This window comes from Hylobates moloch, unplaced genomic scaffold, assembly GCF_009828535.3.
Source record: "Hylobates moloch isolate HMO894 unplaced genomic scaffold, HMol_V3 SCAFFOLD_1, whole genome shotgun sequence".
Taxonomy (NCBI): Eukaryota; Metazoa; Chordata; class Mammalia; order Primates; family Hylobatidae; genus Hylobates; species Hylobates moloch.
In genome coordinates, this window is record NW_026652276.1 from 205,125,346 (window position 1) to 205,269,524 (window position 144,179).

The window sequence follows — 144,179 nt, forward strand, 5'->3', positions numbered from 1 at the left end:
TAACAAAAGGAACTCTGGCCTTGGGTTTAAGAAATGTCCTCCACTTATAATTATTCTCCTGAAAGGAAACACTCTGTTGTAAGTTTTTTAGATTGGGGTTTGTCCGTTCATTTTGCATTGCTATAAAGGAATATATGAGACTGGGTAAATTATAAAGACAAGAGGTAAATTTTGGCTCACAATTCTGCAGACTGTATAGGAAGCATAGGGCTGACATCTGCTTCTAGTGGGGCCTAAGGCAGCTTAAAATCATGGTGGAAGGCAAAGGGGGAACAGGCATGTCACATGGGGAGAGACACAGCAAGAGAGAAGGGGGGAGGTTTCACACTCTTAAAAAATCAGATCTCTAGTGAACTCATTACGACTCATTACTATGGGGAAGGCAGCAACCCATTCATGAGGGATCCACCCCTGCGACCCAACACCGCCCACTAGGTCCCACCTCCAACATTGGTGGGAGGGAAACTTTTTGTTTTTTCTTTTTGAGATGGAGTCTCACTCTGTCACCCAGGCTAGAGTTCAGTGGTGTGATCTAGGCTCACTGCAACCTCTGCCTCCCAGGCTCAAGTGATCCTCCCATCTCAGCCTCCCAAGTAGCTGGAGCCGTAAGTGCGCACACCACCATGCCCAGTTAATTTTTGTATTTTTTGTAGAGATGGGGTTTCATCATGTTGCCCAGGCTGGTCTCGAACTCCAGAGCTCAAGCGACCCACTGGCCTAGGCCTCCCAAAGTGCTGGATTACAGGCATGAGCCACTGTGCCTGGCTGGGGGGAGGGGTGGATGGGCGGGGGTGGCGTGTCACTTCTTAACATGAGATTGGAGGAGACAAATATCCAAACCACATTAGGGTTGCTTGGGAGTTTTTCTGCTGGCCAATATGACTTTTCTCTCCTGAATATATGAAATATCCTCTTAATTTTAATTCTCCAAACCATTTGTTTCTCTTTGGCTGATGCTGCATGGTCCCAAAATATCATGGATTTCTGCAGAGTAAATATTAATATCATTTGGACAAATGGTTGTGTCCATTTAAAATCATTTAACCTTAACAAGAAAGGTAGAGTCATTTTTACTTCCAGGTTATATGGGCGCTGATGTGGTTTCTGAAAGTCAACCAAATTTCTTTCAACGCACTGTCCCCTAAGAACACTCTGATCACAACCATCACCCCCCTGCCCCCTCTGCCCCAACACTTCCTATTCAGCATAGCAGAGCTGGAATAATGCACTGACACAGCAGGCTGCAGCCAAGGGCACCAGCGATAACATTCAGATCAGCAGCAATGACAACAAAAACATATTTAGCCTGTCTTTTAAAAATAACATCACAGATACACCAGAGACTTAATGTCATTGATTTTCATTGTTGTTTTCTCCCCAGCCAACTTGTCTGAAGCAGAATGTGGCAGTGAGATCTCAACTAACAATGAGCTTCTCTTTTTTATAATGCGGCCCCTATTCAAGATTGTTTCTCTATGAAGCGTAAAACCATTAAGCCAAGTTTTCTGTTGGCAGTCATAGATGTCCATCAGCATGAAAACCCAGGACTGCATGTTTGCGAAGTGGGTTAGCTTCAGGTTATTCATTTGCCTCTTAGTTTCAGATTATTTATTTGCCTTAAAAAAGAAAAGGTAAAGAAAAAGAAGTGCTATAATGGGGGTTATAGTGCTGTACAGGGTTGTGTGGATAAATGAGGTCAGAAAAAGCAAAAGGGAGACCTCAATGGGTCAGGCAGCTTTTATTATCTATATCTATGACTTTCATTAAACTAAGTTCCCCAAATCTTAGATGCTTGAGTGTCTGTAAATGTCTGATTCAATTCTTTTAAAACTTTAATAAAAGTTGACATTTTCAAAAATAAGTTCTGAACCAATTTCATACCTTGGAAATCATCACATTAGCTTGAGCTGTTAGGCTAAGTAGTTTGGGGGCTGATCTAAATAAGAAAAAAGGCCTTTTCTGCCATCACTGAATGATGAAGACTGTAGCTCTATTAGCACTCTTATAAAGTCTACCCTCTACACTGCTGCTGAGCTAAATTTGTATTAGCAGGGACCCAGTAGAGCACATGCACATTGAACTTCTTAAAATGTCAGACAAAGCTCAAGGGTATCTTCCAGCCCATGCACTACTTCTGCTCATGCTGCTACGCTACAGACTCCAAGCAATGTGTGGAAACTCACAGTCACTTGAAGATGAGAAAATACAATGGCAATTATTTGTACTAGAGGTTCAAATTTTATTTCAAAACAGAGTAAAAACATTACTCATTTCCTCAATGTATTTAATACAATGAAATGTTGTAAAATATTTCTGTTATCCCTGCACAGATAAAATAGCATCTTGCAACAGCACAGTAAGCATGTAAATAAGACTCTCCATTTCTTTGGAAGACAAAAATCTATGGAAATAAATTAAAACCTGACAAGGAAAATGTACTTTTAGCCTAAAGTTACCACTTGGTAGGTGAGGGAGACGATAACATTGAGTAAAATCTCATTAAAGTATATACATGTGACATTATGGCAAGGATGTTATATGAGCTTTCATTTTTAAAAAATTATTTTTATAGATTTAGAGGGTACAAGTGCAGTTTTGTTATATGGATATATTGTGTAATGGTGAAGTCAGGGCTACAAGTGTAACCATCATGCAAAGATTGTACATTGTACTGATTAGGTAATTTTTAATCCTTCGTACCCCCACTCTCCCACATTTCTCAGTCTCCAGCGTCTAGTATTCCATTCTCTATGTCCATGTGTACACATTGTTTAGCTTCTACTTATAAGTGAGAACATGTGGTATTTGACTTTCTGTGTAAGAGTAATTTCACTTAGGATAGTGGCATCCAGTTCCACTCATATTGCTGCAAAAGAGATAGTTTCATTCACTTTTATGGCTGAGTAGTATTCCATGGTATTTGTATGTGTGTTTATCATTTCTTTAATCATCTGTTCACGGATGTTTATGTTGATCCCATATGTTTGCTTTGGTAAATAGTGCTGAGACAAACATATGAGTGCAGATATCTTTGGTATAATGATTTGTTTTCCTTTGAGTAGATACCCTGTAGTGGGATTGCTAGATCAAATGGTAGTTCTATTTTTAGTTCTTTAAGAAATCTCAATATTGTTTTCCATAGAGCTTGTACTAATTTACATTTCCACCAAAAGGGTGTAAGTGTTCTATCTTATCCCCATCCTTGTCATATCATTTGTTATTTTTTCACATTTTGATAATAGCCATTCTGACTGTTGTGAGATGGTATCTCATTGTGGTTTTAATTTGCATTTTTCTGATGATTAGTGATGTTGAGCATTTTTTTTATGCTTGCTGACCATTTGTATGTTTTCTTTTGAAAGATATCTGTTCAAATCTGTATTAGTCAGGGTTCTCTAAAGGGACAGAACTAATAGGCTATATATGTATATGTATGTGTGGGTATATATATGTATATATATAAATATGTATAAAGGGGAGTTTATTAAGGAGTAGTGACTCACACAATCGCAAGACTAAGTCCTACAATAGGATGTCTACAAGCTGAGGAGCAGGGAAGCCAGTCCAACTCCCAAAACCTCAAAAGTGGGGAAATCGACAGTGCAACCTTCAATTTGTGGCCAAAAGCCTGAGAGCCCCTGGCAAACCACTGGTGTAAGTTCAAGAGTCCAGAAGCCAAAGAACTTGGAGTCTGATGTTCGAGGGCAGGAAACATTCAGCACAGGAGAAAGATGAAGGCTGGAAGACTCAGCGAGTCAAGTCCTTCCACATTCTTCTGCCTGCTTATTCAAGCCAAGCTGGCAGCTGCTGATTAGATGGTGCCCACCCAGATTGAGGGTGGGTCTGCCTCTTCCAGTCCATGGACTCAAATGTTAATCTCCTTTGGCAACACCCTCATAGGCACACTCAGGAACAATACTTTGCATCCTTCAATCCAATCAAGTTGACACTTGATATTAACCATCACAAAATCAATATCCTTTGCATACTTTTAATGGTGTTATTTATTTTCTTCTTGAGTTGTTTCGGTTCCTTGTAGATTCTGGAAATTAGTGTTATGTTGATGCATAGTTTGCAAATATTTTTCTCCCATTTTGTAGGTGGTCGGTTCACTCTACTGATAATTTCTTTTGCTGTGCAGAAGCTTTTCAGTTTAATTAAGTCCTATTTGTCTATTTTTGTTTTAGTTGCATTTGCTTTTGATATCTGATTCATGAATTAATTGCCTAAGCCAACATCCAGAAAAGATTTCCCAGGTTTTCCTCTAGCATTCTATAGTTTCACTCAACAATGATTACCACTGCCTGATATAGCATAGAGAAGTATCTAAGCATGCACATGGTGGCAGTGGTGGCAGGTTATCTTTTATAATATCCTTTTCCTCTTTCCTAAGAAAGGAAACCACGGCTTTTCACTGGGCACAGACCACCAAGAACAAAGACTGCATTTTCTAGCCTTCCTTATCCTGGGTGTGGTCATGTAAGCAGAAATTTTATATGGCAGATTCTGAGAGTGCCTCTGATCTTTATTTTTCCTTTTCTCCATCCCATTACCTGAAACCTAATGTGATTGCTGCAGCTCTGGCAGCGATCTTGCTCAACTGAGGCATGGTAGATCAGTGTCTCTGTTGGGCTTGAGAATCTACCTTACTAGCCCAGGGCTGCCTATTGTGAATTCTTTTATACAAAAGAATATGAGCTTCTGGCCAGGCACGGTGGCTCATGCCTGAAATCCAAGCACTTTGGGAGGCCAAGGTGGGTGGGTTATCTGAGGTCGGGAGTGCGAGATCAGTCTCACCAACATGATGAAACCCCATCTCTACTAAAAATACAAAAATTAGCCGGGCTTGGCGGCACATACCTATAATCCCAGATACTCGGGAGGCTGAGGCAGGAGAATTGCTTAAGTCCGGGAGGCGGAGGTTGCAGTGAGCTGAGATTGTGCCACTGCTCTCTAGCCTGGCTGACAGAGCGAGACTCTGTCTCAAAAACAAACAAACAAACAAAAAACAGAATATAAGCTTTGTCTTGTCTATGGAGCCATTATTTTGGTTTTCTGTCATATTCAATTATACAAAATCCTGATTGATGTATACATCTACTCATTTGAAGACAGAAACTATGTAACATTTTTACAGTCTACTGGTGACAAATCAAAAGCTGTCAATTACTATGCTTGTCTTTTTTTTGTAATGTGTTTTGTTAGATTAATATGAGGAGGCTTGCTACTTTTAAAATAAGTGACATATACCTAATAGAAGAAGAAAATATTAAATGTTTAAGATTAACATTTTATACTCTCTCAAATAAATTGGCCCATAGTGACATCTGTGCTGATAGAATGATTACAAAGGTAGAAAACTCTGCAGGTGAGGTATCTCCTTATATTGTAATGTTCCAGTAGTCCTTGTAAAGTAGAGCTGAATCTCGCACAAGGATTTTATTATCCAATTAGCACCTCTGGGAAAATCACATGTAATTAGTATTGTCCTTTAAGTCCTCTCACAATTCTCACAAAATTAGAATGTATATAGCTTTGGGATACAGCCCTATTTGGATTTATGGGCACTCCAAACATTCTTCATTTGTATTTGTTGTAAAATTCCTAATTGGCAGTGAACTCCTGAGAAGAAAATTTTAAACTCTACTCTTCTACAGGCTTTACTTCTGATTTATATAATAAGCCTCTGAATCCCAATACACGTTACTAGATTGTTTGTTTTGACGAAGGTGAAACAAGATAGAGGAGTTGCATCTTAACCTACAGCTAGGTCTTAAAGTCAGCTTACAATGTGTTATGTCTTCAGGAAATGTCAGCTTCACTTGCTACTTATATGTTCTATAGGATTTAGTCAGACAACATCTTTCAAACACCATTGGTTAGTTTTCATACAAAATGAAAGTTTTATCAGGGTATATTTTTATTGTAAACTTTTCAAAATTATTTTTAATTATGTGGGCATTTTTTATGTCTAACTTTATTTGCAGGGTTTTAGTATGAATAATTCACCAACTATGTTACAGATAAAGAAAGTATATTGCTAACTATTTTTTTTAATAAAATATGCTTGCACTGGTTTTGTATCTTGCCAATGTTTCTAAGCTACTGAACAAACTCAATTTGGCAAGACAGAAATGTTGCTGTATGCTGTGGATAAAATCTCAGGCATGGACTTAAAACTTTGTTTAGACTGACATGGAAAATAAATATGATTCTTTCATTCCTTTAAAGATTTGACAGAGGGGAGCACTGAAGAAACTTTTAATTTTAAAATAATTTTTAGTTGTATCAATATATCGTGGGAAAACAATTTAAAAAATCACATACTGCTGAGACAAAAAAAGCATCGGTCTGCTTTTCCCTTCGAATCCCTAAGTGACTCTTCACAGGCAAAGATGTTCAATTCTTTGGTTGTTCCTTCTAATATTTAGTTCTATGTATGTAAATACCATTGACTGTAGCTATTTGTTGATTCATCACTTTTAGATATTATCACTTGATTTCCTATGTTGACATATTAGAATTTGGAATCATTGAGACTTCTTGTTTCCTTATCATCATTCTTTAAATAAAAATTTGGTAAAACCCACACACATTTTTCCTGTTACAATATAAAGATGGTTTTCTTTGAGCAAAAATTCTCTAATTATAATTTGTTCCCATACTACTTTCCATATTTTGCTGGAGATGATAATCTTCTTATTTTTATGCTTATTTAGTTATCTTTAAATGGTTAAATTTTATGCAGCCTCCAGGAAATCTGAAATTGTTTTCTATGCAGTCTAACCTCGAGATCTTTTATCAGTCGCGTTTTTGTTCTGTAGAACCAGCTCCTGGAACACTTTGACCTCTGCTACATCAGAGGGCTTTGCTTGCCAAACTTGGTGAAGCAGTGGTATGACTTTGCTGCTATTCAGAGACTTCTATTTGACTCTTCTCTGTGTTGCATTCCTGGTTTCTTGATTCTCGTGCCTTCCTCGTTACTGGTTTATTCCTGCATTTTGTTGAAGTACATGTTCTAATAGCTTCCTGAGAAATCATGCATGGGAGATAATTTTTTTGAAATTTTACACATTTTAAAATAGCTTTATTCTACCCTCATATTTGATCAATTGTCCTATGGCTCTATAATTCTTGCACAGCACTTTAAAGGGAAAGCTTTGTTTAATTGTCTTCTAGCACTGCCAATGTTTGTGGTGAGAAATCAAATGCAATTTTTACTTCTAATCTTTATTAGTTGCTTTGTTTTTTCTTTTCTGGAAACTTTTACTATTTTCTCTTTATTTTGGGGAAGTAATATGTCAGTATCTTCTGTTCTATGCAACTTAAAGGAATTGAGATCATATAAGCCAACTTTTATTTGTTTCCATCAAAATTATCTGTCTAAAGAGTTGGGTAAAAGAAAGAGAATGGGAGGGCTAAGGCTGTTATTTGGAATTAACTCACTTTCCAAACTTCACATCTTTTCTAAGTAGTTAGTGATAATTCATCCTTTTCAGCTGCATTCAAAGAAGTTCCCCATCTGTCTTGTGCCATGCAAAAATCCCTGAAAAGATGAGTTGTGACCTTGACTGCTTACTAAGGTGTTCAGGGACCAAGCAGCTACTTTTATTTTGCAATGAAGGGTTGCATGCATCTACAACAGCTAAATTTTAGTGACATTATCAAGGCAGACTGTATTCATCCTGGTTGAGATTCAGTATAGATGACAAATTTCTTACAATGGGAAAATTTATAGGCTCTATTTTACTGTATGTTGTTTATTTTTAATTATAGTTTTTAAATTGTTAAAAGAATAGATATTAAATGCAGAAAACCTAACAAAGAGAAAATTTATTCATAATTCCAGAGATGATAAATATTCACAACTTGACGTATGTTATGGAGAATTTTGTTTTGTTTTTCATTTAAACAGTCTATAAGGAACATCTCCTCATATAAATAAATATTATTGCATGTATTGTACAATATTATTTTTAAGTACCTAGCATGTTTTCTTTTTAAATTTACAAATAAAAATAATTTATATTTATAGTGTACAATATGATGTTTTGATAAATGTATACATTGTGGAATGGCTAAACCAAGCTAATTAACACGTACGTTACCTTACATAGTTATATTTTTGTGGGAGTGAAAACACTTAATCATCTGTCTCAGCAATTTTCAAATATGCAACACATTGTTATTAACTATAGTTACTATGTTTGTACAACATGATTTTTGATGGTTGCATAGTGTTTCATTGTATGAATTTGTCCTAATGTATACAACCATTTTCTTAGGCCTGGGGACTTCAGGGGTATTTTTGTTTGTTTTTGCCATCCTAAATATTATGCAACCTAAAATGGCTCAAGCTTTATCAGCCTATGAATGAAAATGGAGTCACAATAACATTAGTTTTCAAATTATGATGTTTCATAGCTCCTTCTTGCATGATTTTAATATTTATTAGTTTTTTTTCTGGAAGGCCTTAAGGATGTCTTATTGGTTTAGAGGAATAAGCCCATGTATATTTTTTCCCTTTGAGCATCTTCTAGGAAGCCCCGCCACCGTCACTGGGGAGGAGTCTTGACTCTGCTGCTAATGTTGGTACCTCCTAAGTGAATGCTGCTTCTCAGCTCCGCTTTGCAGTGTTCCCAGATCCTGCTACCGCATGTTCTTGCAGATAAATGAGCAGAATGTGACTGATGTGGTCTGGCTCTTTGTCCCCAGCCAAATCTCATCTTGAATTGTAATCTGAATTGTAATCCCCATGTGTAGGAGGATGGACCTCGTGGGAGGTGATTGACTCATGACGGCAGTTCCCTCATGCTGTTCTTATGATAGTGAGTGAGTTCTCATGAGATCTGACGGTTTTATAAGAGGCTCTTCCCCCTTCACTCTGCACTTCTCTTTCCTGCTGCCTTGTGAAGAAGGTTGTGTTTGCCTCCCCTTCTGCCATGATTGTAAGTTTCCTGCAGTCCCCCCAGCCATGCAGAACTGTGAGTCAATTAAACCTCTTTCCTTTATAATTTTCCCAGTCCTGATATTTCTTTATAGTAGAGTGAAAATGGACAAATACATCACCTTTCCTCATTTTTAGCTAGATTTTGTTTTTTATGCTCAAAGACAGCAATGCTTATGCCTAGTCTCAACAAATATTTCCTGAAAGTAGTCCTTCGGTTTCTAGCTCTAACTCCTACTTCTTAAAGGTACAGGTTCTCTGTCTTCACCTCTTCAAAATTTATATATGGAGCTTTTAGAAGATTTAGATGCCCAGGTCGTACTTCAGACCTATTGACATAATCTTCCAGGTAGAACTCCCGTATGTGCATTTCGAAAGTTCATCAGGTGGTTTTGTTAAATGTAATAGATTCTCTTTGTTGCCCATGCAGACCCCTTCCACTGTAGTATCCCCATCTCTCAGCTCTAAATGCTGTGGTTAATAGCTTACACTTGTAGTCTTTTCAAGAGGATTGCCGCTTCACCTAGAAATGCAGGGGAAGTTACAACACCATACAGGTTTTATTGTACAGCATACTCTCATGAAAACTTATTCACCTGTCATGTTGGTGGGAATGTAAATTAGTACAGTCATTATGAAAAACAGTATGGAGGTTTCTCAAAAAATTAAAAATAGAATTATGATCACATATGATCTAGATCTAGAAACTCTAGACCACGTATGATCTAGAAATTCTACTTCTGGGTACATATATAAAGGATATAAAATCAATATGTCAAAGAATATTTGCACTCCCACGTTCATTGCAGTGTTATTCATAATGCCAAGATATGGAAATAACTTCAGTGCCTATCAATAGATGAATGGATAAAGGAATTGTGATATGGATGTGTGTGTGTGTGTGTGTGTGTGTGTGTGTGAATCTTATTCAGCCATAAAAAAGAAGAAAATTCTGCCATTTGGAATAACATGGATGAGCCTGGAAGACATTACGTTAAGTGAAATAAAACGGGAATGGAAAGGCAAATAGCATGTGATCTCACTCATAGGTAGAATCTAAAATAGTTGATCTCGCAGAAAGAGAGAGGAAAATGGTGGTTACCAGAGGCTGGGGTAGTTGGGGGAAGATGTTGGTCAAATAATATAAAATTACAGTTATATAGTAGTAATAAGTTCAAGAGATCTATTGTACAGTATGGTGAATAAGTTAATGATAATATGTTGTATTCTTGAAAAATGCTGAGAGTGAATGTGTATTCTTACCAGAAAAATGATAAATATGTTACCTACTGTTTATGTTAATTAGCTAGATTTAGCGGTTCCATAATGTATATGTACTTCGAAACATCATGTTGTACATAATAAATATTGTACATAAAATTTTGTTTATCAGTAAAAAAGTTATATTCACCTGAATCCCTGTTACGAGCTCTGGGCCAATGAAATTGGAGCTAAAACAATGTGGAATCAGGTTACCATTCATGAGCCTCATGCACAGTCCATGGAACTGGGTAAGGGACAGGCATCATATTTTTAATATTTTGACCATTAACCTGATTTCTCTTCTCCCCTTTGCAGACCCCTGTTCATGAACATACATGTACATGCACATGTGTGCACACACAAACTCTCTACACATAAAGAGAAGACTGTTCCTTTCTTGTCAACAGAAAAACCTTTGGTCGCATGCAGGCTAACTCGTTTACTACTTCCTGCTGCTACATTTCTTGATCTGTTTTGGGGTACATCTGTTTTTCTTCCCTGGGTGTCAGTGACTACAGTTGGAATGTCTGGGCTGATCATAAGGTTTTTGCTTCATCTTGTCAAAAGTTTCTTTGAGAAATAAAAGGTTCTTTTTTCCTCAACACTCTTACAAGGCTGCCTAGTGTTCTACCATAGTTTCTCTGGGAAGGAGAGAAGTCAGACAGACATAAATGGTGATGATGTTTTATGGTTAGTAAAAGTGACAATGAGTATAGGTAAGAATCAACCTAGAAGTATACGGTGAAGAGGATTTGGAATGAGGGCACTTTGAAGCAAGGGTAATACCATATAAAATAACAGATTCTTAGCTCGAGAAGGAAAGACTTGGATATTATCTAAGCTAAGATGAAGAATGTGTACTCTTTGAGAGATGTTGCCTAGATTTCTTTCAATTGCCATATTCTAACTATACGAGGTGGAAAAGGCCCGATGCAGTTGAGTTCTGTCCAAGGACATAAACTCAATCAAGCTCTTATGAAAATGCAGTGATAAAAAGAGAAGAGTAAATAGCCTTTGGATGGAGCAAAACTCTTTTATTCTCCTTCCTTGGAATATTTTTTTTCTGTAATTATTTTTCTTTGGCATTGAGCTATAAGGATAGCTGTAAGTATGTGTTTGTGATCTGGTGAAATTTGGGTGTAGATATAGAGAATTTATACATCTATATTATTTTTCTCTAGAGGGATTCAATTTTGCCCATAATAACATTCTGTTTCTTTCATCAATAAATTAATAAAATATTTCTGAACACATATATCTGCTAATTACAGGAATCTTCAAGGAAGGTTAGGAGGTAAAGTGGGTTTTCTGATATTAGGGGCTCTCTATTCTGTAACATTATGATTATCTCAGGATTTACCTACAGGTTTTTAAGAAGAGGGGAAGCATAACTGGAAAAAACTAGCCTTTTTTGTTGTTTTTTTCAACAACAATTATTGTTGTTGGAAACAACATTAAACAATTATTTTGGGGGGAAATTATACTAATCCTAATCTTCATTGCTTTAATTCTCATGAGGGAAGTAAATCTGGAAGGACCTACATGTGAGTTACTATCCTTTTAGGTTCTTGCTTTGAAGGTACCTGAATCAATTTATTAAAGTTTATCCCGGAAGTAGGTTAGCATAAAACAACTTGGGTTATTTGTGTATTGTTCCTCTATGATCTCTTCTTTCAAAACATCTTTTTAAAAGATTTAACATGACCTGGCTAAGAATCAGAGGGGACCCAGATGCATTTCCTCAGGTAACACACCCAGCTCAGAAGTTGCCACAATTAGGGCATTGTGCATAGCAGAGACCATGGATTCTGGTGCACAAACATGCTCACAGAAACACTGAATTGTCCTGGAAATGCAGACAAGAACTTTGTGCCAGCGACTCCCCTAAGCTCTTCTTTGAAACTGACCTTATTTAGTTTCTGCTGGGGTAATTTGCTCTGGGGATCTCCTCAGTTACTTGAATGAATAAAATAAGCTGCCAGTCTTTGACCTGACTCTAGTTAGTGGAGCAGGGTTCATGGGGGGTTAGCAGGGCTTCTGTTTCAGGCTACAACAAAGCTCGAATAGGGTTTACTCAACGCTATAAGCCTCTAGTTCCTTCTGGTTGAGCTATGGACTACTTATCTGTTCCTGTTATCTCTTGTTTTCATTTGAAAACGCAAAAGTATGTTAATATAAATAAGAAAAAAATGACTAACATATCATTTTTCCCTCTCTCCCCAGGGAGCACATGTTGTGCTGGGGCAGGACTGGGTACAACTTTTTGCCAGACCTTAGGGCTTGTGGCTGGGTTGCTGGGTTTTCTCTTTGGATTTGACCCTAGCATCACACTTTTCAGGTTACACTATTCAGACTGGTGCCTGGACTTATACAGGATATTTCTGAACCTCAGTCACTGATACAAGTTTAATTTATATTCCCAGAATGATCTTCTCACCCTATGCATGTCAATAGCTGTTGACAGACACTTGTAGAGGCAGGTTCTCTTTGGATTCATACACAAAATCTGCAATTAGATTTAGCCAAAAGAAAATTAACTGATTAAAAAGAAAGAATAATTAATGATAAAAATGTGCCTAGGAGGATGCTGTCTATGAGTGAAATGATGAAACCATGTGTGAGTACATAGCCCTTGGGATGACATCCTCCCAAAGGTCAGATGAGAGACAATATGGCAGCCATGAGTGTCCATGCCCTCTAAAGGCTGAGCTTCCCCACAGTGCTCCTAGAGGGGACACCTGGAAGGAAGACCAGGTAGAGAGTCCAAGGTCAGGCAGGCTGCCCACTCTCAGCTCTTATGTACCTGTTACATAGGAGTATATGCAGCTTAGCAAGAACTTACAGGAGCTGACCCAAAGTCACTGCAGACCCTGTAAACTTCTGCTTGAGCACATAACTACAGGATTGAGGCAAGAGCAGCATCTCTCCCATCCTGAACTGCTCGCTGATAGAAGTCTAGAAACACATCAAAATCAACCATGAGGCAGAGAAGTTTGGGGAATGAGCCAGGCTGGCACTTATGTAGTTATTGAAAGGGGGCTTAAATTAGGGGCAAAGAAAATAGTATGGCTACTGTTCTGATAATAATCCTAATGAGTTTCAGGGGGTTATAGAAGAAAAGGGTATGAAGAAAAGAAGAAAGGCAAAGCAGTAAAGAGCAACAAATAACTAAAATAGCACAAGTGAGGTGCATGGGAGATGGTTATGCAGAGGCTCCTTCTGGTCAGAACATGCAGAGTAGAGAGAAAGCTACGTAGCTCTGTCATCTATACTTTTTGGATTTTTGGGAAACATTGACACAAAATTTAATCCAATTAATAGGATATAAGAAGGTTTACTATATGCCAGACACCATGTTTCATGTCCTCAAGGATAACGGAATAAAAGAACCGTTCTGCCCTCTAGAGATATTGCAGTTTGGCAAGGGAAATGACACATACACAAGAAATAATAATTCACACCCCTCTGAAGTAAGATCTGAAATAAAGATGCAAGCAGTTAGCAGCATGGGAACAGGAGAGAAGAGAGTCATGCTACCTATCTTAGGAAAAGCCTCGTGGAGCAGGCGTGAGTATAAAGAACAACCAGGATTTCAACAGACACAGATGAGGGGAATGGACTTTCAGACCAAGGAGAGAGCTTGAACAGAATGAGGCAGGGAGCCTGGTCAGGCTGCTAATGTTTGGGAAAAAGTGACTCTCTCATGAGCCTGGAGCTAAGGGGGAGCAGTGAGTGGCAAGTCTGCATGGAAAGGCTAGGCCAAGTTGTACAGAACCTATGTGAGGCAAGGAAGTTTGATTTTATCTTTCATGGAATGGGGAATACATTGACAGAAATTAAAGAAGTAATTGAAAAGGTTACAATTGTGCTTAAGGAAGATGGATCTAGAAGTATTATGCGGATGGATTAGAGAAAGCAGAGACTGGAGATAGAGAATGTTGTAAAGTAATTCCTGATTGTCTCTTGCGTTTATGCATGTATTGCAAGCAGACACTAACTACCTTTGTTTTGAACTATCTTTTCTATGGATTTTTAATGGTGAAAAACCTTGGAGCACAGAGAGTGTCTTTCTCTAGAGCAAAAACAGGTGAGCCTACTGTCTATTATAAAATATTCCATTTCCCTAAAGCTTAGGGGTTCCTCTTCTGTAAGGCAGCTCACTGTATATGCAGGCATTCATCTGGGCCCATCTTCAGTGCCTCTGTGGAATTTTGGGGTAAGAAAAACTGACACAAATATATTGCTTGCTATGCTGTAATAAAGTACTTTATCTCTAACACAACAATCATGTGTCTCCCTCTGTAACTCACGAAACCATGGCAGGCTAACTTGATACCTGCAAAGTATTGTAAAATCTCAAACTCTTCATAGTTTTTGATGGGTAGATACCCTTAGGAAACTATTTCAATAATCTTAACAGTAAAGGTTTATTTTAGGGAAGAGACAGAATATTGCTTTGTTTATTTTTGTATCCAGAAACCTGACCTTCATATATGATCTATTTTATAATGTCCAGAAAACACTGTGTTATTACAAAGGTAACGTGGGCAACGGAAATCCTGACTCAACCCTATCCATGATCATAATTCACCTCTTACCCCCTAGAGTGAGTTTCACCCTCTAGAGTCTCAGAGAAGTCTGACTCCAAGAGAAGTTGGGTTTCAGGGATTCCAGTCTTATATAGAGTACTTTTACACTTTGAGTTTGCTCTTTCAATGTGCCTAAATAAAACCATAAATTCTGTCTCAAAATGTCTTCTCTATTGTAATTATCTGGGTGTTTATCCAGGAACCAAGCACATAGTAGATAATCAATGAATATTTAGAGTCAAGAAGAACAAATGAAATAAAATAATTGAGATTTAGAAATATAAGTAGCTAAGAAATTCTTGTCTTAATTATCTACCCCAACCCCAAAGATAGAGTCACATTTAAATTATTTATTATCTTTTTATGATATGACTAGTGCTAGATATTTTTGGAAGTGCCTCTTCCACTTAGTATTTCTGCAACCCTGAATCTCAGTAGTCTTCCATGAGGTGAGAGGTTGGGCTGGTTAATCTTTTAGATTCCTTCCAGCATTGGATTCCAAGAAGCCTAGTTCATTGAGCTGAGTGATAATGTTATCTCCAAGTTCTTTTTCACTTGAAAGACATAACCAGAAAAGTTATTTTAGTTGGTGAGAAGAAAAGATGAGTATCTGAGTATGTGAATATGTTAAATAAAAATGTCAGTTTTTTCTTGCCACTAATAGCCTTTTGCTCCTTTCATCACTTTGAAGCAAAGCTTAAATGAAAGGGTAGCAATGATTTAAGTTTTGAGTAGGTTCATAGTATCTTTAATTTTTTCCAAAGATGACAAAAAATGAATTTGGATAAGGCATAAGGATGGTGATTTTTTATCAACATTTGGAAACACCATCTCTGCACTGTAACCTTAGTCATTATTCTTATTATTTGCAACTAGTAATTAGCTGTTTGCTAGAAGTGCGAAAAATCAGATAGGAAAATTCTTTACCATTGGAAGGAATGGTTTATTAATTGTGATTGCACAGAAACAAAGACATTTTATGGTGCTGTTTCTCCTGTCAATTGTAAAGATGAGCATATGGCCGGGTGAGTGCAATTGGCCACTATTGTGTTAAAGAGGCCAAGGTCAAAGGTCGAAATCCAATATGAGCCAGTCAGCTCTGCTCTCGTCTGCCCTGCCAACCACCTGACAAACAGGAATCTAAGTGGAAGTCAGACCCTGTTATGGGGCGTCAGTTATGACTTCACACATGATGAATGGCAAAAAGGAGGTCACCAAGTCCACTCTGTTTTGTCTGCTTTGAGTTCATGACTTCTTTATATGCAAGTGCAATTTAATTCAACCAATATTAATTGCTTTAATGTGCTACAACTGTGTGTTAGGTAAAGAGTTTATCTTGACAGTATAATATATACCTATTCTGGAGGAGCTTAAAGTCTCAAATGGAAAGAGAAACTCATGAATAGTGAATTAAATCAAATCAAAATAAACTACAAATAGTGTAGAACAGTATGTGGCTAAATACCTACAGTAGTATTTTACACTCACATTTTCTTCAAATAATTTTATTCAAACTATTCGTATACATGTTCAACATCAGTGATTTCATTTCCAGAGCAACTTTTTTTTTTTTTTTTTTTTTCTTTTTTATTATACTTTAGGGTTTTAGGGTACATGTGCACAATGTGACAATGTGCAGGTTTGTTACATATGTATCCATGTGCCATGTTGATTTCCTGCACCCATTAACTCGTCCTTTAGCATTAGGTGTATCTCCTAATGCTGTCCCTCCCCCCTCCCCCCACCCCACAACAGTCCCCGGAGTGTGATGTTCCCCTTCCTGTGTCCATGAGTTCTCATTGTTCAATTCCCACCTATGAGTGAGAACATGCGGTGTTTGGTTTTTTGTCCTTGCGATAGTTTACTGAGAATGATGTTTTCCAGTTTCATCCATGTCCCTACAAAGGACACGAACTCATCATTTTTTATGGCTGCATAGTATTCCATGGTGTATATGTGCCACATTTTCTTAATCCAGTCTATCGTTGTTGGACATTTGGGTTGGTTCCAACTCTTTGCTATTGTGAATAGTGCCGCAATAAACATACGTGTGCATGTGTCTTTATAGCAGCATGATTTATAGTCCTTTGGGTATATACCCAGTAATGGGATGGCTGGGTCAAATGGTATTTCTAGTTCGAGATCCCTGAGGAATCGCCACACTGACTTCCACAATGGTTGAACTAGTTTACAGTCCCACCAACAGTGTAAAAGTGTTCCTATTTCTCCACATCCTCTCCAGCACCTGTTGTTTCCTGATTTCTTAATGATGGCCATTCTAACTGGTGTGAGATGGTATCTCACTGTGGTTTTGATTTGCATTTCTCTGATGGCCAGTGATGATGAGCATTTCTTCATGTGTTTTTCGGCTGCATAAATGTCTTCTTTTGAGAAGTGTCTGTTCATGTCCTCTGCCCACTTTTTGATGGGGTTGTTTGTTTTTTTCTTGTAAATTTGTTTGAGTTCATTGTAGATTCTGGATATTAGCCCTTTGTCAGATGAGTAGGTTGCAAAAATTTTCTCCCATTCTGTAGGTTGCCTGTTCACTCTGATGATAGTTTCTTTTGCTGTGCAGAAGCTCTTTAGTTTAATGAGATCCCATTTGTCGATTTTGGCTTTTGCAGAGCAACTTTTTGAGTCAACCTATGTTTTTCTATAGCAAATTGTCTTCATTTCCAACTAAGCTGTTTGTTGTATCAGCCTAAAAGTAAAATCTACATATGATTCTGTCCCTGGAAATGTTTCCCTGTGCATGATTACTCATTTTTGTAACATTAGGAACTTAGGTCAGTTCTATTCTTTCTCCCTTTCATTCTATCTGGGTACATTTTTTATCTTTACAATGCGGTCACTTACCATATTGCTTTTTAAAATGAACTTTAGAAAGTTGATTTTTAATAATATTCAGTACTTGGAAGAGTGAAATTATATTCTTAGGAATAATGATCAAAACTTTCTCTGTGTTTTGAAAACATTTGTATTTTAATCCATATTTATCTGACCCCACGCCTTAACTTTTCTCCTTGTTCCTTCTCTTTATACATCTAAATCCTCTATTTGCCTGACTTACTCCACAGAATGGTCTGAGACTTAACTAAGGCACGTACACTTATTTTTTACTGAATGACTTGATTATTTTGTCCTGAAAACAAAGCTACTAAGTGAAAAGTTGTGAAATTTTTTAAAAAGTCTTTTTTTTGTGAGTTGGAAAGATTACAATCCATTGTATCTCAATACAAGATATTCTAGTAGTTTTTACGGGCTAAAACATTTTGCAATATAACAATAAAGTCAAGTTCATATAAACAAAACATAAGTTTGCAAGTAAACGAATGTAGGTGGTTTATAAAATGAAATGCACTGAACATTTACTGTATGTAGCAAATGATGAAGACAAAAGGTGTGAGTGTTGGGGATGAAAGGGTTTGAGGGAAAAAGTCTTACTGTTTCCTTATTAATTCTTCAAACTTAATGAGGGTCATGTGTATCTTGAATTTAACTATACTTAAAAACAGTGTAGCACAGGACAATCACATTTAGGGAAAATAAATGCTAAACACAAGAGTGCTTTGAAGCCTATGGAAAAAGCAAATGTGCACGTTTTCTATGACGAGCCATTGAAAATTCAAACATTTCATCCCACTCACTTTACACACCCAAAGAAAAATGTTTTGAGTTCCTCTAAATACAGCACACAATTCATATTTGTTCCATATGATAATCTCTGACTACAGACTTTTATCTTGGGTAAACATGTGTATCTTTGCCTGAAATTATAATTTCAAACTATTATTTCTTACAGTATATTTATTTAGTGTGTTTTTGGATGAAAAAAGTTATTATGAGAAGAAGAAATCTGAAAAGCAGTATGGCTTCTTAGGAGGTATTATTATGAAAATTTACTGTTTAGTAGTCATGTGACATAAATCTTTATTTCCAGTCCTAGACATCATATTTGGACACTTGGCCTAGATGAGGTGCTCCTTTCCTTTATTCTCCTCTGTGTAGAGCTTTTCCATCTCTTTCAGCATCGATTTTAATGATCTTTTTGGTGTATTTCTCCTACTGTATTGTAAGATCTTTGAGTTGAAAGAACATGATATTTTTGCCTCTAAGAGTTAACTATGTACCTGGTCCAGAGTTCTTGACAAACAAAAGCATTAGGTCTCCTTGTTCACTTTAACTACCTGCCTCCAGTTGAAGGCAGGTTTCTGTGTTACTTGCTCAGTAGACTACTGGAAGTGGTTGTCTGTCTTAAGTCACCTCAATAGCAATCAATAGATCATTTCATGTCTGAGAGAACGTTTCTCTCTATCAAAATTATGTCTGATAACTTGGGCATAAAAGTACTCCACTGGCCTGGCGCGGTGAGTCATGCCTGTAATCCCAGAACTTTGGGAGGCTGAGGTGGGCAGATCACTCGAGGTCAGGAGTTCAAAACTAGCCTGACCAACATGGTGAAACCCTGTCTTTACTAAAAATACAAAATTAGCTGGGCGTGATGGCGTGTGCCTGTAATCCCAGCTACTCAGGAGGCTGAAGCAGGAGAATTGCTTAAACCTGGGAAGCAGAGATTGCAGGGAGTCGAGAGCGTGCCATTGCACTCCAGCCTGGGCAATAAGAGTGCAACTCTGTCTCAAAAATATAAAACAAGAGACGAAAAGTACTCCACTGATCAACTTTTTATCCTTTTTAAAATTTGAATTTGCCTAAGTTTCAGCTGGAGTAGAATACTGGGTTTCTCTTTGTGGTGATCTGAGACTATTTGCTCTGGGTACCAGATGGTTTTCTCTTCCACTTGAAAATGAAAACATCTGACAGACTTTGTTAGGCCATGTGTCAGCAACGTTATTCATGGGGAAAGTCTTCCAAATGACATGCCTGTCTCTGAGGGCATTTGTCTACAGTATATGTGTTATGTCTTTAGATGCCTCAGGTTCACACATTAAAGGCATTAGTTCAATCATACATTGTTGCAGGTCCGTAGGCTCAATGCCAGAAATAAGTCACACTCTGGGAAATGAACATTTTCACTCTTCTTCTGTGGGTTTTACAATGCCCTTACAACCAATACAAGAGAAAAAACATCCCATTTTCTTTTAAGAAAACGATTCACCTTGCACTGATTTCTTTATGAACTGACAGTCAATAAGTTCTCTTAGAGACTTTAATATCAGCTAAGAAATTGTGCCTGGAAAAATATCCTGACTATCTTCTGACAGGCCTTGATCCACACTCAGTAACCCCTCAAAACATCAGTTTTGCTATGACAATATTTTGATGTCTAGTGTAGAGACATCACTAACAACATGTGCCATACAGAATTTATAATAATGAAAATGGGTTAAAGACACTGCTCTCTTTCTACCTTCTTGACAGCTGACAGTTATTAGAAAGACAAGTGTCTGGAGGTGGCAATCATGATCCTGAAACAGTTTGCCTCTTTACAGTTCTGTTAATATAACCTTAGCTTCACTAGCACTGTGCCCAGCCCTCAGAGAAATGAACATTTGATGGGTCATCATTTCAGTTTTAGCAAGAACACAAAGGACATTTTTGGTGGAGGTAAGTGCAAACTGATACATGTGCAAGGTGTTGTACTTTTGATTTGGACTTATTCCTGCATATCATACAACAAAATAATGGTGATCAACGTGTATTGATCATTTATGTATCAGGAGTTTTTCTAAGCAATGTAAGGATGTGGATCCAGTTCTAAAACCATTCTATAGGGAACATACTTTATTATTATAATTGGCATTGTTCATATGAGGAAATTGATGCATAGAAAAATGAAATAAATTCGCTAAGATCCACACCCAGTAAGTAGTAAATAGGGACTTTCAGATTGCAGAGCCCACATTCTCAAAGCACTATACCACACTGCCTAGTGGAATGATAATATCTCACTTGAAGGGTGAGATAGCTTAGTTTGTATTCTTTAGCATTCAAGGGTGCTGTTTTCATAGGGAAAGCATGAACACATACCTATCCCTTAAATATTTTTCTTTTCAGATGAATAAGAACATCTTGTACACATGTGAAGCCTAACAATCTTTTTTGCAACCAGTTAGTCTAGCTAACTGAGTTAGCCAGTTAGTCTGGAGATTTAGATTAAAGAAAAAAACAGAAATCGACAGCATATTAACAATGGGCATAAAATCTCTCTTAATATTTCTTCTTATAAAACTCAATCAATGTCAACTCATAATAAGACCTTTTAGGAAATTAGTACAGAAACTTCTTTAACTCGATATAGGGCAACTCTAAAGAATCTGTAAAAAAAATACCATGCTAACTGGGGAGGAGATGAAAGCATTCTTTTAAAAAGTCAGGTAGAAGATGAAGATGTACAGAATTACCACTTATTCAATCTTGCATTGAGTTTGTAGGCAGCCCAATAAAAAACAAGCAGGGTTGGGAGGCCGAGGCGGGCGGATCACGAGGTCAGGAGATCGAGACCATCCTGGCTAACACAGTGAAACCCCGTCTCTACTAAAAATACAAAAAATTAGCCGGGCGAGATGGCGGGCGCCTGTAGTCCCAGCTACTCGGGAGGCTGAGGCAGGAGAATGGCGTGAACCCCGGGGGGCGGAGCCTGCAGTGAGCCGAGACTGCGCCACTGCACTCCAGCCTGGGCGACAGCGAGACTCTGCCTCAAAAAAAAAAAAAAAAAAACAAGCAGGGAAGGATTGGAAAAGATGAAATCAAACAAAAAGAGATTTTTAGAAAAATAGAAGGGTATAACTATATGGCTAGATATAAGATCAACGAACAGCAATTAAAAATAATTTAAAAAACTGTTTTAAATAACAAATAGTAAAGCATATTATGTGCTGTTAGCTGGCTGAACTATGTGTTTCCCCAAATTCTACCCCCATGAAGTTCTATACCCCTGTACCTCAGAATGTGACTGCATTTGGAGATGGAGTCTTTAAAGAGGTAACTAAGGTTAAATGAGGTCATATGGTTGAGCCTTAATTCAACATGACTGGTGTTTTTATAAGAGAAGAAGATTATGACACAGAGATGCAAAGAGGAAAGACTATGTGAAGACAAAGGGAGAAGATGACTGTCACAAGCCGAGGAGTGAGGCCTCAGAATGAAACCGGCTTGGCTGACACCTTGATCTTAGAGGAAATAAATTTTTGTTGTTTAAGCCACCTGTTCTCTGGTACTTTGCTATGGCAGACCTAGAAAACTAATACAGGTTCCTAGTAGTAAATCTAACAAACAATGCATTCATGCAATTTTTTTTTATACATGAAGTCCTAGGCTACATATGCACAATATGCAGGTTTGTTACACAGGTATACATGTGCCATGTTGGTTTGCTGCACCCATCAACTCATCATTTACATTAGGTATTTCTCCTAATGCTGTCCCTGTCCCAGCCCCTCCATCCCCTGACAGGCCCCAGTTTGTGATGTTCCCCGCCCTGTGTCTATGTGTTCCCATTGTTCAACTCCCACCTAAGAGTGAGAACACGTGGTGTTTGGTTTTCTGTCCCTGTGATAGTTTGCTTAGAACGATGGTTTCTAGCTTCATCCATGTCCCTGCAAAGGACATGAACTCATCCTTTTTTATGGCTGCATAGTATTCCATGGTGTATATTTGTCACATTTCTTAATCCAGCCTATCATTGATGGACATTTGGGTTGGTTCCAAGTCTTTGCTATTGTGAATAGTGCCACAATAAACACATGTGTGCAACATACATACAAGTTTTTGAAAAACATTAAATTACTTCTAAGTAAGTTATGATTCCTTGTCATGGAATATGTAGGCTTAATATCAATTATCAATATCCCCTAAATATCATTCTCTCTAAATAATTTAGAGATTTAGTATAACTCCAATAAGAATCCTAATAAAATTGATCAGGGAAATGCAAATCAAAACCACAATGTGATACCACCTTACCCCTGCAAGAATGGCCATAATCAAACAAACAATCAAAAAACTGTAGATGTTGGCCTGGATGCAGTGATAGGGAACACTTCTACACTGTTGGTAAATGCCAACTAGTACAGCCACTGTGGAAAACAGTGTGGAGATTCCTTAAAGAACTAAAAGTAGAACTACCATTTGATCCAGCAATCCCACTACTTGGTATCTACCCAGAGGAAAAGAAGTCATTAAATGAAAATGATACTTGCACACATGTGTTTATAGCAGCACAATTTGCAATTGCAAGATCACGGAACCAACCCAAATGCCCATCAGACAACGAGTGGATAAAGAAACTATATATGTATGTATGTGTATACACACACACACACACACACACACACACTGAAATACTATTCAGCCATAAAAATGAATGAACTAATGGCATTTGCAGCAATCTGGATGAGATTGGAGACTATTATTCTGAGTGAAGTAACTCAGGAATGGAAAACTAAACATTGTATGTTCTCACTGATATGGGGGAGCTAAGCTATGAGGACACAAAGGCATAAGAATCATACCATGGACTTTGGAGACTTGGGAGGAAGGATGGGAGGGGATGCGGGATAAAAGACTACAAATAGGGTGCAGTGTATATTGCTCAGGTGATGGGTGCACCAAAATCTCACAAATCATCTCTAAAGAACTTACTCATGTAGCCAAATACTACCTGTACCCCAATAACTTATGGAAAAATAAATAGAAAAGATCAGCCCCAGTCTTAACAAAATATCCCTTTTGAATGAGAAATCATTACTGTCTTATGCCCTTAGGTGGACCTAAATATTCTTTCCATTGCTCACCACTCCACAAGCCATGAATACGTAATAAACAGAAACTGTCAGCAAGCAATGTCACAAATGCTATAGAAAGAAAATGCATAAATAATGTTATCATTTCCAAAGTAGGTTACAACTTACAAAGAAACAACAACAAAAAGAATCCTAATCAAATTGAGAAAGTTGAGAAGCTCAATTAATTGATTTAAAAATATAGTCTAAAGAGTAAAGGACCAAAAGTAGTCTGAATATTTGCTGAGAAGAAGAAGAAAGATTACAGACTTCTCCTGATGGATATGACGAGTTCTTATAACACTATAGTAGTTAAGATAGTATGGAATTAGTGAAATGGTTAAGAAACCGGCCAGTTTTTAAGAAACAGAACTACATATAAATGAAATTCTGATATATGACAGAAATAGCATAAAATTACTAGGGAAAGGAGGAGAAGTTCAATAAATGGAGCTGGAAAAATTGGTCATTCAAATGGAAAAAATGAATTTGGATCATTGTCTCAGATCAATCAAAATCTAAACACAAGATACATTATAAATTTGAGTATCAATACAACACTTCAATGCTTTTAGAATAAAAACAATAAAATGTCCTCATAACCTATAGATAGGGGGTGCTTTCTTAAATAATGCATAAAAATCTCTAGCCAGAAAAGAAAAAAGATTGATAAATTTAACCATAATAAAATCAATAAATGTATTTAAAGAGGCAACACTTCAAGTGAAGGGAAACGAGAAGCCACAACTTGGGAACAGACCTTTACAACATGTACAATCACCAAAGGATTGGCATCAATAATATATATATATATATATAAACCTCTAACAAATCGAAGGAAAAAGGTAAACAATCAAACAGAAAAATATGTAAAAGTTATGAAAAGGATTTTCACCAAAGAAGAAAAAATAACCAATAAATATACTAAAAGAGTGTCAGTCTCACTACTCATTAGTGAAGTAAAAATAAAAATCATAGTGAGATGGCATTTAACAACTCTTTCAATTACCAAAAATTAAGAAATTTTAAAATTAAGAAATTATCAAGTGTTGGAGAAGCTGAAGATCAATGAAGGCCTTTTTATTTTTTGCATTACTGGTAGGTATAAATTAGTATAGACCAGGTGTGGTGAATCACGCCTGTAATCCCAGTACTTTGGGAGGCCAAGGTGGGCGGATCACTTGAGGTCAGGAGTTCAAGACCAGTCTGGCCATCAAGGTGAAACCCCATCTCTACTAAAAATACAAAAATTAGCCAGGTGTGGTGGCAAGTGCCTGTAGTCCCAGCTACTTGGGAGGCTGAGGCAGGAGAATCGCTTGAACCCATGAGGCAAAGGTTGCAGTGAGCCGAGATTGTACCACTGCACTCCAGAGGGAAACTGTCTCAAAAAAAAAAAAGTATAATAAATTTGGAAAACAATTCAAATTTAATTTTTAAAGTTGAACCTCTGCATTCACTACAATTTTAATACTTTACCTAGAGGTTTCAATCCTAGATACATTTCATGAGAAACCAAGGAGACAAAATGTTCTTGGCATCTGTATTCACGATAACAAACACTAGAAACAACCCAAATACTCGTAAACAGAAGAATCATAATTATATTTTACTGCATTCATGCAGTGAAATATTACACAGCAACATGATTAAACACAGTGGAAAATTACACAGTAGAAAATGATTGATCTATTTTTCTACATCCGGGAAATCCCGAATGAATTTCAGTAACTCGATGATAGAAAAAAATACTGTCTCCAAAGACTTATACAGTAAGCTATGCTTTCAAAACAAAGAAAAACTAGGTTTTAAAGCTGTACCTTTAGCTAGCAATATAGTGCTCCTTAACTTTGCTTCATGCTCTGTGGATTTTTCCCATTTGGGAACTTACATAATGAGGTAGGTAAAAGGCAAAATTTGAGATTTGGTAATCATGTCTCGCCAAAATAACGCTCAGTTTAGAAATATCTGTTGGCATCATGTTCTGATCTGATTTACAGGATTATCACCCAATTTCCAAAACACATAGTTAGCTGATTCTGTCTTCAGTCTATTCTTGGTAATATTTTACTCTCTTTCATTCATTACCTTACAGTTCAGTAATTTCTGTCTGTCTCTCCTTTCTTCTAACTCATTCTCCATCTTTGGATGGTGATGGAAGTGGGAAATACTAGTAGTAGTAGTAGTATTTTGTATCTTCAAACAATACCTAGCAATTTTTTTTGTATCTTCAAGCAATATCTAATAAAATTATTTCCATGCAGCACTGCAAAACAAATAATTGTTATAAGAATCTATTCATCAATTATCTGAAATCTGAATTTTTCAACTTTAAATAGAACCATTTTGTGATAATAGCTACCATTTAGTGAAAAATTATGTATCGCTACCTTCGCCTATTATTAATAATTCTTATATTAATGATGCAGAGTAGGTATTAATTTTACCGTCTTACAGAGGAAGAAATTGAGGTAAGACTTCCTTGCCAAAGGTCACATAGTAAGTAAATAAAACAGCTTTCCTTGACTCTATACACTGTTATGCTTTCTGTCTTGAAAAGCCTTTCAAAAACTCTATTTTGCTGTAATTTCCTTGTCCACCATATTTTTAATGGTAATTATAGCAAAGCCAATAACCAGAGCTGTTTACAAACTGCCATGTGGTAGTGTTATGGAATTGAGAAACGTTTTAAATTGTGGTGTTCAATTAGATTTAAAATTTTTTAGCAAACAATCCAAACATAAAAACTTTGTTCAGTTTTTATGGGAATATAAAGGGAGTCTTTGAAGCAGGGTTCAACAATGTAAGGACAAATCCCCTCACTTATCTCTATGACATAGCCTTATGTCATTCAGGAGTAAACTTTCTCTTGTCTGAATTACTAAAATTCTGATATATTTCATCATTTTTGTACATCTTATATATTTCTGATATTATAGTTATGTCTGAAAAAAACCATGAAGGACATGGGTATATCTTACATTCCTTCATATTCTCTGTATATTGTATAAAAGAGCACTATGTATAGTAAATACTCAAACATCGGCTGCATTAATGTATCCTCCACCATGGTGGACTAAGGAGACATCAATTTCCAATACGTAAATTTAAATGAGCTTATGCTGCCTGGTATTGGGAAAGAGCATGATGATGTTGGCAGATGAGGCTTAAGTCCCTTTTTGGTTATTTACTATTTTTTTTTTAACTCATAGCACCAACCTCTTGGAGACTTCAGTAACTTAGTATTGTTCAGAAGAATCATATTTCTTCATCTGTAAAATGATGATAATATCAGCTTTACTTACTTCATGGGATAGCTCTATGGCTCAAATGATATATAATGCATGTGGAAGTGCTGCTATGCCATTTTAAGTGATTATGCTGGGGCAGGGATGTGGGAATGGCTAGAGAGTCAGTAAATTCATCTACACTGAACTTAATTAATTCCTTCTATAATCCTGATCACTGAGAGAATGACAAACCATCCTTGTGGTAATAGACATGAAAGGTCTTGGGCAATGCCATACGGGGTGCTTTTAACAAAACTAAGGAACACATCCATGATTTCTGGCTTTGAATCATCCACTAACTTCCATCAAAACAAAATAGAGTAAAAGGGCATCAAAATACTGTTCACTTTATAATAATTGTGGGTGTCTATAAAGAAAGATTTTTACAGTACTTTCATTTTTGCGTATGAAATTATCTTTTAATGTTGCTAACCTCCACAGACACTCTTAATTACTGCTATTCACTTCATGCATTTCAAAGAAAAGCTTTCTTATTACTCACTTTACATACTTAAAAATCACAACAATGTTGGAAGACAATTTCTGCAAACCAAAGTTAAAAGCTAAGATTTCAATCTTCTAGAAGAAAGCGAATAAGTAAATCTTTATGACCTTGGAATAGAAATAGATTTCTTAGCAGGACAGTAAAAAGTGACAAATTATGCTTCATAAAGTTAAACATTTTGATCATCAAATGAAAAAGCAAGCCAAAGGATATGGAAATATTAACAATATGTGTATCTGAGAAAAATATGTACATTTAGAATATATGAAGAATACTTACAACTCAGTATTTAAAAGATAACATAAAAATGATTAAGAGGCATGGACAGACACTTTATAAAAGAAGATATATAAATGACTAATAGGCACATGAAAATTTATTATTATCAGTGAAATGCAAACTAAAAACAAAATGAGATACCTCTTAGAATAGGTAAATTAAAAGGACCTAGAATACCAAATGTTGGTGGTGATATGAAGCAACTGGACTCTCATAAGTTGCTTTGGGAAACAGTTTGACAGTTTCTTGTAGTTACCCGATGTCCCAGTAATCCAAATTGATTACACTAGAAAAATAAATACATAGATCTACACAAAGATCTTCACAAGAATATTTGTAACATCTTCAATTTTATTAGCCAAAATCTGGAACCAACTCAAATATCCATGAACAGGTGAGTGGAAAAACACATTGTGATACAGTCATATGATGGAATACTTCTCAGCAATAAAAAGAATTAATGATTTATGGAAAAACTTGGATAGACATTTCTGATTTATGTAAAATTATGATTTATGTAGACATAATGATTTATGTAAAAACTGCACAGACATTATGCTGAATGCAAATCTACCACTGTCGTGGTAAAAAAAAAAAAAATCAGACCAGTGATTCTGCTGGAGAATCAGAAAAATGGGAAGAGCAAAGAGTCAAATTTCTGGAATGGCGGAAATATTATGCATTGTTCTATACCCATAGTATTATTAATTCCCTAAGGGCTGGATTTTAGAGTCAGTCCCAAACTTGTGATAATTGCAGTATATACAATGAAAACAACCTATGCACAATACTGATAAAATGCATCTACACTTTGATTAGGAAAATCTTTGTGGTCCTTGCTAAATTACAATGTTCAATAGAAGATCTTCATACCATTTGAAGACACAATTTTTCCAAGGTCAATTTTATGTAGCTGATATTATTTCAAAGCTATAGCCAAAGTCTTGTTTATTTGATGAAGTTACAAGACTCTTTACAATTTGAACCATATAATCAAATTGTCTCTTGGTGTTCAAGAAGTACTCTTCTTCATCCTTGATCAGTTGTCACCTTAATTAGTTTAAAGGTTATACTAGTATATTCATGTGGATAAATTTGATCTTAGAAAAATATACAATTTCATGGATTAGAAAATAACTATTCAACGAGATGGTAAAATATATATATTTTATAATTATTAAATATCAAAATATTTTTCTAAATTGATTATGTCATTGCTTCAAGAGGAACTCATGTTACATTTTCTTGTAATGGAGTTGAAGTTCTTGACTATTTTTTTCCCTTAAATATAATTCAATATTTTGGCTGGTCGCAGTGGCTCCTGCTGTAATCCCAGCACTTTGAGAGGCCGAGGCAGATGGATTACTTGAGGCCAGGAGTTTGAGACCAGCCTGGCCAACATACTGAAACCCTGTCTCTACTAAAAATAAAAAAATTAGCCAGGCATGGTGGTGCATGCCTGTAATCCCAGCTACTAGGGAGGCTGAGGCACGAAGATTGCTTGAACCCTGGGAGCAGAAGTTTCAGTGGACCGAGATTACACAACTGCACTCCAGCCTGGGTGGCAGAGTGAGACTCTCTCTCTCTTTCTGTGTATGTATGTGTGTGTGTGTGTGTGTGTGTGTGTGTGTGTATAGATATGTATATAAAATTAAATTTTCTGTTTTATCAAGGAAGTCCATCGATATAGAAACCCTACGATTTTGGAATCAGGGGAAGAATATATGGTTGCTTGTGAATATAACAGCTTATATACATGCATATTTACATCACCATCACTGCATATATACACGTGTGTACACAAAAATACAAACATATACGTACACCACAGAAGTATACAAACAACAGAGGTTTTATGTTTTAGTTATTTAGATCAAGAAGAGGGTCCTATTGAATGCACTGTTCAGTTATTTTTATAAACATAAACTTATAGTCTAATATGTCGAAAATGCAGTTGTAAGCTACATTCCACCTCAGCATAACTCAACAAAATTTTTATGATGTAGAAGAAGCCTTAGAGAGAGATCTCTAGTTGCTGGTAAATTTCCCAATAGCTAGGGCAAGAGTTGGCAAAGAAAAAGAGCACTTGTTGTAATTAATGGGACAGAGTTGATGCTGTAGTTGGCTTGAAATGTAATATGGAGACAGTTAGGCTTAGCTTTGAAAAATTGTACGGAAGAGATGCTTTGATATTGGTGATAGTTCACTCAGATAATTCAACAAGATTTAATCAATTTAGTTCCCAAGTGACAAGAAACCGATGAGGTAGAGTGACATGTAAATCACATAGCAGAGGGGAAGAAATTGAGGTCCAGTTTTTATGTTTCTAGAATTATGTTATTTGAATGGCTATTTCTCATGTACAACCCAAAAATCAGCAGCTTGGAAACATTTTGAGCCCCAAAGTCACAACCCGCTGTGGAAGAAATAGCTTGAATATGACTCTCTTCAATCACTAGTCTAAGCATTCTCAATGATTAAGAGCTTTATCTCCCCTTCAAGCAAGAGAAAAAGAACATGACAAGTCAGAAGAATGTAGCAAGATGTCAGTTGCCATTCTGAATGCTCTGGTTTGGGTTACGACTGGTCATTAATTTTGTTGTTGCCTGAAGATATATCTGCTAGTTAAGGTGTTCTTTTCAGAAAATCACTGTTCTCATCTCCAATTCTTTAACTATTCCCCAAGGCAATTTGAGTATTTTTAAAGAATATATTTGTACCAAGAAGAGAAAAAAGCAACCATAGAATAGGGTCATTGTTTCAGTTTGGGGGACCAGAGCTTCCCTAAGTGGATGGAGGTATTTAAAGGACTCTGCACATTTCCATTTATCACACTGCTGTTAAAGACATACCCAAGATTGGGCAATTTACAAAAGAAAGAGGTTTAATTGTACTCACAGTTCCACGTGGCTGGGGAGGCCTCACAATCATGGTGGAGGGCAAAGAGGAGCAAGTCATATCTTACGTGGATGGTGGCAGGCAATGAAAGAGGCTTGGGGCTGATGGCTGTCTGCTTTCTTAGTGCCGCTAGAGCTTTCCGCCCCTCCTCCCCAGATCCTAAAATGTCAATGAGAGCTGTTTGCTTTTTCAGTAGTAACTGAACTGTGCAATAGTTCAGACCTAAAAGGAATTATTAAGAAAGCTAAATGTCCTGGTCTCTGAGTTTTCCTCAGAAAGTTCTGTTGACTCCAAAGGCTCCTAGAGGCCACGACTTCTATTAAATTTCCTGCTCTACCTCATTGGAGCAGAAATTGCTAATAACAACATGCTAGAATATTATTTTCAGCCCGTTTAAGGCCAGCATTTACCTTGGTCTAATAAACTGCATTTTAAAAAACCAACGGTCATTTCAGACAAAAATGAAGAAAGAAATGAAAGATAGTAATCGAACTCCATTTCTGAGCCTCTAGTTAAAATAATTTTATAATTTAGGATATTCATTCATATTTTAAGTTGTTTTGAGAGGAGAACCTATTGTATTATACCTAAACTTGTGTAATATTGGAAGGCCACTTGTTACCAGTATAGAATAAGCTCTTAATAACTTTAAAAAGTGAAACTTACGCTAAAGAAATTCTGAAATTAGAAGTTTTAACCTCCTACTTGACAAGGCTTATTTCATGTCTGAATTGCTTATCACACTTAGAATTCTGACTCCAGGCAGAGAGGAGTCTATCTCGGATTCTGCACCTTCTCCATCAGTGAGCCTTCTGTCAGCACTGTATAAATAATTAATTATTATTAATAACCACCATCACCATCTTCTCTGTTTCTTACCCCTGAATACAGCCAGCACTTTTCTGATAAACTTCAGAGAGCAGGTTTATTATTTGGCTTCTGTAATAAATAGGAAGTGGCAAGCATGCCCGGGGCACAGAACATTTCCAATAATAGTGACTAGGTGGAGTGGTTTCTGAGTCACGTGAAATCAAGTCTATTTGAAACATTTTTCATTGATTTGAAAACTATAATTAGGCTATTTTGAGTTGCAGGATTTATGAAGTGGAAAAAATTTAAGTTCTGATTTTTAAACAGTCAGCAAATATTTGTTGAGTTCTTCCTGCTTGTTAGGTACCTCAGGAAACCCACTTAAAAGGAATGTCCTCTTTTCCTTGCTATGCCTTCAACTAAGTTCACGCCAAGGAATGCGCTCTCTTCTCCCTTTTATGAACTCTCCCAAAGTGTAGCTATGGTCATCATTCCATCTTTTTATTTGATAAAAACAAAGATTCTAAGCATTGCTAAATACAAAAAAATGCTAATTATATTGATGTGTCTGTTTTTCCTTCTATTTTTTCCAATTATATTTAGAATTTATGATTATTTGGAGAAAAGAGAATTAAATACCAAGAGTTAATAAAATATCCATTCTCTATTTGCCACCTGATATGGTCTGGCAGTGTCCCCACCCAAATCTCATCTTGAATTATAATTCCCATAATCCCCATGTGTCATGAGAGGGACCCAGTGGAAGGTAACTGAATCATGGGAGCAGTTTCCCTCATGCTGTTATCATGATAGTGAGTGAACTCTCACAAGATCTGATAGTTTTATAAGCATCTGGCATTTCCTCTGCTGGCACTCATTCTCTCTCCTGCCAGCCTGTGAAGAGGTGCCTTCCACCATGCTTGTAAGTTTCCTGAGGCCTCCCCAGCCATGTGGAACTGTGAGTCAATTAAACCTCTTTTCTTTACAAATTACCCAGTCTCGGGTATTTCTTCATAGCAGTGTGAGATGGACTCAAATAGTAAACTGGTACCACAGAGAGTGGGGTACTGCTATAAAGATACTTGAAAATGTGGGAGTGACTTCAGACTGGGTAACAGGCAGAGATTGGAAGAGTTTGGAGGGCTCAGAAGAAGACAGGAAAAATGTGGGAAAGTTTGGAACTTCCTGGAGACTTATTGAATGGCTTTGACCAAAATGCTGATGATGATATGGACAATGAAGTCCACGCTGAGGTGGTCTCAGATGAAAATGAGGAACTTCTTGGGAACTGGAGTAAAGGTCACTCTTGCTATGCTTAGCAAAGTGACTGGCAGCTTTTTGCCCTTGCCCTAGAGAGCTGTGGAACTTTGAACTTGAGAGAGCTGATTTAAGGTATCTGGTTGAATAAATTTCTAAGCAACAAAGCATTGAAGAGGTTACATAGTTTAAAAGTTGGGAAAATTTGCAACCTGATGATGCAGTAGAAAAGAAAAACCCATTTTCTGGGGAGAAATTCAACTCCTCTGCAGAAATTTTCATAAATAACGAGGAGATAAATGTTAATAACCAGGACAATAGGGAAAATGTCTTCAGGGCATGTCAGAGACCTTCCTGGCAGCCCTTCCCATAACAAGTGCAGAGACCTAGGAGGGAAAAATGGTTTTGTGGGCAGGGCCCAGGGTCCTCCTGCTCTGTGCAGCCTAGGAAGTTGGTGCCCTGTGTCCCAGCCATTCCAGCCATGTCTAAAATGGGCCAAAATACAGCTCAGGCCATGGCTTCAGAGGGTGCAATCCCCAAGCCTTAGAAACTTCCATGTGGTGTTGAGACTGGGGATGCCCAGAAGTCAAGAAATGAGGTTTGGGAACCTCTGCCTAGATTTCAGAGGATGTATGCAAATGCCTGGAGGTCTAGGCAGAAGTTTGCTGCAAGGGAGGAGCCCTCATGGAGAACCTCTGCTAAAGCAGTACAGAAGGGAAATGTGGGGTCAGAGCCCCCACACAGAGTCACCACTGGGGCACTGCCTAGTGGATCTGTGAGAAGAGGGCCACCGTCCTCCTGACTTCAGAATGGTAGACCCAGTAACAGCTTGCACTATGTGCCTGAAGAAGCTACAGACACTCAATGACAGCCTGTGAAAGCCCCTGGGATGGGGGTACTATATTCTGCAAAGTCACAGGGACAGAGCATCCTGAGACCATGGGAGCCCACCTCTTGCATCAGCATGACCTGGATGTGAGACATGGAGTCCAAGGAGATCATTTTGGTACTTTAAGGTTTAATGACTGCCCTGTTGGATATTGGACTTGCATGGGGCTTGTAGCCCCTGTGTTTTGGCCAATTTCTCCCATTTGGAATGGGTGTATTGACCCAATTTCTGTACCCATATTGTATCTAGGAATTAAGTAACTTGCTTTTGATTTTACAGGCTCATAGGCAGAAGGAACTGGCCTTGTCTCAGATGAGACTTTGGACTTGGACTATTGGGTTAATGCTAAAGTGAGTTAAGCCTTTGGGGGACTATTGGGAAGGCATGATTGTGTTTTGAAATGTGAGGACATGATATTTGGGAGGGAACAGGCATAGAGTGATATGGCTTTGCTGTGTCTCCACCCAAATCTCATCTTGAATTGTAATTTCCATAATCCCCATGTGTGGTGGGAGAGACCCAGTGGGAGGTAATTCAATCATGGGAGTAGTATCCCTCATACTGTTCTTATGATAGTGAGTTCTCACGAGATCTGATGGTTTTATAAGCATCTGGCATTTCCCCTGCTGAAACTCATTCTCCCTCCTGTTGCCCTGTGAACAGGTACCTTCCACCACGATTGTATAAGTTTCCTGAAGCCTCCCCAGCCATTTGGAACTCTGAGTCAATTAAACCTCTTTTCTCTATAAATTACCCGGTCTCAGGTATTTTTCATAGCAGTGTGAGAAAGGATTAAAATACTGATATGATTTGGCTCTGTGTCTGCACCCAAATCTCATCTTGAATTATAACTCCCTGAATTCCCACATGTCATTACAGGAACTTGGTGGGAGGTGATTGAATTATGGGGGTGGGTCGTTCCTATGCTCTTCTCATGATAGTAAATGAGTCTCACAAGAACTGATGGTTTTAAAAATACAGGAGTTCTTTGCCTGCTGCCATCCATGTAAGATGTAACTTGCTCCTCTTTGCCTTCTGCCATGATTGTGAGGCCTCCCCAGTCACGTGGAACTGTGAGTCCAATTAAACCACTTTCTTTTGTAAATTGACCAATCTCGGGTATGTCTTTATCAGCAGTGTGAAAACAGACTAATACAAATACCAACTCATCTAAAGAAGCTGTGGAAATATTTCAATTGTGTGTATTTGCATGTGTGTGTGTCTGTATAGTCAGTATCTAATGAAATGAAAAACACCTGAAAATAATAAAAATGAATAGAAAATTTACTGACTATTAAACTATGACAAAGCAGAAGAAGGTTCTTATCCACACACCTTAAATATCAAGAGGTGGTAACAGGGACAGAGTCTGAGGATTCAGAAGAATCTCTTAGCCCCTCTTCTACCACCACCTTCTAGAAGCAGTACCAGTGAGTTGACAACATCCTGTAAATCCTTATGAATAGCTGACATTTTCAAAAAAATTATCTGAGGATATTTTCTGTTTCCCCATTTCAGATGAGGGAGAGCATAAACAGTTGGTGGGGAGGTGTAGATGAAGCATTCAGGGCTGAAGAACCGAGGCTTAAGACTATATAAAGAATTGGAAAGATTTGAACTCCAAGGGTACCTTAGACATTTCAGCCATCTCAGAGAGGACAGGGCCAAGCTCCATCAGCAAAAGGTACATGTGTCTTCAGAAGAGCCTTTCCCCACCATCGCTTCCCAGAACTATAGAACACAAGACTCCAATTATAGCCAGTGAGGCTATGAAAGAGAATTTAAACATCCTATATCAGAAGAAATGAAAACTTTAATAAAGGATCTCATATTAAGTATGATCAAGATGAAAACAACTAGTATGATAACGTGGAAACAAAACAAACATAAAATCATGCAAGAGAAGAGTGTAGAACTTTCAGAATAAAAGGCAACCTAAGAACATGTTTCTAAAAAGCCACATGAGACTACAAAATATTTTAATGAAAACATGAATTTAATAAAATACAAGATCAAATAAGAATATGAATATAATGCATCTTAAGATCAGAGACTAGATGATAAAACAACTGCATGGGATAAAAAGGAAAATAGCAGAGTCAAAGAAACAAATTGAGACCCCCAAATAACACCAACACAGAACAATAAATTAGCAATAGCAAGGGACACAGGAGACATGAAAGAATAAAATTGCATACTGTGCTGGATATTTTCCATTTGGCTGTAATTGCACTGTATCCCCAGTGGCCAATCAGAATAAGATAATACATCAAAGCTTTCTCATTCTGGGGCTTCTGGCTGTGTTTAGCTAAAGGGACGTACCTGCCAAAGACTGGAGCGGGGTAAGAGAATGAGGTCTGGGTAGTTTTCTCTTTGGCCAGCTCCTCACAGGATCAGAGGATGAGAGTGGGCTGGCTGCCTGCCTTCTCCAAACCATAGGTCCCCTCTACTCTGCATATTTGCTGTCTTTGTCCTCCTCTCCCTCTACCCCCATCGCCTTCTCTCTCTCTGTATTTCTCTTTGAGTTTCTGTAACCACTTCCTTGCTTCACCACTTCAGATCTGGGGAGGTAAGAACTCTTCTTCCCACACTTCCTGTCACTGCACGTCCCTTGGGGTTTTCTTATGACCTTCCCACACTTTTATTTCTTGAACTCTCCCCAAATTACCAAATTTGATTGTGCTGTTTCCTGACTGATAACACTGACAGAGAAGAAAGACGAGAAAAATAAATAAAAGACAATGATATTGTAACAATAGATATGATAGCAGTTAAAAATAAGATTGTTAAGCAATTTGTGCCAGGTACTTTTTAAGGGCTTTACATATATCTTCATCTGACACGATCGACACAACAAAAGGAATTATCATTTTTATTTCTCTAATAAAAAGATATTTTTTAAATTAGCTTTAAGAAGGTGAATTGCTCAGCGGTCACACAAATAGGAAATGGAGAAGCTGGGGCTTGAAGCTGGCCAGCTTGGCTCCAGTGCCAGTACTCTTCATTGCTATATTCCATCACGTTCCTTTTTAGGTGTGGAGGGTGGAGACAATCCTATAAAGGCTAAGTGGTATTTCAGAATAACTCAATGAATGAAACAGAAAAAGCATGAGTCAAAAATGTAACAAAGGAGTGATCCCTAAAATTAACAGTTGACTCTACAGCTTAAAAAGGCACGTTTTGTTTCAGGAAATTGGATTCAGATCAATGGATGCCAAGCGTATTAGACCTTAAACGTAAGAATAATGCTTTTTTGTTTTTTGTTTTTTTGCAGATTTTTTCTTTCTGCTAGAGGGCCTTTTAGGAAGTAGTATCTCCTGCAGTGAAGAAACTTTTATGTGCGTTTCAGATTCTTTCAGGTTGACTTCCAGTTTTTTCCCCTTCTGTTAAATTCAGAAAGTAAAATGGTTGCTTTTTATTACAAAGTAGCATTTATAATATGATCAAAGTATTCTAAAATTACTTATATCTATCTTTATATGTATCTTCTACATATATATGAATAAGAGAATTTCTGAATTTATGATCGTCCAATGTTAATGAAAGTTAAGTGCCAGTGGTGAATATGTATACCTTACTTTTTTCTTTACAATGAACGTGAATAATTCTGACAAGAATAACACTATTATTCCTAACATGAAAGAATATATAATACATACATTTAAGAAACGTTTTTAGCTGCAAATAGCAAAATTTTCTCTTTGTTACATACACATTTAAGTCTTTGTCTCTGGCAGGATTAAAGGGATGTTCAAGGAATGGGGTGATTTTATGTACACAGACTTGCTAACTCAGAGCTATTAAAGCAAGTATCTTTATACTTCTAGAAAATCAGGCTGCCTTTCAATCTTTGAAACTAATCTATTAAACTTAATTTTTCTTTTAAGTCTAAGAATCTTGTAGGAGTTAAGAGTTGTCATTATGGGCTCAAATTCTCAACTATGATATACTCCATGTAGAATTATGAAGTATTGATCTACTTTTGTCCTGATTCCAGGTCATTCTTTAGTTTTAACAAAAGACAAAAGTCCTTGCTTTCTTTTTCTATATATCAATGTTTTCTTTTTAATTTTTAGCTGAATTCTGAAAAAGGAAAAACCCAAGATATGAACAAGATAGATTTTATTTCATTATTTTCCAATAGTGCATTTATTTATTGGCCTTGTTAGGAATTATGCAACATGCAACTGATTTTCTACCTGTTACACAGAGAAGGATAATGGAAAAAATATTTTGCTTCAATTGCTTAATATCAAAGCTGATCCCTGTGCTCACTGAAGAAAAAGTGCAGAATGGAAGTTATCATTTTGTCCATTGACTCAATATTCTTATTTTTATACTTATTCACAAACTATATATACATATATATGATAAAGCGATTTATTAAAACTTAATATTTATAAAGTTGAATGAGTCAAGTCAATTCAGTATTTTTGTATCTTATTCAAAACTATTCAGATTGCAGTTCAGCCAGAATATTCATTCAATTAATAGATGCTGATCGAGCCTTCATCCTAAGCAGGCATACTGGGGGCACAGCGTTGAACAAGAGAACACCCTTGCTACATGGCACTTACTTTGCAGCAGGATAGAAAGCCAAACTAACTACTTGTGCTGCTTGAGAAAACTGGAAACACAAATGATATTAAAATTATTGGTCTTGTATAAATGTAACCAAATATTACATGAAAGGGGAAATATGGGCAAAGCAGATTTAAAACCAAACCTAAATTATATTATGACGCAGAATAAATATAGAATATAAAGTAAAAGAAGTAAACAACAGCAGCAGTAAAACCTTTATTTCGGATGATGCCCTGTGTTAGAATTTATTTTGTGAGCTATTTCTTTGAAAGGCTCAGTTACAGTTATCTTAAACATCGTCATTGTAGGGACTTTTACAATAATTAGTTCCTAAATCATTTTTGATCTTAGAAATTTGGGGTCTAACTTGCAACAACTGAAGATTTTTAACTTGATGAATATTTAGATTTAAGCTTGTGACTATCTAAAACTAAAAATGTATTACAGAAGGGAGGATCTCTACTAGCCAAATTTTTCTGTCTTTCATTCTACAGATAATGTCAAAGAAAATTTGTCAAACATGGAAATGGGCAAAAGAGATTCCTAGGTCCTTTCCATGGACTGTAAGACATTATCAAGTAGATCTTTGGGGAAATTATCTGATTTTCTAGGGGTACGCACCTCTGTCTTTCTATTGCCTGGAGTGATTTATAGCTCTATAGGAGTAAAATATTAAGTTGTAGGAAGCTGAGAACAATGCAAATTATTCTTGTTTAGGATTATTTATTCTCTGTAGAAAAGATAATCCAAGCTTTACATTTTATTATTCTATAAGATATTAATTTTTTTTACATTTATTAGCAAATGTATTTCAGCATTTCTAATTGCCTGTATACCTATATGTCTATTCTTCCAATTATCTTTAAACCCATTCCAACATCGGACTGATTTCCACACTAATTAATAAATTATATAAAATATTTGTCACATACACATTTTATATTTGTATGAGTCTCATAGCTTAAATTTGAAATACTGTGCTTAAGCAGTGTAAATATTAACTTAAGTAATATCTGCATTTTTGAAGATGAAGGTTATTTCTTAAATCTCATTTCTTTTGTGTGGTGTCTTGTTTTTAAGAACAAACAGAAAACAAAATATTTCAGAAAAGTTTGCTTGCATGCACTGAATGTAAAATTAGCCTCCTAGTTTAAAAGATTGATTTTTTTAAGTATATATGTTTAAATTTGTTTGAATCACTTTGTAACTCCTTAGAATTGTCATACAATTTTATAAGTACCTCCGGTCTATTATTTTATTTGTAGTCTCAACACCATCAGAGGCAAAAAGGGAGAATGTATTACATTCTATATTTTTAAAAAAGCACCAAGTTGTTAACTGGCTTGGATTCTCATAATTAAACAGGGAGAAGTTTGTAATACTCTGAACAGATCTTTGGCCTTCTGTTATATGATCAGATTGTGCAGGTCTTTTTTTTGCTATAATGAATGTTGAAATTATGGATGAAATATCATTCCCTGCCTTTTCTGGTTTTGCTGAATGAGTGCAAGTTACTTTGCTCAAGTTGGTGAGCAGATTCTTTTTCACTAAATAATGCAAGAGTTATTAATGTCACAGAAATGAACAAGGAGCTTTTGTTTTACCATCATAGCTTATGCAGAATTTGGCTATTTTGTAATTTATACCAATTTCAAAACAGCAGCTTAGTTTTAATGTATTTCTCATTTTGTGAACTTGCAATCATTCTTGATGAAATTTAATTTTTAATCTTTTTAAATTAAAGAGTGAAATAAATACCAAGGTATTTCCAACAGTTTTGTGAAGAGGAGATTTCATTCCACAAAGGCTTGAAACCCTGGGGGAAAGGGGAAAGGCAAAGGTTAAGAAATAGCTAACTCTAATAGTTTCTTCCTTCTGACAAGATGAGCAAACCTCAGAAAAAAGAAAATTTATCATTTTGTTAATGCAATAAATATATATTTTTTGAGTGCCTTCTGTGTGTCAGCCACTGTGCTAGAGAGGCTGGTGGGGGGTGGTGCGGGGGCAGTACAATGTGGAATACGATTGTCTCGTGAATGTGTGGAAATTCTAGTAAAGGAAACAGAGAACAAATAGCAAATAAGAAAGAGGAGACAGTAGCTGAGAAGTGCCACAACTGGAACAGGTACCAGATGGTATGAAAGCACAAGAGCAAAGAACTAACCCAAGTTCTAAGGGGCAAGAAAGATGGTGGCAATGAAACCAAAGATTTGTATAGTAAATAACTTACATTATTTAACCTTAGTTTCCTCATCTTTAAAGTATCCATTTATGTACCTCCTCATGAATTTGGTGTGCAAAGAAAAAAATTTTGTGTATAGTGCTAAGCACATAAAAGAAATAATCCATATAACAAACCCCATGACAGAAGCTCACCTATGTAACAAACCTGAACTTGTACCCCAAACTTAAAAGTTTTAAAAAGGAACAAAAATAGTCTATGGGTATAGACATAACTGAAAAAAGTATTAAATGTTAACCATCATCATTACTCTTATTACAACTAATAATAAAATGGAATTTGAAGGATAAGTAGCATTATCCCTTAGAAGAGGAAAGAGGGACAAGAAGAAATTTCATATCCAAAGGCTTAGAATGAAAGCAAGCTTAATGAAATTCTACCACATGACTGGATCTAGAGTGATAGAAAGAGGCAACAGAGGTAAGCTGGAAGACCAGGAGGAATACAAATCATATAGGGCCTTACAAAAGACCTTAGGAATTTGTACTTTATCCTAAAATCCATGAGAGGTATTAAAATTTTTTTTTCAAGTGGGCTGTGATATTTTCAGGTTTTCATCTTGCAAAAATCTATTTGAGTAGAGTTTGGAGAATGTGTTGAAATGGGGCAAATGTGAAGGATATGGGGAGACAATTACAGAAACATATATGGAAAATGACCCTATCTTGAACTGATCTAGAGACACTGGAAATGGAAAGAAGTGGATGGATTTGCAAGTTATTTAACAGATGGAATCAACTTTTTGAGATTAGAAGCAAAAGATGAGATAGGAAGGATTGAAAGAAGAGCCCAGTGTCTACCTTAGGTAAATGAAATGTATGGCTAGTGGTAAATCTTCACTGACCTGGGGATGCAGGAGGAGGAAGACAAAGAAGGAATGGAGGAGGAGGGAGAGGTTTTATGGGATTTAATACATTCGGATTTGGCCATGTGGGGTTCTGAGACAACTGATGAAGTGAAAGGTCTTGACAGATTGCTGGATCCATGATCTGGAGCTTAGAAAAGATATCAAAGATGGAAACAGAGATTTGATAGTTGTTGCAGCATAGATATATTCCTGGAAGTATATATATACATGCCCTTGGAAAGACATCTTGTTTGCGGAATCAAACTCAGACAAAAATTCCAATTTGTATTTGTATCTATCTCAAAAACAATAGTCCCAAAGCAAGTCCTTAGCAACTCCTATTAAGATCTTTTGACTTTCACTGCTGTCTAGAAAATCTTGAGTCACCTATTCTCCTATTTTTCAAAGCCTGCCCTTTCATGGCGTTACCCACACTGTCTCATTCCCTCTGTCCTTACTGCATGCCATGCTTTGAACTTGTCACATCCCCCCAACTTCATGGAAAGCAGTTCTTCCTTTTTGACTGCTTTTTCATGAACATTATGGACATGTACCAGGAAGAGTTTTGAAATCTACTCACATAAACCAATCTATTGGCAAAAGGCCTATTTACTACAATGAATGTACTTAAGCAGTAAGCTTTTTATTCTGTTTCTTGATGTGTAAAGCCAGGCTAAAAATGAAACCCCAAAAGACAAATACAATTAGTCCTTACAATTGATCATTTGGGTTTGGGTTTGTTTGTTTGTTTTTTGATGCAGTCTCACTCTGTCACCCATGCTGGAGTGCAGTGGCATGATCTCTGCTCTCTGCAACCTTCACCTCCCAGGTTGAAGTGATTCTCCTGCCTCGGTGTCCTGATCAGCTGGGACTACAGGCACATGCCACCACGCCCAGCTAATTCTTGTATTTTTAGTAGAGACAGGGTTTTGCCATGACTACAGGCACATGCCACCATGCCTGACTAATTTTTGTACTTTTAGTAGAGATGGAGTTTTGTCATGTTGGCCAGGCTGGTCTTGTACTCCTGACCTTTGTGATCCGCCTGCCTCGGCCTCTCAAAGTGCTGGGATAACAGGCATGAACCACTGCAACTGGCCTTGGGGGATGTATTATGGAGAGGAATAACATATTTTCTTTTGAGCCTCAGAAGGAGATTCAAAAGGCAATAACAGTAATACCATCTTGCTGAATTCCAAGTATTAGGGAGTTGTACCAAACAGAAAGCTGTTTCAGGTTCTGGGCCACAGAACACTGTTTCATGCTTGTGAGTAACAAGCATGTCTCTATAGCCATACTCCAAGTACTGGATCTGGGTTTATTATGTAATTATGCAAAAATAAACCAAAAATTGAAGTACATAAATACATCTATCTCCATCTATTTTTAATTTGTGGAGAAAACATTCTGATTTTTTCCACCTGTTTTATTTTCCCCCTGAAACGTTATAAGAAAGGCAAGTGGCAGCTGCAGGCATTGAGGACCTGCCTCAGCCTCCCAAGTAGCTGGGACTACAGGCATGTGCCACCATGCCTGGCTAATTTTTGTATTTTTAGTAGAGATGGGAGTTTTACCATGTAGGCCAGGCTGGTCTCGAACTCCTGGCCCCAGGTAATCTGCCCACCTCAGCCTCCCAAAGTGCTGAGATTGCAGGTGTGAGCCACTGTGCCCGGCCTAAATACTGAAATTTGTTTGTAGCTTATACCATCCATTGGATCATTTAAATCCTCTTTCAACACCAACGAGACTGTGTCAGGACCTTTCGTGTGTGTGTATATTTTGGATTTTAGATTAAAGAAACTTCAAATACACCTTTCCACCTACTATTTAGGAATTAATTTCTATGGCAGTCAGTTTGCCACTTGGATTGAGGGATTTGAGAGACCTCACTTGTGGTTGCTTTTATCTGTGTCATGTAGGGAGAATGAGCAACAATGAAGAATGTTGCTTGTGTCTCATGCTATTGTCATTTGTCCAACCTATTTTATGTAAATTTCCCTTTATGACATGTTATAGATATGGTATGCAATAATGGAATTTCCACTGTGAAGTTAATGTGTGCAGATAAATTTTGGCATGACCACAACCTGGTCTTTACATACCTGGAGTCGCTCATTGTTAGAGACCATAACAGCCCCAACATCAAAGATGCTGAAGGACAAGCACAGATGAAGTTCAAAACTCTGGGTAGAAAGTTCTGGATGTATTTATAATTTTTGTCTTTTTACGTTGTGGTCATTCAGCAGCATTTAAATATCTGAGTATATTTGAGTCAGTGTGTGGAGTTTCATTCATTCATTCTCATTACTATATTCACTTGTTGAATACGGTTACTCTTGTGTAAGGTGTTTAGTTGCTGTAAGTAAAACACATGTTCCATTGCCCTTCCAAAGGGAAATCTATAATGTCTTTTATTCTCTCTTATACTTAACCAACAAAATGCATTTGTTTTAAGCAGTGATAATTTTTGACCTTGAACAATTCACAAACCACTGCAAAATAAGTGGTTTGTAAGCAAAAGAAGGGATTAACCTTTTCATGAAATAATCCCATTAACAAATAAGAAACTTCAGTTTTAATTTTTAGAAATTTTACCAACTCAAATAGTGTCTCAAAATCTCTCAGACTGATGTTTATTAGTGATATAAGTTGACTGTCAATATAGACACAATTACCAGGAAATAGACACCCAAATATCCATCTTCACTGCTTCATACCCCTTACTTCCATTCACTAAATGGTGTATACCAGTCAATTCATTAGGCCAATTTGAATAGGTATGAAAAATCTCCAAGGAAGAAAAATCATCACCAAGAAGGGAGCCCTGTATTGGGGGTCTTCATTTCTCCTAAACACTTTGTTGAGAGAAAGGAGAAGGCATTGTGCAAAACGGGGGAGAATAATTAAATCATTCCCTGCTTCTTTCCTTAGCATATATGGATATGCTAGTAAATGAAGTAGTGGATATCACTGGTGTTCCTTTCTTGTGGTTAAGACCAGCTTACATACTGAGAATCCTGAAAAGCATAGAATAAGTTCCTGGAAATATCAAGCTCTTCTTGAGTCGAGGCACATATTAGATTCTCAGTTTTCTAACACCCATAAAGCAGAAGAAAAGACAAAAATCCCATAATGCGCAATGACTCTGACATACATAACCCGGTTATTCAAGAACAGCACAATGTATTAAGAAGACACAGTTCTTCCCATGGGACAAAGAATATAACTTCGTACTAAATAACAACTTTAGGAGTATCTTAAACAAAATAAGGACCTACATAGGGCATTTCTTATCAGGTCCTATGATATGACATTATTCAAAGCAGAGTTTTGTAAAAGCATTCTGGGAGGAGGGGGCAGAAGATGGGAGGGATGGCGTCTCTGACACTCAGATTTCTGAAGGATGCTTGTTGCTTTATGGGTCACTCAGGTCCATGGATCTTCTCTTAACTGAGTTTCTGGAAAGAACTAGGCTGGAGTAGCTTTGATATCATATCCTTTAATTAACAAATGTATTGAGTATAGCTCCTTGGTGTTGCTGGCCAAGGAAAAAACACAAACTCACATAATCGGCATAAACCTTACCAGAAAGCTGCATCACTTCTGCTGGGCATAAACTGAGAGTTATTTTTTCCACAGCACGACAGTATTCCTCAAGAGATCATTGTGGATGTTTTCTAATAATACATTTTTAAAGCTGTGGTCAGAGTCTCGAGTTTTTAATGCTAGAGATTGGCCATATTTTATTATATATTTAATCCGATGGACATCTAAACTATGACTTTCTGTTTTGGTAAAACATTCATAGCTTATCTAGTGTTGAACCATGTAATTTACCCTCAAGTCTCCAAGATAAACAGGTTATAATGGATAGATTTTAGCTTCAGTTACTAAATGTGATTTATTTTAATACTTGGTAGTCGTAGAGCAAATAGTTAAAGACAAAAGTCTCTACAGTGCCTGAAAAAAATTTTCTGAAAATGTATCTGTAACTCTTTATTAATTTTTTTTATTATTTTATTACAGAAATCATGTATGTTTCTGGTAGGTAGAGAGTATGAGTAAAATTTAAAGACACATATTCTTATCAACCAGAGAAAACCAAATAATATTTCTCTCTGTTTTTTCTAGGCATTTTATAAATACATACAATTTATACTTCACAGCCCATTTTTGTTCACAGAGTCAAAAGCTGATGAAAAGAGAACAAGATGTGCCAACTAGCTTTTTTTGTTTGTTACAGATAGAACATTTTAATAGAAGAAATTCTGTATTTTTAACTAGTCAGATCCCAATGTAGAACACTATTTGGAGAAGCCTAATTTTTCAATTTTTCAAGGAGGAAACAGCATACATTTTATATGTCCAGTAATCTAATGAGCCTATAGCTATGAGACAGGAAAGGATTCCATTTTAAAAAGTTAAATAGACTATAGACTTCAATGTTGGGAACATCCATACAGAGTGGTCCTTGAATAATTTTGAGGTAGAAAATATCTTTCATATATAGACAAACTGCTATATTTTGTCTAATTGTCTCTGAATAATGATTTAATGTTATCATGCAGGGAATTTAAAATTCTGGCTAAAATAAGGCATTCAGTATTTAAATAAATTGTTAAAATGTACATAAAAAGTAAACTAAAGACAGTCACAAATTGTCTTGTTATTTCACCCATGTTATTTCAAGGTTGAATGTGAGCTGAGTATATTGCTTGCCAATAGGATAGAATGTGAGAGAAAATGTAAGATAAGTAGCATTCTGAGACATCTAAGACTATAAAATGCCTTGCAGCTTTTACTTTGGTCTTTTGGAACACTTACTTTAGGGGAAGCAAACTCCATGTAAGTAGTGCAAGTCTAAGACTCCATGTTCTGAGGAAGCCCAAGGTAGCTACAGGAAGAGAGGCAGATGCCTGAAGCTTCTGGCTGTTCATCTATTCAAGCCCAGGTAACAGATTTGAATGAAGAAACTGTTAGAGGACTTCATCCATAGCTGCTCTGTGGCTGAAACTCTGTGAGGGACACCAAGCTGGTCATACAATCTGCAGAACCATGGGTGATGAAAAAGTAAGCTACTGAGTTTTGGAGTAGTTTATGATACAACAGTATGTAGGTAACTGGAACACCCGGGTTGTAACTAAAAAGAGCCAGCCCATAGTCAACTTACCAGTTTTATAGCAGGAACATTAAAAAGCCTTGAAATATATACTTTTGGTGAAATAGAACATTTCTTGAGAGGGATCAGGAGACCCAGGATTTAGTCCTAGTTCTGCAACTGCAAAGTATGTACAGTTGGGCAATCAGTTAACCTCTTTCAGTTTTGGTTTCATCATCTGTAAAATGAATGATTGGGACAAATGATTTTTAAAGTATTGTGGAGTTCTAAAATGCTTGAGTTAATAACTTGGAATCAATAACAGGTAGTCCCTGGTTGCCTGTAGTTTTTAATTTCCTTAGACTCTTCAGTGCCATCATAACCAAGCAGGGAGGAAATAAAAAATTATGAGCCCCATTGATGGTAACTTGACTATTTCACATATTCCCTCTGAGAAATTTTTGGCTATGCCAGGAATATAGCAGTCATGTAGTGGGAGGGTTTTGCTGAATCATAATACTTTAGAATTAGAAAACTGGATTCATGCAGGATGAGCAAGCCTGTGTTTCAAATTTATTTCCAGAAGGAAGCTGTGATTAATCTTTGCTATAAAGGAATCAGATACCAAATGCCTTTTTGTCTTAGAATTCATGCTACTTAGATGACTTTTTTTCTTTCTTTTGCTTTCTTTTTTTTTTTTTTTTTTGAGATGGAGTCTCTCTCGCCCAGGCTGGAGTGCGGTGATGTGATCTCGGCTCACTGTAAACTCGACCTCCCGGTTCAGGCAATTCTCCTTCCTCAGCCTCCCAGGTAGCTGGGACTACAGGTGCATGCCACCATACCTGGCCAATTTTTTATTTTTAGTAAAGATGGGGTTTCACCATGTTGGCCAGGCTGGTCTCGAACTCCTGACCTCAGGTGATCCACCTGCCTTGGCCTCCCAAAGTGCTGTGATTACAGGCATGAACCACCGTGCCTGGCCTTGGGGGATGTTTTATGGAGAGGAATAACATATTTTCTTTTGAGCCTCAGATGGAGAATCAAATGGCAATAATCGTAATACCATCTTCCTGAATTCCAAGTATTAGGGAGTTGTACTGAACAGAAAGCTGTTTCAGGTTCTGGGCCACAGAACACTATTTCATGCTTGTGAGTAACAGCCACGTCTCTATAGCCGTAATCCAAGTTCTGCATCTGGGTTTATTATGTAATTATGCAAAAATAAACCAAAAATTGAAGTACATAAATACATATATCTCCATCTATTGTTAATTTGTGGAGAAAACATTCTGATTTTTCCACCTGTTTTTTTCCCCCTGAAGCAATACAAGAAAGGCAAGTGGCAGCTGCAGGTATTGAGGACCTGCTTCAGCTTCCCAAGTAGCTGGGACTACAGGCACGTGCCACCATGCCTGGCTAATTTTTGTATTTTTAGTAGAGATGGGAGTTTTACCATGTAGGCCAGGCTTGTCTCGAACTCCTGACCCCAGGTGATCTGCCCACCTGAGCCTCCCAAAGTGCTGGGATTGCAGGCTTGAGCCACTCTGCCCAGCCTAAATACTGAAATTTATTTGTAGCTTATACCATCCATTGGATCATTTAAATCCTCTTTCAACACCAACAAGACTGTGTCAGGACCTTTCGTGTGTGTGTATATTTTGGATTTTAGATTAAAGAAACTTCAAATGCACCTTCCACCTACTATTTAGGAATTAATTTCTATGGCAGTCAGTTTGCCACTTGGATTGAGGGATTTGAGAGTCTTCACTAGTGGTTGCTTTTATCTGTGTCATGTGGGGAGGAGCAACAATGAAGAATGTTGCTTATGTCTCATGCTATTGTCATCTGTCCAAACTATTTTATGTAAATTTCCCTTAATGACGTGTTATAGATATGGCCTGCAATATTAGAATTTGCACTGTGAAGTTAATGTGTGCAGATAAATTTTGGCATGACCACAACCTGGTCTTTACATACTTGGAATCCACTCATTGTTACAGACCGTAACAACCCCAACATCAAAGATGCTGAAGGACAAGCACAGATGAAGTTCAAAACTCTGGGTAGAAAGTTCTGGATGTATTTATAATTTTTGTCTTTTTATGTTGTGGTCATTCAGTAGCATTTAAATATCTGAGTATATTTGAGTCAGTGTGTGGAGTTTCATTCATTCATTCTCATTACTATATTCACTTTTGTTGAATACAGTTATTCTTGTGTAAGGTGTTTAGTTGCTGTAAGTAAAACACGTGTTCCATTGCCCTTCCAAAGGGAAATCTATAATGTCTTTTATTCTCTCTTATACTTAACAAAATGCATTTGTTTTAAGCCATGATAATTTTTGACCTTGTACAATTCATAAACCACTCCAAAATAAGTGGTTTGTCAGCAAAAGAAGAGATTAACCTTTTCATGAAATAATCCCATTATCAAATAAGAATCTTCAGTTTTAATTTTTTTAAGTTTTAGATATTTTACCAACTCAAATAGTTTCTGAAAATCTCTCATACTGATGTTTATTAGTGATAAAAGTTGATTTTGATATAGACACAATTACCAGGAAACAGACACCCAAATATCCATCTTTACTGCTTCACACACCTAACTTCCATGCACTAAGTGGTGCATACCAGTCAATTCATTAGGCCAGTTTCAACAGGAATGAAAAATCTCCAAGGAAGAAAAATAATCACCAAGAAGGGAGCCCTGTATTGGGGGGTCTTCATTTCTCCTAAACACTTTGTTGAGAGAAAGGAGAAGGCGTTGTGCAAAACAGGGGAGAATAATTAAATCATTCCCTGCTTCTTTCCTTAGCACATATGGTAATTAATGAAGTAGTGGATATCACTGGTGTTCCTTTCTCGTGCTTGAGACCAGCTTATGTACTGAGGATCCTGAAAGGCATAGAACAAATTCCTGGAAATGTCAAGCTCTTCTTGAGTCGAGGCACACATTAGATTCTCAGTTTTCTAACACCCATAAAGCAGAAGAAAAGACAAAAATCCCATAATGCACGATGACTTTGACATTAATAACCCAGTTATTCAAGAACAGCACAATGTGTTAAGAAGAAAGATACAGTTCTTCCCGTGGGACAAAGAGTATAACTTCATACTAAATGACAACTTTAGTAGTATCTTAAACAAAATAAGGACTTGCATAGAGCATTTCTTATCAGGTTCTATAATATGACATCATTCAAAACAGAGTTTTGTAAAACCATTTTGCTCTCTGGGACGAGGGGGCAGAAGATGGGAGGGATGGCGTCTCTGACACTCAGATTTCTCGAGGATGCTTATTGGTTTATGGGTCACTCAGGTCCATGGATCTTACTTCTCTTAACTGAGTTTCTGAAAAGAACTAGGCTGGAGTAGCTTTGATATCATATCCTTTAATTAACAAATGTATTGAGTATAGCTCCTTGGTGTTGCCGGCCAAGGAAAAACCATAAACTTACATAATTGGGATTGTCCTCCTATGGCATAAACTTTACCAGAAAGCTGCATGACTTCTGCTTGGGCATAAACTGAGAGTTAATTTTTCCACAGCACTACAGTATTCCTCAAGAGATCATTGTGGATGTTTTCTAATAATACATTTTTAAAGGCGTGGTGAGAGTCTTGAGTTTTTAATGCTAGAGATTGGCCATATTTTATTATATACATAATTCAATGGACATCTAAACTATGATTTTCTGTTTTGGAAAACATTCATAGAATATCTAGTGCTGAACCATGTAATTTACCCTCTAGTCTCCAAGTTAAACAGTTTACAGTGTATAGATTTTAGCTTCAGCTATTAAATGTGATTTAATACTTGGTAATCATACAGCAAATAGTTAAAGATAAAAGTCTCTATAGTGCCTGAAAAAAAATTTCTGAAAATGTATCTATAACTCTTCTTTAACATTTTATTATTATTTTATTATTATATATATAATATATATAATATATATTATTATTACAGAGATCATTTATGTTTCTGGTAGTGAGTATGAGTAATAATTAAAGACACATATTCTTATCAACCAGAGAAAACCAAATAATATTTCTCTCTGTTTTTTCTAGGCATTTTATAAATACATACAATTTATACTTCACAGCCCATTTTTTGTTCACAGAGTCAAAAGATTATGAAAAGAGAACAAAACGTGCCAACAAGCTTTTTTTGTTTGTAACAGATAGGACATTTTAATAGAAGAAATTGTGTAGTTTTAACTTGTCAGATCCCAATGTAGAACACAAATTGGAGAAGCCTAATTTTTCAATTTTTCAAGGAGGAAACAGCATACGTTTTATATTAAATGTCTAGTAATGGGCCTATAGCTATGAGACACGAAAGTATTCCATTTTAAAAGGTTAAATAGACTATAGACTTCAATGTTGGGGACATCCATACAGAGTGGTCCTTGAATAATTTTGAGGTGGAAAATATCTTTCATATATAGACAAACTGCTATATTTTGTCTAATTGTCTCTGAATAATGATTGAATGTTATCATTCGGGGATTTAAAATTCTGGCTAAAGTAAGACATTCAGTATTTAAATAAATTGTTAAAATATACATAAAAAGTAAATTAAAGACGGTCACAAATTCTCTTGTTATTTCGCCCATGTTATTTCAAGACTGAATGTGAGCTGAGTATATTGCTTGCCAATGGGATAGAATGTGAGAGAAAATGTAAGATAAGTAGCATTCTGAGACATCTAAGACTATAAAATGCCTTGCAGCTTTTACTTTGGTCTTTTGGAACACTTATTTTAGGAGAAGCAAACTCCATGTAAGTAGTGCAAGCCCAAGACTCCATGCTGTGAGGAAGCCCAAGGTAGCTACAGGAAGAGAAGCCGATGCCTGAAGCTTTTGGCTGTTCATCTATTCAAGCCCAGGTACCAGATTTGAATGAAGAAGCTGTTAGAGGAGTTCATCCTCAGCTGCTCTGTGGCTGAAACTCTATGAAGGACCCCAAGCTGAACATACAATCTGCAGCACCATGGGTGATGAAAAAGTAAGCTACTGAGTTTTGGAGTAGTTTATGATACAATAGTAAGTAGGTAACTGGAACACCCTGGTTGTGACTAAAAAGAGCCAGCGCATAGTCAACTTACCAGTTTTATAGCAGGAACATTAAAGAGACTTGAAATATACACTTTTGGTGAAACAGAACATTTCTTGAGAGGGATCAGGAGACCCAGGATTTAGTCCTAGTTCTGCAACTGCAAAGTATGTACAGTTGGGCAACCAGTTAACTTCTTTCAGTTTTGGTTTCATCATCTATAAAATGAATGATTGGGACAAATGATTTTTAAAGTATTGTGGAGTTCTAAAATGCTTGAGTTAATAACTTGGAATCAATAACAGGTAGTCCCTGGTTGCCTGTACTTTTAAATTCTCTTAGGCTCTTCAGTGCCATCATAACCAAGTAGGGAGGAAATAAGAAAATTATGAGCCCCATTGATGGCAACTTGACTGTTTCACATATTCCCTCTGAGAAATTTTTGGCTATGCCAGGAATATAGCAGTCATGTAGTGGGAGGGTTTTGCTGAATCATAATACTTTAGAATTAGAAAACTGGATTCATGCAGGATGAGCAAGCCTATGTTTCAAATTTATTTCCAGAAGGAAGCTGTGATTAGAGTCTTTGCTATAAAGGAATCAGATACCAAATGCCTTTTTGTCTTAGAATTCATGCTACTTAGATGACTTTCTTTTTGTCTTTTTCTTTCTTTCTTTTTTTTTTTTGATGGAGTCTCACTCTCTCGCCCAGGCTGGAGCGCAGTGGTGTGATCTCGGCTTACTGCCACCTCTGCCTCCCGGTTCAGGCAATTCTACTGCCTCAGCCTCCTGAGTAGCTGGGACTACAGGCACGTGCCACCACACCTGGCTAATTTTTTATTTTTAGTAGAGACGGGGTTTCACCGTGTTGACCAGGCTGGTCTTGAACTCCTGACCTCAGGTGATCCGCCCGCCTTGGCCTCCCAAAGTGCTGGGATTACAGGCATGAGTCACCGTGGCTGGCCACTACTTAGATGACTTTTTAAAGGAGAAAACACAAAACTCATGATTAACTCAAGTTTTAAATTGCTGTAGGGAACTTGAAATCCCCTTTTGCTTTTAATGTTGCACCAAAATCCATCTAAATTTCAACCTCTGAGGACTTTGGATTTGTTATATGAAAAGATATTTAATGAAGACTAACTAAATGTATCATAATCACTGAATGTGGCAGGGTAAAAGTCTAGGACCCATGTTTTCCCTTCAAATGATTCATAACACCTTCAGGAGAAAACACATGTTTAAAAAATAGAAATAATAATGAAATAAAGTTATATAGGAGATATTGATAATGGTTATATAAATAACCACTTTCAGTGTTTTTAGACTGAGACTCTGGTGTATTCTGCTAGGGGCCACATTTAAATCCTTTTGACAGCAGCATATTTGATGGTCATTAGGAAACCTGGGTTTAGGGACAGGAGACAAGGTGGAAGAAAGGAAAGAAAAAGAAAGATGATATATGAAATACATTCATAAGAGGGTTGTACCTTCGTAGACATGGTGGGAGCATGATCATACACACACGCACATGCACACACACAATCTGAACCTTCTTCCTCTTTTATTTGAAACACTGAATTGGTTATAGCTACTTGCAGTGTTCTGTCCATAGCATTACTATTTCTCTGGCAAAGATGGAGTAAGGGTTGGGGAGTTTTTTCACCTTGACCCAAGTGATTTGAATTGCATTCAGTCTTCATATCATCATAGAACAACAAACAAGACCAGACTAAGGGTTCATATAATGGGTCAGGGTTTTCAGCTTTCTCAGCTTGAATATAATTCAGAATGAGCTATCCCTGAACATGTCTGGAGAGCTTGGGAAGCTGAGCTACAGGAAGCCTAATTTGCATCAAGATCAAGGGCCTCAGTGATAATTACATTAGATTGTTCCTGGAATTCCTTTTTATTCTGGGATGAGTCACTCTTTAAGCAAAATACATGTACTGCATACCTTTGTGGTGCTGCTGACTGATATGTGTAGCTTGAGTATCTCATATTTAAGCACTGCCTAACGTGTGTCTGAGCTCTAGCCACACATTCATTTACTTAAACACTTTGCCTATACGTAATTATTTACATTTACTCTTTACCTATACTTTTACCTACAACATTCCAACCTTCCCACCTCATTCACTTTCCTTCAATGTCTCCACTGATCCACTTCAAGGAACAGGTCAAGCACCACCTCCTTAAGAAATCGCAATAGCCTTGACAAGGCACTTCACAGCACTCTGCAAATGTTTCGTGTCCTTTGCTATGCTGTTTTACACAGTTTTTATACCCCCACTTAACTATAAACTCCTTGAGGGCAAGGACAATGGTTTGTTTCTTAATTTTTACTTTAGATTCAGGGGAGCATTTGTAGGTTTGTTATATATATATATGTTGTGTGTCACAGCAGTTTGCTGTACAGATTATTTCACCACCCAGCTAATAAGCATAGTACCTGATAGGTAGTTTTTTGATTCTCACCCTCCTCCTTCCCTCTGCCCTTAAGTAGGCCCTGGTGTCTGTCATTTCCTTCTTTGTGTGCATATGTACTCAATGTTTAGCTCCCACATATACATGAGAACGTGCAATATTTGGTTTTCTGTTCCTGTGAGAACATGCAATATTTGGTTTTCTGTTCCTGTGAGAACATGCAATATTTGGTTTTCTGTTCCTGTGTTAGTTCGCTTAGGATAATGGCTTCCAGGTCCATTCATGTTGCTGCAAAGGACATGATCTTGTTCTTTTTATGGCTGTGTAGTATTCTACAGTGTGTATGTGCCACATTTTCTTTATGCGGTCTACTGTTGTTGGACATTTAGGTTGATGCCATGTCTTTGCTATTGTGTATAGTGCTGCCATGAACATATGCATGCATATGTCTTTATGGCAGAACAATTTATAGTTCTTTGGGCAGATATCCAATAACGGAATCACTAGATCAAATGATAATTCTGCTTTGAGTTCTTTGTGAAATCGCCCAACTGTTTTTCACAATGGCTGAACTAATTTACGTTGCCACCAGCAGTGTGTAAGCATTTTCCTTTCTCCAAAACTTTGCCAGCATGTTATTTTTTGGCTTTTTAGTAATAGCCATTCTGACTGGTGTGAGATGGTATCTCATGGTGTTTTTGATTTGCATTTCTCTAATGATTAGTGATGCTGAGCATTTTTTCATATGCTTGTTGGCTGTGTGTATGTCTTCTTTGAAAAGTGTCTGTTTATGTCCTTTGCCCACTTTTAAATGAGTGGCTTTTGCTTGTTGATTTATTTAAGCTCCTTATAGATTCTGGATATTAGCCCTTTGAAGGCCCCTGCTTTTATATCAGTGTTCTCAATGTCTGGTTCAGTTTTTTGAATCAATTAATAAATAAGTGCTAGAACAAGAGAAAAGTGGAGGGTATTTTCAATTTGGGTAATGCTTGAGGTAATTCAATGTGTCTGTGTTAGTTTTCTATTGCTGCTATAACAAATTACCACAAACTTAGTGGCTGAAAACAACACAATATATTACTTTTCAGTTTTGGAGGGGTTAGAAATTCTACGATCAAGTGTCCATAAGGCTGCATTTTTTTAAATAGAATCTCAAAGAAACAATCCATTTTCTTGCCATGTCTAGCTTCTAGAGGCTGCCTGAGTTCTTTGGCTCATGGCCCTTCCTCCATCTTCAAAGCCAGCAGTGTAGCATCTTCAAATCTCTTTGATTCTGACTTTCTTCTTCCATTGATAAGAACCCTTGTGATTACATTGAGGCCACCTAGATAATCCAAGGTAAACTTCCCCTCTTGAGATCCTTAATAGTATCAGCAAACTCCCTTTTGCTATGTAGATAACACACCCACAAGTCTTGGGTATTAGTACTTGGACATCTTTGTGGAGCCATTATTCTGTCTACTACAATATCTTTTTAGGATGTCTATTAGCAAATGTGGTTAAGTGAATGGTGTTCTGGCTAAGACTGGAAGGAGGAAGCTCACAATCTGACAAGATAAAGCTGCGTCTTACACATCTATCTTTAAAAGTTTGTCTTCTTGGATTTAACTAGGAAATAAACACAGTGCTTCATAGATAATATTGGAAAATTTCATGATATAATGTTCTCTGTTCTCATATTGAAGAAGCTTTCTTCCAATAACTAAATATGACTCTCTAGACAAATGACAATCACAATAACAGTAACAGCATCAACATGTGTTATTTCCCTCCTTGAAAGTAAGAATTATTGCTACATCAAATAACAACAGTTGCACATTTATATCACCAGGGAAGCTTTCTAAAGGTATTAATACCTGGGACTCTTTCCCATTAAAGATTCTTATTTAATTGGTCTGGGGTGGGTTCTCAATATTACTATTTTAAAAGCTACCCAGGTGGTTTTAATATTTCAGAGGTTTCCTTTGGCCTATATATACATATATATATATATGTATCAGAAGTGACTCATTATAAGTTATTAAGCTATTAGTTGCTCTGGTGTCAAGTTGAAAAGACTAAGAGTGGTGTAAACTGTGCAAGTTCAGCATGATTAAACCATATTAAATTCTTCTAGACAATTTTCTCATATTTCAAAAAGAAACTGTAGTTAGAAATTTGAGATGATGTGTGTTTACCTGTAAGTTAACTTCATGAATCTCACTTTACTTTTGATATAGACACCAGAGATATATTTCAGGAGAAATGATTTAATGTTTTCACGGTGTGATGGAGCTTGAGAACATATAAAGCAAGAAGAAATTGAGCACTAAGAAACTGATCTTAGTTTTCTCTGAAAGTAGATAAAAAGAAAAAATCCTCATTAATTGTTTCATAATAGTTTTATTCAAAAAGCAATGTAATGCAATCCACAAAGACCGGTGGATTTGGGAATGCATCTGAGCAAACCGAGGTGATTATAAATAAGGAAAAGGGCTCAGATTATTTCCCCGTAGAGGAAAGGACAAGGCTTCCCAGTGCACCAATGCTTTGGTAATGTGAACATAATTATATTGTTCTTTAAAAATGCACTGCAAGATGGATTACCTGTCAGAATGGCAGCCACTTTATACTTCTTAAATCACAATGGCCAGCAATTGTATTATGCAGGAAAATACTATCTCCTGAGCTAGTAAGTTATAAGATGCATTTTATCTGCACCTTACTCATCCAAATCACTATATTATAAATATAATGCCTACAGATTTCATTATGTATCAGAATGACTTTTTTATTTTGGTGACGATGCTCTAAATATTAATCCCTGGTTGAAGACAATAGAGGAAATTCAAGAAATGTTCTAGCTGTTCATACTGACATTTCTGCTGAATGTGACTGCTTTATGAGCTTGGATTTCTTTTTTGTCAAAGTACTCTCAGTTCAAGGAGTAACTTGGCATACTTTAAAAAAATTAGTAGAGAGCTCCCCAGAAACTCATAGTACTGTGACATTGTCATCTTTTGCAGGTCCTAACTTTTGAATACACTTCAACATAACCCCCTGAACTCTTCGTGTAACTGCCTGCTATACTGCTCATTGCTCCACAACAGAAGAAAAGTCACGGCAGTAATTTGAACCTTAACAAATATAACATCCTTGATTCACTAGGAATGGAATGCATTCTGTGTGCTAGAGGATCCATCTTTTCAAAATTTAGAAACTTCGTTTAAACATTTATTATACCCTTGTCTATTTGGATGTCATTTAGTTTAAGGGCTATACAAAGCATCTTTGCTAATAAAATTTTGACTTTAACATCAATAGTACTGCTGTGTGTTTTCCCGTAAACAAATAAACAGCAGATGTGCTATTCTCTGTATTTAGCTCTGCATTGACCTTTAAGATATATATATATATATATATATATATATTTTATGCTTAAGAATCTCATATATTTAAAAAGTTGCCCTTTCACTTCCTCTCCATCTAAAAACATTGCTGAGGTATTTTTTCTCCTATTGTTCCCCACACTTACTGCAGAAATACTACCTTATATGTAGTTATATGGAAAATAGGAAGTGTCAGACATGAATGGTCCACCCAACAGATAAGATCTTCTATGTGTGTTCTCTTTATATTTCCAGTTCACCAACTTCAGCCTATATTAAAGTGGAAGAAATATTATTTTTCCACAATATGGAGTTAATAAAGGGATAAAGAGGAAAATGAATTCATCTTGAAGCTACGTTTATCCTTGTGCTTAATTGTAAGCTGTAGCAAAGTTGATAGCACACATCGGGGCAAGGGACACCTTCCATTTCTTTAACGTCTCACAATCGAGAGACACTAATGCTTGCCACTGTGGTCTCAGTGGCTTTATTGGGAAGAAAGAAAAAATGCTCTAATGGTGTCTGCTGGGCTTGAGAGTATAGCTGGACAAAAAGACAATGCCCTGCGTTCCAAATACAGAATGCGTCTTTTTTTTTCTTTCTGTTTTTGAAGGATATGTATGCTTCTTTATGAATACATCATGTTTGTTATGCATGCCTTTTCAGTGTACAGATTCAAAGCTTTTCCACAAATAGCAAGCAAAACTGAAGGTAAGAGACTATCCCTTTTAACAAAGTCAGGCACAACAGGAGTATGGGACTTTCCTAGGTTGAAGGGAAAATAAAATGGGAGGAGGGAAATTTCTGGAGCTCTCTACCCACAACACCATGGTAGGATCTACATGGTCTTCAATCTCCAAAATTTCTTACGGTTTTAAATTTTCTGCCTCACTTTGTTTTTCACTGGGATGCTAGTCACATATTCTGGTATTGGAAAAGTTAATGAATGAAAGTATTCTTAAACTTGGCTGCATTACTTCTGTGCATACTGAGACAAATCCAACGGTGATCATAAACATCGTCAAGTTCTGGTGCTTGTGTGTTTGCAGAACCATAATATTTTTGAATTGCACCAGGCCTTGGAGATCATCCAGTTATAGTACATCATTTTCCCCCTGAAAAATAAAAAGATTGAGGCCCTCTAGTGAGAATGTTTTAGTCATGCTTGTAACTCCTGAGTGAAAACATAAACCAGTGTAGTTGCTGGCCTTAAGTGGCTCCCAGGGGCAATTTTGGCAGGACTTATCTTCTTTATAGGCAGAAATTTACATGTAAACTAAAAGGTCCATAGTTTAAAGCATAATGACTGGAATATACATTTGTTGATTGAATTAATAAAACAAAATGTGATCCTCTGATGGATTGTCTGAAATGGCTACCCTTGCAGGGATTTTCTTATGAGTTAAGACATTATACTTCCAAGCACTCCTCTGGGAGAAGTAAAACATAAAATTAACAGATAATGTTGGGGAGTATTATTTTGGGCCTGCTGCTGTCTGAATTCATGTAGTTTAGGGTGATGCTTCCCTAATACTGTGTAAAAAGTGGTATTAATTCACAGCAGAGTTTTTTTTTTTTATCAGTTCAAGGCTAAATGAAAATTTAAATAAATAGAAAAAATAAAATAATTTAGAAATATTTTAAATTCTCTCAGTTTAAAAGATGGCCCTTTTCTATGATACGAATTCCTTTTCATTTTTCTGATATTTAAATGTCTATTGTCTTATGAAATAATTGCACTACTACGTAAGATTTTTTTCTTATGTCATCTTGAAAAAAATTGCCAACACTGTATTTCATTGGTCCATGAAGTGAAATGTTTGGTACTTCTTGATTTCCATACCTTGGGTGGCTTCTACCATGTCAAGGATAGGGGTTGTTGGGGACGGGTAGGAGGTCTTGTAGCCTGGCTGCTGGGTTAATAATGAGGCACTTGCATAGAGAAAAGTAGTGGACCATTATAAGCTGCCACCCTAGCCACAAAACAGTGACCCTTGTCTGTCCGTAGAACACACAAAGCCCAGACTGTTTTTCTTCTGCCATATGTTCCACCATATCCTATATCTTCCATACTTTTTTGTTCTTTTCTGGGTGGTGTAGGTAAATGTCCCAGAGGCTGACCAATGAATGGCTTTAAGCTGCCTGCTTGACCAAGGCATCCTATGTCAAATAATAAAAATAATAAAAATGAATAGAAATTTTTGTCAGTGGTAGAAGGAGTAATGAAAACTGCACTGGTTTTGAAAGACAGGTGAGCACTATGAATGCCCCAGACTCTACCAGTCTGGGAGTACACGTAAGGTTGCCTTAGCAGTTGAACTTCCAGTCCGCTGATTGTGTGGCTCTTATGTGCCCGATGGGAAACATTTGGCATCTTCTCCAAGGTCCTTCTCCCTTGTGCTTCTCCCCTGTGCTTGCAGACTTTAGAGGAGACTACCAGAAGGAATCCACATCAGTCTGAGCTGCAGATTGTGCATTGCCTGGCTCCACATTGCTAACCTCAGCTCCACCACAGCCTTTTGTCCTGTTGCTGCACATTTCCAAATTGTCACTTCCCATTCCCTCCCTAAAACACTGCCACATCGCTTCCTGTAGTTCTGGGTTTCTGGACCTCCCTCAGACTGCTGCTGTTCAAAACTGACCTCAGGGTTACTGCTCTTCCATATACCATCTTGGCTTAAGCACGGATACATATTCTTTCCTACACTTCCTGCATTACAGCTGAGGCTAAACCTCTCATCTCAGCCCCATGTCTGCCTCCTACGTGGAATGTCTCTCTCTGTATATTTACTGGACTGTTTTCTTGTGACAGAGGCCTGTACACCCCAATCCTTAGGAACATGCTTAAACACATAGACACTTTGAAATTCAGGCTAAATACTTGGGACCCTTTTTCATCTTTAAGATCCACCCTCCCCAAATTCCTAATTTGAAATCGTAAGATCTCTGTCTTTTTAGGATGGCTGAGAATTTGAATGCCCAAATCTTTCAAGAGAAGTGCTACTTTAATATAGGTGGGTGTAGCCTTGCCCACCAGCCAAACCAAAGCTATCACCTGAGCATACAGTAGTCTCACAGGAGAGCATTCTGGGTTACTCTGTGACACCACATGCATGGCATAAAGAATATGGTCTAGTTAGAGCCTGACTTCCTGAGAGTGGCTTAAATTAGATATTTTAGGTGCTTCCAAAATTTCAAATTTCTCAGGAAGCTTGTGAAGTTCTAAATTTACCTGGATATCTAGAATGAGTTTGCGATTTGGTGGCAAGATTATTGGAGAGGATGCATGCTGGTTTGGAAATGGGTTAAGAGGAAGAACTGTGTGAATTACTTCACTCTGATAGTGGGATTTAAGGAGAATAGAAATGATGGTCACTGTTTGTTCCACAATACATGATGCTCATTGAATATACCCAAAATGAGCCTTTTGGAAAAAGCCCTCAGAAGGAGAATGAGAAACACTAAAAAAAAGGATTGTTTCAAAGGAATGGATTTTTTCATGGTAGCAAATGTTCAGTGTTTTAAGTTAGGTTTTCTGGGAAATAGACTCTGAGATGAAGATTTGTATGCAGAATGTTCATTGGTGAATGACTTTGTGGGGACAGCATCTGTAATTGGGCAGAAGACTGTAATACAGTTAAAATAATCATTGGCCATTCTCATGGGAGTGCTGAAACCTAGATGACTCTTGAAAGGTGACCTGAATTAAGGCAAGAAGCACAGGCTTTTGTATCCCATCTCAACCAGTCATTGCATGGGAACTGCCAGCAAAAAAGCAAGACCTGGACAAAAAAATTCCCTTTGGCCAAGAGCAATGCCTGAGAAGGGATTCAGCTGTCAGCCATCAGCAAACACTCTCTGCTTCTAAGGAAATAGGTGACTCCATTTTGACGGGGGATCTAGGCAGTGAATTCAGGATCCATAGCACTCAGGAAGCCCTGAGTGCAAACTAAAGGAAACCAGGAAATGTGTAAATGCTCTGACTCTGCTGTTAAAAAGAGGTCATAAAAGTATAATTAAAGGAATAGGTTTTTACCGTGTATACATTATTTGAGAATATTTTTATCTTCTTGGATTGAAAATGGTGCCTGTTGGACCCATAATAAATTTCACCTCAGAGGCTGTGAGGATGTAGTGAGAAAACATATATAAATTTTTTTTTTTTATATATACATGAATGAAAAGAATTAGGATGCACAGAGCATAGGAACAAAGGCCAGTAGCTATAGGAAGAAGCTGGTCTAGAAACGAAGGTGTCGGGGAAGAGAAAATAAAAGGTTAGACTAGCTTGAGCAAAAGTTAAACTTTGTACTATTTTGAATGAAAAACACTGCTCCTCTGTAAGTCCTATTATCACTGTATTTAAGGATTTAAAATGATGTTAATGGGTTTTTTTCTGGTTTTAGATGAGGCTGAAAGGTCAATTTTTCCTCCTGCTATTATAATTTGTCTTCCCAGGGCATTGTGAATGGCCAAGCATTCCCTGTACTAAACTAAGGGTAAGTCTTTCATCCTTTGTAAAAATGCTGTCTATTTAGGCTCTTGCTAATACCCACTTGTTCCACCTCACAGGATACTCTGGTTTGTGCTTGCAAAAATTATTTTCTACATATCAAAATATTTAAATAGAATAAAGAGCAATTCTAGTCACCTTGCCAACCAACTGATAATTTTATTACATGCATTCAAGTGACAGACTCCAGCTGCCCGTTGCAGTGATAATCTTTGCAAATACTATTTTGAGGCCCAGTTTGACATAGAGGCTGACAAGCTGGAATGCAAAAGGCTGTATTAAAATTAACATGCTATCACCTAGGAAATTTAATTTGCTTGTATCTAAGCAAACACAAGGATATCTTCTGAGATTTTATACTTTTTTAAACATCTGTAGACTAAAAGTTCAATAAGTCTGTTGCACAAAATTATTCATTCTTTTTTTCAAGTTATACTTATTGGGTACTGATATAACTGCTTGTTTTAGAAATACGGAAGGTGTTAGTGTCCTCAAGGACTCTCTAGTGACTACAAGTTCAGGCTTTAGGTACAGATAGTCTGAATTTCTAATTCCAACTTCACTACTCAGTACTAGTTGTGAAATTACATGAAACTTGCTTAGCTTCTTTAAATTTCAGTTATCTCTAATGTAAATGGAAATAATATTAACCATCAACTTATAGGGTTATTGAAAAGACTGAAAAACTATGTATTTGTTAGTGCTTGCACATAGTAACCCCTCAATAAGTGGTAACTCTCTCTATATGTATGTATATATGAGAATTTTATACATAACATAGACATTGATATGTACGTATATAATCTATGTATATACTATGTAATGTGTATGTACATGTATATGCAAACATATACATGTATATATGTGTAATGTATACATACAATATATATTAAATGATAGTACAATACAATTAAATGGTAAGAATGGTTTACAGATTCAAAGTGTGATAGATAATGGGATGCAAGCATATCAATATTTAGATAAAGCTTCATGGATTAGTTGGGGTTCTTACTAAGGCTTGGAGGATGGTAATTAGGGAAAAAAATGAAGCTGCTCTTCAGAGGCAGATGGGGAATTGCAGAATAACCCTGGGAATTGAAATTGGATGCTTATGCAAACTGCCAACAATAGTTGGCATTATTCTTATTTTAAAAGTTGGTACAACATGTTTGCTAACCACCTTTTCAAAACTAAACCTTTCTCAGTTATATTAGTTATGAGTTGAGGAGGCCGGGTGCGGTGGCTCACGCCTGTAATCCCAGCACTTTGCGAGGCCGAGGTGGGCGGATCACGAGGTCAGGAGATGGAGAACATCCTGGCTAACACGGCGAAACCCCGTCTCTACTAAAAATACAGAAAAATTAGCCGGGTGGGGTGGCAGGTGCCTGTAGTCCCAGTTACTCGGGAGGCTGAGGCAGGAGAATGGCATGAACCCGGGAGGCGGAGCTTGCAGTGAGCCACCGAGCTTGCAGTGAGCCGCCGAGCTTGCAGTGAGCCGCCGAGCTTGCAGTGAGCCGCCGAGCTTGCAGTGAGCCGCCGAGCTTGCAGTGAGCCGCCAAGATCGCGTCACTGCACTACAGTCTGGGCGACAGAGCGAGACTCTATCCAAAAAGAAAAAAAAAAAAAAAGACTTGAGGAAGACACATGACTTTTATGCCATGGAAATTTTTTTCCACCCTAAACATGGAAGTCCATAGATATTAGAGTGAATCCAAAAGCTGTGCTTCAAGTTTGTTTTTTAAAGAATAAACGCCATAATCATTGCAGATTTGTGGAAGTTAGTAATATACAAATGCATCTGTTTTGCATTTGATTGATGACATCAAAGGTCCTTTTGTAGGGTTTTCTGATTTTTGCTTTTAGCCTTTGAAATATTAAAAGGGATTTTGAAATGAGCCTTTATTTTTAGAATGTTTTTGGCTAAAGTGGGAGGATATATTAAAGGTATTTCTTCAGATAATTATTGGACTCTTGCTTGGATGATGCTAATTCAAGCCTGAGAGACATGATATTATTAAACTTGATTTTGACTTCATAATGTGGTGAGATCTTCTTGAATGTTTTCTTAACAGTTATATTTCAGTGGGCTGTGAAGATCTATCTCTTTCATAATAAATATTAGGCTCACTCAACTTTAGGTACTCAAGTATCTGCTTTCAATATTTATGATCACTTTTAGAGTATATTCCCTTGCATAGGACTATCTACTGATAGGAGTTGGAGGACAGGAAGCAAACACAGGGTCAGTTTACAGAAATTGATGTCGTGAATGTTCTGTTTCAGAATGAACAGCATTTTTCTTATTTCTCATTCACTTTTATGGAGTCAGTGATAGCTTCTCATTCATCCACTCATAATTCTCAAATCTGAATCACCAGATATGACATTTTATTTCTATCCTTAGCTGTATTTCTCACTGTCTTCTGGGCTTTTCTAGCCATTATTCCACAATCATATCAAAGCTAATTTTTCAATGATTGAATTTGTATTTTCATCTTTCCAAAACAACTATAACAAAAACAAAACAAAAAAGCAATCCTAACTCTCCATTTTCTTCACTTTGTCAGCAAAAATATCTTTGTCAAAGGCTGCAAAATTTAAGTTCCTCTTTGCTGTTTCTCTTTCTTGTATAGTCCTTTGAAGTACCTTTCAGATCGAGCCTATCCTTTCAACAGTGAGAAGTCTCCCCTATTTTTAGTCCATTAGACGGTGAGGTGACTCATTTAAAAACACACTCTTTAGCCTGCTTTGCTAAAGTATTATTGGCCCTGTTACTTAATCCATAGAACACATCCCACTTTTCAAGTTCATCTGTTCCTTGTTCCCACCTACCTATCAACTCAACTTACTCCCAGCCCCAAGATAGCAGGCTCACACACGTGAATGCCCACCTATCCAAGTCAAACCATCTTTCTGTGCATGCCACACTCAAGATTCCTTTCCCTTCACTGATTTACACTCTTGAAAGTCTGAAAATATCCTCCTTCTACCTTTTTCTGCATAAACATCATGACTCAGTTTGGGGCCTGTTCAGATTTTGAGCCAGTTTGTCTTCTTTGATGCAGCATCCTCAACTATTCAAATTCATCTTTTTTCTTCCTCTTTGAAATTGTTTTGCAAGTAGACAGAATCTCACGAACTATTACTTAGTTGTATTACTTAAACTATTATTGTTACTGATGACTTCATATGAATGATTGAATTCTGGAGCCTGTTGTCTAACATGACACTGTGCACATAAGTACTTATTTTTTTGAGTATTGATTGATTATGTCTCTCTTTTAGGGTTAAATATCACATTCAGGTTCTTAGTAACCATAATCCCACTCTAAAATAATTTGCATAAAAACCAGGTTTTTTTTTAAAAAAACTGTAAGACTAAATTAATCCTTTGAGAAACAGAAGTGGCTTTAGGGTTGGGTCTAAAAATCATCACTTTCTTCGGAAAGTTATACATAAGAAATTCTGAAGCAAATACCTTAAAGACTATATAATAAAAATATACATGTATGCTTCCACTCTTATCCACATATATCAGTGCCAAAGAGACAATACCATAAATAGAAAAAAGCCCTCAAGGCAGCAGCTGCAGATGCTGAACAACGAATGAACAATGAAAAACAGCAAGAAAGAGACTGTGGGACCATATGCTATTATTTGAGGAATATTTTTAGTTACAATAGAATAATTCATGTCACAAATACTTATTGAACACTTCTATGAAGGGAACTTGCTGTCTAGGAACTACGGGGTACAGAAAATAAAACAAGATAAAATACAATAATAGAGTCATATCTATATGTAATAAATCTATTAATATAATAACTACTATTTCTTAGGAACCCACCATTTGGCATGCACTGTGCTAAGTGCTTCACATATATGAATATAATCTCATTTAATAGTCACAGCCATCCTAAAACGTAGATGTTTTTCTCCTATTTAAGAAACTTAAGTTTAATGATCTTACCCAAAGTTATACAATATCTGGTGGAAATCTGATTCAGGTCCACTTGTGGCTGACTTCAAATCCCATCACACTCTGCCTTCTGACATGGCTCTGAAGGAGTTTCTAATTCTTTCTGAAAAATAAAGGCTTCTTGGGGAAAGAAGCCCTTGGCATGTGTTTAGAAGGGTGAGTTGTGTGTTGGCAGATGGAGGCAGGAAGAGAGGAAGTGCTGAGCAGTTCTAGGCTGGGGCATCAGCTTGGGGGATAAAGCACGAAAGTAGAAATTAATAGAGTGTATCAGTGTAGCAACTGTAAATCGCTCAGTATTGTTCAGGTTAGGGGGTAGATGACAGAAGAAACAAAACTTAAGTTGGTAGAAGCCACGCCACAAAACAACACTGTTCAGAGTTTATACTTTATCCTATAGAGAATGGTGACCCACTGAGGATGCTAAGCAGGAAAACATAATCAGATGGCCATGTTAGGAAGGCCGTTGCATTTGCAGTATGGAAGATGGATAGGAGGAGACCAATGATAAGGATATGGAAATAATTAGAATGAGAGATGGTGGGATCCTGAACAAAAGTTGTGCAAGGGCATATGAAGAGGAGTCAACAGATCTGAGAAGTATTTTTGGAGGCGAATTAATAGGGCTTAGTAATCAATTTGCTATGGTGAGAGATAGAAAAGGTAGAGATGAAGATGGGCTAACGTGGTACCATCCTTAGATCCAGGCAAGAGTGTTCCTTGCCCTAACCTCAAGCTTTAAGAAGTCCTACTCTGGCCTCTTTCCACAGGGTGTGAAATTTGCAGAACAAAAGACATATCCAAGCTGAGGTCACACTTCCCCTTCCAAATTATGCTCTGAGTACCTGGGACAGAGAATCCCCTATCTAAACTACTCTCACACTACTGCCAGGGCCTAAGTGGGCATCTTGCCAGCCTCTTTCTCATGAGGATAAATCAGACCACTACGTGTATATACTTTGGTCTGAGAGATAGACAAAGACCAGATGTTTGGGAGTAGGTGAGCAGAAACCGAATATGAGGGATAGGGCCCCACAAATATTAGGGATAGGCCTTCTCTCAGGTTGCTTGTTTAGTGATTGGAGGGGGGCAATAAACAAACAACATTGTAAATAGAGAAGGAGAAGTGGGTTTGAGGGAAAAGCAAATAACTTGGCTTGAGATATTTGTGAGATATCTAATCATGCCCTCTAGACAGTTGGAAACAGGATATAAACTTCAGGTGAGAGATGTGGGTAAGACATTGATATGGTTTGGCTGTGTCCCCACCCATATCTCACCTTAAATTGTAGTTTCCATAATCCCCACGTGTCCTGTGAGGTAATTGAATCATGGGGGCCATTTTCCCCATGCTCTTCTTGTGATAGTGAGTGAATTCTCATGAGATCTGATGTTTTGTAAGTGTCTGGCATTTCCCCCGCTGGCACTCATTCTCTCTCCTGCCGTCCTGTAAAGAGGTGCCTTCCACCATGACTATGAGTTTCCTGAGGCCTCCCCAGCCATGCAAAAGTGTGAGTCAATTAAACTTCTTTTCTTTATAAATTACCCAGTCATAATGAGAACGGACTAACACAGACATAGAACAAGAAATCATCAGCACACAGCAGGAAGTCAAAGGTGTGAATGGAAAACTAAAGTAGATGGCCCAGCTCATCTCTCCAGGAGAAAAGATGGTCAGTGATGAAATAGAATCTTGGAGAGCAGCTATATTTTGCAGGTGATCAAAAGATAAGGAAAATCAGGGAAGTGTAAAAAATTGGAATAAAGAATCCCTGGGTAACCATGCCATAACATTGCTTCCTTCTTAAAAGCATGAAATAGCAAGTTGTAAACAAGTCCATGAGAAAATTTATATACATTCTAACAAAAAAGGGAAAAGTATTCTTCATTTTTTTTGAATTCTGAAATATGTAAACAGAATTTTTACTCATAAAAATTATTTTACATGTATCTGCTAGAAAGTAGAGGAAGCTCAAACTATGGTATTCATAAAATGCAAAAAGAAAATGTTGTAATTACTTGGTTATCCCAAATATAAAAGAGATAAATGGTATTTCTGAAAGAGTGAGAATGACCAAGATTTTGTTGATGGAGTGTGACAGAAAATTAATTTCATTATACCAACTCCTTTACAAAACAGGACAGGTAGTTGGGAGTCTCTGATTCTGTTTGAACCTTTGATGTTGAGAAACTTCAATTGCTAAATGGTGAGAACCCATTATGGTAATAGCTGATCATTATTTATTGTTACTTTTAGTAGAAAATAAACAGGCTGTTTGTTTAGAGCAATTAATAACATCACAACTATTTGAGTGATGGTTTTCTCTAAGAGTTCTGAATTGCTTTATAAATATAGCCTACTAATTAACTTAGGACTTACTAAGAAAAATGAAATATCTACTGAATTTTGGCCGAAATGTTCCTTGAAGTAGATCCCAATAAGATTCTGTTCTTTTTGAATTATTAGTGCCTAATATACGGTTGACACATAAAAGAATTGCTCATGAAAAAGAAAAAATGAAAATTCCAGATTAAGATGGGATCTAAAAATCATTATTTGCTTTAGCACCCACCAAGGGAAACTAGATGGTTTCCACAGCTTGAATTAACTTTAAACAGGCTTCTAGGCCCTGACCTCTCTTAAAGAATTTCCTTAAAAAAAAAAAAAAAAGGTATAATTTTTAAAGCGTTTGTCTGCCTCCTTGAGATGTAAATCTTGTAAAAATCCTCTTGCCAGCTTTACAACTCAAGACTGTCTTTCCCAAGGACCTAGGGTTGTTCCAATTGAAATGTAATTTTCTAGAAAGAGAAAGCTCCTACCTTCTAGTCTTTGCAGAAACGTAGGAGCCTAACTTCAGTGGGCACCATACTGTAGGCTGTAAAACTACCTCCTGTCATAAAGACAGGGGAAAGTTCACTGTTCATTTGGATAAAGCCAATTACCCAAATACAGATGCTATACAGTCTTTCAACACCAGCTTGTCAAAGCAAAGCAAAACTCTCTGCCCTTTACTTTAGCTGAACTAAGTATCCAGATGTGGTTTTTGCTCCCTCCCCTATGGCTGGCAATAGTATTAGAATAAAATCAATATCTATTTGCTTAGGAGTGATTTTTTCTTTAACAGTGCATGTGAGAATACTGGCAACCTTAGTGAGAGAGCACTTTCAGTGGAACAGAATGGATGCAGATAAATATATTGGATTGAATAGTAATTATGAAGTAAAAACTTAGGAGAGTAGGATAAGCTATCAGTACTTCCTCTTTAGCCCTTCCTCTCTTAATCCTTTCTAAAATTTTTAAATTCTAGAACTTTAAAAAATTGTATCTGGATTTGTCCAACTAAATAAAATGTTCCTTCATTGTGGAGACCATTTCTTAGGACCTTTGCACATCTCCAGCTCCCAGATAAAATACGTTGCAAGCATTAAGTTCTCAGTAATGTTTGTGTAATTAAATGCTTTTGTAAAAGTAATTATAATACAAGATAGAGTAGTCATTGTCCTACAAGAGTCAAAAGGTGCTATGACATCATAAACCTTGCAATAAGAAGGATAGTATTGAAATTTTAAAGTTTTTATTCTTTTATTTCATTAATCCTCTGTAATACAATATTATTCAAATTTTTACTTGGAAAAAAACAAGGAATCTGAAAGTTAATTGTCCACAGGATGGGTTTTCAGATGAAATGAGTTTTTCAGTTAATGCACTAACCTCAATTATGAAGGTTTATTATTATTATTATTGCTGCTAAAGTTAGAATAAAAGAAAAGCTAAATTTTCGACACAGAGGAGGGGAAAAAAGGTGTTTCAAAAAGTTTCATTAAAAATGATAGTAATGTTTTTTAAAAATTATTTTTAAAACAAGAGCAGCACGGCATTTGGAAACAAAGGCAATATTGGTGATATTACAATCTGCCTTAGGTATTTGGCAGACAGTAATGACCACCTCCATGTAAATTTTGTGGACCATATACAGGAAACTAATCTGCTGTAAATCTTTGTCGCATTCACAGCTCTCAGATGGTCGTCAAGTTTGGGGGCTCTCAGGTGGTCCTGGTTGACCTACTTCCTTCCGGTTAGATTCACATCACAAATACGTCTTGGGCATTGTGTGATGTTCAAGAAGCTTATTCTGGCAGCGCTCCTACAGGATGAACAGCAGGAGGAGGCTGGTGGCCCTGGCCAGATGCAGTCAGGGGAAGGATGACCGCCTGAGTGAGAGGGCTTTCATCACAAGATCATTTTCAGAGTTTGAGGGATTCTTCCTCTTTTGTGTACTTCTATTCAGTCTGGGTTAGTTGCCATGTGTTTTGTTGTTTTGTTTTTATTTTTTATTTTTTATTTTTTTCATAAAGGAAGTTTAAGCCATCTTGTAAGGGAAAGCTTTGTTTTAAGGTTCATGAAGTTGCATCTGTGCTAAGGTGGCCTTGTGTCTAGAGTAGCCAGGGTTTTTGGTCCCATTGTCATAGAGACCTGGCAATCTCCTGGCCAGGGTTGGAAATCCCCAGGCCATATTGCATCATCTTGCTAGGCAACACGTAGTGTAGGACTTGCAAGATGTTTGAGTGAGCCTGTGGCTATTCTTAGTCTTCTAGCCACTTATTAGCCACTTGAGCCAATCTTAATCTTATATAGAGACATAGAGATATGTCTTTTATAGTTATACCACAACATATAATGTCATCTATTTGTTTCCCTAAAATTTTCAGTGTTTAAAGAATGGTGTTTTGGTTACCCAGAGGCAATGTTTTAAATTTAGAACTTTTAATGTTGAGGTACTACCATATTCCTTTTGTTTTAAACACAGTGTATACTCTAAGTATGCTGTTTCACTCTGGCAACTTCCCTAATGAAGTAAATTTAAAGAAACAGTTCTCATTTAAAAAGTTTAATGACTTAAATTTGTAAGCAAATGATATATGCTAATTTTTAAAATCAAGAAACAGAGAAAACTAAAAGGAAGCAAGCATAGAAAAGATACCTATGGGGAGGAGGTTGAATAGGTGAAGCACAGGGATTTTTTTTTTTAGGGTAGTAAAGCCATTCCACCTGATAATTTAATGATGGTACGAATAGCACAGATGATACATGACACTATATTTGTCAAAACCCATTGAATTTTGTAGCACAAAGAGTGAGCCTTAATGGAGGCAAATAAAAAGTCATGTAGGAGGCTAAGAGATCACAGAATGTAATGCCAACTGTGATGAAATAACCCAACTGCATTACAAATATATAAAATTGTCACTAAAGAGAATAGGGGAAAAGAGCCTCACCTAAGTAACTTTGTAAATGAATAGCATCTGAAAGAATAATGGCAAAAATAAATGTGGATAAGAACTTTACTATAGTTGATAAATTTGTTTTCCTTGCGGGGGGCGGGATATGAGTTAATAAATATGAAACCACTGTATATGTATGTATATTGGAACTGAGCAGTTAGGCAAATGGATGTCAAATGATGGAAACTAAGTTTTTTACTGTTGGAATGGGAAGTTACAGGTAAGCAAAAGTAGAAGGCTAGAATGATCTATAGAGTTCGAGACTTCATTATGAGCTCATGTTTGTTTTAATATAGATTCAGATGGTTACATATAGAAATATTTATAGAGATGAGTATATACATGGTTAGTATTTACACATGTTTTCCTGCTCTTTCAGCTGAGAGGAACTAGAAGCACTGCCCTACCAATAACAGTAAACACACCTTGTATCCAGACGTTGGTTTCTAATGCAGTTCTCCAATAAAAGGAACCAAGACTCCTTTGAGAAGTGTATGATTCTAGGACTGGGGCAGGAATTATACAAGATGAGCCTAGAGCATCTTGCAGTGCCAGAATGTAACGCAGCACCCCTCCAAAAAAACACCCTCAAACCCACAATGATGGGAGTAAGTCAAAGGAACTCAGGATCCTAGTGAAAGAGCTCCTAAAAACCAAAGCTGGAACAATTTGAGCAATAAAATAAAGTAGTATTCAGTTATAATACAAAACATAAAATAAAGTCAGCCCATATTGTTAGAGATAAATGTAAATAAATGGATAATTATGTTGGGGGAGGGAAATGGAGAAATCCTTCAGGTAGAAAAATTACAAATATTGGGTCGGTGCAAAAGTAATTGAAGTTTCTGCTATTCCTTTAATGACAAACACTGCAATTTTGTTTGCATCAACCTAATAATTTATGTAGATATTCTGCTTTCAAGGAAGTGGAGCCTAACTCTTTACTCCTTAGTCTGTGCATGGTGTTTTATTTTTTCACAGAGTACAGTTTGGAAAGGAGGAAAAAAGAGTAACCTTTACAGTGAAGAAAACTGACAAATATCTCAGTGAAGTGACCAAGATTCACATTAACAGTGATGTCCTGTTAACAGTATGTACTCTTGATATGATGTGATGAGAATTACATTTTACCACTCTGGCCTTCCAAAAACCAATAATCCCAGTTTAATCGTTAGAAAAACACCATACAAATCTTAACTGAAGAACTTTCTACAAAATACGATGTGCACGCTGTCATAGACAAGAGGAGCCCAGAGACATGAAGACTAAATGTAACGTAGCATCCCAAATGAAATCTTTGAAAAAGTGATATTATATCAATACTAAGAAAAGATGAATAGAACATGATTTTAGTCAATAATAGGGTATTGATATTGACTCATTATTTGTGACAAATTATTATAATCACATTATACTAATATATATTTCCTGTACTAATGGAGATGTTCATAGTGGGGGAATTGGTTGTGAGGTATGTTAGAACTCTCTGTAATATCTTCACAATTTCTCTGTGAATGTGAAACTATTCTAAAATAAAACAGTTATTTAAAATATCCCTAATCTTGCTACTCAGGGATACTTTTCATTAAATATTTGGTGGACTTTTTATGGATATTTCTCTAAATGTTTAGTTATAAAACCAAGTGGATAAATAGCTATAGAATAAGGATTTTAGAAAATGATTATACTTGATATACCCTTTTGTATTAAAACTCTAATATTAATTTTTACCTGAATTTAACCAAAAAGGAAAACAGCAAAGTGAAACTTGAAGTAAAAAAGGTGAGTTTCAAATAAACATATTTTACCATCAAATGTATTAGTTCCTAAAAGAGTCTTCTAAAGCCAGAAAAAAATGATTTTGAGAAAGAGCCTACATTAATTAAATATGGGATGTAACTTTAGACTGTATATATTGATTCTTTACTATGAAAGGTAATGAAAGTGGCACCCTTATATTCACATTTCCCTCTCTTGTCTTGGTCCTTTAATTATAACTTTTATCTTCTCAAGGTTTATAATGTATATATTATCTTCCATAACTATAGAATAAAAATCTGAAAATTTTATTCTATGCTTAAACTGTGTCAGTTCTCCTCACCTTGTTCTGCAGTTTCTTCATCCTTAAATTCCTTATTTTTTCACTCCATTGGCTAAATTTTATAGTTCAGTAGTCCTTTAAAGAAAGACTCAAGCATGCATAGTTCCTAATTTTGTTATGCTTGAAAAAATTCGCTTTCGCCTTTATATATGAATGGCAACTTGGCTGGACATGAATTCCTTTGGCATACTATTTTGTCTTATAACTCGCTGGATGTTGCTCCCTATCTTCTGGCATTATATTTGTTACAGAGAAGTATGAGGTCAAGTTCATTTTTCCCCCCTATTGAATGTACTATGCTTTTTCTTCCTGGGTGCTTCTTTCCTTATCCTTGAAATGCAGTAACTTTATCAGAATATAACTAGGCATGGGTTGAGCTCTATTACCTTTCCTGGATATAAGCTACAAATTATTTCAGTGTTCACATTCAAATTTTGCTTAATGTATGCACACATTCTTCATCTTCTGTATTATCTTTCTAAAAATCATTATCATGCTGCTGTTTTTGCCTCTTTTGTTTGTATGTCTAAGAAAGAATCTGACTCTCTTTTTGATGTGTGACTGCTGACTGCTTTCAAGACCCAATATCCCTACTCCCTTTCTTCCTCTATATCTAGGAAAGCTGATAAGAAAGCCCAGTGTTCCTTTGTCACTGGCAGGAAATTCAAATCTCTGAACACCCTAGTTCATTCAAGGGAAGCATCATCCCAGTCACCCTTCCAACTATGATAAAAACCCAAGCTAGATAGTTTCCCATCCCTGCTGTCTCTCAAGACATTTTGGGACCTGTCTGGGATTTTGATCTGCTCTCCTGACTAAAGGAAGCCTTATTCACACCCTCGTGGTGCACATGTGGTATCATCAGTCTTGACACTCAAAACAAATTTTAGATGGAGAGTACATGTCACCTCAGCAAGACGGCTGAAACAGTGCGACTTCTTTGAAAGTATTTTACCATTTCTCTGATTGAGGTTCTACTGACCTATTTTTCTTTCTTTTTTACTTTCCTGGAGTAAATTAGTGTTTTTTGCATTGTCATCTCTTCAGTATATTTCCTGTTGTCAGAGAGGACCATCTTAGAAAGACTGGAACCATAGGTTAAACCATGGGCTTTTGATATTCCATTCATCTGTTTCCTGGAATATCCTGAACTATTATGATTTGAAGACTGAGTTAGAATCTCGAAAAACAGTTTCAAAATAATGTGGTAATAAAACAAATTGGTGTAACCACAATTAGTTTTCTAAATCCACAATGGTCAAAAAGCACACCTTGGTATTAGATATTCAATAAAGTATTCCGCATCTCCTATAAAATGCTTGGTTATGGTCATCTTAAATTATCCCTGAACTTATTCTTCTGATGAGCATTCTTTCACAAATATTCTTGTCCATGTTTTTCTTTGTTTTCTTAGTTGGGAACAATATCTTGTGTTAAACATCTTTAAAATGGTTTGTGTATCTCATGTTAATCTCTTAGGGTAAGCTTTGCCAATAAATAAATATTAGAATTTAATTGGAGCTTGTAAGACCCAGTAAACTAGGTAAGAACCCTCATGGGGTACTTTTAATTTTTTCCATCTAAGTGTTCCATTTAGTGAATTAAGAAGGCTTTCATCTCCAGCCCAGCAATTTTTTGTCCTATGAATTTACTTTTGTAGTTTCTGAGATTCTGTTCTATAATGCTTTTATTATTATTTTAAATTTGTTTCCTTAGCTCTGCCTGCTTAATTCACATTGAGTTGTCAATAATTTCCATAGTCTATAAGTAAATATTTAAATGAATTATCTTTAAAACAGCTTCATTACAGTATAATTGACATAATAAAACATACATATTTAAAAAGTAAAATTTGATAAGGTTTGACATATGCACATACTCATGAAACCACCATTACAATCAAGATAATGAAAATATCTATTATTTCCCCCAATTTTTTCCTATTCCTTTTCCATTCCCCACTTCTACACTTTCCTGTTCCCTTGGCCCCTTTCCCAGGAAACCATGATCTTCTGTCTATCGTTATACACTAGTTTGCATTTCGTTGAGTTTTATATAAATGTAATAATACAATATGTGCTGGTTTCTGTTTGGCTTTTTTCACTCTGCATAATAATTTTGAGATTCATCGGTAATGTAACCATGTATCACTAGTTAATTCCTTCAGAAAAACGTTTTTGTTTTAGAATAATTTTAGATTTATAGCAAAGTTGCAAATATAGTAAATTAGACTCCTGTAATACGTTGCTTCCCTGACTGTTAGCATCATACAGAACTATGGCACATTAGTCAACACTAAGAAATTAACCTTCTTACAACACTAATGGCTAAATTATAGACTTTATATGAAATTCATCATTTTTAAACTCATTTTGTTTTAATGTGCCAGAATCCAATCTAGGTAACCTCGTTGCATGTAGTCTTCATGTTTTGTTAGCTGTTTCTCATCTCTGACAATTCTCAGTTTTTTCTCGATTTTTTTTTACCTTTACAGGTTTGAAGAACATGGGTCAGGTTCTGTGTAGGAAGTTAATTTCTTTTTATTTCTGACTTATGTTCCAATATAGGGACACATTACACTTTGCCTATCCATTCACCTGTTAATGGAATTTTGTGCTGTTTCCAGTTTTGGGCTATTACAAACATTACAAGCTGTGATGAGCAGTCATACACAAGTTCTTGTATGGACATATGCTTTCATTTGTCTTGGATAAAAACCTAGGAGTTGAATGGATAAATTATATATGAGGTATGCATTTAACTTTTAAAAAATTGGCAAATTGTTTTTGAAAGTGGCTGTATCATTTAACATTTCTACCAGCAGTGTATGAACCTCTCATTTTTTTACGTCATTGCTAACACTTGGTATCAGGCTTTAATTAGGGCCATTCATGTATGGATGCAGCAGTATTTCCTTGTCATATTAATTTGCAGTTCCTTAAGGACTAATAATAATGTGCATTTTTTATGTGCTTATTTGCCATCCATTTATCTTTTTAGTTGTAGGTCTGTACAAATCTTTTGCCCATTTTGAAATTTGATTGTTTCTTGTTGAGTTTTGAGATTTCCTTATATATACTGTATACAAGTCTTTTGGCTGATAAGTGCTTTGCAAATACTTTCTCCTGGTCTGTAGATCCCCTGTTATTCTCATTGCTATCCTTTCTGCTTCATTCTTCTGTTGGTCTATTTACATGCCAATACCACACTGTTTTGATTAGCTTTACCGTGTTTTAATATCTGATGAGGCTGGTCCCCTCCATCCTACTATGTAATTTGAGTTTTCTGGGTAGTCTTTACATTTTTATTTTTTATGTTAATATTAGAGTGAACTCATATAGCTCAAAATTCTTATATTTTTAGTGGGATTAAATTACACTTTCAATTTACTTTGGGGAAACTGGTATCTTTGTGATCTTGAGTGTTTTTTTCCAATATCATGATATGTTTCTCATTTGTTCAAGTCTTCTGTTCATATTCTTGTGTAGCATTTTAAAGTTTTATTCATATTGATCTTATGTTTATTCCTAGATTTATCTTTTTCTTGATGGTATTGTAATGGCATCTTTTTCCAATATATTTTTAAAATTTCTTGTTTGCACATCTGACAAATATTGTTTTCTGCATGTTAATTTTTAACCTATCTACGCCATTGAACTTTCTTACCATTTCTAATTGTTTCAGCTTATTCTTTTAAGATTTCCAGATACATAATTTTTATTTTTTTAATTTCTATATCTCTTAATACTTTATCTTTTCTAATTGTGCTATTATTTCCAAGAAAAATGTTAAATAAGAGTGGAGATAATGGCTATGGGTTCTTTTTTCTGTTTTTAATAGGTATGTTTCGAGTGCTTTATCATTTAACATGATAGCAGCTTTGAAGAAGAGGTGGACTTATTTTTATCATAATAAAAATTTTCTCATTCTAGTGCCTGCTGGCTGCTGAAGTGCTTGGTTTTGCGGTGGGAGAGAGAAGGGTAATTTGGGTCATTGCACAGCATTTTATCTGAACACACACGTGAACTCTTGTCATTTTGTTTGTTATATATCTATTTCTTCAGTTTTTGGCATTCATAAGTTGTTGTATCTCAACCAAAGTTCTTTAAGTCACAAAACCTCCCTTCACCTTTTCTTCTTTGAGCTTTTTATTCAGAAGTTTCCCCTCATCAAGAGACTGGGTTATATACAAGAGGAATGACATGTGGTTGTGGGTTTTGCTTCTTTCTCAGCTTCCCTGCTGTTCTGTGCTATCGCACTGGAATCTTCAGTGACATTTCCTGCCACACTCATGGCAGTTCATGACCCTACATCTTAGCATTCTCTTCAGTGGGTAGCTAGGGGCTCTTATTTTATAAAAATTCATAGTCTTTTTTAATTTTAAAAAGAGTAGAGTTTGTCTATATTTACACTCTTTGATTCAGGAATCATCTGGAGTAATTTTGAAATGAGCAAAATGTACATGTGACCCTTCAAAATAGTTGCTTTATGTTACCTGCCTCCTTAGTGCAGTAGAGAGTGGTCAGTCTCACAATCTGAAGGAAGAATATGCTGACACTAATGATAATGATATTTTGCAAAGGCTTTAAAAATTTCTCTTTTGGAAACAAGCTCAGGATTGGCTTTTGTGCCATATAAAATCTAACTAATTGCTTAATAGTCACATTGCCTTTTTTACATGAAATGATTCTGCTTAAATGCCCACCTCACTTTTCAGTTACTGAATAATTTTGGCCCATATCTGAAAATTAAATTAATCAGCAAACACTGAAAATTTAACATTACTAGAGAATTTCAAATGAATATCCCTAACAGGTTTGTTCTTTGCCTTTCTCTTAGGCAGTTCAAAAGGTGTATTGCCTTTTAATTTTTTTCCAAAGATAGAATTATTTCCCTCACAAATTAACAATAAGCAAATTTATCCATTTCATTTTTAGTGAAGTATGAATATTTTATGAATTAGAAACTTGGGACTCACCTTTTAAAAATCAACTCTTGTTGAGTAGGCTGAGGAGGAGGAAGAAGAGGAGGGGTTGGTCTTACTGTCTCAGGTATGGCAGAAATGAAAGAAGTGGAGGTTGAAGGGGAGGCAGGAGAGGCAGACACTAGGTGTAACTTTATAGAAATACATTGCCCCTGTTAGCATAGTTGCAGTGATGATTTCATAATTTTTTTTACAATGGTTCTTTAAATGGATTCATTTATCTTGAAATGGAAGGCAACTGCAGCTACAGACCTCAATCTAAAGTACATATCAAGCAGTTCAACTTTTTATTTTAATGTCATGAGTTTTCTCTGTTTCTTGGGAGCACTTTTGGCAACACTAGTGGCATTTTCCATGGGTCCCATGGTTTTACTTAAGGTTTATGATATTGCACTAAACATGATGAAAAATGCACAAAAACCACGAGAGATCACTTTTTACTGCAAGAGACAATTTACCGGAGAGACAAACTGCTCACTAGATGACTAGCATTGCATGGTGTTTTGAGTGGATACTTGTAACACTGGAGCTCAGGGAAATACCAACAGGGAATGGCTACAAAATTATCACAGAAGTACAGTATATACTACAGTTAATTTTATGCAGTTATGATTTAATACTGTATCTTTATGTTTGCTTACATTTCTCTCAGCTGCAAATGGTGCATTGTTTGGACTACAAGTGTTTCTGTTCATAGTGCTGATAAATTGTAAGTTTTTATGACAGATTTTTGTAGATCTTATATTAGTCAATGATAAGATAGACTAGTCTTTACATACATTTATGCATTCAAGTCACACCTAATTTTTTCTTAAGTTTTCTAATATTTCTTGGCTACAAGATTTATCTGCAAGTTTTCTCAGATTGTCTCATATCTCCAAAAAATTTTCCAATATATTTACTGAAAAAAAAATTGTGTATTAGTGGACCCATGCAGTTCAAACTCCTGTTGTTCAAAGGTCAAGTATATAATGCACCTGATGAAGCAATGTGTATTCTCAACTTTCAATTTTCTTTGGTGATTTTAGAACATTGAAGAAGATCTAACTGATGACACACAACACTTAGCATCACTTCCATTGTTCCAACTCTTAGTCAAGTCTTTCAAATACTGTAACTATGCTCAGATCTTTCTCTTGTCACTCTTTACTTTTGACTTTCAAGTAAAACTTCCCCTTTTCCTTCCTCTCTCACTCTTTTCTTATGCTTCTACTAGTTTTCCTCCCTGCTTAGCAACATTCTCTCTTTTTTTGTTCTCTGCCTACAAAGTATTTCAATTACCACAACAAAATATAACAGATAGCAAGGAGAGGTGAAAATCTAAATGTTCTAGAAATGTCCTTGGGAAAAAGGGAGAAAAGATAGTAATGAGGTTATTAACGTTACGCATTTGGGAATTATCTTTGGCCTTTATTTCCTCTTACCTTCAGTATCTAATAAAGTACAGCATCTTGAAAATGTGGCCTTCTAAATGCTAAACATTTAACATATGATTTAACATGTTTTAACATATGATAGTTTCAGGAATAAGTATTATAGTATAAAACCATGGTTGACCTTAGCAAGGAGAGTTTCAGTGGAGTGGTGTAAGTGGAAGACATAGTGAAGAGCGTAAAGCAGTGCAGGAAAGGGTAAGGAAGTAGAGAAGAATAGGTGAATTCAACATTTGTGAAAATTTGTTTGAACAATGGAGAAGAATAAATAAAAGTATAAATGAATGAGCGAATATACTGTGTTGTACTCTATTATAGTTATAAAGTCTTTTACCTCCAGAGGCAGCAGGTTTACCAGTTACATTACGCTTACTGAGTTTTTATTGAGGTTGTAAGTGCCAAAATTACAGATTTCCAGTGAGAAGCCCAAGTAGTACCACAGGAATTATTCAAGAATAGACTAGCAACCTGATAAAGGGCTTATAAGGAGGTTAAATTATCAGGTGTGTATATTTAGTAGTGATAAACTTTATGATCTCTTTCAATTCTGAGATTCTATTATTTTATGGCTTAAGCAGTCATTCAGGCATAGAATCAATTTTATTCCCTAAATTTATTGTTATTCTAATCACATTCTCAAGTTGTAAAGTGATAATACTATTGTGTGATTTACAGACTATTTGGTTTTATTTTACTTGACTGAGCATATTTTATAAAGTGAGATTTAAGAGTTCTAGATTTGGATACCTGAAGCAGAAATTCAGACTGTCCAGAAGTATTTAGTAGCTCCTTGTCCTTAAAATGCTTAAGTTTAATGGTGGATAAGACATAAAGCCCTGAAACATTTAAGTCGGTAATTTAAAAATGTTTTTACAATAGCACCTTTTCTCCTCAGTGAAGCACTATGCCATATTCTAGTGGTGCAGAAGTAATTGCGGTTTTGGACTGTGAATTTTAAATCATTATATCCAGGCTCAAACACATCTTTATTAATTAAAATAGGAGCCATTACAGTCAATGCATTTTTGCCAATGAGAAATAAATTTGTTTATCCCTGTAGTGTAAAAATCCACGCTTTGGGATTCAACAAACTCTTGGAGAGCACTTTCTGCATCCTGCTGGTTGTGGAAGCATTTTCCCTGCAAAAAGTTGTTGAGATGCTTGAAGAAGTGGTAGTTGGTTGGTGAAAGATCAGGTGAATATAGCAGATGAGGCAAAACTTCACAGCTCAGTTCATTCAAATTTTGAGGCATTGCTTGTGTGATGTGCAGTTGGGTGTTGTCATGGAGAAGAATTCGGCTGTTTCTGTTGACCAAATGCCGGGTGCAGACATTGCAGTGTTCAGCACATCTCATCAATTTGCTGAGCATACTTCTCAGATGTAATGGTTTTACCGGGATTCACAAAGCTGTAGTGGATCAGACTGGCATCTGACCACCAAGCGGTGACCATGGCTTTTTTTTTTTTTTTTGGTGCAAATTTGGCTTTGGGAAGTGCTTTGGAGCTTCTTGGTCCAACCACTGTGCTGGTCATCACTGGTTGTCATATAGAATCTATTTTTTGTTGCATGTCACAATCTGATTGAGAAATGGTTTATTGTTGTTGCACAGAATAAGAGAAGACAATGCTTAAAATGATAATTTTTAAAAAATTTTTGGTCAGCTCATGTGGCACCCACTTATTGAGCTTTTTCACCTTTCTAATTTGCTTCAAATGCCAAACAACCATAGAATGGTTGACGTTGAATTCTTTGCAACTTTTCGTGTAGTTGTAAGAGGATCAGCTTCAATGATTGCTCTCAACTGACCATTGTCAACTTCTGATGGCTGGCTACTATGCTTCTTATCTTCAAGGCTCTTGACTCCTTTGCAAAACTTACTGAACTACCACTGCATTGTATGTTGGTTGCAGTTCCTGGACCAAATGCATTATTGATGTTGTGAGTTGTCTCTGTTGCTGTATGATCCATTTTGAACTTGAATAAGAAAATCACTTGATTTTGCTTTTTGTCTAACGTCATTTCCATAGTCTAAAATAAATGTAAAATAAATAGCAAGTAACAGGTCATTAGCCAAAAAACATAAAGCAAGAACTGCACATTAAAATGATGTATAGCATCATTTTATGTATTTAAGAACATATTCCGATATCAATCTGCAAATTTCAACAATGCAAAAACCACGATTACTGTTGCACCAACCTAATACATTTAGCAGATAAAAGAGAAACTGTTCTTGCTAAGGTAGAAAAAAATGCACTCAGAGCCCTGTCCACCTAACTTCTTTATTTAAACTTTCACCCAAATCACACACTCACACTGCATACAAAAAGCAAACATATTCATACACATATATTCCTTAGGGCCCTGTAGAACATCATTGGAACATGACCAATCAACACTAAGTAAACAATGCAAGGCAATTAATGATTAACTTACAAAATGAGTGGTAGCATTCAGAGATGGAAGATATTAATATCCACTAGGTACATTTTATGGTGTGTGTATAATTTATCTATTGCTGTGTAACAAATGTCCCAAAACTTAGAAGCTTAAAAGAATAACATTTATTATCTTACAGTTACAGTGGGTTAGGAAACTGAGCATAGCTTAGTAGGGTCTTCCAGTTCAGGGACTGTTGCAAGTCTTCAAGGTGCGGACAAGGGCTGCAGTCATCTCAAGTTCTACTGTACAGTACGTGCTCGTAAGTTCTTTGTTTTTGATAGGATTCTTTCAATTCTGAGATTGCAGGATCATTCAAGTTCATTGCAGGACCTTGGATGGGGTACCTCCATTCTTCTCTGACTATTGCTTGTCTCAGTTGCTTGCCAGTTGGGCCCCTCCATGAGGCAGCTCAGAGAATGGCAGCTGGCTTCATTACAGTGAGAGATAGCACAAAGGAGTATGAACAAGATGGAAGTCACCATTTCACAAATATAAAAAACTATACATTTATAATCAATATTATTTAAGCTCTTAAACATGAGAAATGTTTTACCAGTTATACTGATTCAGGTGATTTTTGTGTTTAAAAACTTTTTAGACTTTTTTGTATTTTTAGACTTTTTTTTCTCTCCAGAAATTTAATGACTGTTTGTCTTTAAAATATTGTACACTTCACATATCTAAGTTCTATGGAATATTTCATAAATTCAAGTGTGTTTTGCGGAGGAGAAACAGGAAGTTGATGGGAGATGTGATGATGCCATTAGGCAAAGCTTAATGTCTTTTTATGTTAAAGGTAATCACATTTCCCTCTTTGAGGTGTGTCCCCTGCCTCTATTCCTGCCATAATACTGAGTCCCACAACCACACACTGATGAAGAGTCAGAACCGTTGTCAGAGGTACTTACTTGTCACTTCAGAACAAATTATCCTAAAAAGAACGAGACCAGAAAGCAGGTTGCTGTGAATTGGATGTTGACATGACAATGAGATAATGTGAAGTGAGCAGCTGTGGGTAATAGGATAACTGATAACTAAGTGATCTACATGAATGTCATGCAAACAAGGCAGACTTTGAAAAGTGAGTTTTCTCTTGCATAACTCTTACTGAATTCCACACACAGGATTTCTAAATGCAAGACAATGGAATTCTTTCAGAAGCACTTCAGTAATCATGCCTCATTTTCTCAAGGAGAAACAGAGAGCAGCAAATAAAAAAGCTGCATTTTTCTAAAAGAAAAGAAAGTACTGGATTAATTAAGGGTTTGATGCTTTTCTTCTAATTCTTTTCCTGAAACATCTGGAATCACAGAGCTGAAGGTAGTGTTAGGCCTTAAAATATTTTTGCCTTTCCAGAGGAGTCTTTTTAAGAACAGAAAAGCCTGGGGACTGGGGTGAAATCTATTGCACAGGAATCCTTGGGCTGTCTCACCTCTCCAAGAGCTCTTTGCATGTTGCTTGGGACCAGCCTATAAATTTTATCAACATTCTCTCTCTCCTACTTTTGTCTGAATTTACATCATATTTTCCCCAATTTGGATCCTTACAATTCCATCATTCACCATACCAGTGCATCCTACTGGCCACTACGGATTCTTCATACAACTGCTACTTTAATATATGTGGCTCAGTGCTGCCCCTAGTGGCAGATCTTGCCATTGCCTCCTTCCCACCTCCACCCTGTGTCCTCCCACTCCACCACTCACATCCTGTTCCTCGTTGGCTCCCCGTTGGCTTTCTGCTGGACCCTCAAGAGACCACTGGAGCTCCTATCTGTACTGCACTGAAAATTGCCCAGCCTTGAAAAATATTGCCCTGCCAGTCTGCTCTTCCAAGAACTTAATGAGTCCCTTAAAAGTATTCTCTGTTTTTACTCTCCTTTGGGAAACTGACTTCAAACAGTTATACAAATTTTGATAGTGATATATCTTCCCAGCTCCCTGAGATTTCCTTGCTTCAAAAGGCAAGGCCCTTGAATGTTACAGCTTTCTTATCCCTCCCTCTGTGTACAAGATTTAAGACATTGCTTAGGGGAAGGCCCGTGTGGAGTATTTCAACCCTGATTCTCATCACGTTCTAAGACATGACGCTGTCAGTTGCTGTAATAAGGGACATACCATTACCCCCATAAATCTTTGGATTTCTCATGTCTTGCACTACAATTACATTCTCTAGGAAAAGAGCCCAGATTTGTTATTTCTGTAATCATGTTTCTGAGGTCCTCAGAGTTCTACAATGTCCACTCATTGTACAGTTAATTCCTGGAGGACAAAGTCACTCAGATACTCGCTTGATATGGGTTGTCTGTGTCCCCATCCAAATCTCATTTTGAATTCCCACGTGTTATGGGAGGAACCCAGTGGGAGGTAGTTGAATCATGGGGGCAGGTCTTTCCCCTGCTGTTCTCTTGATAGTGAATAAGTCTCACGAGATCTGATGGTGTTAAAAAAAAAGGAGAGTTTCCCTGTACAACTCTCTTGTCTTTCACCATGTGAGACATGCCTTTCACCTTCTGCCGTGATTGTGAGGCCTCCCCAGCCATGTGGAATCGTAAGTCCAATAAACCTCTCTCATTTGTAAATTGCCCAGTCTGCGGTATGTCTTTATCAGCAGAGTGAAAATGGACTAATACAGTGTTCTAAGGCTTTCTGACTCTCTTTATCTTAAAGAGTAAAACCTACAGGGTTAAACACTATATTAGGTGGCTTAGAAAGTTAGAAAGCAATGGGAAATAAAGTACTAAAGTAAAAAGGATTTTGAAGAGACATCTCAACATGAACTATAGTCAATAGGAAAATGGCATGGATAAGGTGAAGCTTGAGATGTGCTTCAAAAGAAGAGCAGTTGACTAAGAATAGGAACAGGCAGGAGAGATGAATAACCATATATATCTATGTGATTTGAGCACTCAGTATAGGCTAAAGACACCAACTCTTGTTCATTGTAATAAAAAGATAATATTTTTGGGTGTTCTTAGAAAATCAATGGCTTTACAATTATGCAGTCTGTTTTTGGAATGTCAATTGAATGCTTCACAGTAAGAGAAGAGAAACAAGTTAGTTCATAACTCAAGAGAGTGGTGTAATGGGAAATTTCATCCTTTGTATAATGCATATTATTGTGGTTTTTGAAAGGCCTATCCAAAATATTAAAATATATCTCTCTATATCTATATGTACCTTTCTATTCAGGAGGAGACTACACCAGGATATGAATACAATTAATTCATTACAAAGAACAAAAAAAGTTTTAAAGGAAGACATTTGATGTTTTTACACATTCTTTTCATTTGTAAGTACATGTAATTTATGACACTGTCAGAGATCTCCAGAGAAACAGAAATAATAGAATGTGTAGATAGACAGATAGATATGGATATAGATATATAGATATACATATAGATGTAGATACAGATAGATTTATTTTAAGGAATTGGCTCACATAATTATGGAAATCAACAAGTCCAAATTCTTCAAAATGGGGAGGCAGTCTGAGGGCTGTCAGGCTGGAGACTCAAGAAAAGATGATATTGCAATTCAAATCCAAAGGGCCTCTGCTGCAGCATCCACTCTTGTTGAGGGTAGTACAGTTCTTTTTTTTTTTTTTTTTAATCTGGACATTCAATTGATTGAATGAAGCCCACCCACGTTATGAAGAGTAATCTGCTTTACTCAAAGTCTACCAGTTTAAATGTCAGTCTCATCCAAAATGTCCTCACAAAAACATACAAAATAATGTTTGGCAACATAATCTGGGTACCATGCCTAGCCTAGCTGACACATAAAATTAACTATTAGAGACACTTGGTTTCATATATATATATCTATATATCTATATATATCCTGTAATCCTAATGATAGTGGATAAGTCACTCACTCATTTTTCCAGTCCACAGTCTTGTGTATAATGAGAAGACAAGATTTTTAGGTTTCATCCTATTCTAACCTTACCATGTCCTTTTCCCTAATACAGTGTCTTTCTCATTTTTCTACCCCTCTTCCCCACAAAGATAATTTTTTTTTTTTTTTTTTGAGATGGAGTCTGTCTGTGTCACTCAGGCTGGAGTGCAGTGGTGTGATCTTGGCTCACTGCAACCTCTGCCTCCTGGGTTCAAACAATTCTCCTCTTGAGTAGCTGGGAGTACAGGCACATGCCACCATGCCCAGCTAATTTTCTGTACTTTTAGTAGAGATGGGGTTTAACCATATTGGCCAGGCTGGTTTTGAACACCTGACCTCAAGTGATCCACCCACCTCGGCCTCCCAGATTGCTGGGATTGCAGGTGTGAGCCACCATGCCTGGCCTCCCACAAATATAATTTTATAGATATATAACTATTCCAGCAGAAGCAGGTGATAATTAATGGATCTAATCGTAAGAGTCAATGACACCACTGATTGCTCGTTTTCATCTATGTGAAGATAATATTCTCATCCATTGTTGGAAGAATGTTTGAGCTGAGTTGCCTTTTAATACATGCTGATAGGCTTGAGCTCTCTTATCCTCATTTTATCGACTGGTTTACCTTGAAGCGAGAAGTACACATAATGAGAACACTTGCTATTATTTTAGTATAAACTGTGCCTTTAGAACAGAGATAACTGGCATCTGGGAAATTTAAAGACCGTATTCACATTAGAGCTGTGTTCTCTAATCAACTGAGTGTGCTAGGCTAATGATCTAAGGTTTGTCTGCATAGCTATCTCACCAGGATTCATGGAAAAAATAGCTTACTAGTTAAAATACCAATCTCAAAAGGCAAAATGATGTTAAACAGATCCTATCAAAATTTGTAACTTCAGACATGAACACTACATGCAAAGTTGCTAAGAGCACTTGGCTTTTCTGAATTAAGGAACAGAAAAGTAGGGGATTAGGAAGTATAAGTATAAACTTATTTGAATTTCACAATTATTAATACATAGTCCTATGTTTCTTGTGTTTGCAAATAAGTTTCTGCAGTCACTAATCAGAAATGGTAATGATCAGTATGTTTTAAAAAAAACAAAGTGAACTTTTCTTCCTAGAGTGCAAGGGCACACTGAAGGTTGAGCCAGTGCCACACAGATGCTTGGGTCTGGGGATTTCCCTAAGACTCTGCCCTGTGCATACATCCTTGGACTCACTGTCTTCATAAATAGCTTAATTGTCTTAGGGGGAAAGCATGTGAAGCAGCTGGAAAGATTTCTTAAAAAGAATAATCGGCCGGGTTCAGTGGCTCACACCTGTAATCCCAGCACTTTGGGAGGCTAAGGTGGGTGGATCACGAGGTCAGGAGATCAAGACCATCCTGGCTAAAATGGTGAAACCCCATCTCTACTAAAAATACAAAAAAAAAAAAAAAAATAGCCGGGTGTGGTGGTACATGCCTGTAGTCCCAGCTACTTTGGAGGCTGAGGCAGGAGAATCGCTTGAACCCGGGAGGTGGAGGTTGCAATGAACTGAGACTGTGCCATTGCAATGAACTGAGACTGTGCCATTGCACTCCAGCCTGGGTGACAGAGCGACACTCCATCTAAAGAAAAAAAATCAACAAAAGTAGATAAGATAGATATTATACACAAGATTGATATAATTACACATAATTACACTCACATTTCTTTAAGAAAATTATAATATGGGCATTGTCTAGTATGAAATAATTTTAAAATAAATAGATACATTTTAATTTTGTAAGTAAGGAATCTAAACTTCAGTCATTGCATTGTAGGATTAATTTAGCTAACTTTACCAAAAGATCTATGTGATGTTTGTGTAAGATTTGTGGAGACAGTCTTCCTTAAAAATTATTATGTTGAGATCATTTATCACAGAATATTAGAACATTCCAAAAGTATAACTAAAATTGACTTATCAAAACTCAGAAAGTTTAACTAAAATTAATTCTCAAATAATAAATAGGTGTGTTATGAACATTGCATGTGTTTTATGTCCTTAGAGAATAAATCTTCACATGCAACAATGGTCTTTGAAATGTACTCATTTCTTGTAAAAGAAAAATTGTACACTGCAAATATAATGAATAGCAACACCAAATATACTTGAAGCAAGACTTATGGTGCTTGAGCCATCAAAATTCTCCTGTTTAACCTAACATTGTTGCTTTCGAAATCTGAAATTTTTAAAATATGTCATATTGATAATGGATCCAGAATCCTAAAGTCATTTCACAGTCTACAGAAAAAGTAAATATTCTGTTAACTGCTATGTAACAGTCAGTTAACTGTTAAACTGCTATGTGTCAGTTGTGTAACTGGTCCAGTTAAATAAATATCCAAATATGTGTGTGTCTAAATTTTGATTTCTTTTATTGTAAAGTTATGCCTATAAGATCACCCCAAATTATCTTTAAATTCAATTCAGTAAGTATTTTTCAGTTTTATTTCCTCCACTAACAAGTGGACAAAAAAAAATGCATGAATTGAGTATAACACATTCTGACCATTTTCTCTGTGATACGTCTGTTGCTTTTCAGTTTAGCTTTCACATAGGCCTCTGGCGATATCCTTATTTCTGTGATTGTATTTGTACCTTTCTGTTTTCTGGCTTCATTTTGCAAGGGAAAGCAATAGGTTCTTTCTCCTCTAAGTTAGGTGCATTCTCTCTCGGGACTCTCATCTTCTATATGGATTCAGTTGTATAGAAATGACTCTTCTCTCTAGCTCAGTCATCCTGATAAGCCACACTCTGTTAAGTGCCATATATTCTGCTTGCCATATGATTTTGTGCTTATGGCACAAATCACTTTGCACTGTTATTAACAAGCAAACGTTTATTGATGATAGGTGATGAGATGTCCAATAAAAAATGTTTAAACTCACAAGAAATAATCAGATAGTATTTCTTACATTCCAAAGATCTGCCATGGGATCCTTTATCTATGGAATTTCCATGACAATTATTAATTTCTATCATTTAGTCATAAACATGTTACCTGATTCCTTCGTTAGGAAATTACTTATTATCAACTTTATAGGTAGAATTATAAATAAGATTCTAGGAAACTGTAAAAATTTAAGATAAATAATAATTTAATTTGCCAATTTAGAAGTACCCTCCTACATCTCAATATTAACAACCCTATTTTCTTCTATGCAGTGCATAGAATGAATATAGTATACAATTTGAAGTTGCCTTTTAAATGTAGGAAATTAACTTATTTCTTACAGTTATTACAGAGAATTGAGAGAAAGAGCTCATGATGAAGGCTAATGCATCATAGTGAAGACTGATACATCATAGGCTGATTCCTGTGGATGTAACTGCTAAGGTCTGAGTATGTCCCCCAGAGTTTATATGTTAAACCCTAATTGCCACTGTAATAGTATTGAAAAGTAGGGCCTTTAGAAGGTGATTAAGTCATGAGGGCAGACCCCTCATGGAATTAGGAGCCCTTATAAAAAGGCCCCTGGGAGTGGGTTCGTTCTCCTTTGCACTTCTGCCATGTGAGGTGACAGCATTTATCCTCTTTGGCCTTTCTGCTCCTTCTGCCTTGTGAGGACCTAGCCTTCATCCTCTCCAGAGGAAGTAACAGTCAAGGCACCATCTTGGAAGCACAAAGCAACCCTCGCCAGACACCAGACCTGTCGGCGCCTTGATCTTGTACTTCTTAGCCTCTAGAGCTGTGAGGAACACATTTCTATTGTTTATAAATTACCCAGTCTGTGGTATTGTTATAGTAGCACAAACAAACTAAGACAGTAACAAAAGCTGATTTGACAGGAAGAGAAGGCTCTATTTTCTCTCCCCCGCTTCATCTTGTGACACTCTTGCCCTTACTCTCTGCTCCAGCAACCCCTTGTTACAGTTCCTCAAATGGGTCAAGCTTTTTCTTACCTCAGGGTGTTTGTACATGCTGTTCTCTCTGATTGAAATGCTCTCCCTCCTTACTCTTCTGCTAGGTAATTCTCACTTATACTTCAGAAAGGACTTTAGTCAGCCTCCCAATCTAAGTAAAGTCTCCTTATTATTATTCACTTTCATTGCATCTGTTTTTTCCACTTTAGTTTTCTTCAGACTTGGTTATCATTTATTTCCTTATATGTTTATCTTACTCTAAACTGCAAATTCCATGAAGCCAGGGAAAATGTTTCATCGTTATGACTGCAGTACCTAACACATTTTAGGTACTCAGTAAGCATTTATTGAATGAATGAAAAATTTAATAATTATGGGAATTTCAGCTCTCTGAATAGTTCCCGTAAGATGCTTAAAGAGGAACATAGGATAAAATCTTGACCTACTTTTCTGACAACCTCATTTCTTAAAGAGTAGGTGAAGTAATATGAGTATTTGCCTTCCTTGATATAGATATGATAAATAAGCAGTCTTTAGTAATAAAAACCTTAGAGGAATATAGAAATAGAAAGGGAAGACATTAGTAAACATTGCTATAAAGGTGTATTCACAGACTCATCTGTAAAATGGGAAAAAGACCTGTCCTGCATATATCATACAGTTTTTGTGGAGGTCAAAAAAGCTAAGGTAGATAAGTAAGCTTTGGAAACGGAAAAGCTTTATATCACTATAACATGATAGTAGCAGTTAAAGCCAGATTTAAAGAAAGAACATTTCAAATATTTAAATAAATAATAGATATCAAATGAAGAAAAAGGCTTTTAAAAATAGAAATCAGAGTTTATATTGAGTTATTTTATTTTAACTTGAAAATAATGTATTAATTATAAAAAGTTATACAATTATATAAATTTCAAATTGTCTTAATTTTATTGGTCATAATCATTTTTAACATTTTATAGATATTTTGACATTTAATTTTTGTTTTTATTAAGAAAATTGGTGCTCTGTAATTTTATTTTTACTTAATGATATTCTTAATTGATAAATAGTATTTCCTATGTTAAGCTATTCATTCATTCTTGCATCTGTTCACTGATCCAGTAATTGTCCATTGAGCACCCACTCTATGTAAAGTACTATGCTTGGTCCTGGAAAGATGACAGTCAATATAGAAAATAACAAAAAAATTACTTCCTTAAACATTTAGTTCTAGTGCTGACAAATGCTAGAAAGAAAGGTACATGCTGCAAGTGCATTTAATCTGATGACCTAGTTGGAGACTGTGAAGTTAGGGAAGACATATTTTGGGAAGAGGTTTGAAAGAGGAGGAGAGGTTAACTAAGCAAATAATCAGAAGACTGGCATATGCAAAGGCCTAAATGAAGAAAGGTACAGGTAAATGGAGTGATTTTCAGAATGGAAACATCTGAAAATTGAACCAAAATTTATAAAAAAAATGAAATTCTGAACAACATCTTGAAAATAATTCCAGTTAGGAAAAACTAGAGAGTAGCATTAAATAAATGAAAAAAACAAGAAGATCTTTTAAACTCAAATTTTAGAAAAATACCTAAAAATTATGAAAGAAGAGACATATAATTAAATCTTATTCGAAGATCAATTCAAATGGTCTACAATTTGGGGCACCTTCTGTCATCTCCTATGCGTAATTCAATTGGGATATCAAATTGAGCTGAGACAGTATAGTTATTTTCTACCTTTTGGAAATAGGTCATACTAGGTATTGCGTAGACTCTCCAAATTATTGTGTGAATCCCAAAATATGGACTACACACTGTCTTCATAGATGTGTTTCTCTGAATTATTTTTCACATGTATGTAGATGAGTTGTTAGGTATAATAAAATACAAATAAATTTAAAGGCATTACTTCTCCCTAAGAACTAAGCCATCCACTTCTCCTCCTAGCTGTGTCACTGAAGCTTAGGCCACCTGACTTGTACTATCAAGATATTAGTTCCAGGCTCATTGGTACTATCTTCAATTTTATTTGTCATAATCCTTAATGAAATTTAATATTCACATAGAGAATCCTTATAACGTCTTGATCTCTTGGTTACTTGACATACTTTCCCCTTCTTTCATCCTAACACTGCCATTTGTTACTTATCTTCACTGATCCTTGTCTTCACTCAATTTCAAATTCTCACATTCTTCTATAATAGGGAGATATTCATGGACAGATTATTCTCTTTGGGAATATTTTTAAGAATTAAGGAATATATTATGTTTAAGTTTGCAAAGTGATTTAGGACTAACAAAACATCTTCTCCTGCATTATGCCTTAGATCTTTCACTGGACAGCTCTTGTCCAGCTCCTCTTGCAACTCTGATAATTAATAAAATTCAAGTTTGATATGGTTTGGCTCTGTGTCTCCACCCAAATCTCATCTCTAATTGTAATCCCCATGTGTCAGAGGAGGGGCCTGTTGGGAGGTGACTGGATCATGGAGGTGGTTTCCCCCATGCTGTTCTCATGATAGTGAGAGAGTTCTCATGAGATCTGATGGTTTAAAAGTGGCATTTTCCCCTGCACACTCTGTGTGAGACGTGCCTTGCTCCCTTTCACCTTCACCATGATTGTAATTTTCCTGAGGCCTCTCCAGCCATGTGGAACTGTGAGTCTGTTAAACCGTTTTTGTTTGTAAATTACACAGTCTCAGGTAGTATCTTTATAGAGTGTGAAAATAGACAAATGCAAAGTTTTAGCTCATATTCTTGAATTAGAATAGTATCAGATATCCTATAAAATTACTTGAATCTTGTTCATGTACTTCCTTGATATTCTATGTGAGTCGTAAAACCAACTTTTCAGAAAAAAAAATCATCCAAAAACTAGACTTCTGCCTATTTAAGCAATGAGGTAAGCCAAAGAAAGTAGAGGAAGGAGGAAGATCTCAAATGGTAAGAAAACTTGTAACTGGAACAGAAAACACACATGTTGCTAGAATTGGGGAAGAGTGATGTTGTGATAAACAGTTAATGTTTTGCTACTAAGCTCGTTACACTGTTTTGTAAACCTTAAGATATTGCAATATTGCTCCAACTGCTGCACTCTAAATGGCTTAGAGCCAGAAAATGGCTTCTGTTCTGCACTCTAAATGGCTTAGAGCCAGAAAAACTTATTTAATTCACAGATTTAAGCATTTAATAGGTCTTCTATAAATTGTGATTAGATGGCTTTTTTTTTCATGATTCAACTATTTCAATAATAAATGTCAGCACAGGACACTACATAAATTAATACCTGCATAAGGAAAAAAGTTTGATTTCTCATGGCAGAGAGCTGTCCTGAAACTCAATAAAATACTGAAGAGTATTTGTGTTTTCTAAAGCATAGTCGGGTGTTTTTTCATTGCCTTTCTCCTATCAATTCATTCATTCATTAAACACATGTTTATTGAAATCCTACTTTATGCTAGGTGCTGGACTAAGTTCTTGGGGTATAAAGATGAATAGAGACATTCTTCTTCTTCTTCTTCTTCTTTTTTCCAGGAGTTTAGCCTCACCGTTTCCAGGAGGTCTCTGTCCCCCGACCTGGATGAAGGTTGATCTGCCCACCCAACTTCCAAAGTTCTAGATTCAGGCCATTCTTTAAAAAGAGACATTCTTAACTTCCAGTCTAGGCTGTGTGGGAGGCAGACAAGTCAAGCAGCAATGGTAGTACAGAGGTATTGCCATTATGTTGGAATTGTTATAAGAGAAAAAGCAGGAACAATAGGTAGTCTGGTCTAAAGGAATTCAAGGAGAAGCATCATGGAGAAAAGATACATAACTTGAAACCTGGAGGATGAGTAACAGATAGCAAATGAGCTTAGGAGTGAGGTGAGGAGGGTGAGTAAAGTGGGTATCTTAAAATGGAGCCAGGCTGTGAGAATAAGGAACATTTGAAGAACCAGAGAGGTTAATTTGACTATAGCACAATGTGGAATGGCAATAGGTGAGATAGGGGAAGCAGAAGTATATTGGAGAGCCTTATAAGACATATTAAGAAGCGATCCTGAAAATCAGTATGGGCCTTTTGATTTATACTTAAGGAAAGAAAAACACATATACATACCATGATATCTACCCTCTTAACAAATTTTTAAATGTACAGTACATTATTGTTAACTATTAGCACAATAGAAATTTGGCAAGATCATTATTAGATGTGTTAAGATGGCTTAATCATTTTTCTTTTGTGTGTGTTTGTCACTCTATTGATAACTGGGCCTGGTTCAGCTAATCTTGCTGACTCCAGATGCCTCTCTCCTCATATGGTGTTGTATACTGCATTTATCATAGGTTTTAAAAAACACTTTGTAGACATGTCTTAGTGAATTCATCTAGGAATTTCATATTTGTTATTTAAATATTAATGCTGAAGCAAACACAATAAACTTCAAAGTAAAATGACTCTAGAGGAAGAGGCCAAGAAACAAAGGTACCAACTAATTTTCCTAATTATATTGGCCCAGGGAGGCTGATTAGTGTAATATGTGAAACTATCTGGGCAGGAAACCATGTTTCTCATGGTCTCAGAAATTGAAAATCGAGCATATTTTAGAATTTAGAAAATGTAAAACCTCAGTAAAATCTGTTAACTGATTTTTAAAATGGAAACACAAACTCAGGAGGTTTACTTTGCTGTTCTGCTGAGGAGCTCGAGATTTATCGTCCAAGGAGACTGTTGATTTGGCAGTTTGCCCTCTGGCAGGTCTGATATTGGAATAATGCAGAACACTTGATTCAGGTCATAGAAGAAGCAATACTTTGGGCATAGCACAACACAAGCAAGTGAGCACTGGAAACCTGGTGAGTTCCCTGTTTTCCACTTCAAAAATGCTTCTCAGCCAGTTGAGTCACGGGCAGAATGAGTTTTATAGAATGTTCTCTCCCTTCTTCTGAGATAGAGAATGTTCCATTATACTAACTTGCTTCCAACCCCCTATCTCTATCATAATGGTATATTCTCTTTTTCTCACTCAGGATTGGAGACTTTTGTGCTTTGGGGTATCTTTAACTCTCTTTACCCCAACATCCAGGAAGAGAACAAAAAGTCGTTCCTTCTTCATGATGGCACATTTTCATTCTTCTGGGAATCACTTTACTCCCATAAAATACTCCCCTAAGCAGCTTCCAGACTGAGGGAGAACATAGCCCCTTTCTTTGAATATCTGAGGAGCTGTGGTACAGAAGCAGCAGGCTGACCTGTGTTGCCTCACAGGGCAGCGAGAAGACTGGGCATCTGAGCTGTGCTGCAGACCACTGTGTTCAACATCCAGCAACCTCACAAAAGAGTGAATCTCTTATTTCTTTGTTCTAAGCAGAGTTCAGATGATCCTGTCAGGGAGGTGGTAGAAGAGATTTCTACATGGGAAACGTAGTTGAATTTGAATCTGATATTCTGCGATTATTTGATTAAATCATTAATGACATATATATTGCAACAATTTATCAACTTTCTCAGCAGAGTATAGGAAATTCAGAGTAGAATTAAGTGTTATATATTAAGGAAAAACACATAAGCATGTTCAATGGTATTTTAAAATAAGTCTTGGCTTACAGCATCTTATTTAGGTACTATCTTTAGAACAATTAAAATTAATCACATATGCTCATCCATCTGCTTTATAATATCCTGGTAATAATACTCAGCATTTTAATCAATTTTAATTTAGTTAATACCCTCGTTTCCGTTTTGCAGAGGAATGCAGCACAACGGTATATAAATGAGGACACTTTCTGGTATTTGGCAAACATGTATTTATTGAAACCTCATGAAAATGAGCAGAAGCTTTGAAGTTTAAGGTTGTCTAAAAATTTTGGCAGCATTCTGAACATGATAGGCAATTCTAAATGCCCGGTGAGATGTTAGTCAGGGAATCCAAAGTAGACAAACAAGAGGGTGGTGGACAATAATTGAGTATTCCTTCTGCACTGAGGTTGTATAAAAGAAGAAAAATAAACAGAACATAGTTTCTGTCTACCTTTATATAAAAGAATAACCCTTTCCACCGTTTAAGATTATAAGTTGTTTGTTTGAATTCTATAAATGCAGTGCATGGATCTTTGTTGTGGAGGAACTTCATGTTCTAGTTTACTTATTTGGTTAAAATATTTATTAAATGCCTACCACATATCAGGATATACCAAGTGGATACGGAATGGATTACTTTTTGTATGAATTTCTGCAAAACCTTTCTGGACTCTTTCCTTACCGTCAGCAAATACTCCTTCCAGTCAGCCCTCCACACTACTGCCAGAGTCATTCTTTTAGAACACAGATTGCCTCACTGTCATAGTTAAACTTTATAACGGTTCCCACTGGCAACCAAATGAAACCCAAACACCTGTTCTATCATCTGTTTGTATTTCCAGCCTAGTGTTCTAACGCTCCCTTTTGTGTTCTGTTTCACCCATCATAAATGACCTACTACAGATTTAAGAACAATTATACTTCCATGCTTTGATATATACTGTTTCCTAGACCTTGAATGCACTTTTACTCATTTTCTGCTTTTGCCCTAGTCAATGGGATATATACTGAAGACACTTCCCATTGACTTAATTTTTATTTCTTCTAAGAGTATCTCTTTAACGAGTAAGTTTCTCCTTAGTGTCTTGGTTTTAGTAATCTAGTTCCTCTGGTGAATGCAGGGTGGTTAGAAGAGATGATCACTGGGTATGAGAAGACGAATGACGTGGGAGGAAGTATTGATGAAGAGGACTCAGTTGAGGAGGCTGACAAAATGTCAGTAGAAACCAAGTACGCATCTAGCTTTCACTGTCAGTACCAACTCATTCCACCACTCAAGAGGTTAAAGTCACTCCTCCTTAGGTTGAGAACTTACACATATTTCTGCCTCTTCAAGTATTTTTCAGTACCTTTCTCCCATGAATATTTGTCATCTAGTATCATAATTAGCTTCTTATATTTCTGCCTCCCCGACTAGCCTGGTGTTTCTTAAAGGTAACTAGCCTCTACAAGGTTCTCGATGTGATTTGATGAATGAATAGCAGGCCTTGCTTCCACAGAAAGTGGTGAAAGAAAATGATGACTTCCTCAGCATCAGTCATTATGGCAGACACTGGCTAGGAAGGAAAAAAAAAAGACGATTAGGATTCCTTTTGTGGTGAGTGGTGAGTGACAATTTTTATTATTTTTACTCTCTTTCCAGCTTTAAGGTATAATTGACAAACAAAAATTCTATATATTTATTGTATACAATGTGATGTTGTATACACTGTATACAGTGTATACAATAATATATGTATACATTATAAATTGATTACCATAATCAAGGTAATTAACTTATCTGTCACCTCACTCAGAATATTTTTGTGTGTGCTGAGTACATTTAACAACTACTCTTTTAGCAATTTTCAAGTATGCAATACATTATTATTAGCTGTAGTCACCATGCTGTAGAATAGATCTCCAGGATTTATTCATCCCGTCTAATTAAAACTTTGTACCTTTTGGGTAACATCTTCCCATTTCCCCCCCTTTCCTACGCATCCCCATCCCCTGGCAACCGTCATTATACCCACTTCTCTTGTGAATTTGAATCTTTATATTCCACATATAAGTGAGTCCATGTAGTATTCATCCTTCTGTGCCTAGTTTATTTCACTTAACATAATGTCCTCCAGGATCTTCTATGTTGTCATAGATGACAGAATTTCCTTCTTTTTTAAGGCTGAATAGTATTCCATTGTGTTCTTTATCCATTAATTAATTGATGGACATGGATTATTCCACATCTTGATATTGTGAATAATGCTGCAATAAACATGGGAGTCCAGATAGTCTTTGACATCCGGATTTCATTTCCTTTAGATATGTACCTAGAAATGGAATTACTGGATCATATGGTAGTCCTCTTTTTAATTTTGTGGGGAACTTCCATACTGTTTTCATAATAGCTGTGCTCATGTATACTCTCACTACAAGTGTGCAAGAGTTTTCTCCACATCCTTGCTAACACTTGTCTTTCATCTTATTGGCAGTAGCCATTCAACAGGTGTGAGGTGATATTTTTTTTTTTGGTTTTTTTTTTGAGACAGAGTCTTGTTCTGTCACCCAGGCTGGAATGCAGTGGCACAATTTTGACTCACTGCAACCTCGAGCTTCCAGGTTCCAGCAACTCTCATGCCTCAGCCTCCCGAGTAGCTGGGATTACAGGCCTGCACCACCACGCCTGGCTAATTTTTGCAAGTTTAGTAGAGATACGTTTTTGCTACATCGCCCAGGCTGGTCTTGAACTCCTGGCCTCAAGTGATCTGCCCACATTGGCTTCCCAAAGTGCTGGGATTACAAGCATGATCCACCGCTTCCAGCCTGTGAGGTGAAATTTGATTGTAGTTTCTTTTTTGTTTCTTTTTAGGCTGAGTCTCATTTTGTTGCCCAGGCTGGAGTGCAGTGGTGCAACCTTGGCTCACTGCAACCTCTGCCTCCCATGTTCAAGCAATTCTCATGCCTCGGCCTCCTGAGTAACTGGGACTACAGACACGTGCCACCATTCCTTGCTAATTTTTTTGTAATTTTAATAGAGACGGGGTTTGACCATGTTGGCCAGGTGAACTCCTGACCTCAGGTGATGTGCCTGCCTTGGCCTCCCAAAGTGCTGTGGTTACAAACCTGAGCCACTGCACCCAGCCTGATTGTAGTTTTGATTTTCATTTCCATCATAATTAATGATGGTAAGCATTTTTTCATATATTAATATTTGTTGGCTATTTGTATGTCTTCTTTTGAGAAATGTCTATTCAGGTCCTTTGGCCATTTTCTAATTGAGTTATTTTCTTGCTATTGAGTTGTTTGAGTTATTTCTCTATTTTGAATATTAACTTCATAGCACGTATGTGATTTGTTAACCTTTTCCTCCATTCTATAGGTTGCCTCTTCATTCTGTTCATTCTTTCCTTTGCAATGCAAATGCTTTTAATTTGATGCAGTCCTATTTGTCTATTTTTGGTTTTGTTGCCTGTGCTTTTGGGGTTGTATTAAGAAAAATCATTACTCAGACCAATGCCAAGAAACTTTTCCTTATGTTTGTTTCCAGGAGTTTTAGGTCCTAAACTTAAGTCTTTAATCCGTTTGAATTTTTTTTTATATACTAATGACATGACATAAGGGTCCAACTTTATCCTTCTGCATTGTGGATAGCCAGTTTTCCCAACACGATTTGTTGAGGAGACTGCCTTTTTCCCACATTGTGCATTATTGGCACCTTTATGGAACATCAATTGACCATAAATGTGTAGATTTATTTCTGGGCTATCTATTCTATTAGTCTACATGTCTGTTTTCATGGGCAGACAATTTTTGAAGGAGAGGATCACAGAGAAGTGTTACTTATAATTAGAATATAATATGATGATTGCAATTACGAGGTTCTTTACAATGCTGAACATATGATTAGCTTTGCCTTAAAGGATAATTAGGTGGGTAAGATGAGATAAAAGCAATATGTTATATAAAATCATGTTTTAAAGCATGGAGATGTAAATGTATATATATCTTCAGAGGCATGATTCATAATTCACCATAACTACAATGAGACTAGCATGTGAGGCATGATATTTATTTAATGATATTTCTGACCCGGGATCATGATTCTAGGTACAAATATTTCCAAATGCCCTAGACTTTCCAAACCTAGTGCAATACTGCAAGACTGTAAGATCCATGAGAGCAGAGAATGTGTCATTGACTTGCGTATCCTAATGTCTCACAACATCTTAGTCTCCGTAGTTCTAGAGTTCTATTTCTGGTTCTCTCTTACCTGATCTGTGAGAGCCTTTCTGTGATTAGCAACGACACTTTAAAGGCACTGTTCTATTATAAGCTGTGTCCTATGTGTATGAAAGCGCTCTTAACGTGTACTTACAATCTGGGGATTTTGAGAAAAAGTGGGATTTTTTTTTGTCTTTTTCCTTCATCTGGCATTTATTACTTCAGATATTCTGATTAGGATAGGTCAGGGACTGTTCTCAAATATTAAGAATCTTTATCTTCAAGGAAATTGAATGTTGGTTAGTACTACAGGTTCAAGGCTAGGGAAAGGATCTTTCTTGTAAAATAGGTACATTTCAAATAACAGGCTCTTTTTCCTGTGGGCAGAGAAAACCACCTTGTTTAAGTAAAGCAACTTGATCTCTTCAAGAAATTAAAAGATGTTTCTTTTTAAAATTATCTTTGATTTAGCAATGTAATACTTTAAAAGTACTTCTGAATATGGATTACAATCAAGTCAGTTGGAGTATCTATATTCAGTCGTAACGCTGATTTAAACATAGAGTCACAAATGTACTTTGTAGAATTCTGGCATGATGCACACTAGCATTATCATTTATATTTTCTCTAGGATATTCACATTAGTTAAGGGGAAATATTTCTATAAAAAATGTAATAGAGCAGACAGCAGACATACAAACAAGTTATATAAAAACAATAAAAATAAATAAAAACTTATAGTACTTGGGGAAAACTATCGTTTTGAGACCAAACATCCCATTCTCCTCTATTCTTTTATTGGCCTTGTTACCAGCATGTGTACTTAGGTCCTCAAGACTGAGGTAACCTTTGTTTTTCTCATAAAATATAAGAGACAATTTATATTTCAAGTTGACATTATTTCCCTGTAGAAAACCACATTTTTACTCAATCTCTAAATTTTGAATCTGGATTGCTATAATCGCCATATTTAGTATTTTAGAATCAAGACACATATAGAGTAACCCTAGGGAAGCTTTATGAAGCCTTTTAGATTTCAAGGCAAACAGCATTTCAAAGACAAGGCTACCTTTCTGGGGTTAAAACAACTTTTTAATATAAATGGGCATGATCTGGAAAAGGGAACAGTGTATTGTCAACATCAAAAGAATGTGGCATTGCCTTTCCAGGATGATGCCCATTTAAAGTCATTTTCTTAAAGCAGGTCCCATTTATAATGAGGTTAAAAGTAGTTAGTATGTTGTTATGTGGGTTTTACTGCATAGATTGGGCATAATAAGAAATTCTAATCATAAGAGGCCAAGAGAACATTATAATTGCAGAAGAGGGAGGTCCACCATGTGTCAAAGTCTCAGAAGGGAAGTGGAGATTTATCACATCAGTGGTGAGACAGGTGATAGATGAATGGGGTGGTTTAGTGTCACTGCAGTGAATTTAGTGAGAAAATGAAAGACAGCCTTTGGGGGGTGGTCTAAGAAAGAGTTGGGAATTTATGAACTAAAATCTGTGTTATAATGGGATTGGTCTCAGGAATCTTACTCTTCTGTTATAGCCACAGCCTCATAGATGAGTCCAGTTAGTATTTTAATAAAAACCTTTCAAGCCAATTGGATGTGCATTACCTCCACGAACTTCTGAACAGCTGCAAGCATTCCAAATTTCAGGTTTATGCCTGTGTGTTCCGTGAAGGTAAAGATCTCATTACACATTAAGTTTTTCTTTCTGTTAATAGAAATATTTGTGAAATAACACGTGAACAAAATTAGATTTGTTTTCTTTATTCTCGAACCTACATACCTCCATCTGTACTTAATTATGTATTGTAAATGTTCAGAGTCAGTCATGGTGAAGAGCAAAAGCCCCAAGGGGAAGACTAAGGAGCCTCTTATTGCTCCTACCTTTTCTTGTCCCAGGTATTTAAAAAACACAGATTTGTAAGGTGAGCATACTGGACTAGCAAGAGATAAATTTGAAGGTCCGTCTTGTTCTAGCATTCCATGAAATAAGAAAGGGACTATGACTCTATTTTATACCTTTAATGAAAAATAAGATCAAATATATAAAATACCAATAGCAACCAAACACCAAATCATAAATATGTCAAAACATTAGCATGTAATATAAAGTAGTAAGTAGATTTACTGATTTTTGTTATATTTATGTCATCATGCATGTATATCCTATATCTACATATCTGATGTAAAAATTACACTGTGTCTCTGTCTGCACTGAAAATATTTTATTAGATACACGTTTGGATGGTTATTGTAAAAAAAGAAAAAAACAAGTGTTGGTGAGGATGGGGAGAAATTGGAACCCTTGCGCATTGCTGGAGGTAACATAAAATGATACAGCCACTGTGGAAAATGGTTTGGCGATTCCTAAAAACGTGGTATATAGAATTACCACATGGTCTAGCTATTCTGTCTTTGTGTGTACTCAAAATAAATACAAGCAGAGATTCATACAGATATTTGTAGACCAAGGTTCATAGCAGCATTATTCACAATAACCGAAATGTGGAAGCAACCCAAGTGTTCGTTGACAGATGAATGAAAAAACAAAATGTAATGTATATGCAGTGGAACAAAATGTGATGTATATACAATATTCAATCTTTAAAAGTAAGTAAATTATGACAGATGCTACAACATGGGTGAACCTTGAAGACATTCTAAGTAAAATAAGCCAGTCACAAAAGGACATTTACTATAATACTTCAGTTATATCAGGTACCTACAGTAATCAAATTCATAGAGACAGAATGCAGAATGTAGAATGCTTGAGGGAGGGGAAGGAAGGGGAAACTAGTGTTTAATGGGTACAGAGTTTTCACTGCGGAAGATAAAAAAGTTACTAAGTCGTAATGTTGCACAACAATGTAAACATACTTCTTGCCACAGAACTGTGCACTTAAATTATTAAAATGGTGTATATTATGTTATGTATACGTTACCACGATAAAATATTCTATTAACATAAAAATAATTAATATAGAAGTTCCATTTATACTTTGGAAATGGAGTCACTTTAGTTGGCTTCCTTTTCTGACTAGATTTTCAGGCAATTTACATTTCTACTTTTTCATTATAATGGAAGCCATTGCCAGAAAGTAAGAGAAATAGATGCTGAGTAAGCAAAAGTAGCAAATGCTGTCTATACCATAGCTCCAAAGCAGGATGTAGGCTTGAGGTAGTTGCAAAAGCTAAAAAAAACAAGTCAGGAGGAGAGTTCTGGCAATCAGAAGTGAGGGACCTTGGATTTTACAGAAGGATCAAGAGGGCTTTTGTGAATAATGTGTTTTACTTTTAGATTCTCTTTCTCCAGCCGTAAAATGGGAGACTCATCAGATAACTATTTACAGTTTTTGAATCAGTTTGAATCATCATACAACCCCCATTAATTCAGTTCAGCATTTTGATTCTCCCTCTAGATTGCAAGATCCTTTGAATATAATTGATGCTATTTTTATTCCTAAATTCCTTGTCATTTATGGTAATAATTTATTAATAATGAATAAATGAAGGCAAACTCTGTAACATGGTACTCATCTTATCAGAATGTGCAGTTCAGGGAAATATTGATTTGCTTATCAGCCAAACAACTGATATATCTTAATTGATAAGTTGAACTATCCAATTCAGGAAAAATATTCAAAGATTTTGTTAATCTACAAGTGCAGAATAAAATACCAATTCTGGTGAGTTGAACCTGCCACAAAATAACAATCCATAGAGAAAGATAAGATAATAAAAGCATAATAACAGTCAACATTTTATTTAGCATCTACTAAGTGCCAGACTCTGGATTAAGCACTTTTTATGAATTCTCTTTTTAAATTTCACAATGAATTTTGAGATATGTATTTTTACTTTAAAGGTGAAAGAATCCAAAGATATAAAGTTAAATAATTTTCCCAAGACCAAAGCAACTAGTAGATTAATAGTTTAAACCCAGAGAATTGAATCCGTGACCTATGCGGTTTTAAAACCAATGTACGTTTCTTAACTGGGGTGGCATGAGAAGAAGAAGACCAGGAAGTTCTGACTTTGTGTAAGCATTGGGCCACTCTGCACATGTAACTTCTTAACTCAAAGATTTGTGCTAACTCTACAATGACTGTTGGTGAGATCCTTATTAGTGGTCACAGATTTCACAGCCTTTTTTTTTTTTCTGTTTTCTGTTTTAAGGAGTGAACATTTTAATGGTTTTCAGTAGTGAAATAGCCATTTAAGGTTTATTAAGAGCATCTGTAAGCCGGAGGCTTTTTGTGGAATTCTATGGGAACAGATACATATTTAAAATAAAAGTGACATGCTTATTTCTGTAAAAGAGGAGCTAAAATATTTCTGTAGGAAAAGATCTGGTTTTTAAAACAGATAGTTAAAAGTAACTTTTTCAATAAAATAAAACAGTTTAACTTCTTAAGTACGTGATTTAGTTATTCATGCCAAAAAAGTAAGTACACATGAGTTCTCGTTTTAAATGCTCATGTGAAAATATTTCTCCTTGCAAAGCATGCTTTACAGGTGTTCCTGTAACATGGAGCCAGCCTTATATGTAGCTTTTCAACATGCTAGACATATACGATATGTATAATACCACTGACCAGGTGTACACTCATTGGTAATTACTCTCTAGCCTATTTAGCTCTTTTGGTTTTAGTGTACTACTAATGAGATCTAGCTCACCACTTCATTCCTCCGAATCACGTAGCTCTAAACAAACAAAGCATAGCTGCATAGAGCATCCTCCACATCTTTAACCCAATTTAACTCTTGTCCATATGTGTTATATTGATTTGGGCAAGAGAGTCTCTGTTGTGGAAACAAAAGAAACTAAATAAAACAAATAAGAATCATCACCCCCACTCCCACCAGGCAACTCAAAATATAGGCCCTGATTTACCAATACTATTTTTACCTTATTTGTGCATTATTTGATAAAGCCATCAGTTTAATCATTATGTTCTATTTCTGAAGTTGTTTCATTGAAGAATAACAGACACGTAGAAAAAGAAAACACCATGAATATACATCTCAATAATTCATCGTGAAGAAAGTATTCTCATTTAACCATTTCCAAGGTACTCACGATAGTAATTTCTAATATTACAGTCTGGTTTTCCCTAGTGTTTGGCTCTGTGAATAAGTGTCTACTCACATTTTTGTTGGTATATACTAGGAAATGGGATTTGCTGCATCACAGTGCAGGTTTAGATTCAGTTTTAAGACATAATACCAAACCATATTGCAACATTGGTTGTTTAATTTTACATTCCTACTACAGGGTAGGAGAGTTTCCATCACTCATATCCTTGCCAACCTTCTTATAAGTAACACGGGGTTGAGTTATATTATTGTATCAATATGACAAATACTTTCTTTTAATTTGGGACATTTCATACTTTTACATTCAATATAGTTGCTGATATGATGTAAATCTGTAATCTCACTCCTTGCTTCATATATGATTCACCTAGCTTTTCTTCCGGTTAATGAGGATCAAACCCTATGTTTTGCTTCCTTGCCTTTGCCTTTCCATCTCCTATTCTAGCTTCATCAAGGGCCCTAGGGAAAAAGCACCCTCACACATAATTTTTTTTAATTCGGCAACTCACACTTTATTCCAGATCTTCTGCAAAAAAACAAAAACAAAAACAAAAAAACCCCTACACAACAAGATCTCTAGTTTATTGTACACATTTAAATTTGAGAACATATAATTTTTATAAGCATTTGGTGTTTGGTGCCTTTTGTGTGCTAGGCATTTCATAAACCTTGTCTCATTTTCTCTTCAAAGAATTTTACATGAGAGAGAGGATAAGAGAAGAAAAAAAGAGAGGGAGAGAGAAATAAGTCAAGCTACATGATCAAGGTCAGGTTCACTTACGTAGGAAGCTAAAGAAGGCAGTATGACCCAGTTTATTTAATTCTAAAGTCTGTACAATTTTCAGAGGATCCCATGATCTTTCTTGTTACATCTACTTTTTAACATAAAAAAGATACAAAATAATCACAAAGCTAATACATTTTATAATTTTAGTTAACAAATGACTGTTTCTTTCTCTAAGAATATTTAACTATAGTTTTACAAATTCATCCCATCAGAAAACCTATGTATTTGTATACGTATACACATGCAGAGATAAGCACACATGTATGTAAATATGTATGAAATATGTATGTGTGTATACCTATAACATATACTTATAGATATAATTTGGAATGTTTTCCCCTTTCATTGTATATATTTATATATACGTATACTTTCAAGTGTACACATATAAGATTTGGCATGTATTCTTTCCGTTTCTATTTTTTATTTCCAACTTTTTAAGTTCAGGGGTACATGTGCAGGATATGCAAGTTTGTTACATAGGTAAAACTGTGCTGTAGTGCTTTGCTGCACAGAGTTTCCCATCACTCAGGTATTAAGCTGAGAATCCACTAACTATTCTTCCTGATCCTCTCCCTCCTCCCTCCCACCCCCAACTCTTCAACAGCCCTAGTGTGTGTTGTTCCTCACCACGCATCCAGGTGTTCTCATAATTTAGCTCCTACTTATAAGTGAGAATGTGTGGTATTTGGTTTTCTGTCCCTGCATTAGTTTACTAAGGATAATGGCCTCCAGCTCCATTCATGTCCCTGAAAAAGACATGATCTCATTCCTTTTTATGGCTGCATAATATTCCATGATATATATGTATCACATTTTCTTTATCTATTCTATCACTGATGGGGACCTAGTCTTATTCCATGCCTTTGCTATTGTGAATAATGCTGCAATGAACATACACATGCATGTGTCTTTATAATAGAATGATTTATATTCCTCTGGGTATATACCTAGTAATGGGATTGCTGGGTTGAATGATATTTCTGTCTCTAGGTCTTTGAGTAATTGCCACACTGTCTTCCACAATGATTGAACTAATTAACAATTCCACCAACAGTGTAAAAGCATTCCCTTTTCTCCACAACCTCACCAGCATCTGTTATTTATGACTTTATAATAAAAGTCTTTCTGACTGGTGTGAGATGGTATCTCACTGTGGTTTTGATTTGCATTTCTCTAATGATCAGTGATGCTGAGTTTTTTTTTTTTCATATGTTTTTTGGCCACATGTATGTCTTCTTTTGAAAAGTATCTGTTCATGACCTTTATCCACTTTTTAATGAGGTCTTTTTTTAAAAAATTTGTTTAAGTTCCTTGTAGATTCTGGACATTAGACTGTTGTCAGATGGATGGATTGCAAAAATTTTCTCCCATTCTGTAGGTTGTCTGTTCACTCTGTTGACAGTTTCTTTTGCTGTGCAGAAGCTCTTTAGTTTAATTAGATCTCATGTGTCAATTTTTGCTTTTGTTCCACTTGCCTTTGGCATCTTTATCATGAAATCTTTGCCAGAGCATATCTAGTGAATGATATTGCCTAGATTTTCTTCTAGGGTTTTTATAGTTTTGGGTCTTACATTTAAGTCTTGAATGCATCTTGAGTTGATTTTTTTATATTGTGTAAGGAAGGGGTCCAGTTTCAATTTTCTCCATATGGCTATCCAATTCTCCTAGCACTGTATATTAAACAGAGAATCCTTTCCCCATTACTTGTTTTTGTCAGGTTTGTCAAAGAGCAGATGATTGTAAGTGTGTGGTCTTACTTCTGGGTTGTCTATTCTATTCCACTCCATTGGTCTATGTGTCTGTTCTTGTACCAGTACCATGCTGTTTTGATTATTTTAGCCCTGTAGTATAGTTTGAAATCAGGTTGTGTAGTGCCTCCAGCTTTGTTCTTTTTCCTTAGAATTGCCTTTGCCATTTGTGCTCTATTTTGGTTCTATATGAATTTTAAAATAGTTTTTTATAGTTCTGTGAAGAATGTCATTGGTAGTTTGATAGGAATACCATTGAATCTATAAATTGCTTTGGGCAGTGTGGCCATTTTAATGATACTGATTCTTCCTACCCATGAGCATGGAATGATTCTCCACTTGTTTGTGTCATTTCTGATTTCTTTTAGCAGTGGTTTATAGCTCTCCTTGAATAAGTCATTCACTTCCCTTGTTAGCTGTATTCCTAGCTATTTTATTCTTTTTGTGGCAGTCGTGAATGGGAATGCATTTGTGATTTGGCTCTCAGCTTGCCTGATGTTGGTGTATAAGAAAATGCTGGTGATTTTTACACATTGATTTTGTATCCTGAGACTTTTTGAAGTTGCTTATAAGCTTAAAAAGCTTTTGGGGTGAGATGATGGGGTTTTCTAGATAACGGATTATGTCATCTTCAAACAAACATAATTTTACTTCCTCACTTCCTAATTGAATACCCTTTATTTCTTTCTCTTGCGTAATTTCCTTGGCCCGAACTTCCAATACTATTTTGAATAGGAGTGGTGAGAGAGGACATCCTTGCCTTGTGCTGGTTTTCAAGGGGAATGCTTCCAGCTTTTGACCATGCAGCATGATATTGGCTGTGGGTTTGTCATATTTGGCTCATTATTTTGAGGTATGTTCCTTCAGTACTTAGTTCATTGAGAGTTCTTAACATGAAGTGATGTTGAATTTTATCAAAGGTCTTTTCTGCATCTATTGAGATAATCATGAGGTTTTTGTCTTTAGTTCTGTTTATGTGATGAATCACATTTGTTGATTTGCATATTTTGAACTAACATGGCATTCTGGGGATGAAGCCTACTTGATTGCAATGGATAAGCTTTTGATGTGTTGCTGGATTTGGTTTGCCAGTATTTAGTTGAGGATTTTTGCATTGATAGTCATCAAAGATATTCACCTGAAGTTTTCTTTTTTTGTTGTATTTCTGCCAGGTTTTAGTGTCAGGATGATGCTTGCCTCATAGAATGAGTTAGGGAGGAGTCCCTTCTACTGAAATTTTTGGAACAGTTTCAGTAGGAATGCTATCAGCTTTCTTCGTACCTCTGGTGGAATTCAGCTGTGAATCTGTCTGGTCCTGGGCTTTTTTTGGTTGGTAGACTATTTTACTGCCTCAATTTTAGAACTCATCATTGGTCTATTCAGGTATTCAATTTCTTCATAGTTCAGTCTTGGGAGGGTGTATGTGTCCAGGTATTTATCCATTTCTTCTAGATTTTCTAGTTTATGTGCATAGCGGTGTTTATAGTATTATCTGATGGTTGGTTGTATTTCTGTAAGGTCAATGGTAATATCTCCCTTATTATTTCTGATTGTGTTTATTTGAAGCTTCTCTCTTTTCTTTTATTAGTCTAGCCAGCAGTCTATTTTATTACTTTTTTCAAAAACCAACTCCTGTATCCATTGACTTTTGAAGGGCTATTTGTGTGTCTATCTCCTTCAGTTCAGTTCTGATCTTGGTTATTGCTTGTCTTCTGCTAGTTTTGGGGTTTTCTTGCTCTTTGTTCTCTAGTCCTTTTAGTTGTAATGTTAGGTTGTTAACTTGAGATATTTCTAGCTTTTTGATGTGGGCATTTAGTGCAATAAATTTCCCTCTTAACACTGTGTTAGCTGTGTCCAGGATATTCTGGTACATTGCCTCTTTGTTCTCATTCGTTTCAAAGAACTTGATTCTTCCTTAATTTCATTACTTACCCAAAAGTCATTCAGGAGCAAATTGTTCAATTTCCATGTAGTTCTAACATTTTGAGTGGATGTCTTAATCTTAAATTCTAATTTGGTTGTGCTGTGGTCCAAGAGGCTGTTTGTTATTATTTCAGTTCTTTTGCATTTGCCGAGGAGTGTTTTACTTCCAATTCTGTGATCAAATTTAGAGTAAGTGCCATGTGGCAATAAGAAGAATGTATATTCTTTATTTTAGGGTGGAGATTTCTGTAGGTATCTATCAGGTACACTTTATCCAGAGCCAAGTTCAGGTCCTGAAATGTATTTGTTAATCTTCTGTCTTGATGATACAATATTGTCAGTTGGGTGTTAAAGTCTCTGATATGGTTTGACTGTTTCCCCATCCAAATTTCATCTCGAATTGTAATTTCCACACGTCAAGGGAAGAACTTGGTGGGAGGTGACTGGATCATGAGGGCAGTTTCCTCCATCTTTCTCATGATAGTGTGGGAGTTCTCATGAGATCTGAGGATTTTAAAAGTGGCAGTTTCCCCTTCGCACTCTCTCCTGCCGCCATATAAAATGTGCCTTGCTTCCCATTCACCTTCTGCCATGACTGTAATTTTCCTGAGGCCTCCCCAGCCATGCAGAACTGTGATTCAATTAAGCTTCCTTTCTTTATAAATTAGTCAATCTCAGATAGTATTTTTATAGCAGTATAATAATGAATTAATACAGATAATTTGTACCAAGATAGTGGGGCATTGCTATAATGATAACCTGAAAATGTGGAAGCAACTTTGAAACTGGGTAACAGTCAGTGGTTGGAATAGTTTGGAGGGCTCAGAAGAAGACAGGAAGATGAGGGAAAGTCTGGAACTTCCCAGAGCCTTGTTGAATGGTTTTGACCAAAATGCTGATAGTGATATGGACAATGAAGTCCAGGCTGAGAGGGTCTCAGATGGAGATAAGGAACTTATTGGGAACTGGAACAAAGGTCATTATTGCTATGCTTTAGCAAAGAGACTGGTGGCATTTTGCCCCTGCCCTAGAGATCTGTTGAATTTTGATCTTGAGAGAGATGGTTTAAAATTAGAACTTAAGTTTAAAAGCAAGCAGATCATAAAAGTTTGGAAAATTTTCAGCTTGACTATGTGGTCAAAAAGAAAAACCCATTTTCTGGGGAGAAATTCAAGCTGGTTGCAGAAATTTGCACAAGCAATGAGGAGCTAAATGGTAATAGCCAAGATAAGGGGGAAAATGTCTCCAGGGAATATCAGAGATCTTTGAGGCAGCCCCTTCCATCACCTACTTAGAAGCCAAGGAGGGAAAAATAGTTTTGTGGACTGGGCCCACAGCTTCACTGCTCTGTGCAGCTTAGGGACTTGGTGCCCTGCATCCTAGCTGCTTCAGCTCCAGTCTTGGCTAAAAGGGGCCAACGTACAGCTCGGGTCATTGCTTCAGAGTGCAGGCCCCAAGGCTTGGTGACTTCCACGTGGTGTTGGGTCTGCAGGTGTGCAGAAGACAATAGTTGAGCTTTGGGAACCTTCTGCCTAGATTTCAGAGGATGTATGGAAATGCCCTGATATCCAGGCAGAAGTCTGCTGCAGGGGCAGAGCCCCCTTGTAGAACCTCTGCTAGGACAGCATGGAAGGGAAATGTGGGGTCAGAATCTCCACACACAGTCCCCACTGGGGCACTGCCTAATGGAGCTGTGAGAAGAGGGCCACCGTCTTCCAGACCCCAGAATGATAGATCCACCAACAACTTTCACTGTGCACCTGGAAAAGCCACAGGCACTCAACTTCAGCACATCGAAGCAGCTGCAGTGGATGTACCCTGCTAAGCCACAGGGACAGAACTGCCCAAGGCTGTGGAAGCCTACTCACTTGCATCAGTGTGCCCTGGATGTGAGACATGGAGTCAAAGGAAATTTTGAAGCTTTAAGATGTAATGACTGCCTGGCAGGATTTCAGACTTCTGTGCGGCCTGTGACCCTTTTTTTTTTTTGGCCAATTTCTCCTGTTTGGATTGGAAATGTTTACCCATTGGCTGTACCCCCATTGTATCTTGGAAGTAACTAACTTGGTTTTGACTTTACAGGCTCATAGTCAGAAGGGACTTGACTTGTCTCAGATGAGAGTTTGGACTTGGACTTTTGAGTTAATGATAGAATGAGTTAAGACTTTGGGGAACTCTTGAGAAGGCATTATTAATTTTGAAATGTGAAAAGGACATGAGATTTGGGAGGGGCCAGGGGCAGAATGATATGGTTTGGCTCTGTGTCCCCACCCAAATCTCATCTCAAATTGTAATCCCCACATGTTGAGAGAGGGACCTGGTGGGAGGTGATTGGATGATGGAGGCAGTTTTCCTCATGATGTTCTCATAATAGTGAGGGTGTTCTGACATGATCTGGTTGTTCAATAAATATCTAGCATTTCCCCTGCACTCTCTGTCTCTCCTACCACCATGTAAAATGTGCCTTGCTTCCCATTTACCTTCTGCCATGATTGTAATTTTCCTGAGGCCTCCCCAGCCATATGGAACTGTGAGTCAATAAATCTCCTTTCTCTATAAATTACCCTATCTCAGATAGTATTTTTATAGCAGTGTGAAAACTGACTAATACAGTCTCCCAGTATTATTGTGTGGAAGTCTAAGTCTCTGAAGGTCTCTAAGAACTTGCTTTATAAATCTGAGTGTTCCTATATTGGATGCATATATATTTAGGATAGTTAGATCTTCTCTTTGAATTGAACCCTTTACCATTATGTAGCGCCCCCTTTGTCCTTTTTTATCTTTGTTAGTTTAAAGTGTGTTTTGCTAGAAACTAGGATTGCAACCCCTGCTTTTTTTGGTTTTTCATTTGCTGGTAAATTTTCCTCCATCCCTTTATTTTGAGCCTATGTGTGTCTTTGCAATGTGAGCTGCATCTCTTAAAGTTAGCATAGTAGTGGGTCATAGTTCTTTATCCAGCTTGCCACTCTACGTCTTTCAATTGGGGCATTTAGCCCATTTACATTTAATGTTAATATTTCTATTTGTAGATTTGATCCTGTCATCATAATGCTAGCTGGTTATTTTGCAGACTTGTTTATGTTGGTGCTTCATAGTGTCACTGGTCTGTGTACTTCAGTGTGTTTTTGCAGTGGCTGGTAATAGGTTTTCTTTCCATATTTACTGCTTCCTTCAGGAACTCTTGTAAGGCAGGGCTGGTGGTAACAAATTTCCTCAGCATTTGCTTGAGGATCTTATTGCTCCTTTGCTAATGAAGCTTAGTTTGTCTGGATATGAAACTCTTAGTTGGAATTTCTTTTCTTTAAGAATGTTGAATATTGGCCCCCAATCTCTTCTGACTTGTAGGGTTTCTGCCCACAGCTTCCTTTGCTTAGGGGTAGGGGTTCCCTTGGCTCAGTGTCACTCCTGGGTGGACGGGCGCCCTGCCCTGCTTTTCCCTGTTCTGCATGGATTGAGTTGTTTCCCTGATCAGTTCCAATGTGAGTACCTGGATATTTCAGTTAAAGATGCTGTATTTACCTGCCCCTTTCATTCCTCTCCTGAGTGCCGCACAAAGTAGCTGCTTCTAATCAGCCTTCTTGGCCCTGACCCCTCCTTTCTTTCTTTTAAGACATTGTAATTAAAAAGCCAGTAAGTCATAAATACTTATTTTAAATACATTCTTAGATAAAAAATTTTAATATAAAAGTAAGGATTACTTTTTTTTTTCTTTTTTTCCTTTTTTGAGACGGAGTCTCGTACTGTTGCCTGGGCTGGAATGCAGTGATGCGATCTTGGCTCACTGCAGTCTCCGCTTCCCATGTTAAAGAGATCCTCCTGCCTCAGCCTCCCAAGTAGCTGGGATTACAGGAGCTAGCCACCACGTCCAGCTAATTTTTTGTATTTTTAGTAGAGACAGGGTTTCACCATGTTGGCCAGGCTGGTCTCGAACTCCTGAACTCATGATTTGCCCACCTCAGCCTCCCAAAAAACTAAGGATTAATAATACAAAACTAAGGAGATTTCAGGAAGCCTAACTATTTTAATAAGTAATATTGACTTTATTTCTTAGAATATTTAAGTTTCTTTCACCATGAAAAATGTAAACAAAAATCAAATTATTTACTTGGTTTGGAATATATGCTGTTGCAAAGGCCAGTATCTGAACAGTGTCAGCATTAGCCAGAATGGTCTAATTAATTTTAAATCTTTAAAAATACAGTTAATGTTGAAATCTACCTTTTTCACATTAGCATTACACCTTTGTGTAGTCAATTTTTTTTAGTATTTCAAATAATTATTTAAAAATCAATCAATTCCAACACTACTATTTGTTTGCTATGTTGTAAACCTTAATATTTCCCAGATATAGTACTACATCTGACAGTGAAACAGTTGACTACCATTATAAACTTGATATGAAATATTTCGGATTTTGTTTTTCATTTTGAGGGCAGGAACCCATAGGCTATTGAAAGTTATCAGGATATTCTTCCTGCTCCAAGATCCAGGAAAGTAACACATCAATACAGTACAAAGAGCTGCTTCAACATCAGAAATGCTTGGGAGAGGTATGTGTTCTTCCCTGGGCTGATTTTGAGCAGTTCTTTGAAGATTGCATTGACTCTTCCTACCTTCCACTCCCCTGTGTGTCTGGCACATCAGTTTGCCCTTAGGTCCTTGCACTGAGTTTCTTTCCCTCAAGATTCCCTTTGCTGAAATTGTTGCTGATTGTAATAAACATCCAGATGAGTTGGGCTGTGCTTTACCACTTGCAAGTATTTTCAGGTCAATTTTTTGTGATTTTTTTTTTTAAATGAAACCTTAATTTTACTATGATGCTTAATGAACTTGTGATAAATATCAAAAAACTGTGTCAAAATTTAAGGTTGGACCCGAGTTGTTCATATTTAGGGATTTAGGGATGACTGAGACATGAGTTCAGCCTTTCCACAGGAAGAAAGTTATGCACAGTAAAAAATATAAAAACAGAAGGAAAAATAATTACTTTGTGCCTATTTTTGCTAGCTACTGTGCATACATCATTTTATTTTACACAAAAACCCTCAAGGAAGTTACATCACCTCTATTTTACGGAGGAGTAAGTGGGCATTACAGAGGGCAAGTATCATAATTTACAGCACCTGGTAAATTATGAGGCTTTACCTCATATGGGTAAATGGGACACAAGCTGACGATTGTAGGATCAAAACCTGGTGAGCCTCATTCCAAAGCCTCTCTTCTTTTCATACAAACATCTCACCCTGCCAGACGTGTAACTATTGGTGATAGTTATGAATATACAGACAAATAGTAGAATAAATCTATGCGAGTAATTTTTTCTAACTTGTTTTTCTCCGTGCATGGGAAGCAGGATGGCATAATGGTAGATAAATGCAATTTTGGTGGTCAGACGAGCACAAATTTCAATCTTAACTCTAATATCTATTAATTACTTTCCCTCTAATACGCATTAGAGTATTAAACTGAACTAACTTCTGTGAGGCTCTGTTTTCTCATATGTAGAATGGGAATAATAATGGTACCTAGATTGTAAGATTGTTTAAGTTATAAATGAGATAATGAAAATTAAATGCTTAACAGTGTATAGTAGATTGTAAGCTTGCAAAAATATTAGCTATCAGTCTTAGTACCTATTGTCAACTTTGATCATTTAAAAACTGCTTAAAACAATGTGCCTATTATTAGCAAAAAATTAAAAAGTAAGTCATAATTTATCACCATGCTGTGTCCAAGAAACATATTTTGATGAGTTGGCAATCATCCATAAACACATTTACCATCATTTAAAAAATAAATGGGGCTGAGTGCAGGGGCTCATGCCTGCAGACCCAGTATTTTGGGAGGTTGAAGTAGGAAGATTGCTTGAGGCCTGGAGTTTGACACCAGCCTGGACAACACAGTGAGACCCTGTCTCTGCAAAAATTTTAAAAATTACCAGGAATGGTTGTGTGCGCCTATGACTACTCAGGAGGCTGAGGCAGGAGTTTGAGGCTGCAGTGAGCTATGATCACACCACTGCTCTCTACCTGGGTAAAAGAGTGAGACTCTGTCTCTAAAAAAATAAAAATGTCAAACAATCTTTAAACTGGAAATAAAAGTATCAGTACAAGCACAATTGCAGTTGCTTATTATTAATGAACTTTATACTGACAAGGAAAGTAAGGACTCAAAATGTCCATTTCCTTACATCTTTGCTTAAATCTTCCTGATTCTAATAAGGGTTATAAATTGGGAGTATTAATTGTGAAATTGTTTTTAATAAAATCCAGGTACTTACATAAAATTTTGACCCACTTGTAATTGTTTGGTCTGGAGCTTTCTGTAAAGTCATGATGTGGGAGGAACCACATAACACAATAGCTATGGCAGTGAATTATAAATAAATAACTGTTGATATATGGAACAAAGGAATTCATCAAGTTTAGCATTTTATTTCAGCTCAGTAGTGATACCACTTCAAACTGGTATCATCGACTAAGATTGAGTTTACTGGTTGTCATGACCACAGTTCCAAGCACTCATAGTTGTTTTCAGTCCACTCAGCACCTTACAAAAGGGGTAATTTTCTTCTCACTGATCTATTTCTTTTTCTTTGGCATGCTTTACATAGGGAACTTCAGAATGTGTCACCTTTCCAATCTTACCTGGGTCACAAGCCGGAGTAGGAAGGGATATCATATTTCTAGCCTGTAGAAAAGAAAGATTTCCAAATATTTGGAAGGAATGGGAAGCCTAGTGGATCCAATTTAACTTCGCAATAAAAACATGTCATTGTACCCTCAAGATTAACAATCTAAGTAAAATATATTATACGTGAATGAGTATTTTTCCCCTCCATATGTGAATAAAAGTCTTGTGGAAATGTTTTTTCCCGTGCAACAAAATATTTTTGGATTTTATCAGAAATACTAAATGCAGCATTTTTATGTCTAGTTTACATTTGCCTCTTATCTACAGAAGAACCCTGTGACTCAGAGAAGCTGTTACTCTGTCCTACATTGTTGCTGTGAGAAAGAATACATTACAAAAGAATAGGGCTGTGTCTCAATAAAGCTTTACTTAGGGGTATTGAATTTTGAATATCATATAATTTTCATGTGTCATAAATATTATTTTTAAAATGTTTTTTCAACCCTTTGGAAAAAAAATTCTTAGTTCATCTACCATACAAACACAGGTAGTAGGCTGGATTTGGCCCATGGGCTGGCCCCTGCACCAGGTGACTGAATTGAAAAAAAATTGACATACTGTGATGTTAGTGTATCTTACTCATACAAAGATACCCCGGTCCTTCCCTAAAAAGAATATTCCCAAACTCTCACACTAAAACTAACAGCTCAGTATATTAATGACTATTTGAAAAAGTAATTCTTTGACAAAATATAATTAAGTCAATTTTTTTGTATGTTTTATACTCATCATCTGATAGAAAGTTAAGTATTTTTACTGTCCATATTTTCTAAGGATACTTAATGTATAATTTTTTGGTTTACAAAGGCTTAAGCCCCAATTCTTTCGTCATTAAAAATGTTGAATAATTTATGTCTATGTATTAAATAACTATAAGAATAGGTTTGTCTCACAGCATAAAACCAATATGTTGCCAGATGTTTGATTGTTCATGGTTTTTTTACATGCCCACTCTAATTTTTAAGGAGTCTAGGAAGCTAATTTTTGAAAATTATCATGCAAGGATGTTTTAAAAAGTCAATAATGATGGCAATAAATCAAGATGAGGACCCAAACCTCATGCTTTAATCCCTTTGGGCCTTAGTATCTTCAACAACTGAAAAATAAAAATGTCTGACTCATGATTTCATGGAGATTCTTTCTAAATGATGACATGCTAGAACCATATAAAAGACTATAAAGGCTAGGCTCATTATTTAAATAAAATATCGATTTTAAAGATCAAAAACTGTGGGTATATATGTAGGCTTTTTAAGTGGTTATTACATGAATTCAAAATTTGGAATTAAGTATGGAAGTAGAAATTTCTTTGAATGCATGTGTGTTTGCGGGTATATGACATAAGATAGATGTGTATATATATATTCAAGGAGCTTTAATTTACATTTTTTAATAGATAGTTTTAACAAATTTGCCTAAAAGTCTCTTAAATCTGTACTTTTATCACAGAAAAAGATATACATATCATAATGAAATGTCTTTGATTTCTTCTTTTAGAGTTGTTGCTGCCATTGAGATGCACTGTGTTCTCTATCTCTGACAGTTAGATTCTAGTATAGCTTATCTCTGTCAAGCCAGCTACCCTGCGATGGCAGTCAGGAAATCGCTGTGCACCAGTGATGATGAGGTGAGATGCAGCAGAAAGTATGGGTTGCAGCTGAAGATATCTATGGCACTGCAGCTCATTCTTCCTCAAACTTTGGATTTTTGTCACTTAAGAAACAATTTGCAGTGAATGCCTGAATAAACAACCCAGCTCACTCAATTATTGAATAGTACATGGAAATTCTAATTGTATGCATTCATACTGTATTATTCTGCTGATTGGAATTAAGAGAAATGTAATATGAAAGAATATTGCTTCTTGGATTTCAGAGCTTCAAAACCTTGCCTTTGTCCCCTTGGTGTTTCTTTGATGTATCTGTGCTTGAAGTTATTTCTTTAATTTGTTTCCATTGGTTTAAGAAAGATTATAATTCAATGAACTATTTTTTTTTCTTCTTGCATGGCTTTGAGTTTCTTTCTTTATAGATTTAGAGGAAGCTTACCTATTAGATTCATTTCATTTCATTGTGCGGATCACCTTTTACCTGTCTGGTACGTGAGATGAGTGGTAGTTATCAAAAGCAAAATGACTGATCTGCGGGGGTAAAGAGTAGGGAGGATGGGATTATGATGGCTGATGACTGCTGCTATTCAGAGTCAGGCACTTTCATCTCTGGATCCATATCTTATTTATTTTTCACCCCCAACACATAGAGCAATGCCAAAGAACACAGAAGATAATCAATAATTTTTCAAATGAAAGAAAGAGCAGTAGTGCCTGAAAGAGAAATAGGCATTACATTAGAAGCAAGCCTGCAGCTGATATTTCTGAGAATATGAGTCAAATGTCTTATTTCTGAATGTTGGTACCCTATATGATCTGGGAGACAGGAGACAGATGATATTTACTACACTCCGTGTCACCCCTCCTGCCAGGCAAAGTTGGAAACAGCAGGGACACTATGAACTCCCTGGTACTTCCTGATGTGTCTCAGTGGTGCTATAGCTCATCTTGCTTTTTCTTCCTTCTCTTACAAAAAGCATAGTGTAAATTTCCTGGAGGTTTCATTAAGCATCTTTCAACTTTGGTGATTCTTCTCAGAATTAATGGTATAAGATGAGGGCCACATATCATTTTTTTTCTCTAAATGCTGCTCATCTGCACACTGGAGGAAAGAAGGGACCATAGCCAGGTGGTGGAGACAAGGAGAAAAGGGTGAATTGGACATGAATCCACACATGAACCTACTAAGCTCTTGCTCCATCTCTTAATCAATTCATGAGATGGCAGGAGAAAAGACGGATACTACCATTTAGGTATGTGATAAATTTAAACCAAATGCAAGTGCTATGGTTCTCAATAGTAAAATTTATTTCCAAAGACACACTGAATGTAAAGTTTTATTTAAATTCTAAATCATTCCAAAAAGAAGTTGAATTTGGAGTGCCTATGTATATATAATACAACAATATAAATATATCATGTGTGGTAAACTAAAAGAAAATTGACAATGAAGTTTAAAAAATAAGGTGTAATCTAGAGTAAGGACAGTCCCCATGTAAAGAATAGGAACATACAATAAGGTTTTCTATGGAATTGTTAAAGTTGACCAATAAAGTAGTCAGGGTTGTCCAGAGAAACAGAACCAACTATAGGTATATGAAGAAGTTCATTGACTCATGTAATTACGAAGGCTAGAAATTCCATAATCGGCAGTCTGCAAGATGGAGGCCCAGGACACCTCATGGTGTTATTTAAAGACTTGAGAGCCAGAGAGTTGATGGTATAGATTTCAGTCCAAGTTTGGAGGCCTGAGAACCAGGAGCACCAAGAACAAGAGAAGGTTGACATCCCAGCTCAGTCAGTCAGGGAGTCATCAAATCCTCATTTTCTCCACCTTTTTGTTCTATTCAGGCCTTCAATAGACTGAAAAACACCCACCTACATTAGGAAAGGCAATACACTTACCCTGTCTACCAATGCAAGTGTTCATCTCCTCTGGCAAAACCCTCACAGACATACCCAGAAAGAATGTTTAACCAGATACATGGGTATCACATGATCTAGTTAAGTTGATGCATAAAATTAACTATTGTTATCTCTCGTCTTCTTAGTGGTCAAGACTCCATAAGATGAATGTAATGGATTACTGAGGAGACATATTAGTCTTCTGGCATTGAAATTTGTAAAACATTTCTCCTGTGACTCTTATAAAGGAGAAATAGCACAATGCCCTCAGCATTTCCAAAATAAATATAATAGTAAGTTTCAAATAACTGCACCTTCATGAAGGCCAGTGTCATGAGGCCAGAGTATAGTTCAGTTGAGGCGATTCCATGAGACACTGAAGAAAGCTTATCCCTATATATACTTTTCAATATTTAGATTGATGCAATAATAAATTTAGTCTGTAGATCAATGCTTTTCAGTATTTAGTGTGGTATTCCATTAGGGTAGATAACTGATCAATAATATTTAAAACTCCAAAAAAAGTCCTACACTTATATAGTCAATTGATATTTAATAAAAATACTATTGTGGAACTATTTCAACCACTGGATACTCATGGGGAAAAAATGAACTTCAACCACTATCTCACATCATATACAAAACTTAAACTGTGATGGATCATAGACTTAAACACAAAAGCTATAACAATAATGTTTCTATCAGAAATACAATAATATATATTCGCAACTTAGGGATAGACCTAGCTTTTTATGCTCTTCTTTTTTCTTTTGACATTCAGCATACATACTGGAGATGTTTTATGTTTTATCTAAGCAATCAGCATAAAAGAAAATAAATTCAGCAACCCAAAACTTTTGTTTATTATAAACAACATCATTATAAAATGCATAAAGAGACCACAGCCTCGAAGAGTATATTTGCCAAACACATAAGACTGCAGCTTTCTATTTGACTTTCAGCTTTTATTGCACAGACTGAGGAAAGCCCTCACTCAAGTGAAAAGCTAATAAATGTGTGTCAGTCAGTGCAATTTTCCTCTGTCAAGGGTGACTCCCTTCAAGTTTCTGCCTGCTTTAGGCCCTGGTCCAGTGGATTCAAATACTTCTTTTAAATTTAGGGTACAGAAGCTTATAATTGTTATTTGTTAGAGGGCTAATCCAACCAAGCTACTCCACAATTTCTTAAGGTGATTCTTATAAACTCTAAAGTTTAAGAAGCACTGCCAATTTTTTTTGGAGCGGAGGGGTGGGAGGGGGTGATATGTAAAGTCAGTAATTCCTTTCAGCCAATAATATTTCAAGATCTTATTTAGTAAATGAATGCATAAGGTGGTCAAAAGCAGTATGGAAAAACAAACTAATTCTTCATCTTTGAAGGAGATGAATGTTCAAAGATCAAACATTATTTCTTTAAACTATAATTAACTTGGTATGCAGTGAAAAAAAAAAGAGACTTAACAAATGTCCATGATTGTAATGTCCATGCCAGAATCCAAAACTGACCTCTGAATCCTTTGTATAATCCCAGGGCTGCCTATGTGGAGAATAATTATAGAATTTGGCATAAGAAGAGTAAAATATGGGCTCACCTCCACTTCTTAATAGCTTGGTTGTGTCAGGTGAGTTTTGTGGTCTCTCAGACCTAAAGTAGACGTCGTAATTTTATTGGCCTGAGAAGATACTGTGAATAGCAAATGAAGTAATAGTTGTAGGAGCACTTTGTAATTAAATAGTGATATAAAATACTATTTATTACTATTATTTTCATGGTTGTACCTGGAAATCATTCGTTTGCAGTCTGTTAATTTTTTTAAAGAACTTACTTAAAAAAATGAAAGCATATGCAAAGCTAATTATACAAGTAAAAGGAACCCTGGTAGCTCATCACCCAACTTCAACAACCATTAACTTTCAACCTTTTTGCTTCATCTATTACCACCCCACTTTTTTTTCTTGACATAATTTAAAGCAAATATAAGACCTTATATTATTTCATTTGCAGATACTTCCATATGTTGCTTTACTGGTTAATTGTTAGTAATTACTTAAAACACAGCCATGGTACAACTACCCAACGCAACAAAATTAATAGTAATGTTTAAATATTACATAATGCTCATTCCATCTTCATTTTTTCTCAATTGTCTCACAAAAATATTTTTAAAGTTTATTTAAATTAGGATTAATACAAGTTCTGCCCACTAGATTTGGTTTATATGATTCATAGTTTCATTTAAAGTATAAAAATTATCCCTCCTTTCTTTTTCAAGCTATTTAGTTTTTATAGCAACCAGGTAATTTGTCCTGTAGTATTTCTTTTATTCTGGATTTCACCACTAATAAATAATGGATCTAAACAACTATCATCAATGGCTGATAACACTGTTAGGTGAACAACTGGTAGAAAACTTCATACTAGATATAACATGTAGATATCATCTGAACCCAACAGTTATTGTAAACATCATTGAAGTGGGGCAACAAGACATTATATTCCTTCTGCTAAATATATACCTGTAAAAAAAAAAGTATTATTATAATACTTGGGAGGCTCCTTGAAATGTTACTTTCTTTAAAATAAAAGAAAAATTATGAGAAGATAATTTACATTCACTTTATAGATTCAGTGAAAATGTATCTGCAAACAAGAATGTTGTAGTCACTAGGGAATCAAGCCAAGGCCAAAACAGTACAGCAAAATAAGTACCAAGAGGGAAGTTTATAGCAATAAATGCTTATGCCAAAAATGTAGAAGGACTTCAGATAACCAATGATGTACCTCAAGGAGCTAGTAAACCAAGAACATACCAAACCCAAAATTAGTAGGAGGAAAGAAATAATAAAAATCAGAACAGAAATAAATAAAATTGAAACAAAAAAATACGGAAGATTGACAAAATGGAAAATTGGTTTTTTTAAAGGTAAAAAGAATCAACGAAACTTTGGCTAGACTGAGAAAAGAGAGAAGATCCAAATATATGACATCACAAATAAAAAGACATAACAACTGAGACCACAGAAATACAAAGACTCATTAGAGACTATTATAAACAACATATGCCAACAGCTGGAAAACCTATAAGAAATGGATAAAATCTTGGACACATATAACCTACCAAGCTTGAACCATGAAGAAATATAAAACCTCAATAAACCAATAACAAGTAATGAGTTCAAAGTTGTAATAAAATGTCTCCCATCAGTGGAAAGCCTGGGACTGGATGGCTTCACTGCTGAATTCTATCAAGCATTTAATGAAGAACTAACACCAATTCTACACAAAATGTTCAAAGATACGAAGAGGAGGGAACATTTCTAAGCTTCTGCCATACCAGCAATACCTTGATACCAAAATCAGACAAGTACAGAAAGAAAAAAGGAAAACTGCATGTCAATATCACTGATGAACATAGATTTAAAAATTCTCAACAAAAATACTAGCAAAATGAATTCAACAACATGTTAAAAAGATTATTCACCATCATCAGGAGGGATTCATTATGGGGAGGTGCAAGGATGGCTCAACATTCACAAGTCAATAAATTTGATACATCACATGAACAGAACCAAAACAAAAATATATATGATTATTGCAATTGATGCAGAAAAGCATTCAATAAAATTCCACATCCCTGAACAATGACAATACATAGACATAGGGAGGGGAACAACACACATCGGGGTTTGCTAGGGGGCGGGCAGCGAGGGGAGGGAACTCAGAGGATGGGTTGATAGGTGCAGCAAACCACATGGCACACATATACTTATGTAACAAAGCTGCATGTTCTGTACATGTATCCTAGAAATTAAAGTAAAATAAATAAAGTTCAACATCCTTTTGTGATAAAAACCTTTATCGAAATAGGTATATAAGGAACATACCTCAATATAATAAAGGTCATATATGAGAAAACCACAGCTAACATTGTACTGACTGGGAAAAAAATTGAAGGTGTTTTCTCTTAGATCTGGAACAAGACAAGCATGCCCATTTTCCACCACTTCTGCTCAATATAGTACTGGGAGTCCTAGCCAGAGCAATTAGGCAAGAGAAACAAATGAAGGGCACCGAAATTGGAAAGGAAGAAATCAAATTAGCCTAATGGCAGAGGACATGATCTTATAAAAACCCGAAGACTCCAAACAAAAACTGTTAAGACCAGATAAACAAATTCAGCAAAGTCTCAGGATACAAAAATCAACATACAAAACTTTTTAGCATTTCTATTTGCCAACAGAAATCATCTGCAAAAGAAACCAAGTAAGCAATCCCAATTTAAAGAATATGAAATAGCTAGGAATCTATTTTACCAAGGAAGTGAAAGATTTGTATGAGGAAAACTATAAAACACTGATAAAAGAAGTTGAAGATGACACAAACAAATAGAAAGTATTCCATGCTCATGGTTGAAAGAATTAATATTGTGAAAATGACAATACTACCCAAAGCAATCTACAGATTCTATGGAACCCTTATCAAAATACCAATAACATTCTTCACAGAAATAGGAAAAACAATCCTAAAATTTATATGGAACCAAAAAGACCCCAAATAGTCAAAGAAATCTGGAAGAAAAAGAACAAAGCTGGAGATACCATATCAACATGGTACTAGCATAATAACAATATATAGATCAATGAAAAAGAATAGAGAACTCAGATATAAATACGTACATGTACAGCCAACTCATCTTTGACAGAGGTGCCAAGAACATATAATGGAAAAAGGGAGTCTCTTCAATAAATGGTGCTGGGAAAACTAGATTATGCAGAAGAATGTCACAAAATCCCTATCTCTTACTATACACAAAAATCAAATCAAAATGGATTAAAGCCTTAAATCTAAGGGATTAAAATATGAACCTACTAGAAAAAAAACACTGGAGAAATGCTCCAGGACACTGGTCCGGGCAAAGATTTTGTGTGTGTAAGACCTCAAAAGCACAGGCAACCAAATTAAAAGTGAACAAGTGGGATAACACCAAGCCTAAAATCTTCCGGTGTTCTGCTGTTTTCACAGCAAATAAAACAATCAACAAAGTGAAGAAACAACCCACATAATGGGAGAAAATATTTTCAAACTACTCATCTGACAAGGAATTAATAGCCAGACTGTATAAGGAGCTCAAACAACTTGACAGCACAAAAAACAAACAAACAAACAAACAAACAAACAAACAAACAAACAAACAAACATTTTAATGGGCAAAATAATACATTTCTCAAAAGAAGACATACAAATGGCAAACAAGTATATGAAAAAATGTTGAGCATCGTTAATCATCAGAGAATTGCAAATCAAAGCTTCAGTGAGATATCGTCTCTCCCCAGTTAAATTGGCTTTTATAAAAAGGCAATAACAGATGCTGGCCAGGATGTGGAAAAGGGGGAACCCTTGTGCACTGTTGGTGGGAATGTAAGTTAGTATAGCCACTATGGAGAACCATAAGAAGGTTCCTCAAAAAAACTAAAAATAGAACTACCATATGATCCCGCAACTCCACCACTGGATGTATATCCAAAAGAAAGGAAATCAATATATCGAAAAGACATTTGTCTCCCATGTTAATTGCAGCAGTATTCGCAATAGCCACAACATGGAATCAACCTAACTGCACATCAACACATGAATAGATTTTAAAATGTAATATCTATATCTATATCTATATCTATGTATCATCTATCTATTTATCTATCTATCTAATCTACCTATCTATATACCATATTTTATGGCTGTGCTATTCCACAGTGGAATATCATTCAGCTATTAAAAAAAAGAATAAAATCCTGTCATTCATAGCAACATGGATGGAACTGGAAGTCATTATATTGAGTGAAATAAGCCAAGCACAGGAAGACAAATATCACATATTCTTACAAAGAGGCTCTCAGGAAGATAAAGAGTAGATTGGTGATTGCTAGAGATTGGGAAGAATAGGGAGGAAGCGGTACTGAAAAGAAATGAATAATGTATACAAATATATGGTTTGATAGAAGAAATAAAACTTAAAGTTAGATCACTAGAATGACTATAGGTTACAATAATCTATGGTATATTTCAAAATAGCTAGAAGAGGAGAACTGGAGTGGTACTACCATAATAAAGAAGAGACAAACATTTAAGGGGATGGATATCCCATGTACCCTGATTTGATCGTTACAAATCATAAGAATATATTAATTTACCCCATGTGCCCTGAAATTATGTACCTCAATTATGCGTCTATTTTTAAAAATTTTAAGAGAATAGAATTTAAAGAGAATATATGTTGACTAAATTGATAAACTAATGCATAATTGGATACTGTTTTAGCCAGATAGTTACTGTAACCTTAGCTTTTTACCTTCCAAACTATTTTACATTCAGTAAGATTCTCCTAGAGAACAGCTCTGTTCCTGTTGATTCTTTAAGAAAAATAATTATAAAAACCAAATTTGATCAAAATATCTGGCCTAATATTTAAAGTTATTCACAATTTTATCCAACTATCTTAAATTTTACGTATTCTCATTGGGAACACTATTATGACTGAACTACATTCCCACAACCATGACTCATTTTCTTTACCCTGCCCCACCGGTTTTATTTTCCTGTAATTAGTAGCCTCTACTTCTCATCTTTACCTAGGGAAATTTTGCCTATATTCAAGACCTAATTTCTAGATGCTTGTTTTAATGGCATTTGTCCAATTATGTCGGAGACAAGTGATTATTTTTACCTCTGAAATTATCCTTAATTTTTACATTTAAAATGCATTTATTATATTCTTCCCTTTGTTGACTTCTCTTCTCTGGATTATAGTCTATGTGAGGTTAGGAATTTAGCTGATTGATTTTAATATAAATTAATTAAATAATAATTGAATGAACAAAAGATAATGAGGATAAAACATTTGTAGCTGGTTGGTCAGCAATATTTTACTATAGTATTATTGGGAAGGTTTTCTACCAAGTGCCTTAAAATACACTATGTCACATCCTCTTGGAAAATCTCTGAGTCACTCCCCTTCTTTTCATTTATTTCTCACATCTCTCTACCTAATTTCCTCTTTTCCCTAGCTTTTATTTTTCTCCCCAGCACACACTTCCAACTTGAACTTGTCTTATGCAAGCTCTCCTTGAGGCTAGGGAAGCCAATGATCCCTATACTCTGCCTGAATATTAAAAAGTTTAAACGTAGGTAAATCAGAAAACATCCTTTTTTTTCAAGCAGTAACAGTCTAGTCAGAAGTATGTTTTTATTGTGGTAAAACACACATAACATGGGATCTACTCGCATACATGTACTGCGGATCTCTCCCCATTTCTGTCTCTCCCCAACCCTAGCAACCACCATTATACTTTCTGCTACTACACACTTGACTACTTTAGATACCTCACATAAACGGAATCATGCAATGTTTGTCCTTCTGGCTTATTTCACTTAGGATAATGTTCTCAAGTTTCATCCAGGTTGTAGCATATGACAAGATTATTTTTTAAGATTGAATAACATGTCGTTGTATGAGTATACCATATTTTATTCACGTATTTATCTGTTAATGGACATTTATGTTGTTGCCACATTTTGGCTGTCATAAATAATGCTGCAGTGAACATGGGTATCCAAATATCTCTTTGAGATCCTGTTTTCAATTCTATTTTTAAAACCACCTTAATGGATCACGTAAGGGTGTTTCTTGTGAGAAAACAATGGCTCTACATAGGATAATTTAAAAGAATACTATGTACTCTCAACCTTGACCATTAAAAAATAGAAGACTTGTTAATAATTGACTGCTTTTTTCTTTTTAGTCCTTAGACCTATTAACAATTCAGTACCTAATTTTGCAGCATTGAGAAATCAGGAAAGTAACATTTCTAGGGAGATCTTGGACACTGGAGATTGGCAAATAAAATGTGTAGGTCAGATGTACATTTGCTTGTGACCAGAAAATTTTATATTTAACACATCTGCATTAATAAATGAAAGTTTTAGTGAAATTCACAGCACATCAGGGAACAAATTTAGAAAATCAGAAATAATTTGAATTTCTTTTGTTATTTAAGAAGAACATATCTATATACTTGAGAGTCAAGCTAATAAAAGGCTTTGCCAAACTGCTGAAAAATAAATGGAGGTGGAATATAATTTATTTATAATTTATATGATAAATTAATCATTTAACAAACATTTCTTGGATAGCCACTGCTTAAAAAGTATTGTAAAAGCCATTTGATGAATAATTCTCTGACTCATATACAAATAACTATAATAAAATTCTTTACGGAGTAAGCACCATGGGTAAGAAATAATATGTTATAGAAATTCAAAGGAAAAAGTGAATTCCAATAGAACGAATAAGCTATAAACTTTCAAAGCTCCAGGCATAGTTGAATGAAATAATTAAAATGTAATTCTTTGACAAGGTAGTTTAATTTAAGCTGTATCCTGACTTGCAGAGGAAGAAAGAGGAGGTAGTACAGGTAGAGTAAGTAGTACACTTTAAGCTACATTAGAGAAAACCATAAGATATAGTATAGAAACAATTAATTCAGATTAAATACAAAGTATACATGATTAGGATGGAAAGTAGATTGAAGTCACTTTGTAGAAGTCCTTTACCCATTACTCACTAGGATATGGGTGGGGGGTGAGCCTAGGGAGGTTTTTGAGCAGTAGAGTAATAGGACAAAATATTGTTTTTAAAAACTGATCTTAAAGAAATATATAGCATAATCTGTAATCCCAGTACTTTGGGACGCCAAGGCAGGTGGATCATTTGATGTCAGGAGTTCGAGACCAGCCTGACCAACATAGTGAAGTCCTGTCTCTACTAAAAGTACAGAAAATTAGCCAGGTGTGGTGGCACACAGCCTGTAATCTCAGCTACAGCTACTCGAGAGGCTGAGGCAAGAGCGTCCCTTGAAACTGGGAGGCGGAGGTTGCAGTCAGCCTGGAGATCATGCCACTGCACTCCAGCCTGGGTGACAGAGATTCCGTCTCAAAAGAGAAAAATAAAGAAATATATAGGATATACTGAAGGTAACTCATTAGATAATTGCTAAATCTGTAACAAGAGATAATAAGGGCCTAAACTAAAGTGGTGGCAATGTGAGGAGAAATGAGGATATATATGAAAATATCTAATAGAGGTAGAATTGTTAAGACTTAGTAACCAATAGGAAATTGTGATGGAGACAAGAAGAAAAAAAAATTTAAGAGACTTTAATTTTTCACATCTAATTTAGGTAGAGAATTTTGCCATTATCAGAAACATTAAAATCAGAAAGAGAGGGTAGATTGAAGAGAAGACGAAAGATGTCAGATTTATAATACTAACAGCATAGAAGTACACAACATAGTTAGAAAAACAAATAGAATGCTAAGAAGGTGTTACAGATTCAGATTTGAAAATCATTTTTAAAGAATTAATAGTCATATGGACTACCATATTATCCAGCAATCCCGCTGCTGGGTATATATGCAAAAGAAAGGAAATGAGTATGTTGAAGAGATATTTACACTGTCATGTTTACTGCAGCACTATTCACATTAGCCAAGATATAAAATCAGCCTGTGTCCATCAACAGATGGATGGATAAAGGAAATGCAGTACATATACACAATGGAATATTATTCAGCTGTAAAAAATGAAAATGTTATTTTTAACAACATGGATAAAACTGGAGGATATTTTGTTAAATAAGCCAGGAACAGAACAACAAATGTAGCATATTCTCACTCATATAGAGAAGCTTTAAAAAATGGATTTCATAGAGGTAGTGAATAAAATGGTTGTTACCAGAGGCCAGGAAAAGCCATAATGGAGGAGGAGTGGATAAAGAGGGGTTGGTTAATAAATACGAAATACAGTTAGATAGAAGGAATAAGATCCAGTTTTCAGTAGCACAATAGAGCAACTGTAGTTAACAATAATTTATTGTATATTCCAAAGTAGCTAGAAGAGTAGATTTGGAGTATTCCCAACATGAAGTAATGATAAATGTTTGAGGCGGTAGATATCCCAACTACCCATATTTTATCATTACATATTGTATGCTTGTATCAAAATATCACATTACTTTACAATTATGTATAGCTACTATGTACCCATAAAATTTTTTTCAAAGAAGTAATAGTCAATTCTTTAGAATGTAATGAAATACTAAAGGAGAGACTCTGGTGAAAAGGGAACAAATAAATACTTGAGAATGTTTTTGTTTAGGGAGAAAATAGAGCCAACTCTATATAGAAGAGGAGGAGTTAGAGATGAGAGGAGACTCAGATTGTGTCACAAAACCCAGTGTGAGCATGGTTATAAGAAGGTAAAAAAAAAACAGGAGAAATAAGAACAGAATTTTCATTATAAGCATCAAAAGAATGATGTGGTAGTGAATAGAGAGAGTGAGAAAATTGTCACTGAAGTAAATGGGGACATAAGTTATGTAATAGTGTTATGAAAGTTTGCAAAGGTAGTGTTTTAGAACAGGCTAGACATAGCACTGTGTCAATAAATCTGAGGAAGTAGATAAGGAGGGACTACCTGTTTTAAAAAGAAAAAATGTAAATGGCTATATCAGGACAGAGAAAAACACACAAGAAATTTATTATAAAACAGGAGTCAAGGGAGTATCTTTGAAGGGAATTACTCTGATACAAGATAAAAATAGATGCAGAGAAGTTGAGTGAGTTCATTGCGCAGGTTCTTGACCTTCACAGTAAGGAGAAAGTTACATGGTGTGCAGTGACGTTGGGAGGCTAAGACAATTGAAGAGGTTCTGTGTAGCCACACTGAAGGTGGCTGTAAGAGCTCAGATGATTTGAGTGAAAGAATGTCTGGGCACAGGGGAAGTTAAATGGCAAGAGAGTGGACCCCAGATAGACATAATCTTGCAATAGTATTTGATATACTTGGCTGGCAAAGAAATGGCTTCCATTAAGTTTAAACAAATTTTGCAGGAGATACTGGAACCACATTGAGGAACATGCTAAGTTATTGAACAGCTCAGTAGTTTGCCATGAAAATACATTTTGCTTTTGTCCTTTGTTGTACATATTTCCTTTGGAGAGTTTGTTATAAAGCAATATATTGCTTGAGAATGAGAAAACTTAGGAGCATCACTGTTACTCTAAGAAGTCGTTACTATAAACAAACCTGTGCAACTTTGCTCAATCCAATATGTTTCAGGTTTTTTTGACAGGAAAATTAGAAACATGTTGATTTGTGTTATGGCACTTGAGTGCTTACATATGATTTCAAACCTAACGATGTTTTTTTCTTTAAGAGTATTTGTATCTTGGGTTCATGAAGATAATGCATCTTCGTTATAGATAACATTCTGCAAATTCATTTAACTATTTTTTTACAGGTACTTCTGGAAGACCCAAAATGCTGCCTTAAAATAGAAAGGATTGTTGAGCTGAAGACTAGAAACAGCAGATGCCAAAAAGTTCTCTGCTTTCCCTCTATTTGCCTAAAAACAGGATATCGACTTATAAAGACAAAATGTACCCTAGCCTCACTTCTATCAGGGAGGAAAACGGCTAACCAGAGAGGACGTCTTAGGATGTTTACTGGCCTGGAGATGGTACCAGAGGAGTTTATATTGACAAACTTGACTAACTAGCCTTTATCTCTCATTATTTGTCTTCCCCCAAGATGCTGTCCTATAGAGGCTCAAAGTTATTTTCCTTTGTATTGTCACTTCTCTAAAAATTTACTGTTCTTTGTTGAAGATGCTGTATAAGCTGGATTTCCAAGCTGCCTCTTTCAGAATTCTTCATTCCCTGGTGTCTCACATGTATATATGTAATATACATATTAATAAATCTTGTTTGTTTTTCTCTTATTTTTCTGTTTTTTTTTTTTTTGTTAGAGGGGCTGTTCCATCTAAGAACATATAGGGGTTATTCTTCCCCTACACTCTTATTCTTCCATATTTGTGTATATCAGAATCTTTGTTCATTGTTGTGGAATTGATATTTTTTCTTTCATGTATATCTTCCAAGTTTATTACCAGACAATAACAAAGCTTTTCTTTCAGCTCATACTAATATCCAAGAAATCTAAGACAAAAGCTAAAGTTAGATAAAGGAAGATTTGCTGTCATAGTAAGTGTGGCAGCATGATGGGGAAATTAGAGTTTCTTCCTAAGTAAAAGTATGGGTGAGCCCCTAAAATCCCAAAGAAAAAGCTGCAGAACCCTGGGAGGGCAGGGTAATTGCCAACAATAAAGCAGGTGAATGTTTTTATGTTAACCAAAAATAGTGCTTCCCAAACTTTTCCACACCTTAGAAACATCTGGGGAGCTTTTCAAATATCCCAATGCCCAGTCTCATCCAATACCAATTAAATCAGAACATCTGGCATAGAAGGCTGGTATTAGTATCTTTTTAAAGTATACTAGGTGATTCCAAAGTGCAGCATAACTTGGGAACTGCTATTCTGCAATATCCTTTAAAAATACTGACTAAATTATATTATTTTGACTAAACTCCATATATTAATAGTTTATATTTACTCTGATTCTTTAATTTTCCTTATCCAGGCTAGTGAAAACTTTTGAGGCTGAAGATTTATGATCAGGCGCATTGCAGTGAGGTGGCTTCAATGAACCCTGACTGTTGCTTTTGTTTTTCCTTCCTTGTTTGCATATCCTTAAGCTACTTATTTGAACTGATTGTCCTAAAAGCGAATGTTTTTGCATGATTTCCTCCCTGCTCAAATTGTCTGATTTTGTTCTGCCTCTTGTGATCCTTGCAAAAGTGACTAAAGTCCAGGGACATGCTTGCGGAGTGACTTCCTCCACTTGGTGTCATTCAATTAGGTAAAGATTACCAACAGCAATTGCTTCTATCCTTTGCAATTTACTCACAGTAGCTACCTCATATGCTTCATTTACATGAAGTTATTTTGTTTACTAACCTCTGGCATAGGTCCCTAAGTCTTAATGCACACTTTAAGTGTCCTAAATAGACAAAACAACTGTTTCCTTGAGGTGGCATTAGATAACGTAATGGTAAAGCTCTTCAAGAGTTTTTCTTTTTTTCCTTTTTTTTTTTTTACATTATTCACAGGCAGATTTTACTTATAAACTTTTCAATAAGTTATGTAGAAATAGGGTGAGAACAGCTCTAACTTGTATATGATTATATATATGAGAAAATTCACTAGCAAGGACACTCACTAATTGTTTCTCCTAAAACCCTCTTAAAGCTAATCATTCCAACCCACATTAATGTAATCATGGCAGAATTGTTTTTTTTAATATGAGTTGTATTTCTTTTTTATATTTATTTATTATTATTATTATACTTTAAGTTTTAGGGTACATGTGCACAATGTGCAGGTTTGTTACATATGTATCCATGTGCCATGTTGGTGTGCTGCACCCATTAACTCATCATTTAGGATTAGGTATATCTCCTAATACTGTCCCTCCCCCCTCCCCCCCACCCCACAACAGTCCCCAGAGTGTGATATTCCCCTTCCTGTGTCCATGAGTTCTCATTGTTTAATTCCCACCTATGAGTGAGAACATGTGGTGTTTGGTTTTTTGTCCTTGTGATAGTTTACTGAGAATGATGGTTTCCAGTTTCATCCATGTCCCTACAAAGGACATGAACTCATCATTTTTTATGGCTGCATAGTATTCCATGGTGTATATGTGCCACATTTTCTTAATCCAGTCTATCGTTGTTGGACATTTGGGTTGGCTCTGTCTTTGCCATTGTGAATAGTGCTGCAATAAACATACGTGTGCATGTGTCTTTATAGCAGCATGATTTATAGTCCTTTGGGTATATACCCAGTAATGGGACGGCTGGGTCAAATGGTATTTCTAGTTCGAGATCCCTGAGGAATCGCCACACCGACTTCCACAATGGTTGAACTAGTTTATAGTCCCACCAACAGTGTAAACGTGTTCCTATTTCTCCACATCCTCTCCAGCACCTGTTGTTTCCTGACTTTTTAATGATAGCCATTCTAACTGGTGTGAGATGGTATCTCATTGTGGTTTTGATTTTCATTTCTATGACGGCCAGTGATGATGAGCATTTTTTTCATGTGTTTTTTGGCTGCATAAATGTCTTCTTTTGAGAAGTGTCTGTTCATGTCCTTTGCCCACTTTTTGATGGGGTTGTTTGTTTTTTTCTTGTAAATTTGTTTGAGTTCATTGTAGATTCTGGATATTAGCCCTTTGTCAGATGAGTAGGTTGCGAAAATTTTCTCTCATTCTGTAGGTTGCCTGTTCACTCTGGTGGTAGTTTCTTTTGCTGTGCAGAAGCTCTTGAGTTTAATTAGATCCCATTTGTCAATGTTGGCTTTTGTTGCCATTGCTTTTGGTGTTTTAGACATGAAGTCCTTGCCCATGCCTTTGTCCTGAATGGTATTGCCTAGGTTTTCTTCTAGGGTTTTTACGGTTTTAGGTCTAACATGTAAGTCTTTAATCCATCTCAAATTAATTTTTGTACAAGATGTAAGGAAGGGATCCAGTTTCAGCTTTCTACATATGGCTAGCCAGTTTTCCCAGCACCATTTATTAAATAGGGAATCCTTATCCCATTTCTTGTTTTTGTCAGGTTTGTCAAAGTTCAGATGGTTGTATATATGTGGCATTATTTCTGAGGGCTCTGTTCTGTTCCATTGATCTATGTCTCTGTTTTGGTACCAGTACCATGCTGTTCAAGAGTTTTTCTTAAAGTTCCTGCTCATTTGCACTTCCAAGTTTTTATTATATTTCAAAGCATCATGCATTTACATATATCGATTTCTAAGTACTATGAAGTATTTCATTAAATTGAATTTCTCTGATGTTTCCTCTCTCAGTTATATGCCAATTTCTAAACAAAATATTAACTCAAAATTTGATAATTTGGTATTATCCAAATATTTATGCTTACCTGTATATTAATAATGTCCATTAAATTTATATATATAGTCTATTGAATAGCGACATTCTAAACATATTCACATCTTAGTTATAATTAGTTCATCCAAAAGGTTGTATTAGAATTATTTTTAGGCTATCATTCACATACCTGATTATTTACAGGAAGGATTTGAATGACAAATACAGCAATATCCAGAGACATACAGTGAAGAAGCTATGACATAGAGAGAAGAAAGAAGACAGCCTACTCAAAAACACTGGCCTTGAAAGGCAAAGAGCAATTAACAGGGGAAGAGAATTATTCAATTTTCAGAACTTGAAAAAAAATACACAAAATTCTCTGAATTTTGTGGTAGTCAAATTAAAACGGAAGTGACATAAAATCATAATAATCTCAAAAAGATATTAAAAGGAAGCATGCCAACTCACTACAAGGGCCAATATTTTTGCTGATTCTGATGTCTACAAGATATGCTGAGTCTGATGTCTAAGAGAGATGTCATCACATAAAGTATGTTTAATCATATTATTACATATGTAGAAAATCATTAATACAACCATGTTTATATAGCCATTCCTTATACTGACCATTAATGTAAATCAGTAATAAAAGATTAAATCACAATTGTTCCATGGCAGTTAGAATGCACTGTAAAGCAACTCGTATAGCTGTCTAGTATTTTTACATTATGTCCAGATAAAATTCAGAGAACTCCATTCTAAAGAGAAATATTTTACCATGTCTCATAGGCTATTTTTTACACTAAATTATTTCAGACTATTTCTCTCATCTTTTTTACAATGTAAAGTTTGTTTGTTTGTTTGTTTTCTTTTGCTACGAAATAACCATGACCATATTTGTAGTTAGTAGAGAATTCACACACAGAAATGAATCTTGTATATAGTACAGTGGCCATATTTATTCACCAAGATAAGAGTGATATAATATGTAACAATAAAAATAACAGTTGGGTTAATGTGCACTTCTTTATTGTTGCAGTTAGCAAATAATGCAATGAGCAACTAAAGGAGGAAGAGAATTATTCAATTTTCAGAATCTGAAAAAGAAATACACTTAGTCAAATGTGGTTTTGTATGGACTCATGTCTTAAAGGCACAACCAACTCTTCTCTTCCCTGGGCTAACTTATTATAATTTGTTTATTTTTTGGAGTTTATAATTGAGGGTAATCATGGTATTTATCACTCAGACTGACACTTTGTGGACTGAAAAGCATCTCCTATTAATTATGAGGCCAGGAAAATAGATATAACTTGAGATTGTCCTGGAAAAAAGGAATGCAGATTGTGAACACAGAAAAATTAATCTGCTTTCAATTGATCAGCTATTTAAAGAAAGCTTTTTGGTGTCTACCGCTTCTTTCTGAAGTGTTTAATTTACAGATGGTTTAATTACAGCTCTGTTGCAAAATTCTGGGCCGAAAAGAATGTTCACACTCTCAGCTTTATATGCCAGGATGCCCTTTCCTGGATTATTTTCATCCTTCAGTTCACAGTGGAATTATCATCTTACATAAGCCTCTTCTGCTCAGTTTAAAGTAATCCTACAATTTGAGCTCCAAAATAAATAAGGAGAGCACTCCTCTTTCCAAGAATGTAAACAAATAAATGTAGAAGGAGTGGTATAGTTAGAAAAGTACCATTCTAAAATCATCATACTAATAATTAATTTAGGTAATAATCATCAATGGAAGCCAAAACCATTTGATGAGAGTTAGTTAGCAGTAAAATATTTATAGTCTCACAGATTCTCCGCACAGAACAGTTAATAATCACACAGGGAAAAAATTACTGCAGTTAAACAAAATCTAGGCAATATCCATTTAACCAAGTGATCAAAGTTAATATCATCAAAAAATGAGAAAAACTATTAGATGATTTGTAATTTGACACACTGAGGACATAATATTACTTATGTAATATTTACTTTAAAATACCTAATTCAAATCTAACCATTACAAAACAAACCCAGGTTGAAGACAATCTCTTCAAAAATGTCAACGTCACAAAAGACAAAGGAAGTCTAAGGAATAGTTCAAGATTAAAGGATACTAAAGACACAGTATAACTAAATTCAATGCATGATCCTAAAGAAAAAAATTCTATAAAGGACATTATTGAAACAGTTAGCATATAAACTCTTTGCTAGATTGTAATATTATATCAAAGGTAAAATTCCTGAAATTTGAAATTATAGTGTGATTAAGAGAATGTCTTTTTTTCTTAGGAGATATATGCTGAAGTATGTAATGATGAAAGATTATGATCTCTTACTTTCGATGGTTTAAAAACCTACTCACAGTGTTTCATAAACACGAACAAAAATAATACATTAGTCTGCTCAGGCAGCCATAACAAATGCCATAGGCTAGGTGGCTGAAGAAACAGAAGTTTAGATTCTATTTCTATATTTAGAATATATAGAGGCTGGAATAGATGGAGGCTGGAAATCTGAGGGCAGGATGCTAGCATAGTCAGGCTCTGGTGAAGGCTTTCTTCTTGGAGTGCAGAGAGCCACATGCTCACTATGTCCTCATATGGTAGAGGCAGAGCTTTGGTGTTTCTCTTTTTAATAAAGATACTAATATCACCATGAGGGCCTCACCTGCATGACTTTATCAAAATCTAATTACCTTCAAGAGGCCCCATGTCTAAATCACATTGGGGGTTATGAGGAGGGGCACAATTAAATTAGTATCAAATAACTATCTCAGTATTTAAGTTTAATATATGTTTAAAGATATTTAAATATATGTGTATATTTTATATATATGTATATATACACACAGAGAGAGAGAGAGAGAAGAGGAGAGGAGAAGAGTGGGGAGAACAGGAGAAGAGAAGGAGAGAGGAGAGGAGAGGAGAGGAGAGAACTCAGTAGGAGTCCTCTTCCTACTGAGAAGAGGAGTAGAAGTGAGAACAATGTGACTGATATGGTTTGGCTGTGTCCTCACCCAAATCTCATCTTGAATTGTAGCTCCCATAATCCTCATGTGTCATGAGAGGGACCCAGTGGGAGGAAATTGAATTATGAAGGCAAGTTTTTCCAATTTTGTTCTTGTGATAGTGAGTAAGTCTCACAAGATATGATGGTTTTATAAAGGGCAGTTCCCCTGCACATGCTCTTTTTTCTGCCACTGTGTAAGATGTGCCTTTGCTCCCCCTTCACCTTCTGCCATGATTGTGAGGCCTCCCCAGCCATGTGGAACTGTGAGTCCATTAAACCTCTTTTTCTTTATAAACTACCCAGTCTCAAGTATTTCTTCATAGAGTATGAAAATGAATGAATACAGTAAATTGGTACTGCAGAGAGTGGGGTGCTGCTGTAAAGACACCCAAAAATGTGGAAGTGACTTTGTAACTGGGTAACAATTAGAGACTAAAACAGTTTCGGGGGGTGCTCAGAAGAAGATAAGAAAATGTGGGAAAGAGCCAGGCACGGTGGCTCAAGCCTGTAATCCCAGCACTTTGGGAGGCTGAGGCGGGCAGATCACGAGGTCAGGAGATTGAGACCATCTTGGCTAACACGGTGAAATGCCATCTCTACTAAAAATACAAAAAATTAGCTGGGGCATGGTGGTGGGTGCCTGTAATCCCAGCTACTCAGGAGGCTGAGGCAGGAGAATGGTGTGAACCCGGGAGGCGGAGCTTGCAGTGAGCCGAGATAGCACCACTGCACTCCTCCAGCCTGGGCGAAAGAGCGAGACTCCTTCTCAAAAAAAAAAAAAAAAAAAAAAAGAAAATGTGGGAAAGTTTGGAACTTCCTAGAGACTTGTTGAATGGCTTTGACCCACATGCTGATAGTGATATGAACAATAAAGTCTAGGCTGAAGTGGTCTCCATGTAAGACCTTGCCACCATGTAAGACGTGCCTTTGCTCCTCCTTCACTTTCTGCCATGATTGTGAGTCCTCCCCTGCCACATGGAACTGTAAACCCACTAAGCCTATTTTTCTTTATAAATTACCCAGTCTCAGGTATTTCTTCATAGTAGTATGAAAATGGACTAATACAGTGACAAAGTATTAACAATGTGGAAATATAGGTGAATGGTATGTGAGTATTTATTGTAATGTTCTTGCAACTTTCCTGAATGGCTAATTTTTTAAAATAAAGTTTAATAAAACATTGACTAGATGCCTTTCATCTTATTATTGTCTCTCACAGTGCACTGTTCTTTTCCTGGAACATATACTACAATTTACAGTTTATTTACTTATTTTTCCATTTAATGTCCAATTCCTTTACCTGACCTAACACTGAGACTTGGGATTCGATCTATTTGGCTTATCGTTCTATCCACATCATTTTACAGGCATATTAGTGCTCATTCACTATTTATTGAATGAAGGAATGAGCTGTTTCTGAACTTCCCAAGTAAACAAACTGAAGGAAGATATAGATTTGTATGTACACTTAGCAGTATGGACCTTGCAGAAAACAGCCGTGGATCACCTCTGCCTTCTGACTGAGGAGATCTGGCACCTGCAAGTATCTGGCAATATAGTTGCATTAACACAATTTGCTTTTGAACACTTACAGTCCAGCACCAAATGCGTTTACCTTCTGTAAATGGAACACCTGTGGTGAACACTTCTCTCTTAAGAGAAGTGACTTGTGTGAAGGCGCTCCTAGTTCATCACAGGTGTTCCATTTACAGAAGATGCCTTTCTCATCTTCTCTCACTACCCAGATAGTACTCATGCACTGAGCAACAGCAGAAGAGCCCTCTAGCACTTTCTTGAAGTCTTTCTTACCATTTGGTACTGTGATCACCCTCTTTGCTCTGATTTCTTTTGTAATTGTTGAATCATTTATTTGGGTTTTATTTATGTACTAATTTATATTCTTATAAATTGTCCTTGTATTATTATAAATTATCTTATAAACAATAAATTATTTTGTATTATACAGAATAAATTATATTGCATTGTAATTAATCTTACATAAGTTATAAATGATCTTTAATTATTGTTTATGTTTATCCTATCTCCTTAACTATACTTTAAATTCCTTGAATGCAGGGAATACTTATGTGCCATTTTATATTTCCAGTAACACTGTCTTAGTCTTTTTGTGCTGTTTTAACAGATTAGTTCCAGCTATGCCCATCTGCGACTGGGTAATTTATAATAAACGGAAATTTTATTCTCACAGTTTTGGATGTTGGGAAGCAGAAGAACAAGGTGCCAGCAGATCCAGTGTCTGTGAGAGCTGCTGTCAGCTTCCAGATGGTGCCTTATTGCTGCATCCTTTAAGGTGTTGAACCCTGTGTCTTCACATGGCCAAAAGAAGAGAAGGGTAAAAAGAGCCTTGCTAGTTCCCTCTAGCCCTTTTATAAGGTACTAATGTCATCTGTGAAGCCTCCACCTAATTACCTCTGAAAGGCCCTACCTTTAATAACACTGTATTGGGGATTAACTTTCAACATAAATTTCAGAAGGAACACAAATATTCGAACCATAGCAAGCACCTAACCAATTGTGGTACACATAGGAGGCTCTTGCTTTTGTGTAATAAAATTTTTCTGGACCTGTATCTACATACCTGAAATCATAAGGCTGGGGCATATTTTATTGTAATTTTATAGACATTATTATGTGTCTTTTTTATTCCTTCTTTTGTAGTAAATGTAAAACTGGAAAATACGTTTAGAATTTGTATTTGCTAATGACAGAGGAAAGATTTGGGTCCAAAATCTGGTAATGATAATGATAGTGACAAGGAGAGTCTTATGGTATTTAGTCTTAATGATATTTACAAATTGATAAAAAGAAATTCAACTTTATCAGACAAGAAAATCTCCATTAATCTATTTTTCTATGTTGGGGCATAAACTACAGTATTGCTATAATTATTTTTCTATCCTCTTTCATTAATTTCCTATATTAATGATGCACTTTAGTAATATGGTTTTTTTTTAGCTTTTTGGTAAATTCTCTGTTGAGATACAAAACGAGGCCACCAATGTTGGAAAGATCACTTAGTTTATGAATTCAAAAACTGTGAATTGGTGATACTACTTTATAATGCTCTTCCAAATGATTTATACCCCTTTTAAGTTGCCTCATAATGCCAGAGGCAGTTTTAGATTTTCAGGATTAAAATTAATATCAGGGATTTTATATCTATCTATCTATCTATCTATCTATCTATCTATCTATCTATCTATCTATCTATATCTATCTATCTAAAATATATATCTTTTATATACAGTTTTAGCTTATATATATAGCTGTATATGAAACTATAAAAGCTATATATAATATATATTATATATAATATTATAAACAGGATAGAAAGATATATATATATCTATAGCTATATATGTAGTTTGTATAGTTTTATACACAGTTTTAGCTTTTAAGGATTAAAATTAATATCAGGGATTTTATATATATATAAAATAATCCATTATATATACATATGTTTATATATAGACATAATAATCCATCTCTATATATGTGTGTGTGTGTGTGTGTGTGTGTGTGTGTGTATATATATATATGGGGGTATGTTCTGAAATATATGTTAGAGATAATTTAATTTTATTGCTTCTAACGCAGGGACCATGGAATCCTAGGAAACTATAAAATTAGTGCATACTGTCCACAAATACTTCTCTGCTTGGCACATTGCCTAAGAAGCAAATATTAATATCTTTTTCATATGTAGTTTTTCAATGATACAGAAATCATATTATGATGAATAAAATTCATTTCTCAAAACATTACATAATTTATAGCACCATTTTGCTATGTACTTCTGAAGAAATTATAACAAACTATTGATATTTGTTACAATGTTTGTTGTTTAGTATTCTAATGTCTAAATATGTTTTTAAAATGTTATAAGAATTTTTAAAAATAGATTCTAATGCTTGAAAACATGGGCACATTCATGACTTTTAACACTAGCGATTCTCCAAGTGTGACCAAGCTCCCTGAAATCCCTGAGAAATTTTAGTGAGTTGTATGAAGTCAAAACTATTTTTATAGTAATACTAAGACATTATTCACCTTTCTCTCTCTTCTCTCACGCAATTCCAGAGACTCCAAAGAATAAGATATTGCAGCAGATTGAATACAAAAGCTGATACAAGGATATAGCTGTCTTTTATAAAGCCAGATATTAAAGAAATTTGCAAAAACGTAAAACAGTGCCATTCTTGCACTAGTATTTTGTCTTAGAAAAATATCTTTATAAATATATTGTTTTATTAACATATTTTGGTTTATTACTGTTTTAAATTAATAATGTTTTTAAATTTTCTCAGTTATAATTTCTAATGTAGTAAATATAGGTGTATAGGTAACACATATAAACAAAGTTCTTTGGGCTTCTCAGTAATTTTAAAAATATGAAGGGGCTCTCAGACCAAAGCACTCCAGGATTGCTGTTTCAGCTGATGAAAATATATCCTCTATCACACTTCTAGAATGAGTACTTGTTCGGTAATTCCTGCTCCAAGAACTTAATTTTCAATGTTTCAATATAAAAAACTCTATAGTGCTGGTTTTTGTAGCTCATTGTCCTGTGTAATAATTTATTTGGTAACCTGAGAAAGTAAAAGCTTAATAAGCAGTGTTCTCCCTTTCCTTTTGCAAAAAGGCAACTCAATAATCAATCAAAATTAGACTTTTAGCTATCAATTTTAAAATTTCTTCCATTCCACTAAATATAACTGCCTACAAGAAGAAAGTATTATGTGGCTAGTTATTTGCTTTACTCCAAATTCATAGAGACTTGAACATATCTCTCTGGCTAACAATAGCTTAATACTAGATTTCATGGTCACACAACTTATTATTCATTGGAAGTTCTCTTGACATCAATTTCCACTTACTCTGATGTTCATTAATTCTGTATATTACTTTAGTTCAACCTAATGGCTAAGAATAGACTAGGTCAAATAGGTTAAGTTTGCCATTTCTGTGTGTGAGATGTTGCTCAATAGCCACAATGACTGCAACTTTGGGCAAGAGAATAAACATGCTGCTGTCCAGGTAAAGGGAAGAGAAATGAGTTTCACCTTTCAGAAATGTCACTGTGGTTAGTCTTCTGAACAAAGAAATGATACATCCTTGCTTAATATTTCATTTTACCTTATTATATCTCTAGCGCTGCTCATTACAGAACATGAATAGGAAGCACAGGATGAAGTGCAGATCTGATACGTTAGGTTCAAGCATGAATGCTGATGAAGATAGCCACATGCTGATTACATGTGTGGGAAAGTGGTTCTGTAAAATGACATGTTAAAACCATTGCAGTAGCTAAGATTAACAATAGAGACATTACAAAGAAAAATACAAGGAGGTCACAGGCAGACTTCGGAACACAATTTTATTTAAGACACGGCAAGTAGTGGAATAATTACGTGCTTAGTACTTGATTGTGAATTCCTTTTTGACAGGGAGTTGCACAGTTTCTAGCATGCCTTCAATATTGAATGAATAAATGAAGGAAATAGGCCATTAGATAAAAGCAGAATAAGGAAAATAAAGTTATTTGGCAGTTAAGAGAATACTTTTTATAAGAACGGAGGGTGAGAAGCAAGTAAGATTAATCAACATTATTCGTTGGTGCTGAGAAGTTATGCCAAATGAGCACTACTAAAAACATTTTTGGATATGGCTGTAGAGAGTCTGTGGCTGGAGCAAAATGTTTTCAATAGAGCTGTGTGGAGTTTGAAGACAACTGAGAGTAGTAAGGGGCAAGCTGACTATAAGGAAAAGGTATGTGATTATATGGTAAATAAACATTATTCCTTTAAGAATTTTGGTGGAACAAAGTAGAGAAAAGCAACAGCAACTTGTGTATGTATGTAGCAGGTACATGTAATTCTTAGATGCTTTTCTTTCAAATTTTTAGGATGAAAGAACAACTTTTTCAGTTACAATTAAAAATTAGGAATACTGAAAAAAAGAATGGAATGGCATAATGTATTTCAAAGTATTTTGTTTTTCTTTTCCTTGGATTGATTTATTTACTTATTTTGAGACAGGGTTTCGTTGTATCACTTAGGCTGGAGTGCAATGGCATAATCACAGCTAACTGCAGCCTAGACCTCCCCAGCTCAAGTGATCCTCCCATTGATCATACGTAGCTGGAGCTTTAGGCACAGACCTCCACATGGGTTAATTTTGTTTATTTTTTGTACATACAAGGTCTCACTATATTGCCCAGGGTGGTCTCAAACTCCTGGGCTCCAGTGATCCTCCCACGTTGGCCTCTCATAGTGCTGAGATTAGAGGCATGAACCACTGCAGTCAGTCAAAGTATTTTCAAACCTTTACAATCACAATCAGATGAAGCTCAAATTTTAAAACGTGGGTATAATTATTTCAGGTCTTTTGTACCCTTCTGTAATTACGAAGATACGTTTTCTCAGTTTTCTGGTCTGTGACTCAACTAATGCTAAATTATGGTAATTTAGAGAGTAATCAGATTCATCCTCAACCACACAGACCTAATCTGGGTCATCACTGTACCTTTGTGAAGTTTATTGCTATTGTTATAATTTATAAGCAAAGAAACAGAAACTAGCTCTCTTTCTCTTTTTCTTTTTTATTTTTGTTCTATCTCTTTAGAGTCTTCAAAGAGTTTGAATAGAGGAAGAAAAAACAAAGTAGGATATTTCCTTTATCTGTATTCTTAACTGTCATTTTTTTTTTTTTACAATTTCAGAAGTTTTAGAAGGAGGAGATGGGCAAGGAGAAGAACATCAGGAAAGAGAGAAAGAGCCGCACACATAATTTCACACACTGCTGTGGCTCACCAGCACCATGGAGTATTCAGGATGTCAATTAATATGAATATTATTTGGATTCTTTCTCAAATTGCACAGAAAATGCATGTATTCTCTTCCCCTGACTTTTGGAATGCTTTGATGTCACTAAGGATAACTTCAGTTGTACAAGGAAGACTCTTGACTCATAAATTATTCATTCTTTATATAATCGCCCAGGAGCACTTCTTTATTGTCTTAACCATTCATTGCTTAGCACAAAATTTTAAGCAGAGGAATAAAGTCATATTTGTAAAATAGGAAAACTTTTATTTCTTGGGGGAGCCACAAAATAATATGGTTGATAATTAGCTGAACTATTCAGCTTTAAAAATATGTCCTGCTCTACA